The 141,365-nt window shown below is 51.5% G+C and overlaps 4 protein-coding genes across 4 annotated transcripts; 2 read left to right on the top strand and 2 right to left on the bottom strand.

The window, feature by feature from the left end:
- Window positions 1-67,348: 67,348 nt before the first annotated feature.
- Window positions 67,349-68,336, bottom strand: LOC309408408 (BTB/POZ domain-containing protein KCTD12-like; the record flags this gene model as incomplete). The annotated part of the gene is made up of 1 exon (XM_082004223.1): window positions 67,349-68,336. One exon carries the CDS (start codon window positions 68,334-68,336, stop codon window positions 67,446-67,448), a length of 891 nt encoding a protein of 296 aa, XP_081860349.1. The 3' UTR covers window positions 67,349-67,445.
- Window positions 68,337-94,991: 26,655 nt separating this feature from the next.
- LOC309408244 (exocyst complex component 1-like) lies at window positions 94,992-117,417 on the top strand (the record flags this gene model as incomplete). Its single annotated transcript, XM_082004034.1, has 17 exons — window positions 94,992-95,162; window positions 96,074-96,205; window positions 96,570-96,729; window positions 97,522-97,715; window positions 101,525-101,752; window positions 103,308-103,440; window positions 104,587-104,696; window positions 105,084-105,230; window positions 105,860-105,953; window positions 110,646-110,764; window positions 110,974-111,078; window positions 111,436-111,500; window positions 112,112-112,352; window positions 113,165-113,345; window positions 114,177-114,376; window positions 116,488-116,682; window positions 116,795-117,417. Coding segments are annotated over 17 exons (2,631 nt in total), but the record flags the coding sequence as incomplete, so codon positions are not given.
- A 4,622-nt stretch (window positions 117,418-122,039) lies between these two features.
- GLOD5 (glyoxalase domain containing 5) lies at window positions 122,040-123,709 on the top strand (the record flags this gene model as incomplete). Its single annotated transcript, XM_082004132.1, is given in 5 exon segments — window positions 122,040-122,093; window positions 122,097-122,198; window positions 123,210-123,265; window positions 123,267-123,363; window positions 123,557-123,709. Coding segments are annotated over 5 exon segments (462 nt in total).
- Window positions 123,710-128,526: 4,817 nt separating this feature from the next.
- LOC309408352 (cis-aconitate decarboxylase-like) lies at window positions 128,527-133,926 on the bottom strand (the record flags this gene model as incomplete). Its single annotated transcript, XM_082004163.1, is given in 9 exon segments — window positions 128,527-129,445; window positions 130,210-130,415; window positions 130,710-130,802; window positions 130,964-131,151; window positions 132,095-132,101; window positions 132,105-132,164; window positions 132,166-132,292; window positions 133,279-133,307; window positions 133,906-133,926. Coding segments are annotated over 9 exon segments (1,650 nt in total).
- Between the last annotated feature and the right edge of the window lie 7,439 nt (window positions 133,927-141,365).

Here is a 141,365-nt window from a genome sequence, read left to right as displayed (position 1 = left end):
TGAAAACGAGCACCGCAAGATCAACATTTTCAGAACCGTTGGTTGCTTCTGCGCTTGGAGTGCGTCAACGGCAGATAACTTGCATCTGCTTCTGAAAGCAAGAGATTAGTCTAATTTAGTATGAGCTTGGTATCAGCAACAAAATCTAATTACAAGGATGCGTCAGGCTCATCGATCACTTCAAATGGCAAGGCAAAAAGTTTGGCCCATTGCATAAGAGCTGCAGCATGCCTCCACTCTGCGCTGTTTTATCAGGGGAAGTTGCTTCCCCAATTAGCTTGTATTGATGGGAGTGCAGTGCCAGGCTGATGACAGCACATGGCTTGTGTTATATTAAAAATATAATTTGCGCTTACTGGAAGTAGTAAAAGGCAATTCCAGAAATACTTGGTGGAAACGCACTCGATTCCATGGGTTTTTCACAGTAAATGGGATGTCTGCACCAGCCAGAGCCCCAGCACTCCCAGTGGCCCTGGCTAAGGGAGGACGCTGAAGCGAGGATGTCACAGGCGTCTGTGTCCCTCTTCCCAGTGCTCTGTCTAGTGAAGTACCGGGAGCTCTTGGGCCATCAGCAAATCCATCAGCCAACTTCAACCCTTCTGTGCTCCGTGGGGCAGGTGATGCTCGTCTAAATGAAGGCACAGCCCTGCCCCTGCCAGGGCAGCTTTCAGACTGGCAGTAATGTGCTCCCAGCTTTCCTCGTGACGGTTTAATGCTTGGCATTAAAAATGGGCTTGGCAGGAAAAATGGGAGGAGCGGTGCAGAAAGCAACAACTGAACAGAGGTTTTCTGGACCTCAGAGCAGGGCCGGGCTTGTGTGAAACATTTATTGCCTGCCTCAGCTCTAGCTCTGGAATGTTGTCAGAGGGGCTTGGTGGGGTCTGCATGGACAGGCTGTAGCCCATCCTGAGCAGCTGTGGGCTGGAGACCAAGCCAAAGCCTCTCAGGTCCATGCTCAGCTCTCAGGCTGATTCAACCTGTGACCTCGGGCCAGACACCAAATAGCCCAATGATGTGCCTCAAAGCAAAGGACTGCTAGCTCAGAGGGACAGGAGTCTGTTTTCTTTTGGTTTTTTGTGTGCTTAGACATTCCCCAAGAGGCTGTTCCTTCCTGCAGGTTCAGCATACGCAGTGTCACCTTATAGCGGGGGTGACACCAAGTTAGGGATGAAGGAAGCAAGGCACAAGGTTGTACAGCTCCAGACAGCAGGACACTCAATTGCCGCAGGATTAGAGCTGCAAATGTCTCTGGATGCTGAGAAGAGAGAAGAACGGGGGCAACGGAGGGCTGGACAGTCTGTCTCCTTGCTGCCTGTTGCCCTCAAGAAACTCAGAGCTTTGAATCTTGACCAGAGGCTTCCTCAGCTCTTTGCTCAGATCATGGCCTGTAGCACAGGTATGTCATCTCCAGGAGAAGGGTGCATCCAGAAGAAGGGGTGCCAGGCTTTGGGCATGGGTCTGTATCTCTCTCTATGGGCACAGAGAGCCCCTAGAGGACAAGGGGAAAGGCTGTGCAGCCTCTTGGCGAGGCTTGGGCATGGGGGTTTGGATGGAAGTTGTCCTGGTCTCCCTTCCATTGCTGTTGTATCCCATGCAGAGAGGTTTCATGGGGAAGGAAGAGCACCTGAAGAGATCTTATAGGACTGGGCCCAGCGACCCCATGGCTGCACCCAGGGAGGTGTGGAGCAACTCGCACCCCACTACACCCAGCACATGAGCCCCACTGGCTGCTGTAGGGTCTTTGTCCAAGGAAGCAGAATCCACCCTTAAGGTCTCCCATCACAGCAGCACCCATGGGGAGAAGAGATTCAGAAAACCTATCATTTGCCAAAACTGCCTGTTCCCTGACACACAATGCTTAAGCAAGTCTAAAACCAGCTTGCCCTGCCACAATGTTATAAATCTGTTATGACAAGTCCCTTGCCAACTTCTCAAGTATTATTACACCCTGTTAACTCTCTCCAGGGTAGGCAGCCCCCAGCCAAGGGCATTGGACACCTCTGTCAGGACAGGGTGGGTCTGGGGTCCAGTCAGGACCAAGTCATTTCCCGTAGAAACTCAACTCTTCAACATATGCAAATCTACTCAGATTCAAAGATTACATCCCCCCAAAAGAGATCATTACAGCCAGACAGTGGAAAAAAAAAAAAAAAAAGTCTATCAACATTTACGTAACAGAAATTGTTTTCTGGGGGCTTTTAGCTCCCCCAAGGCAGGAAGGTTTTAGTTTCGTGCAATGCCTTTGCACAAGGAACAGTCCCCACACACAAAACCGCCACTTCAGAGTTCCCACCATCTTGCTTTGAGCGCAATATCTTCCAAGGGACACACTGTCACCCTGCAAAAAGAAGAGCAGCAGGCAGGAAAACATTTTAAAGATGAAATAAAGCTTAGTCAGTCAAGGACGCTCTTGATACCGAGTCAAGATTCATTTTGGATGAGGAGTTGTTTTATAGATGGGCTGACGTCTGTTCAAGAGAGGAGTTCTGTAGCATGAGGGAGACGGTGAGGATGGAGCAGTTCAGTAACGGGCTTTAGCGTGTATCACCACAGATCCCTCAATGTCCAACAAAGCAAGTGATTGCATCTGTGGCATCAATCATTTAGTGTCATTAGACAAGAAGATCTGTCACAAGACGAGCATCTCCTGCTTGGAAAATGAGTCTCCCTGCTTTGCCTGGGTGCTGATGCATCAGCAGGGGACCCATTACCCTGCGATAACCACCTCTAGCTGGCATCATTCCCGCCTGGAGTAAACCAGAAACACAAGAACCCTCTTTGCTACCCAGATGTGCTCGTGCAAGGGGTATTTAATCTTCGAACTGGAGATGTACAGGATGCCACATGGCCCGACAGTTTATCACCAAACCTGCAGGAAAAACCAAGCATCTCCTGTGCTCTGAGTTAGCTCGCAAGGCCGCCGCAGTGAGCTGGTGTCTGGGCACAGTGGGTCTCAGGGAGACAAATCTAAGTCTAAAATGGACATGAGAGGATGGACACCACCACAACACCCCCGATCACACCTGATGTTCACCAGGCTTATCTCTGGGCAGGATAACTGAACTCCCTGTATTTGTGAATGGCAAGTGATACCCATTCCTTTTTTCACTAACACTCGGTTGAGTCCCCAGCAAGAAACTTTTCTAGTTACATGAGTTGCTGAATGAGGCAAGTAATTATTCACAGCCCTGAAGTAATACATACCCCTGATCAGGCAGTCGCCATCCATAAAGGCATGGTCAAAGGTATGAGCTATTATCCGAACATTCGCTCTCCCTGGGAAGCTCATTTCCATACAGAACTGCACCTTGTGCAATATATCTCCAGGAACGATCACTTAATGCCTCAGCTCCAGGGAACGGGACCAAAAAAAGTGAGTGAAAACTATTGATCTGATTTTAAGTAGAGCTCTATCTATTAATCTGGGAACACTAATCACTGGGGGGTTGACAAGAACATGCGGTTTCCCGTGCTGCATTAACACTCTCCATCTTCTGGGCAAAGCCTGAGGAAGGCAGAGCTGCTTTCACAGCTTGGCCTAATGGCAGGCACAGAGCGATCTCGGAGGCATCGAAGGGCAGGAAAGCCTTGCGAGAGGTACCTCTCCCTGCACACAGAGACATTATTCCTGGTGTCTGACAGCTTTGACTAGAAGGATCATAGAATCATAGAATAGTTTGGGTTGGAAGGGACCTTTAAAGGTCATCTAAGGATAACATGGAAGAGATGTTTCTGGGAAGACCCAAGGACAATCTTCATCTTCGTGTTATCCCCATGAACATAGACCGGATGTGGCACAGCACAGTGAGGAGCACCGTGGCTTCTTGTCTCCTCAGGGGGATTTATCACTTCATTATTTTCATCTTTTTGGTAAGACAAAAGTGACATAATGAAGCTCAAAACCAACAAAGCTGAGGAGTTTTGCAGGCATAAAAATAGTAGCAAAGCAGCTCCTTGCTGGTTGAATTTATTTCTCAACTTTTTGAGATAGGATGGGCTGTAAAGCTCTTAGCAATCAGCAAGGGGGTACAAATGAGCACACAGACTTAAATCTGAGCTCAAGTGAGCTGGGAAGTGAAGGGGACCCATCCTTCTGCTGCTCCAGAAAGGAAGAAGGAAGCAAGTTTACTTGAGGTGTTTTTAACTGCTCTCAGACTCAGCTGTGACTTTCCAAGCCAGCACTGCTGCCTCCAGTCATAGTGATGCCTGCATTGCTTGATTACAGAGGCACAGACGAAATGTCAATGCTTATTTTTACCCATTTTCCTCAGCTTTCTAGGGGACAACTGCCCAGGCAGGGCAATCGAGGGTGGGGAGAGTCAATTCTCTAAATGAAAAGAAAATCAAAACCAACTGAAGCAGAAATAGAAGAGACTAACACAAGCTATCGAGTGACCCTCAAAAAACCTAGACATTTCTTACCCCTGGCAGAAACCCATCTTGCAGAGCCATGACTTGTCACCACTCTTCCACCTTTGCTGCCAGCCTGGGTCACGTCCTTCCTCTCTCATCCCCAACCTCAAGTTCCCAGTCTTCCCTCCCGAGAGCCTCATAAGCATAAAAACATCTTGGCCAGGTTCTTGTTTTATGCATGAGTGAAGTCTTTGGAAGAAAAGAGGAGACATGTCAGTAGGTTGTGTAAGCTGAGGGCACTCTCAGTGACATTTTCTAGCTCTCTGCAGCGCTGTGGTCCTCTGAACTTCCAGCAGCCAAGAAGGAGCTTGCACTGGGCTGGAGCAAGCTGCCTGGACATCTGGCCATAAGAGAAATGTTCCTCCAGCAACTCTTACCAGGACAATCTCCAGCAAAGGGGTCAGGGTGGAGCTGTACAAGCCTCTTCTCCTGATGGATGCATCAGACTGTGGTTTTCCCATCACAGCTTGTGCTCAAATGCAGAGCCCTGTCTCCTTCAGCCATGTCAGGTACATCCTGCCACTGCCCTGTCACCTCTCCTGGGTCAGGATACCTCTCCCTCCAAAATGTGAGTTTTATTTCAGCCCTCAGAGCAGCCTGCCCTGGCAGCTCCTCTGTCTTCCCAGCATGTGGTTCCCAGTAACCCCTCCTGGGTCACTGCCAACCTTTCATGGCAGGGATAGCAGCCTGTCCCTCTCAAAGCTAACACTGGAGACCTCAACTTCTACTGTTGCAAGAAGTATTGAGCAAGATATGGTGGGCATCAAGCTGCACTCTCCCTGCTTTGGCTTCTTTGTCTGTTGTGGCCTCAAATACCACAAGCTCTGGGACTGTCCTCTTGGCATATATCACCAAGGATTTTTATTAGAAGTGTTATTGGGCCACACCAACAGCCCTTCCTCCGAGAGCTGTAACCTGCCAAAAATGGTGGTCAACAGAGGAGATCCTAGAATGAATCCTCAAGGGTTGCTGCTGGCAACGCTGAGTCTTCAGATCAACTCTTATGTTCTCCAGGCTGATGTGCCCAATCTGCTGGCCCAGGGTGGTCTACTGGCACTTCTAGTGGTGCTTTTGCAAATACCAAGTTAAATCTTTGCCACATATGCTCATGTTCTGGAAAACCAAACTACTGGCTGGTTACAAGGGTTCAGTAATGATTTGTTTACTCCATTTTTTTTATGGTGAAAGATACTAGAAGAGATCACTGTCCCACCCACACCCAGAGCTGTTGATGGGAGCAGGTACCTCTTCCGCAGTCTCCCAGGTGCCCTCTACCTTCATCCTCTCTCCAAGGGCTTGAAGGGATGGGTTGCCCTGCCCTGACATTAACCAGTTGTGATTGGAGGCTCTGAGTGACTGGATTTGAGATTTCTTTGAAGCAAGAGAAGCCAACACCTCACTCCAGGGGTCTCTACTCACCTACTCACTTTTTGCCTCCACTTTTCCGGGGCTTTCTGGTTTCTCTTTAAACCGTCTTTAGGCCCAACAAGCTGTATCTGCTATTTCTCTTTCACGTACCCAGGTCCATCAGCCACATTGCAGCTCAGATTCTTCTCCAGCCTCCCTGGCTGGTCAGGAATTGGCCGAGGACTTCCAGTGTTTTGACAATTTCACTCCACAGACTATCTTGATTTGCAACTACGTCCTGCAGGAGGGACAGTCGTATAATGCAGTGCTGAACAGCAAGTTATCAACCAACTCTTCCTCCACAGCAGAACGAAACAAATTAAAACTCCTGCAGACCTGGCCCTGGGTTACAGCTACTTGGCACAAGCTCCTTCAACAGACTGAAACGAATCAGCTCTCAAGAACTCCCTTGCAGAGGATCATATGCACAGGGGTCTGCTCCAGCCTAACTTTTCCCTCATTAACCCTCATCATAACAGTGATTTTTTTTTTTTTCCAGAGCATCTTCAACTCCAGGCCCTGAGCCAGTCACATCTCAAATAATCGCGTTCACTCAGCATGTACATTTAGTAGTTTCCACTCAAAATGAGGGAAATCTAGAATCCAAATCCCAGACATGCACGTGTCTCTGAAGTACCAGGAGAGTTACATCACAGAACATCTGCTTTTGTGGAGATGGTAAAACACATATTAAAAATACATATTTCAAAAAAAGGCCTTTTGGTTTTGTACATTGGTCCCGCAGCCGGGAAAACGGCTCATGTGAGTGAACTGTGCCTTTGGACACACAGCCTGAAAACACGAACCGGCATGCCAGCAGCAAGGCGGGCTGCGCCTCGCTGTCGGGGATGAAAATTGCTGCTTTTTGCATCCCTGGCGAGTTACAGACACAATCAGCAGCTGCAAAGGTTGCTCTGCACTTCACGGGGGGACCTTTCCAATCCTAATGCAGGCAGCAGGCAGGGAGTGGACTTCGACTCAAACGAGGGGCTCTCAAAGGCTGATTTCATAAAGTCACCTTCCAGTTTCTCTGTCAGAGGTGGCTGCTGGCTTTAGTGCTGCTGATTTACAACGAGGTGGAAGCAACCAGACCTCTGAAGCCTGTTGAACTTTACAGCCTGCCCCACAAAGATGGAGCTTTCTCTTTTCCTTACCATTTTGCTGTAGTTTGGCTCCATTTTCCTGCCCAACAGGAAAACCACCCCCCCGAAGCTGACTTGTGACCCCCAGCTTTCAGTTTGGCCCTTCCCAGCTGGCTCACATCTTTTCCAAAGCAGGAGGTTGTTCTAGCAGGGTCCCTGGTTCCCGGGACCACGTACAGGGCTGCTGCCCCCCAGAAGGGTGAAGGCTGTTTTGGCTGCATCAGCAAGGGAAGAGTCCTTAAACCTCAGCCAGTCTCCCCTTCTGCTGGGTTAGTACAGCCAGCCTTCAAAATATGGCTTCGTTGGGTGACATTAAAAGATCTCCTATCCAAGATTCTCCATATGTTCTTCCTGTCTCTCCCTACACTCCAACAGAAAAAACTCAAGAGGTGGGTTAGCTGCGGCAAACCATGTTTCCTCCCGCTAGCCCAAAATCATTGGCGCAGTCGTCGTGCACAGCAATCCTCCGCATGACACAGAGAGCTCGTTCCATGCTTCTGTTGGCTGAAATAATCCATATCATCTTGAAATTTAACATAATCCACTTTGAAGACTGAGGGATGAACGGATGGATGAAAATATCAGCCGAGAGTTGTATTTCCTCAGCAGCCAGTTCCTCTTGAGGGATCCCTCTGTTCCGCTCCAGATGCGAGGTGAAACCCCATCTCCTCTCACAGCTGTGAAAGTGGAAAATGGTGACCAAGATCAACAGCTCCTTGGAAAAACCTCCCCTTTCAGAGCAATTTGAAGTACAGCTGAAGCTGCAGAGGTCATATGTGCAGCCCTTAGTGCCACCACAGGGCAGTAGCACTTCTGAGATTGTACCCTCTGTCCTAAGACCAGACCCAGCAGCAATGGGGCTGCCAGCAGGAGCCCTGCCATCACCCAAGAGAAGCGAAATACCAAACCCCACATCATTCCACAAGTCAGGTAGCCAAAGCCGCCATGAAGGTCATGCAGAAAGATGGTGCTCTCAGCCAAGACTGTCAGAGCATCCCGGGCTAGGTGTCTGACACAGCCTGAAGTGGATGTCATGAAGACATGCCCGCTGTCCACCTACATCTCAGGATGTAAGTAGTAGTATTGCAGTAGTGGCAGTAGTATTGAATTTGTGACAGTAAAGCAATAAATTCCCTGTTCTGGGCTCCCAGACTTCACAAACATAGAAATTATTAAAACACTCTACCTCACCTCTTGCACTATAGACCTGCTCCAACTTTTAGAGTAAAGACAGCCCAGAAACGGAGCAGACCCCTGCAGAAGGGTCTGAATGAAACTCATCTCCCATAAAGGCAGGAAACAGACAGCTTCATCCAAAATCTCACAGCCAAAAAATCTACCCTTCGAAGCTTGTGCTGGCAATGGATATGCATTAGCTTTGCTGCTTTTCCATTGGAGATTAAGATTTGTTTCTCTCAGCAAGAGTGAGCAGGGAAAACCCTGAGATTTCCCAGTTATTAATAACAATTCTAGCCACGTCTGAGGCTTTAAGTGTTTGGGTTTTTTTTAGAGCTGGTGCAGAAATGGAAGATTTTTCTTAAATTTTTGCAGAAAAACACTAACTCAACATATGACATATATTGGTATAGTAAACATTTCTCCCCCCCCCCAGTAAAATCTGTAGGGGAAAAAATGTGTTAAGACAACAAGGTGGAAAAAGCACTCTAACCTACTGTTTTTCATGAGGCCAGTAAGAGCCTGACTGTCTTTAAGTCTTCTGCACCTCTATTCGAACTGGGTGAAAGTGGTCATCTGGTTTGGATGCTGTTTGAGGCAGGGAATGATTGACAGAAAGATGGCTAGTTCAGTGACAAATGTTGTTGACTTTGCCAGGCAGGCAAAAAATAAGTTAATTTTATTGAGTTTTTCTTTGAATCTTTTAAAAAGTGAGAAATTTTTATATTTATTTGCCAATAAAAAAATCAGTTTGTAGGGACTTCTGAATGACTTCCTTCTAGTGACCAAGTCCCCTGTGCAGGAGCAGCAACACACAAAGCAGTCTTGAGACCAAACAAAAGCCCAAATGAGAATATGAGAAGAGACCTGCCTGTTCTTTCATGAGATAAGTGGCAATAGAAAGCCAAGACCATTCTTAATGTCAGTACCAAGCTAACAAAGGTATTTAAGCGATGGGTTGTTTAAATAATCCTTTGCAGGACAGGTCTCACTCCTAGGGGAAGTGCAAAAAATATGTGCTGGGACAAGATCAGCCTGGCTCTGAACTGGTGATGTTAGGAAGGTGTGCAGCTGCTTGCTTCTGGGAAGACCCATGGGGAAAAGTCTCTTCCCAACAGATGGGCTTCAGCTGAGGCCATCTGGAATTTCAGCAAGCATGACAAGTAAGTAGTCTATTGAAATTCAGGATGGGGAGAAGACTAGACGTTTGTGGGATTCCCAGTAAATGCTGCCTCCTACAAGTCAATGATGAGATGCATTGTTAGTCAGTTCAGCTGCAGGAGAGGATCTGTAACAGCTCTGGGCAGCCCAGTGTAGATGTAGGACACAGGATCTGTCAGTACCTTGCCTACACCAGGGGAGGCAAGATGGCCTGAATATGCTCTGTGACAAAAAGACAACTGTCCTCTGCACATCCAAGTACTCCAGCCCTGAAGTGAATCAATATCTGTAGTGTGAAAGAATCCAGGGCAATTAACTCCAAAGTCTCATCACTCCACCCAGGGATGAGCTGGGTAGTCAGGAGCAGTGAGGTGACTGACCAAACATGCTGTGTAAGCTACAGTCAACCACCAGCTAGTGTTGACTGCGGGCTGGTATCAACTGTGGGAATATCTAAACGACCTGCATAGAACAAGCTGCTCAAGGTTAGCCTTAAAATCGCAAGTCATCAAGACCAAGTTCAGCAGCCTGAAATTCTCTAGGGGTTAAGGCAATACGAAGCTCTTGGCACAGCCAAGCAAGCAATGCAGTACCTGCAGTGTGGAGGCACCGCAGACCTCCAAGTGGGCAAGTGCCCCTTTCCCTCACTTTGCTCCCCATCAACATCAGTAGGAATTGCACAACTTTGGTATGTGCGCTCCGGAGAGACGGCAAGGGAGGAATTACAGTGCATGGATTTGTCCCTGCCTGCTTGGCTTTGAGATTCACACCCAGTCACCAGCTTGGTCAATGAAGCAATAAGCCACAAGCATATAATAGAGGAACTCAGTGTGACGTTTGCAGCCCTGGATGTGCCATCTCCCCAGTGTGTGTTGCTGGCTTCGTTCAGCAGGTACATGACAAAGCCCCCTCCTGCTCTCCTCCCCCAGCACTAGCTGCCAGGCCACTTCTCTCCCAGAAACTCAGGATCCTGATACTTTCTGAACATAAAAAGAAAAGAGGAAGAAATGCCTACTCATGCACATCTTGGGGTGTACACAGGTTTTTATTATTCCGTCTGTGGTTGCGGGATAGGCTTTCCCAATTATTTTGATTTCCAGGGCTCAGGAACTTCCCAAGAATGGAACAGATTGAGATGCTCAGTCTATAATGCTCTCTATAATGCTGCCCTCAAGCATATCGACTGCTCCCCCCTATTTGATGTCACCTGCAAACTTTGAGCAAGTATTCCATCCACTTCAGGTCATTAAAGATATTAAATAGGACAGGTCCCTGGACAGACCTTTGAAGTACTCCGCTTGTTGCTGGTCTCCAGGTAAAGTCCAGTTTCTCAAACTCATGTGCAGGAGTCCCTCCCTATAAATGCAGAGGTTCCGTCTCCAGAAAAAGACAGCAAGACACCAAGAACATGACCCTGCCTTTCCCACCACCGTGCTTATCATATATTATCATATAAGGGCTCAGATGTGCCCCTGACATTAGAAATGTTAGCAAGACAACACTATACATTTTCGTTTCTTGACTGTGAGAGCCAGATGCAGCAAAGAGCACTCAACTCCGTAGCTGTAGGGGCAGAATAACGTCTCCATATTTACAAGGTCATTCAGGTGAACTTCAGGTACCTTGCTCAAGGTTCTGGTACATTTCCAGGCTTGAAAGAGATGTACATTCATCATGCATTTTTCATAAAGTCTATCTATATTCATTAATTTGTTGATATGTCCTAGTTGCTGAAGAGCGCTCAAGGGATTTGGCAAGGACTTTGAAGTCTTTGGTTCCTACCCTAGCTCAGCAACAGCTGGGAGGAGAGCCGTGGAGAGCATGAAATGCTTTGCCTGCCATTACGTGTTCATAATAAATATCCTTCCTGTGAGAGATCAGACTTTATGTGGTCCATAAGAAGCCAGCCCTTACCTCTTATGAGAGGAAGGTCCTGCCATAGTGGAGTTGATAAATGTGATAAGCCATGTCCTGGTTATTCTGCAACAAGAAGAGGACTCCAGCTGTCCAGAAATCAAAGCATTTTAGCATATGGCTGAAAAACAAAGTGTTCATAATATCCCCAAACAGATTTCCTTGGGTAGTGGCTGCTTTCTGCTGCTTACACCCAGCTAATCATAGTAACGGGTAAGCATCTAGCTGGGGAGGGAGAGCTATGATGTCACTGGAAAGTTAACGAGAAAGTAGGAGTTGTGGCTGGTTGCATTTTTTTTTTTTCTGCCTTACTCTGGACAAAAACCTCACTTCACTCATCAAAACAATTTTTGTCTTGACAAAAGATGTGAAGCACTTCCAAGAAAGAACATACTCCATACACAAACCTACCTCATCTTTTTTTCCCCAGGTTTTTCTTCTTGTTTTATGCTCCCAGCAGAGGGACTCATATATGCAGTATCAGCCACATGCAGTTGAAGCTTTGCTCCCAGTCATCATTGAGCAGCAAAAGCAGGGCTGCTCCCTTCAGGAAGGTGAGCCAAGGTGGATTGCACAGCCATCAGTGCAGGGGCCAGCTAGGACCTAGCCCCACATCATCCAAGCAAGACAGACACAGAGACCAGGACCAACTAAGAGTCCAAATCATAAGGCAGGTCCAAGATCAAGCTGGGAAGTCAGTCCATGGGTCAAGAGCATCAGGCAGGTCCATCATAACAAGGCAAAGACAAGGTCAATCCAGGAGATCAGCCTGAGGTCCAAATCAATAGGTTCCACAGCCAGGTACAAGCTGGGGTTGAGCTGGAGACCAGCACCCCTCCAGCACAGCTCAGAAAGAGGGTAAGAGCCTGGGGCCAAGCTTAAATAGCTCTCCCGGGCCCATGGGTGTGGGTGGAGGCCCCAGGTGAGCCTGCTCAGGGCCATTAAGGTTTGTTTGATGTCCTCAGGGCTGCTGTGTTTGACAGCGGTGTTTTCAGCGTGGCTTTGCTGGTTGTTTCAGTTAGCAGGGCATAAACAAACCGGCCAAGGTGAATAACCGGAATTACCACAGAATCACAGAATCATTAAGGTTGGAAAGGACCTTTGAGATCATCAAGTCCAACCGTCAACCCAACATCACCATGCCCCCTAAACCATGTCCTGAAGTGCCACGCCCACAGGTTTTTTGAACACCTCCAGTGATGATGACCCCACCACCTCCCTGGGCAGCCTGTGCCAATGCTTGACCACTCTCTTGGTGAAGAAATTTTCCCTAATATCCAGGCTAAACCTCCCCTGGTGCAACTTGAGGCCATTTCCTCTAGTCCTATCACTAGTTACTTGGGAGAAGAGACCAACACCCTCGTCGCTACAACCCCCTTTCAGGTAGTTGTAGAGTGCGATAAGGTCTCCTCTCAGCCTCCTCTTCTCCAGACTAAACAACCCCAGTTCCCTCAGCTGCTCCCCATAAGACTTGTGCTCCAGATCGCTCACCAGCTTTGTTGCCCTTCTCTGGACATGCTCCAGCACCTCAACATCCTTCTTGTCGTGGGGAGCCCAACACTGAACACAGAATTCAAGGTGTGGCCTCACCAGTGCCGAGCACAGGGGCACGATCCCTTCCCTACTCCTGCTGGCCACACTATTCCTGATACAGACCAGGATGCTGTTGGCCTTCTTGGCCACCTGGGCACACTGCCGGCTCATATTCAGCCGGCTGTTGACCAGCACCCCCAGGTCCTTTTCTGCCGGGCAGCTCTCCAGCCACTCCTCCCCACGCCTGTAGTGTCACGTGGGGTTGTTGTGGCCGAAGTGTGTGTGTGTCAGGAAAACCCAAACCCCATACTCCTCCTGACTTGGCAAGTCCTTGATATAGCGGAAGCATGAGAAAAAAATCCAAAGCAGCTAAGCAACCGGGAAGCCACGAGGCTGTGAGCGGCTGAGCCTCCGGTGGCCTGGGGAGCTGCCTGCCTGGGGACAAGTCACCTTTGGGGTCCTCCTGCAGCTTGTGTGGCGGGGCTGCCGCTTGGCCACCGGCTCCACACTCACGGGAAAATGATGATGATTTACCTGATCATCGCTTTATGCCCCAGGGAGCAAGGGGGTCTCTGGGCTGAGGCGGAGCAGAGAGCGAGGGACGCCCACCCTCCCGTCCTCTCCGGCCGCCGCAGAGCAGGGGATGCTCCTCCGCAGCAGCGCGGGGACGCGTGGGGCCTGTCCTCAGCCACTCTTGGGGAGCCGTTTGTCTCACGCTTTGGCAAGCATGAAGTCCAGCGTGGCAGCCTGACGTGCAGCAGCAGGAGCGAACGCCCTCCCTCCCTCTGTGTGGCCTGTCTTTGAGGAGGCCTGAAGAGCCACCATGGCTACGCCTCGGGTCCTTCTGCTCATGCCTGCAGGTGCGCTAAGCAGGTGGCTTCTACTAGCCCAAACCCAAATATTAGCCTTCAGGACCCCTGCACCTCTCACTGTAGCCCTTGCCACGGGATGTCTAAGGCCTGACCTGGGCCCGGTCCAAGGAAATCTGGTCATCCATGGCTGGCGCTCTTTCAAAACACGATCCGCCCTTGATTTTCTACGGTGCTGTTTGCCTCAGAGTCCTGAGGTCCCGCTGTCACTTGGCAATAACAACGTTCTGTCCAGAAAGGGATTTTTCCCAGAAATGTCACTGAAAGTCACACACCTCTGGCACGGGGCGCAACGGCGGTACCGTGGCCGGAGGTGACACCAGGCAGGAGCTGACCTCGCCGTCGGTGCGACGAGCGGCGGGAGCAGCCCCAGAGCAGCTCCCCGAGGGCCGCCGGAGCAGCGTGGCGGTGCCCGCCTCAGCCGCTGCTCAGGCCAGGCTTGCGGGGGAAAGCACAAGCGTGGCCAGGACCAGCCAAAGACTCGGGAGGGTTTTGTTCTGGCTGCGCACGATGCTTCTGCCCGCGGGATCAGCTCCCGGCCCCGCTGGGTGGGAGGGAGTGGAGGAACGTGCGGGTGCTATTTATATCTTCAAGAGAAGAAATGTGCCACGAAAGCGTCTCTGCTTCATACACTATTTAGGAAGCTAGCAAAGCCTCGGCCATTGGGATTTTTTTTTCCCCCAGCAGCCGGTGGCTTTGTTCCTGGGAAAAAATGCCTGGGGAGTGGGAAGCCCATGGTGGCCCAGGCGCCAGCTCACCGGCCTGGGTCCGCACAGCCCCTGCTTGCTGGGCGTGCCAGGACCCTTGGCAGCTCCTATGGAGCCCCCATGGTAAAATTCGGGAGGGTTTGTGTCTCAGCAAGTGCACTGGTTCCTTGAGGGTCCAGACATTGTCCTTTGTGAGCCCGGGCACAGCGGCACCTGGGTGATGCGCAACAGCTTTTCTACAGAGTCCACAGACGAGGTACTTTTGCTCGCCAGAAAGCAGGGTCTCTACATTTTCTGGAAATCAAGCACCTCCAAATATCCCAGGCTGGGTCGCGGAAAATGCAGCTCTGGAAATCCCCAGCCCATCTGAAAACCGTGGCCCTGTGCTTTGCCCTGCTTAGGTCTTTGGGCCAGACCCTGCTTACATCCCCGCCAGCACCGACCCTCTGTTTGCCCAGGGCTTGAGGGTGGGGTGAGAGGGTTTGTCTTATGGATCCTGTTGTCTTGCTGCGAGGTGGGAAACGGCTCGTTTCTGGCTGCTTATATTAATCAGGTGGTGAGCTGCACTGCCCTTTGCCTTTTCATGTTTTCCTCTGCTGCTCACTGGCTAAAGTAGGAAGCTGTCTCCTTTGATGATACATATCCTCTTTATTTGGGGCTGAGATCGTGGTTTAAGCAATCATTTGCTCAAAGCTGCCTATGCCTCATTTTCCTTTTGCCCACAGGTTGTGGTCAGTGTCTAAAAGGCCAGGAAAGCAGAGACCCTCCACCCCGCCGTGCTCTGCGCCGCAACTGCGCAGCAGGGCATCAATTAGCATGAATCCTCAAGTTCAAAAACAGAATATCAACACAGTTTCCCAAGTGACGCCTTTTCCGGAGGTTTTGGTTTCAAAAGCATTCTTCTGCGGTCAGGAGAAACCCTATACAAACACGAGAGGCTTCTGGTTTGTGCACGCTCGCGTCTCGTTTGCTAGCATCTCTGCGTGCCTCCCTCGTTGCGAGGTCTCCAGGGAGTTGGTGGAAACATGAAAAGAGAGCAGCAAGCGTCTCCGACAGACGTGGCCCCAACAACGGTGGTGTTTTTTCAGCTTTTGTTGTTGTTGTTGTTGTTATTAATGCTTCTCTTCATCAGTTTTGCTAGCATTCGCTACCTCTGTTTGTATCATTTTGGGCTGCGATGCTGTGCTGAGCATCGCCTGGGATTTGCTTGCTTGCTCGCTCGCATGCAGTAAGAGTTAAATCCTGTTTAAATCCTAAATACGGCGACGGAGGAATCCCAAGGGAGTGCACAAGCCGTACCTCTGGTTGCCTACATGTTAAGCAGCAGGTCCCTTGCTCCCAGATGTCTCACGCTGGCCCACTGTGCCCGTCTCAGAAGTGCTGTCCCTGGGGTTACGTGCCCTGTTGCTGCTGTAGCACCCTGGGGTGCCAACAAGGGGCAGATCAGGTGGTGTTTAATGTCCCAGCCCCAGAAAAACTGCTGTGCTCATGCTTGAGAGGATGCTAAACTGAAATTATCCTGCAGCATTTCCTCATCCCCACTTGCCCTTCTCTTTGCAGATGTTGGTCTAATGGAGAGGAGAAGAGATGTTTCTGGCCCATGATCTCCGCTTGTTGCCCATAAGAAGCTCTGTGTGTGACGGGGCAGGCAGGAGAAGGCTCTGTGCTGGGTGTGGGCTCCTGATGCCATTTCCTTGATGCTTTCCTCAGTTGCACAGCTTCATTTGCCCCAGCCTGTAGCCCTACAGCCTTTTCCATACCGGGGAATGGCCTGATCCCTCTCCCCAGGCCCATTCGCTATTTGTGTTCCTACCCATCCTCATAACATATCAGATATGATAAGACTCATATCATATATGATACAAGCATCATCTCATATCCCCCCTGTGGGGAGGCTGGTCCTGTCTGTTGGAGCCCCGGTACTCCCCAGCGTCTCTGGGCAAGTCCTCGCATTGTCCTCAGCGTTACAGACCTGCGGTTTCCAACGCACACTGAAGAGATCTGCAATATTTACAGTGGATCATTTCCCACGCGTGCTTTGTGAGGATTAATGACACTGATGTTTGCCTGCTCTGCGTGAGTGTTGCTGAAGGGCACCTACGGACTGAGTTGATAAAGATAGTTTAATGGGAGGGATTATATCTCTCCTGATGAAGTTTCCAGCTGGGCTGAAGGTTGCCCTTGCCTTGGCAGTGCATTGGGCCCTTCCCATGCTATGGCTTTGCCCAAGACTTCTTAGTGGTGGGAGCCCCGGCAGTTTCAGCCCAAATGCTTGCTGCGCACCGGCGCCGCTGCCCTGGCTACGGTCCGGGCTGCCCCATTGCTGCCCCATGCTCCTGGATCCCCCACAGCAGCGACCTGTCCCCTCCAGGTATCCCCCCTGCCTGTTTGCCATCGGTGGGAGTCTGCGATTGCATCTGCCGGGATCGTCCACATCGGTCCTCCTGAAGCTCAAGTTTGTCCCCACCCTGATCAGCTTTTTCTCTGTCTGCGGTCACTCCTGCAGAGAAAACACCTCACTTCTCCTACAAAAACCTCTCTGTGTCTTTTTCCCGTCTGCCCAAAGATTCCTCCGTGGGGGTCCTCTTTTGTTTCTGCTTCCACCATCTGCTCTGTCCCTTTGCCACTGTGTCTTCCTGCCAGAAAGCTGAAAGCAGACCCAGGGCTTTTGGCTCCCAACTACCTCCCTGGCACACTTGGGGTTTCTCTTAGCACAGCCTTTGTTCAGGACTCGAGGTCAGAGTTTTTCCCTTTCAACATTTTCCAAAGAGGTTCACAGTGTTTTGCAAAAAGTTTTGATAATTCCTCTTTCATCTAAAAAAAATCCCCACCCAAATTCAAAATATAATTTCCCAGGAGACAGAAATTCCATTTTTCTACCCGTCTTTGAATCCAGTGATTTCAGGGCTAATGCAGAACTTGGTGGGTTTATTTTGGGAAAGGCTTGACTCCTGGTCTAAATTTTCCTGCCAAGCAGGCAGTTCTTTATCACTTTTGTCTGCGGTTTGGTTTCTCTGGATGATGGGCAAGCTGTCAACTTGGGAGGTTGCCACTGAGGCCTGAGTTACTTTATGGGTTCCTCTCCCATTAACATCTGTGTGCAGCTGGAGCCCGAAGCCGAACGAGTGACTCCAGGCTCATGCCCAAGTGACTGAAAATAGAAAACAGAGGTACAAAGAAGAATAAATCCTGTTATTCTAAATAAATAAATAGAGTTGTAATAAAGTCTAGCATCACTTTAAATAACTTTTTAGTTATTTAAACAAAGCAAACTTAACTTAAATTAAGCAAACACTTTGTACAGGTCTAAGTTCTTCTCAGGGTGAGCCCTCTAGGACATTTTGCAAGTCATTCATCTCTGGAAACTAGGACCGTCCCTTGCTCTCCCTTACGTACTAGCAAACACTGGGTTTACTTCAGACCCCATCACTCCATGAGAAATATTGAAACAAAACATCCTGGTCATCACTTTCAAAAGAAATTTTCATCCATTAAAAAAAAAAAAGATTCAAGAGAACATATGCAGGTATCCTGGCTTTTTATAAAGTTTGGACATTGGTACTTGAGGGTGTCCTTTTAATGCATTTCAGGAAGGTTTTGAGGCTCTGTTAACTCACCACCATCCAACTCAGTGGAACTAGGAACTTTTCCCCAGGAAAAAAGAGGAAGTATAAATAGAAACAGAAGCTGAACGACACTGCCTTCCCTTGAAGTGATTATTGTGTTCTACTGACCTACAAAGTAAATATTAATTGAGGTGAAGCCATGGCCAATATTTACTTGTAAGGAAAATGAATTTATTTTCAGCAAACAAGAAGTTGGTATACATGTGGTTTGTGACCTGCTTCCCTACCAGCACACCCTGTCCTGGCTTGAGATCTGGCATGAGGGCCAGCAGGCAGATGTGGAAGAGCTTTTCCAGATTACCGAATCCATCTCTGCTGATGCAGGCTTGAATTCTGCAGAACTTTTCCCACCACCTGCATAATTTATCTGTGCATCCCTCTCCTGGACAGTTGCACCGTGGCTGGCTGCTGGGAGGTGAGTCCATAAACCATCTCTTGAATCTGAGGTGCTGGTGGCCAGCAGAGCTGATTTCGTGGGTCTGCTCACACCTCCGGTGCTTCAGCTGGCCACGGCTACGTCAATAAATCAAGGGCCACCACCAGCTCGCGTCAGGGTGCACCGAACCCTGGGGTGAGCAGCTGCTCTCCTTACTCATCCGATTGATGGTCAGTCTGTACAGCTCAGACACTTTTCTTTCGGCTTCTCTTACTTGGTAGCACTTTCAAAGAACGGTGTTTAAAAATACATAACAAGGAATGCCCAGGCAGAGAACGTGCAGAGAAGATAAAACCCCAAATCCATCCGACTGCAGTAACCCCCTGCCTGGAAAATCCACCCAGTGACCCCAGAGATAGTCGAGTCCAAATGTGCACTTGGCACAGGAGATACTGTTGTTTCTCATCATACGCATGTTCCCTGCAAAGACCAAGCTGTCGTGCCCAGGACACCCATTTCAGCACAGCTTCTGCCCAAAATAAGGTTTTGAGGTGGATTGTGTCACTCCAACCCTGAGGCCAGGGCTGCTGCTAGTATCTAGAAGAGGAGGGACTGAAAACTCTGGTTCAGGAGTCTTGAGCTGGGCTTAGGGAATGCTGCTTCCCCAGGAGAAAGGCCAGCTTTCAGGAGAGGTGACCACCTCTCCCTGCTGCCAGTGACAGTCATCCCACTGTGGTGGGCTGCCGAGCAGAGTCAAGGGCACAAGGAAGCACTGAGGGCTCTTGGTTTACCACCGTTTTGTTCGTGCACTAGATGATTCTCTGCCTGTTGACCAGGATCAAAGCCTGGAAGGACATCTGGCTGTGGCCTGGACTGTAGAACGTTCAGCCTGAACGTTCATGTCTGACCCATCCAAAGCCTGGAAAGCTTGCTGACAACAAGGTGAAAAACATTCCTTGTTTTTTTTTTTTTTTGGGGGGGGGGCATGTCTAGCATCAAGCTGAAGGTGGGTAATGTGAGGATGGGGGTGTCGGGTGCTCAGCGAGAGCTCGGGTCCTGCTCTACACCTCAGCTACCCAAGTCCTGCTGCAGAAACCTCTGCAGTCCCATTCCTCTCACAGAAGAGAAGAAACTAGGCCAGCTCCCCACCCCCTGAGATGAGTTTTCCTTGCAGTCCTTGAATTGTCCCTTGATCCCAGTCACTTACTTGAGAAAATCAAGTTAACATTCCCTACGCAAAAAAAAGGGGGAAAAAAGTGCTGTTCAGTGACAACCGCCCCATTGTGCTTAATACCTAAATGTCAGCTGGCAATAAAAGTATTCCCATAAATACTCCTTATTAACAAGGGAGACCTTTAATGTCTCTCACACACTGTGCTTCTCCGGGCCAGTTGTTAAAATGTTAAAGGGACAATGGTCTTTGGATTGATGTGATCCCATTTTTTTTTTAACCTGCTTTCAAGGGGGATTGTTTGATTTCACAGTATTTGACGGATTCATGAAACAAGTGATGCAAGAGGGTTTGAGTTCCCATACAAACCCTGCCAGCCCCTCTGCACATACCAGCTACCTCCTTCCGCCCTGACCGGGCTCTGCCTTTTTAATCTGATTTTACAGGCAGGCTGCTCTGCCGAGATTTACAAAAGCCTGCCTTTCTCCTGGCTGCTCAGCGAAGAAAATGCCTGCACAATAAATTTTTAACGCTCCCCGCCCCCACCTCGAGCTCTGATGACCACTGCTAGTGCTGCACGGAGGCACTTTGATGGACAAACCCAAAAGCTTTGCTGCTTTTCACTCATCTTCCTTCTTCAGAGATCCTGGGAGCAAGCCCGTGGGCTGTAGTCAGGGGCAGACAGTGACCCTAAGAGCAGAGCATAAAGCCCCAGCCGGAGGTTAGGCAAGAACAGTGCTGGGAGAAGGAGATGCATGTCTTTAAGCGGTGTAGAGCCTCCTTAGCAGGTCCCCGTTCGTCGGCTCTGCGGAGGAGGGAAGGAATTTTTATTGGGATACTACACACAGACCCCTAGTAGAAAGGGGATTTTGCTCCCATAAGTCCTACAGTGGATGGTTTTTTATGAAACTATGTGCGATGGGTACGTACCGTTACGGTGTGGGCGAGGAGGGTGTCCTTGAAGGACAGCCCCCGCCACGGTGGGTGTGAACCTCATGGCAACACTCGTCGTGGGGTCGTCTTCCCTCCCTTGGACTCGGGCGTTCAGGCAGACACCCAGCCCTAAAAGGGTATTTCATTTTAAATCTCTTTTCTGTTGGCCGCAAACAAAATTACTCTTGACTTCCCAGCTTGTCTGTGGTTTCCTCAGCTTAAAGCAATTTCCCCTTATAACCTTGCAGGTTGGCCAGAAACCCACCAAAAACGCTTTTATCAGTTTTGGAAGAGCTCTTGCCACCAGAGGAAAAGTACCAGATATCACAGAGAGCCCTTCTCCACTGCGGCCCCACCTACACACATCTGCTTTTTATGTGCATTAAACTCCGCGCCCGTAATACCCGCCAGCAAGATCGTGCCTGGTTTTTATAGGAACCATCATCGGCATGTGAGAAATATGCAGTAAATTTTAGCTATAAATCTTTCTTCAGGACGCTTGGGGAGTCCCCGCCCTGCTGCCAGCCTTGACTTTGGGCTGCTTTTGAGAACACGAACGATTTTGTTCCAATAAGGCGAAGATGCTTCACTCCGAGAATGGTGAAGCTTGATAAAAATTGCAAACCGGCTGTGCTATCTATTACCCTATCTATACGTTGATGTTGCATTAAGCTATATGTATATTAATACCTTGCCAATAAATGCTAAACTTCATGTTTCACTGCAACGTAAAACTTCAAGTAAATTAAATGAAACAATAAGGCCAAACCAAATTTATTTCATTTTGCATGTTGGAAGCTGCATTTGGCACGAGCGGTCCAGAACAGGAGGGTCAGAAGACTCGCTTTGATTTTTGTCCCTCTCAGTGGATTTCTGCAAGGTGTTTTAATTTTTCGTGCCTTCCTGCCTCTCCAGTGGAAAATCCTCCCACTGAAAACTTCTTGGCAAGTTTTTCTGAGGACCAAATAGCTGCTCAATAAATGTTTCTCATCTACTGAGCAAGTTTTACTTAATTACGCAGCAGCTAGAGCGCGTGGCTGTTCCTGCATTGTAAACGGCAAGCAGGTCCCACTGCACCTCCTCACCGTAATTTGCCCCTTTTTTTTTTTTTTTTTGTGGGTAATATATAATTGCTGCAAAATTACATAGAGTTAGACGGTAAAATAATGAGACTTAACTAGAGTCAGGGTCTTTGTCAGTCCTCAGCAATGTGCCCGCTACCCGTGAGGTCTGTGGCCAAGCCCGCTTTGCTCTGCAGGTCTTTTGCCTGCAGAGGTAGGAAGGGGACTCCTGAGGACCTGGCCCAAGCGACGTCCTCAGAGGAAGCTTTGGGATGGGGCTCCAAGGCTGAGCACCAGCAGTGCCTCCGCGCTGCACCGGTGCATCGTGCTCTGGGGACGCGTGTTCTGTGGGGAGACGGTGAGAGCGGAGAACAGCGAGAATAAGAGATGAGAATAGAACCCTCCGTAGAAATAGATAAAAGCATTGGCCTTGGCCTGGTGAGGCGAGTCCCGGGAGATCAAAGCTGTTTATCTCTAATGAGAGAGCATGGAAAAAGCATTAAACAAACAGCTTAATTTCCCTGCAGTGTTTAGACTGGCGCTGCCTGTAACTAATGGTGGTTAGTTATAGGCTATAATAAGTTTTCCTTATGTAGGCAAAGTCCCATTGGGTTTTCTGGGTGTTAATATAATGGCAACTAAGTGATTTAGTCTCTTCCAAGCAGAAGACGCTATTTCTCTTTCCTTTCTACTTATGAGACCCGTCCATCATTCCTGAAGGCAGGCTGCCCGCGGCGGCACGGGCCCCCGTTCCTGCTGGGGCTTCCCCCTCCTGCCTGCAGGCTGGCGTCGAAACCGAAGGAAACTTCATGCCTGGAAAGGGAAAGAAACTTCTGTTCCCCTTCCACCTCCTTTGGCCAAGGCCCCGATCCCCACCGAGCGCTTCCGTCTTGCAGCAGTTCTCTTGAAGACCCTCTGTTACGGCTCCAGCAGCCTCTCTGCCGGCCCGCGTCATCCACCAGTGGGTCAAATCCTTTTGGGGCTTTTCCTTTTAATGCAAAATTCTTCTCCGACTGATTTATACTTTCCATAAAGTTCATTGATCCCGATTTTAATCTCCCAGTGCTTGGAAAATAGACAAAGATCATGGTAATTGTAGAAGAGGAAAAATGAGTTTATTTGACGTAACTCAGGCTGCAACGTTCCTTTAGTAGAACATTAGGTTCATTATATCAACTAAATCTCTGTATGAGTTAAACCAAAGCAGGCTTCTTTTCTCCTTGCTGGCTGCACAATGAATTATTTTGATCAGATACTTTGGTTTTTGAAATGAAAATAAGCAGTCTCAAGTTTCCCGAGTCCTAAACATTTCAGCCACCCCCTTAAAACATGCCTGCTGTGGTTGTGGCTCAGGTAGCGTCGATGGTGGCTTTTCGGTACCTTTGGGATGGGAAAAAGATCCACGAAGTTGCTGGCATGAACTTGCTTATGGCACAGTCATACAAGTGTTTGCAACCACATTTGGCCATCACCGTTCCCTGGCTGCACTTGGCAGCTCGTTTCGTTATACCCATCTCTGCGGGCGATATGTACAATTTATTATGTCCTCGGTGCGTGTGAGGCTCACTGGGAAGCCTGGGAAGACTCGCATGCCCGACTGCGGTGAAAAAGGATGAAAGACGTGCCTGAATTTCCAAGACAGCCTGGAAAACCTCCGCATGGCTTTTACAGAGCCCAGCGGTTCCCTGCAACTTCTTCTGAAGGGCATTCCCGAGACTGCTGTGCTAAACCAAACCTCATTCTTACTGTGAACCCCTCTGTCACCTGCAAGCAACTTGCTCGTGCAGCTAAATTCCCTTCCCAAACCCGGGAGGGCACCGCTGCCTTGGGCTAATGCCAGCCTGCCCGGGAAAAGCATCCTTGAGGAGGTGTCTGAGGTGGATAAACCGCTGCAAACTAGAAATAGCTCTCCCCGAGTCCCATCCCCAACCTTTTACAGAAATGGGTTTATTTTCCTGCTGGCAGCGGGAGCTTTGTGGTGCCTGAAGAAGAAAGCAGAGTAAGTTCATGAGCAGTCCTACAACAAAGATCTCCTTGAGAGATAAGAGCGCAGGACAGAGCGCAGGCACTTGGGTCAGATGAAATGTGTCTGATGGCAACCTTTAGAAATAGAGATATTTATACGGTGGGGGGGGCTTCTGGAAGGTGAGTTATTCCATTTTCTGCCTTTTTGCGTCCATGTGTGTGCCTTTGTTTCCCCTCTCTGGATCTGCTGCTGGCTTTACTGCTAGTTTAAAATAAAAATATAATCCATTTACAATCCTCCCTTACGGCCATTAAGCGCTCGCCTAAGAAAGGCTATTATCTCCGCTTGGCTGGCGGAGGATTCGGAGCCACGTAAGGCTTTAACTCCTGCGTGTCCGTGCCGGCAGGAGCGTCCCGCTCGGCAGGCTGTAGGGAATGGGGGAACCCGGCTTTGCTGCCTTGCCGTGCGGCCAGGAGCTGCGAGACCTTGGGGACCTCTCCTGTCCCCTCTTCCAGGCTTTGCCCCATCGCTGCCACGAGCGGAGGGGCTGCAAATCTGCAGTGCCCCCCGGGGAAAGGCCACGGGGGCTGCTGGCCTTCCAGCAGCGGGGAGGCTTTGTCCCCGCATGGCCAAGAAAGAAGCAAAGAAGCGGGTTTCGCTGCACAGGGCACGGCTCCAGCCGAAAAACCAGGGCTGGTAACAGGAGCAGAGGACCCAGCTCGTGGTGGCTGGGGGTGTCTTGCCCTAAGACTGGGTGGGAGAGCTCAAGGCTCAGGTCTGCTCCTGCCCTGTGTGGCTTGGGGCAAGGAGCATCACCTCGACGGCTTCACCCTGGAAGCGGCAGTAAGCCGTGCCCGGCGCCGTGTCCCGCGTCCCCGTGCTCAGGGAGTGCTCTGGGGCAGGGCTATCCCCAGTGCTGCTCCGTGCAGAAACCAGTCCCGCAAGGCTGCTACTGGAAATTCAACGTTTCTCCTCCACGGGAAAAAACAGTAACGTTCCTGTTTGCTCCAGGTTGGGAAGAAAAGTCAAAATTTTGCATTTTCCTGCATATGAAAATTCCGCTAAGCACAAATACTACACAACGAAGGGAGGCAACTGCTTATTTCACCATTGTGCACCCACGAAATATTTCAATTCCTTCCACTCAGCATCAGTGGCAGGAGACCCGAGCTGCTGCGGCATTTTGGACCAGCTTTGAATCCACGGGTGGTTCCAGGGGAAATCAGCTGAGGCCATGTCTGCCCGGGCTTCTGCCTGCTCGGAAAGCAAAAGTCCCTCCAGCTTTCCCAGGGGGACACAACTCCGAAGGGGGGGCTTCCCCCACAAGCACGTCCCAACCTGCCTCGAGGGGAACGGCACTAAGATCGTTAGTTTTCTTCGCTGGACAATTCCTGATCATTATTATTTGAGCCAGGCTCACCTGTTTTTAAATTATTCTGTCTCGAGTAGCTGATGGCATTTGTTACACGTCATGCAATGTTCCTGGTAATTAATTGGTATTTAATTAATTAAGGAATAATGGCATTCAATTAAGGGATGCTTGTGGAACACTGTCACTGGGTAATTAATGGCTTCCTGCTGCTCAAGCAAAGCCGAGGCATTTGTGGAAAAATAAATAGAGAGGAGAAGCTGAGATGTTTATTCCCTTGGCGGGAGACAGCGTTGTGTCCCGGTGGTCTCGGATTCTCCTGCACCATCACCAAGATGGGGAGAGCGCTCACGGCTGCAGGCAAGAAGCGTTGCGTGACCTTGCAGCGCTCAGGCACCCGTTCACACGCTTTCAGCTGGCGGCAAACGTGATGTGCGGTCACTGGCGAGGAGGAGAACTGCACCAACGGTGAGCACCTGATGTTTCCAGCATCACACAGCAGGTCAATGGTGGAACCAAGACCTGATTTCCAGGCGCCGTGCCCAGGGCTCTGCTTGGGGTGAGTCTCTGCCCCTGGTGTGTGTAAACGTGAAAGTGCCCCCACTGATGTCAAGGACCAAAGTATCTGGGAGAAAACGGGCCTTGTGTCCCATCGACTTTAGAGGAGAGCACAGGAAAAAAACGAGTTTCCTGGGACATGAAGAGAAATGTAAATAAGTTCCCCAAATCCAACAGAACAGAGCACCGTTTTGAATAAAGAAGGACAAATGTTGAAGGATAAACAGGAATGAGTCACTCCACCAGCTGTTCCTGGCTGGCTAGAAACACTCTGTGATGTTGACTGAGCCTTGTGTGTGTCGGGTATAAATATTTCAGGCACCTCGGGCAGGACTCGGAGGGTTTGAACGCCTCTGGTCCCTGCTAGCACCACACCCTGTGCGAGGGGCCAGCCCGAGGCAGGGGCTCCTGCTGCTACTGGAGAGCAGAGGACCATCCAAGAAGGCTGATAACCACGTCTGCCACTCTGCCTCTTGGTCTTCCTGGCTTCCCCAGCCATCCTTCCGAACGCGTGCCACGCAGCTCTGGTCTCACCCTTTGGGAAGGAAGGAGGCTATTTCTGGGTGGGATGGTCCCTGGGCACCGAAGCTCTCTTGGTTTCCTCTTCCAGAGCGGCGGCGAAGACAAACAACTCGACACAACCCCCTCAGAGGAGATGCGCTTCAAAGCTCCTGGTTTCCTCCTGCAGCGCAGCGAAGCTGCTTTCCCCGGGGCTCTGCCGGCAGCCGCGCAGCAAGCGTTAATGATGCAGGAGGCTCCGCTCCCCCGATACACAAGCAGAGAGCACATCTCGGTGAGGGTATCTGCGTGGCCGGCGTTAGCATGCTCTTTTCATTCCTAATCCCACCAGACCCAAGAGGAGGAGTTTTTGCAGCTTAGGAAAGAAGCATGGATAAGTTACAACACCCAGAGTCGAAGATTATGTTGCTGTAGGCACCTAACTCCTTTATTTATCAGTGAGCCTTAACCCAGAAGTCCATATGGGAGCATTTCTGATGTCGGTTTGGGGCTCAAACTTCTGCCTTTTCCAGCACGTAACCAGCAGAGTGAAAAGGATCCTGACCACCGCTCGGGGCAGCCAGCGTGTCGGGGTGTCCTCCCATTAATCTGTGGACACCTTGGTCCATCCTTGGGGACGTACAGAGGATCAAAGCTGGGCTGGAGCACTCGGAGCCCGGCTGGACAGCCCTTCGGTGTTATTCAACGAGATACAAGACACTGCCAAAGACTGCGGTGCTTTTGTTCCCCGGCAGCTCGCAATAGCTTTTCCCTAAAAAGCCCTCAGCCGTTTTTGTTCCAAAACTCCGCTTCCAGCTGAGAACTGCAAAGCAATTGCCGGGGGGGGGGCTGCCAACTGGCCTTTCGTGGTTTGAATGCTGGTGCCTCCTCTGAAGGAATCGCTGGCTGGATCTAATTGTTTAGCCCAAGAATTTAATGACGCTATTAATAATTAACTGTTCCTTACACTTTACACTGGCTCCTTCAACGCATTGAATTTTTGTTATTTTCCAGCACTCCTGTCTAAACAATTTCCCCCTCCTAATTCCTTCTCGTGTTTCAGCTTTGCTTGGGTAGAATTAGCATGGGATGCAAAGCACAGAAAGCCATCGCTGGTCGGCACCTCTGTTCCTACCGCAGACTCAAACCGTGACAGGTCCTTTCCAAGCGCATGTCAGTGACCAGCAGCTTCCCCAGGGAAGGGGTGAGGATGCTGAGCTAAGCAGCACGTCAGTCCCCTCGCGTCTTTTCCAGTGGTCTTACGCAACAGGACAAAGATGCAAGGAAATTCCTGGGCGGAGGAAGGTCAAGGAAATTTCCACTGTGAAGTTGCAGCCTAGAAACCACCAATCTTAACCATTTCTTTGTTGTTCTGACTGTGTCAGGGGCACGCGTGGTTCTGAGTGCATGTGTGTGTCCCACGCCAGCGTGTGTGAGATGTACCTGTGGTCGGTCATCTCTCGAGAGCATTTGTGTAACTTTGGAGGTGAACCCTGTTTTTTGCCTGGTGTCGTGTGTGGGGTGGACACGGTGGGGTATATACAGTTTCCCGAGACCTTTGGGATGGAAGGTAATGTGGAAATGTAAACTCTAATTACAGCTCCAGTAAGCTCCATTTTCTAATTAATTGCAGATTAAGTTAAAAATAGAGTCAGTTATATAAAATCTATCTCGAAAGCCCCGACCTACCTGGTTACACAATGCCCAGGACACTGATCTCTCGTTAGGGGTGAAAACGCTCTAGGTGCGATTTTTGGAAAAATGCGGAGCAAAATGATTCGGAAACGGCTAATTCTCCTGCTGTGACCCACTCTTCACCCCCACGGGCATCCTCATTCCCGGCTGGCTTCTATCCCCTGCTCCACCCCCAGGGAAGGAGCTCCCCAGACGTCCCATCCCACCCCGTGCAGTAAGCAGGAAACTCACAGGTCGGTACCTGGTCACCACTCGCAATTTTGGTCCCCAAATCCTTTTAAAACCCAATTTTCCTGAAAGGCAAATCCCACCCCCGGGGTGCAGGACATGGCCTTTCCCTCCCAGTGGTTCAAGCAGCGATGGTGGCCCTTCATCGCTGTTGACCAGGCAGGGCTGCTGTTGTGGCGCAGCCCGACAAACCACAACTCCCCTCCAAAGGCCATTTGTGTTGGCCGGCGCCCACCCTAAGGGCAGTTCATTTATCTTGTGTGTGTGTGTGTGTGTAGGACTGGCTGGCTCTAAGATGGGCAATGTCTTTCGCTACTCAGCGTTTGCAATCAGAGCAGTGGCCTCCCGGTGTGATGGGTGCCCTTGAAGAGCGCTGGGAAGGATGCAGGAGGACCTTCAAGGCCAAAAGCATGTGGAAGAGCCTGGCTGGAGCATGTCTTTGGGTGGGAGAAGCTGTGATCCCCAAGGCACAAGTCTTGGGGAAAATAGACTGGGATGGCGTTGCCTTCAGTTGCCAGATCAGCTGCAGGGATGTTTGGCAGCTGGTTTTAGCACCAGCAATGTCATCTGCAGCTCTTTCTACTGAAGTGCCTCCAGCGCAGCCGTGGACAGGCTCCATATCTGATTGCCTTTGGCTCAGCCCCCTCCCATGCCACTTTCGCTCTTATAAACTCCGTTTCTGTCTGTCTCCTGGGAATTGAAGGTCCTGTGCAGGGGATGATGTGGTTCCCCCCCTTTACGGAGCCTTTTGCTGGCTGCCAGCTCTGCCCTGACATTATCTCACGCTGCTCCGGCTCTCCACATTCTTGTAAACATTTTCCTAGCCTGGCTGGGTATAAAAGGAAGAAGAATGAGGATCCGGCCTCCTCTGCTCCCTGAGGGGCCAAGCAATTCCTTGCTCCTGGCAGAGCCTCACCACAGCAAACGCTCAGCGGGTTTTTTGTTTCATTCATTTTCATTTAATCTGAAAAAAGAATATTTGCCATCTGAGGAGCTGCTTGGAGACCACAGTCAGAGCATGAGGTGGTTTCTCTGCAACATGCAGGCATTTCCCTGAATTGTCCCAGGAGCCACGGCCAGGAGTTGGGGGTGAGGGAAGTTACTGTCTGCAGAGCAATGGACTTCTCTGACCTGGTGGGGGGCAAGGCAGGTGCTGGGGGTGGTGGGATGCAGGATGGGGGGACTGTCTCATGGGGCTCCCATGGGTGCCAGGGAACAGACTGACGAGCGTGGTCACAGCTTGGGTCAGCCGAGGTCTGCGCTCTGCTACTCACCTTCCTTGCTCCTCCCAAGACCTTGAAAACCACTGCTTCTGGTTGCTGGGACCAAAGCTGCTATTGACTATCACAGCCCCAACTGGGTCTTCTCCATTATCCAGCTGTGCATCCCCCAGGTAGCCCATCCAGCACCTCTGTCATGAAGTTATTCACGAAACTCCCCAGAAGTCTCTGGGACCATTTGCGTCTTGACCTGTTGTCCTTCCAGCAGGTATTAGGGAGGTTGAGGTCACCCGTGAGAGCAGAGTTTGTCACTCAGAGGCTTCCTCAAGTTGTTTAAAGTCTTTGTGCCCTTCCTCACCCTGATGGGGCGGTCTGTAACATGCCCTCACTCCAAAGTCATGCTCCCACCCACTCCTCTGATCGTGACCCACAGGCGCACACCCAGAGGGTCACACTCATCCTGTGAAGGTGGAGCTCCTTGGTCATCGGGGATGATGTTGGCCGGCTTGGCCATGGCTTCCTGGGGCAATACTCTCACCAGCTCATTTCTGGCTGGAGGCCCAAGCACAAAGTTGGACAGTGTTCAAGTGTTTGTGTAAGAAAAATACAGTATCTGCAAAACATCATGACCTCTCATGAAAAGAAGGTTTTGCTGAATCCAGTTGCAAACATTACAGATGGAGAAATTTTTGCAAGAACATGGGGGATTCAGATATACAACTTCCATTAATTTCAGGAAAACTGAATGTCTAAACCACTTGTACAGTTTTGAACAGCTAAGTTCAAACATCTTTACCAAACGGATGAAGAGACTGGAATTAGTTTTCGACACCAACTATATTTTATTATTTGAAACGCCAGGAAAATTCATTCTCAGAAATGTGGGAACTTCTGCTGGATGGTAGCTCTGGCCCCAGACATTCACCCTGGACCTCATTCCTTTTTCTTACACCACTCCGCCTATGCTTATGCCACTTAGGATATCATGCATCCCTCCCAATGGCCATGGTAAGGAGCACTCTGTCGTGGGTATCGGCTTGTAACCCTTTCGACTGGTGGATGGGCTCAATGAGCAACCTCCACTCCTCATTTTGGGAGCGTGGACGGCCTCTGCCACCTGCTACCCAGGGGACATCGGTGGAGACACTCAACATACTGGAGGTCATCCTCCCCTGGGGCGAGGGATGAGGTCTCCTCTCACAGCTGGTATTTCTTCAGCAGCTCACTCTGCCATTGCCGCTTCTTGTTGGGAAAGGTGATGGGGATCTTGATCTTACGGAAGTCTTCGATGCACTTCCCCAGCTCAGACTCCAGCGCCCGCCTCTCCTCACTCACCGCCGCCGCCACGGGGCTGACCTCCACCCCGTTCTCCTTCACTGCTGCCTGGTCACTGTTCCGCCTCTGCCCTGTCTGCTTCACCTCCTCTAGCTTCTTCAGGGACTTGGAGAAGTCCAGGGTGTTGGGGCGGGCTGGACACTCCTCAGGGGCTTCTGGCCATGGCAAGGAGTTGGTGGGGCTGGGATCCCTCGCCTCCAACTGGGGGTCTCTGCCTGGGAGGGTCTCATCTGCGTCCGGACCGGGGCTGGGCTCACCATGGCTGCTCGTGCTGGAGCAGTTGTCCCCACCGCTGGGGCTGGCTGGGTCCTGCCTCGTCTCGTGGCTTTGCTTCGGCTCCTCTGAGTCGCTGTGGGCTGGGGAAGGAAAGCAGAGAGCTGCGTGAGGAGCGGGAGCTTGCACAGCCCCTGGTGACCGGCTGCATCTCAAGCAAGGCTGGGGTGCAGCCACGCGGTGGGCGCAGGTAGCTCGGCTCAGTTGGGCAGGGGGCAATTACAGCTGGGTCCCTGTGGGGTGCCCGGCTGAGGAGGCAAAGCCAAGCCAGCACGTCGGTGAGCCCTTCCTCAGGCTTTGTGTTGGCCGAGCCCTGGGGCCAGCCAGGGTGGCCTTGGGTGGTCCTGGAAAGGTTATGGGCTTCCTGTGGGCTGTGGTTTGGCCTGCAGTGGGGCTGAGGGATGCTGCGCGCAGGAACGGTCCCAACCAGAAACCTAAGATGCAGGGAGGCCTGACATGGAAGCAGAAATCATGCAGCCTCCCGCAGACCTCGGGCAGGGCTCGCACACGCTTTTGCTTGTTAACCATGGCGACGCTGCATGGGAAATAGCCACCCTGTCTCAATTATCAGCTGCTGGGGAATCATACAATCATTAAGGTTGGAAAGGACCTCAAAGATCATCAAGTCCAACCGTCAACGAAACACCACCGTGACCACTAAACCATGTCCCGAAGTGCCACGTCTACACCGTTTTTGAACACCTCTGGTGATGGTGACTCCACCACCTCCCTGGGCAGCCTGGTCCAGTGCCTGACCACTCTTTCAGTAAAGATGCTTTTCCTAATCTCCAATCTAAACCTCCCCTGGTGCAACTTGAGGCCATTTCCTCTCGTCCTAAAAAAAATCAGTCAGGGAGAAAAGTTACTGGAAATTGCTAAGAATGCATTTAGCAGAGGGCCTCCCTGCTCCCCCTCCTCAGGTCTGCAAAGAGGAACATATGCATTTACAGGTGTAAATTTACTTGGGGAGTGTTTGCTGACGCCCATGCCTAGCATGGACGAGAAGGTGCGAGGGGTCTTCACCCAGTCCAGCAGACCTTTTCCACACATGCTCCCTCATCCCTGATGCCAGCCAAGGCATGATGTTCACCTTGGGTGCTATCCCACCAACAGTGACTACCACGCTGCTCATCATGGGTGCTCATCACACCCGAGTGATGCAAGAGGATGCTGGAGACGGGCTCGTGGGACTCTGAAGGTGCCGTGGGCATGTGGCAGACTCAGTGGTGGGACAGCAGAGGTTTCCTCAGGTGGCTGAGGGCTCTGAGCACATGGTGGGTTCAGGTCTGTGCCTGCTGAGGGCCAGACCCTGCTCCACAGCTGGCAGAGACATTCCCATAATGTGGCTGTTTTAGCAGAGATTTATTTTGAAAGTTGTGTCTGCCCCCCCCGCCCCAGTTCCCGTTTTTCTAAATATCTTTGGCAGAAACATTGGCCTTCCTGCTCTTTGAAAGCTTTGGGACAAAGGAGTGTTTCTTGTCATTGTTTTCATTTGCACGTTTGTTTTTTTGGTTGGGTCAGACACACGGAGTCTTTCTTCCCCTCACAACAAGGAAATTTGTTTTTCTGAGCAGTGGTATTACCCTGGCAGCAGTTTTCATTGCTTCATCTCAAAGCACTTAAAAAACCCTCTTTAACCTGAGCAGTGCCTCTCGTTTGCCGCTCTCGAGGTTTCCACCCGTGGTAGCCCTGTTGCAAATGCGCTGGCCGTCACAGCAGAAGCGGACTGCGAAACGCTGTTGTGTGGGGTTTGTATGGGAAGCGGTTGCCATTGGTGCGTGAATTACCCTCAGCCCCTTCCCCTCCCCGCGCTGTGGTTTTCCAGGTAGGGCTCTACCCGGGGGAGCGCGCGGGGCTCAGCGGGTACCGTTAGTAGTTTAGTGTTTAGGTGGTCCATAAGGACTACCCAGCAACGTACCTGCCCAAAGATGAACAGCAATTAGTGCTGCCGCGTCTGCCCTGACCAGATGTGCTCCAGTCTTTGCCGTTAACACGTGAAAGCGATCAAAAGGGCGTTGGAGTCCTGACCAAGAGAGTAGATCATCCACAGGAACAGCAGCACAGCCTGGGAGAGGCCATCCTGGTGACACCCCCCCTTGCTTCTCCTGGGGGAGTTTTCCCTGTCCCTTTTCTCTCTTGGGTTTTTTCTTCTGCTTTCCTTATCCCTTAAGGCACCTTTCGCTATCAGAGCGGATGGATGCCCTTGGTGGTGGCTCCATGAGCAGCTCTCCATGCGGGAAGTCTGCACGGGGGGCCTGATGCAGGAAGGACCCCGGAGAGCTGAGGTTGGCTTCAGGCTGGACCCACCAAACTCCCATGGAAACCCACTGACCCGTTTCTCAAAACTGAAGAGCTCTGAAAGCAAAGAAAAGATTTTTCTCTAACATGTCTAAATTCCTGAACTGCTGGGATTTTTTTTTAAAGTGCATCTGCTAGCAGAGATATAAAGCAGGGTATAAAGTATTTCTATTTTAAATTCCTTTTCCTACACTCTGCCCCCCACGGAAGCAGAAATGTCAAGGTGGATTTTCTTTTTCCTTGAAAACTTTTTGTAAGGACAGAGGTTGGGTTTTTTTTCCCCTCTTCCTTCCTCTTCTGTTTTTATTTTGCCACTTCTTGAACAGCTCCAGCACTGAAATTACTAGAGGTGGGAAGCAGGAACAGCATCCATCACTGAGCAGAAACCTTGAAGGCTGGATTTTCTTTGGCAAATCTCTCCAGGAAGTCATAAGGATGCGTATTTGCCTCAAATTCTCATTCCCATTGAGGGATGGAATAAAGTCTCTAAGTTCTTATACTGCTTTAATCATCTTATCTGCGAGCCTCACAACTGTGTTTATGAAATGGGGAGCTGAGGCACATGGGACATAAGCTGATGCACCCAAATATGTACAAAAAGCCTATGGCTTAGCTGGAGACTGAATTCAAATCTCTTCAGTTCTCCTCTAGCATCTTAGCTCCTAGACCACCCAATGACCTTGGCTAGCTTGGTATAGCAATTTTTTCCTAAAGCTTTCAACACATTTTACATCACATTATCCCCTTTTGAGGCACAGAGAAGTGAAAGAACTTGTTAAGGTCACCAGGCTGAGAAGAAAACCCAAGCCTCCTGCACACTCTCCATACCAGACCATATTGATTTCCTTTGCATGGTCTGGCAAGGCTGGCTCTCAGGCTATGAACTTGCAACCTCCACACTCTTGCAGTCTCTCTGCTCTTGTTATGTTCCCATTGTATCTGGGTCTGCCTGAGACACGCGGCAGGCTGCCGAGCTCGGGGAGAGCAGCACAATGGTGAAGAGCCACACCGAAAACCGCCTTGCTAGAGTACAGGTTTGCTAAGGCGTTCTTTCTTTGCTTTGAAACTGCCGAGAAGGTGATCTTCAGAGTCCTGTGTCAGTGCACAGCTTGGTCCAGAGGTTTTGCAGGTACCAGCAGTGTAATTCTGCTAGTTTAGGTATGATGAGGTAGTTTAGGCCATCTCTAGGTAGCCAAGGGACTTTGCATAAAGGAGCTAGTAGTCTTAATGATTTGTCTTTGGAAATATTCATTAATTGCCCATAACAATTTACTTACCTTTGTTCTATCTCATTCACCAAGGGCATGTTACCTCAGCCTGTTCTGGCTGGTTCTCACACTAACATCTGTAGAAATGGTCTTGCACTCGTTGAGAAATGCAGACCTCAGCAGGTTCTCATTTTCTCCCCATACGGTGCTGAAACACGTAATTCCTCCTGGCCAAGCATCACAGCCCATGAGCTCACCTGCACGGGCACATGTGTTTCCAAACAGCAGAGGACTGGAGGGAAGCCAAAACCAATGCGTATTTGCAGAAGTTTTCCAAGGAAAGTCAGCTCCGTGCTGGAATTTGCAGGATCCAGCATCAGAGGGATGTCAAGGGGTGGATGTTCAGCTTGGCCGCTCTTCTGCACTGGCCACCAGTAGATGTGCCATGACTGGTACAAGACACTTAGGTCTAGGGATCTGTGCTTAACCCTGTCTATGAGGCCAGAGTCTTTCCCACCCCAGTTAAAAGGCTGGGGTGTGCCATTAGGATGAGTGTACGTTTTCTTTCCGTGTGCTAGTGATTTAAAGAGTCTGAGAATCACTTCAGCTGGAGTCTGACCTGGGGCAAACCTGACAGCGAATGCCCTGGACTCTGCGACAGTCTAGATCTTCAAGGATATTTCCTTGCTGCTGATCTTCTCTACAGCTTTGGACGAATAACTTCATTTTTCCTCAGGATAAGCTTCCCTCACATTTGTCTGTCTTGCCAGTGAGAGCCTCCGCGGGGCCAGCCTGCGTCCGGCAATACGGGAGTATTGCTCCTAAGACAGTCCTAGGACACCTCGTAACTCTTCTTCTGAATGCATCTCGCAGCTACGGAACTGGGAAAAGAGATCCGTCATGCAGACTGATGTTCTCATAGCTTTTTAATCTTTTTTTTGGACTTTGCTTCCTATGTGACGCTTTTGTCTGCTTTAGAGCATCAATTAGAGTGCAGAAGCGACACTTCCGACACAGCCCCGCGGCGCTGATCGAAGTCCCGCCGAGTGCAATTAACGGGCTCCTGCACGCAGGAGCTGCTGCCTCGCAGGGGGAAGCACACGCTGTCCCAGCCCCTTGCTGCTTTTCTGGAGAGTGCTTTATTTTTCCAGAGCCTGTGACGGGGAGTTGAGCTCGCCATGTGCCGGCAGCCCAGGGCCCAGGCTCGCACTGGTGGGTTCAGTTGAAGGGGGGCTGAGGTAAGGTCCCGACACGCAGGGGCGAAGAGCCGTTCACTCCTGGGGTGCTTCCCCAGCCGAATGGTGGATCTTCAGCTCAGACTGCGTTGGCCTCAAAAATTGCTTTTCCTTTCCCACCCTTTGCTGCAGAGACCCAAATTTCCCCCCAAAATGGAAGAGGAGATTCTTCTTTTCTTTTTTGTCCCCAAAAAGAGCATTCTCTGAGTCTGTACCTGGCAGCCAAGCAGAGAGGTGGGTATGAGAGGGCAACCCCCACCACGGGTAGAAGCAGAACTTTGTGCATCTCGGACTCTTTCTATTCCATGTCTTTATTTCAACTGCTCTTTTCCTTGCAGTTTTTAAATGAAAAAACAGCAACAACCCATTGCTTGGGGTCAAACAGGAATGTTTCAGTTCTTTTAAAGTTTATTAAATGCCCTTCTAACCTTTCAGGGCGTTGTGACACAAAGATGGGTAAAAGTTCTAAAACAAGAGCTGGAAGAGCGTGTTTAGTTTGTGTACGTGTGTGTGCCTGGAGAAGGGGAGCAGGGGCCTAACGAGTTCACTTCACCCAAAATTTTGCTTGCCCTAAAAGTGCATTCAGAAAACAGATTTTCTCTTCCTCCAAAACGTTTCTCATTAACTCTTACTTGAGAGCCTGACAGCGATGAGGAGCTTAGACCATATCCGGAAAGCGGGTGGTGATGGAAACAATTGCAGATTTTATATGTAAGGGCAACTTCCCCTGGGAATCGCCAGCCTGTGTCTGCCTTGAGCTAATTGATCGCCGGCGGTGGCCAGGACAGGCTGGCTGTTCCCCGGGACGCACGGGGTGTATCTGCGACTTTCCGATGCCCGATGCAAAGCAGCTGCTTCTGTGCAAGCTCCTGGACCCCATCAATCCCAGGTCTTGCCTCTGCCGGAGTTGTTTGAAAAGTCAAGCTGACCCCGAAAACTGGCGTCTGCTGTCCTGGTTGGCTCTAAGCCCCCTTATTTTATCAAAGAAGGACAAGACTCAGCATAAATAAATGTCTTTGACCCATCTGCCCGCAGCAGTAGCCTCTGCGTTCCCAAGAGCCTCCGTCGTGCCAGCGAAGGTTGTTGCTAAACCTGCAGCGTTGGTGACTGTTGTGAATGGATTAACTGCTATGGCAACCCCGGCAGGATCCAGGGTGCCAGGACGAGGACAGACAAACAGTCTTTGGTTTCAACCTTCCCTGCTAAAACCCAAGTTCCTTTCTATGCCCTGTGGAGCAACATATATACATGTGTATCGGCACAGGCACTGCTTTTGCTTTTCATAGTCTAAAAATGTGTGTTTAGTGGCGTTAATCCAGTCGGCGGATAGCACTGGGAGCTTCGCGTGCTGCCGTGCCAAGGCGCTTTGCCCTCAGCCATGTGGCTCTGGTAATGCCCGCCAGCGCTGAGCTGGCACTGCAGGGAGGCCTGGATCCCTTGGCAGAAGGTACCAAGCTCAGGAGAAGGCACTGGCTCGGCTGGTTATCTGTAGCGTGCAGGTGCAGAGAGTGGTTTGAGCCCAAAACTCATTGCATGGGTGGCAGAAAACCTAGCTTGACTCTCCCTTGCTGTTATTTTTATAATCGATTCCTGCTGTGGCAAAATCTCAGCAAGAACCAGGAAAAAAGCCTAAACAGCAAGGTGCACCTCTTGAAAGACCCAACCTTGCAGCCTTATAAAAACAATCCAGATTTTTCTCTGTCATTCGGGTTGACCTTTGCTGTCAGAAGGAGGCAAGATGGGTTCAGGAATCGGGGATTTTGGGTTTGTTTCTGAGGGCTGATTGAAGCATGAGCGACTGTCCTTGGAGGGAAGGTCCAGCTCTCAAAGGTGGAGGAAAGCTGGTCAGTGGTACCTGCTGGTGTTGGTACCACGTGTGCCATGGATGCTCAAGTACTGCTTGGCAGGCAGCAGCTCCGTTCCCCCATTCCTCCCAGGCCCTCCATGATGAAGACATTAAGAACAGCTTGGGAAGTGTATAAATGATGGAGGTGGGCTCACAAACACCACTCTTTTCACCTCCCGTGGGTACGAAGGTCACAACTTCACCTTTTACAAGGATGTTCAGCTTGCAGGATCATGGTACTGGGCAGTGTGGTTGTGGGAAACAAAATACCCTCAAGAGCGTTCCTCTAAATAAAATGAGTATTTACTGAGTGCTGGTGAATATACACACTTTTTGGGTGTGTATAGGAACGGGTGCAAGGTGGAAATGCCTCTGTCCTGCAAAGGTGTGCAGGGGAGAAATGCAGCAGACCAGGAGCATGTGCTCTTCCGGAGTGCGCGTCTGAATGCTGTGTAATTCGGACCTTTTTTGCATTTAAATCGCGTGTCTGTCACGAATGACTGATGGATAGCTTATTCAAGGCACCTTGTATTACACATGGCTTCCACCCGTACCCGGGGTCTGGCTGGGGACGGAGCAAATACTGTGAAGGGTGTGTTTCTGCAGTGTATTCGGGGCCAAGCCCCCACCGCGACCTAAATCAGTGCTCGCCACTCTCGAACCCCCTCGCCGGACACAATACCCATCAGCAGGCGAATTGCTGTTCCGAGTTCATCCCACGATGGCTTTAATCTCTGACTCCCTCCGTATTTCCTCTTCTCCCCTGAGCTGCGGGAGCCGACGCCGCACAAGCGAGGCTGCCCGCGGGGAAGGGGAGAAGTGTGCCCGCGTGGAGCCTGGGGCCGTGACCGTACGCTCTTTGACTGCCTTGATCACACGGCTTTTTGCGGCAGTTCAGATCCATCCCTGTGAAATCGTTTATGTTTCCCAAACGTATCTTTTTTTGTTCTTGTTTCGGACGGGTCCGAGCTCAGCTGCCAGCTTTAAACTACGCTTCCCGCTCGGTGTGGATCTGTGCAGTCCAGATATTCTTTCCCCCTCATTCACAAGCGGTGGATATTCGCCCGAGTGTTAACGACACCGGCTAATTTAGCATCTGCACTAACCTGCTTCATTTCTGGCACTCCGGGGAAGGTGGCAGAAGCAGCAGCAAGTCGTCCCCCCTTCCAAGGGTCTCCCAACTCTCGCTGCCTTCTCTGGCACGGGTGGGCAGGAGTTTTGCTTTCCCCTGGTGCTGGGATGTCCCAGGTCCTCGCAAAGCCCTTTCTGAGGGTAACACATGCATGCAATCTGCTGGAGGAGTCGCTCTGGAGGAGCCGTGAGATGCCTCCTAAAGTACGGCCAGCTGAGGGGTGGTGAACACGTACATGTTGGACAGCAGCTTTATTGGACCAAGACTTCGCATGATTGCTTCATTTGGTCATGCTTTTTGAGGGCAGCGACTCCGTCTTTATGGCAGGGACGGGAATTATAACACGTTTTGTTTTGGCAAAGCAGGACGGATTCAGACACGAGAGGTCAAATTCCAGTGATGGTGCAGAGCCAGGTCCTCAGATGCAAGCTGCTGCAACTGAAGCCGATGGAGACATGCTGATCTACATCAGCAAAACATCTGGCCCAGGGTAGCTGTTCCAATACCACATGAAGCAAAAGCAGCTTTCACCAGGCGCTTCTTGCCAAGCCAATCAATTTGGATAAGACCTGCCTACCTGCCTATTTCTTGGCAGGAATTAGTCATCAACACTGTGTATGGCAAACCCCGCTCAAGAGGTGCTGCTTGGCCAAGAGGAGCGTCCCCAGCTGGGAGGCCACAGGGCACAACAGCAGCTGGGGAGCAGCCACCCCTGTGCTGAGCCCTTCAAGTTGGAAGAGGCCAGAAAGTTTTTCCAAGGACATGGACTGGTCTTGGGAATGCCTACCTGGAGCAAACCATCGCTAAGCCTCAAATGGATGTCGCGGTGTGAGTTACCACGTCGGTTATTACCACTCCTCTTGGTGCCCTTAAGGAATTGCCAGGTTTCTTTCACAGCTGGAATACTTCTTAGCCTTGCCCTAGCAACCATAAAGATGCTTCAGCAGGTACTTAAGAGAGGGGTCAATTCGCTCCTGACAGTCACTGAGGATTTGCACTCTTCTCAGGCCACCCATTTCTGTCTGGGCAGGATTTGTCCCCAGCCACAGAAGATCATTACTGGACACATCCCTGAGGCAGGATGACCGCGTTCTGCCTGCATCCACAGCTTTGAAAGAATCAGAAAGGAAATAAACCATGCAAAAGAAAAAATGAAGGACAGAAATTGTTTGGCATTGATATTTGGGGAAGCAAAGGAATTCTTGGACTCTCCTAGTCATTGGCTGTAACAACGTGAAAGGACATTAAGTTTTCTACGGTTAGAAGCCTCAGAAATGAATGTCTACCAGTTGGGTTTCTTCTTCACTGAGTTCCCTCCCAATGAGCAAACGAAAGACAGGTGAATCCAGCAAAACAGCAGGTCCCCACACTGGGATTTGCATCTTCATGTCTCTTGTTGGAAACTTCCAACAAATAGGTATTTTCACTTTCTCCCAGTGTCAGGAAAGAGCAGAGGTCGTTTTACAGTTTCCCAGGAGGAGGTCAAGGGTGCTCATGTGTGAACGGGAGATTAATGATCGCTTGCCATCCTACTTTTGGAAAGGGCTGGACGCTTGCAACCCAGGAGATGTGATTCAGCCATTTCATCATCTGCTCTCTTCCATGGCATGTGCAGTGGGAAGCTGATTTCTGGAAGCAGCTCCGCATGGGAAATTTGTTGAGCGTGGGAGAGCCTGTAGTGCCCCGGTGTTGACTTATGACTTGTTTAAGCTTTATACAGCAAGTACACAACAGTACAGGTATGTCTGGAGAGAAGGGTGACTTGGAGGGCCCACCTTGCCCAGGATTGATGCTCATGAGCGGAGGCTTCACACTGCCTGGACCAGAAGATGCCCTGCCACCCGCCAGCGATAAAGCTGAGCATTAGGGTCATGGGGGCTAAACCAGAGCACCCCAGGTTGCCCAGCAGGGTGAAAGCAGGCTGTGAAGAGACCCATGAAGCCTGCATGCATGAAGCCTCAAGCCCACATGCCATCTTCCCAGCCATCCGCCTCTCCATGCCGGGGCGTCCTCCCTGAACTGAGTGCAAGGCAATGTGCCTTTAACTCCAAGCCTGAGCCCAGCTTGGCACTGGCATAACCAGAATTTGGAGGAAATCAGGCTGTTTGGGGTGAAGGAATGGGATACTGCAGGAAGAGGAAGAGACCGTGACACAGGGCTGGCAGGAACATGCATTGCTATTGAGTGCCTGTTGCTAAGTGCGGGTCACGTTTCTCACCTGGAAGTGCTTCTGTCATGTCTGTCTTGAGATCCAGGATGGGCTCAGAAGAAGACATTTGTTTTTTTGGGCTGTGCTCCATTTCTGAAGGCTGGGGAACAGGCAGGCTAAGCCAGGAGCAACCTAAAAAATTCAAGACCCAAAGAAGAATATCTTAGAAGGCAAGTGATGCACAGGGAGTGTGAGAAGGGGCCGGGGTGGTGTGTGGTGGCCACACTCCACATCTGGTTGTCCACAGAGTCTAAAGCAATTCCCAGAGCACCATGCTGGGTGCCCGCGGTGGGGAGTGATCTGGACAGCATCTGCTCTGATCCCCCCAGTGCCTCCCAGACCCCTTCTTGGGGTGATATTCCAGCTTTGGGCAGTGCCTGTAACCACCTCCCACAGCCTCCCACCAGGTATTGCTATTCTTCCTCCTCCTTTGAAGCTCTTCTGCCTCTTTCTGAAACCTTTGAATCACTGGCTTTCAAGATACTGCTTAATTTACGCTGAATTTGCAAACAGTGAGGAAATACTGAAGTGTTTATCCTAAACTAAGATTAGTGCTCCAGCTCTTCCATCTTTTTCTTTCCCGGCATTTCTGTTGCAGACACTTAAATTTTCCATATGGCACAGGTATAGCTTTGGACCTAACAAGCCCCATACAAGGGATTTTCCTCTCCATCACCCAGCCTCGGAGCGGGATCACCCCGTGGGCGTGCAGCACAGTAAATCCAGGCTGCTTCGTTTCCACTTGCTCTGCCCACAACGGTGGCTGCTGCCTCCACGAGACATGCTCGTGTGGGGCAGAACCGCTAGAAATCCCCTCCCCAAAATCATTTGAGATTGGCACCTCTGGGCTGCTGACAAGTCCACATAGCCTGGCGCACGCTCCACCACACGCTCTCATCCTTGTAGGTCCCCTTTTTACTCTACAAACATGCATAGCACCCTGGAAAAATAATTTGGGTCTGGCAGAAAAAGCGTCACGAGTGCTAGGATCTGTGCTTGCCTGCATCCTACCTCCTGCAGCTGCGCGGGCCAGAGGCACACGCCGCGTCAGCACCTCCGTGTCCCTACTTTCTCACCTGGCTCCCATGCTGGATCACCGCTCGTCCCACTGACACGACAGTGGAGCTTTCTCAGGGGACAACTGCTGGGTCTGCCGTGCAGGTAAAACCCTTCACGCACAAAGCCCTCCACGAGCTGCCCTGCCATGCAGCCATCTCTGCTCTTGCAGAGGGAGAAGAAGCGTTTGGCCAAGGTCATCCTGATGCAACCATGCAACCAAAATGTGCTCTACCTCGCCATGGGAAGCAACGGGTGGAACTGGGTGGCCCAGGCCCTGAAAGACTGACAGCTGAGCAGCTTTCTATGGCTTGTGGCTGCCAGCAGCCAGGATGTCAGGGGCCTGCCTTGAAGACAACCTGGCCGTGCTCGACCTCCACGATCCAACACGTCATGGGCCAGAAGAAGATGCTGCATCCAGGAGAGGGCAGCAGAATCCCAGCATGCTCCGTGCCCATTGCCACTGTCATTAATTGTGGCCTCTGAGGGTCAATTCCTGACTCTTTCCTAAGCTGTAAACATGGCCTTCTACTTCCCATAACAATAATCTTCACCCAGAGACTCCGGCAAAGTCTTTGCGGTCACCGTCTGTTGGTGTATCTATAAAGGTTTCCAATTAATCACAGAATCACAGAATCATTAAGGTTGGAAAAGACCTTCACGATCATCAAGTCCAACCATCAACCCACCACCACCAAGCCCGCTAAACCATGTCCTGAAGTGCCAAGTCCACACGTTTTTTGAATACTTCCAGAGTAGCTATTTTTGCACCCACTTAAGCAGAGGGACTGCCTGCAGTCCCAAATTGAGATCTGGAGGAGGAGGTCTGAGCCAAATTCAATGCCAAGGGGCCCTTGCAAACCCTTGCGGGAGCTGAGTGGGATGAACAGAGCAGAACTCGGCCACCCAGCAGTCGTGGTGAGTGATCTCCTTTGCTGGCAGACCTGTCCTGTCTCTCCTGTGGTTCTAGATGCCCTTGATTGCAGGGCAGGGGAACAGCAGCCATCACCTCCATAGGGGACAGGGGAACATGGTCTTGAATGGTCCTTGCAGGACCTCGAGGTCCTGGCACACGAGTGGAGGAGGAACGAGTTTCTGATGGAGTACGGACTGCAACGCTGAGGCTCCATCATGGCATTTTAGTGGCTGAGGTTCCCCAGGTACCTTCCAAACACCCATCCAGCATCCAGCGGACCTTCAGCAGGGGCCAGGCCACTGGGTTTCTGCCTCCACGTGCCGTCATGCAGCCGATGCAAGTGGCTGTGCAAGCCAGTGCTTATTAAAGATTTAAAAGGCAAGCTGTCAGCAGCGCTGCGAGGAGATGGGCTTTTCCTCTTATAGCTCTATCCCTCTCTAATACTAATAGGATTGGGAGGAGGAGGAGAAACGGCGACGTGCTGGCCAGCCGAGGGTGAGAGCTTTTTCCTTGCAGAGGCTTTGGACACCTTGGGGGATCTTTCTAGCATCTTGCTCGTCTGCCAGTACCCCTCCTTGGTTCTCTGGGATTCTGGGTTAATCCCTCAGGCTCTGCAAGGGGAGGTGGTGCAGCCTGGGAGCGGAGGCACGGAGGAGGAACCGCTGTGTCCCGGCTGCCCTTCCTCCCGACACCTGCGCCGCGGGAAAATGAAGGGCCCCCCCCGCCTCCCCTGCGAGCTGGCAGAGGGTCCTCCACCAGAAGAACTGCATTAACCCCTGTTTTGTTTAAAATTACAGCTGGGCAACGGCTGGAGTTTCCATTTTCACAAGGACTTTTTGGGATCGGAAGCCTGGATTTGGACCAGGCTGGAACAAAGACAAAGAGCTTCATCCTTCTCTGCAAAGGAAGATGCTAAAATCAAAATCCATGCCAACACCTCCTCCTGAGCTTTTAAAAGGTCTTTTTTAGTGATGCATCTTATAAAATAAAATTCAAAAGGCATTTTGACATGATGTAAACTGCTTGAACGTGTGATTTCCTTCTAAATTTGAGCAAAACCAGACCAATTTCAGGATATAGTTAAGGTTAAATCTATGGCAATAGAAGCCTGTTCATCCCAGTTTTTCTTTCCAGTTCTGCTTAATATTTCACTCTCTTGTTCACCCCTTTGGTTGAATTAATTAAGTCTGTGAATCACTCAGATCAATTGATGTTGAAGGACATAGTAGAAATAATTTTGCTTGATTGCCTGGAGTCAAAGGTGAGTTAACGAATTCCACATCTTTTTCACAAATAGGATTTTTTTTTTTTTTTTTTTTTTTGCAAGGAGTCAGCGGGGAGAATAACTAGCAAACCCTCCACTCCGTGTCCCCGGGAACCAGCCTCCACGTCCTTCAGGGGATTCCTCGCTCTCCGCATCCTCCTCCTGACTTGCAGGATTTTTCCCATTTCCGCGGTCACTCTGCGCACCACGCAGACCTGGATGTGCCACGGCTGCCCAGAAAGAGCTACCAAGAGCACCCGTGGTGTCAGCTCAGTGGGGTGAAATTCCCCTCTGTGCTGACCTGGATGAGGAATCACTGCCCAGTTTGCAGCATCCAGGATTTTACCCACCGATGGGGCAGAGAACCAACTGCCCATAATGCCCGTGGTCACAGAGGGGTGCAGAAGCAGAGTCAGGACTGAGCTCAGACCTCACGATAGAGAAAGACCTCAACCTCATAATGACACCATACCACACAGTGATTTCGGAGTTTCTGTGCTGTGGAGCCCTCCAGGCGTACGAAGGATTGCATGTGTTCGTAGCAATGACTTCAACACCGTTAGCTCATCTTGCTCTTTAATCAGTGCCATATGTGCAATGTATAGGCAGGCTGTATATCACATCCAGTTTGTGGTTGGATGGGAAGTGGCGGCCTCAAAACCATAAGATGGTAGTTAAAGTCATCTTAAGTCTTTTGCTGTCTTTTGCCTCCTAAACTCAGGACATTGCAATTGCCTGTTGCTCTTGGTCTTAGTCCTGGGCTAAATCCTTCTTTGGTGGTGGGCAAAGCAAGGCTGGAGAGGAGAGGGGAAGGGATGAGGAGGAAAGCCAGGAAACGAACTCCCCGTTGGAGTTAGCCAGAGCAGGGCTCGAGGAAATCCAGATCCTGGCTTGTCCATCCGGCAGGACTGAGTCATGAGGAGGCAGTTATTAAAGACAGACAGATTTTTGTTGGTCACCTGCCAATCTCTTTCCACAGGGAGGCAAACGGCCCTAGCAAATAAAACAGAAACCTCCCTGCTTCCAGTGACACCCTGTGAGGAGTGAGGCCACCAGAGCAGGGTCACCTGTGCCTGATGGTGCCAAAAGCCTTTGGTCTGTCCATCCCACAGTGAGAGGGTCAATGCTTCCCCCACCTCAGAAGCAGGGAAACAGAGGTCAGGAGGCACCAAGGCCTGTCCAGGGTTGAGAGGGAACCCCCTGTCCCGAGCTAAAACTTTATATCCTCCCCTTCCAGGGCCATACAGGCCCCTTCCCTGAGCTGTTTTCACTCATCAAGTCACAGCTTCATCCATAATACCTGAAAAGTCCATTTCAGCAATGAGGAGATGGCAGAAAGGACAGTGTTGTCTTGGCTCAACATTTCCACCTACCCAAGATCCTTGCTATCTCTAGGGAAGACTGTTCAGCTTGTCTGACTTTGCTGTTTTCTGCTAAAACTCAGCCATACTTTGCCCTTTTGTATGGAAGACAGCTCCCCACCCAAGTGCTTCTCGTTCTTTGGGCTCACCAGTTTAGAAAACCCCAACTAATTCCTGCCCACAACCCCGGTGTGCGAAGTAGAAGGTTCCTTCAAGACCAGCTTGTATGGGAGTCAATGAGGAAAGGTGGGGAAGGTGTTCCTGAGGTCATAGTTCCCAGGAGGACTGTACGTATGAACATGCTGTTCCCAGTGATCGCTCCTTGGCAGTGTCTGCAGCACAAAAATGGCTCCAGCTGTCTGTTTTTACACAGGAATCCGCTTTTCTCTGAATCTTCCAGGACTCGCTTTCAGAAAGTAGCCCCGTGGGCAGTTTCCACGTGGATCTAACTGCACTCGCTTCCTGCCTAGATATTTTTACCAAGCAGAAAATCCACAAACTAATGGCCTCGCGGGGAGATCCCAGGCAGGGTTGGGAGATAGCTCAGTCTGCTGGCCAAGCTGAGAAAGGCAAAAGGGGAAGGTGGGAATCATTGCAACCCTTAACATATCGGGGGAAAGAGCAAACTGGAATCCTGTCTTCGTGCCAAACCAAATGTTTTGCTCAACAGCAAAGGGAAGAGCTGCACTTTGCATTTGGTTAAGAAAAGCAAAGGGCTTAAATTCCCCAAAGCTAGAAGGCTGCCCGGGAAGGGCACTGTCTGTCCGTAGAGAGCGGGGGATGTCTGTACATGTAGCATGGGCCCACATTTCCTTCATCCAAGCAGAGTCTTAGCTTCTGGATGAGACGAAAGGGGGACATGGCCTCTCCTCTTTCTCCTCCTTCCAGAAATTTGTGTCCTGTTTTGCAGAAACTCTCTCAGTTTGACCCAGATCTGTGAGTATTTTGAGGTCAGACAACACAGCAACGTGCCCTGGTGTGCTCTGCGTGTTGGTGCTCCTGGTGAGCCTCCTCCCCTTGGAGACTCACACCAGACTTCATGGCTTTCCCTTCTCTTTTGGTGTCAGTTGGGGGGGCTAAGGTGTGCCCAAATCACTGCAGCTGCATCAGCTGCATGAGCTGAAGCTTGCCCCTATACACAGGGATGCACTAGGTAGACACTTGGGTCCAGCTGAGCACCCCACCCTTATGCCAGGCGTCCAGCCCATATGTGCAAACAAATACTCCTTCTCCAGCCAGAGTAGACAGCAGAAGCATCATTACCTCTTTCCGGCAGTGAGCCACAGAGAGATGAAGCAAGAGAAGTAAACCCACCTCACCCCAAAAAAGAGACAAAGCCCGTAGCCTGCAAAGTCTTCCTCCCACTTCACCTTTCTCCCACTCTTTGCACCTTTTCCTGCTCAAAGAGAGTTTGAGGCCAAGATATCACTCATTGGAAAATCTGCCGGAGTCTAATCCAGCCCTCAGAAGCCTCCCTTCCATGTTACAGCTGCAGTTTCCCCCCTTCTATTTCCTTTTTGGAGTATTAAGTCCTTTGGGCAATGACTGTTTGTGGTTCTGGACTATGGCCTTTCCCAAAAGCTGAGGAACGTGCAGAATAAAATCTTCCTGTGTAGCTCCGGGAGCCAAGCACAAGCTGAGCAGTGCAAGAGGGAGGTTGTGCTTTCGAGTGAGATACAACGTCACTCAAACCGCCCTCTTGGCCAGCATCTCCACATGTGCAGATGCTCGCTGGAACGTCTTATTAAATGTCCCCGCTCAAATGTTGAAGGCTCGTATGAGAGGAGGCTGCCTTTCCTTCATGCCTCCTCTCCAGCTCTGATCACCTTTTCAAACACCAGGATTTGGGAAGACTTCAAAGTCCCCGCTGAAAGGTGTTGGCTCAGCATCACTTCTGGTCTCAAACCCAGTTTGTCCGACAAATGCAACAGCTGAGATGATGTCCTACGGGTGCGGTGAAGGGACTGAAGCCACGGAGGAGGCTTTCATGGCCAGTAAGACCAAGGACTGGGCCACCTGGGAATCATGAGTAGCACAAAGCCATTACTGAATCCCAAATCCTTTAGATGTCTCCTTCCCCAGACAGACCTGAACCCCCATCTTCAATGGCACCCTCACCCACTCCCAGGCTTGCCCTAGGACATCCTTTGCGGTGCTTTTACCTGGAAGGCTGCAGTGTCTGGACAGCTGCCTGGAGAGTTGGCCTCGCACAACAGGACCTAGAAACAAAGGAGAAGGTGTGGGTCTGGTGCTCTGCTCCGCCATGGTGGCTTTCTGGGGACCTCTCTCTACACGAGCGCATCCATTTGGGAGGGATGCATGGAAGGAAAAAGAGCGCTGTAGTCCCGTCCCGTGAAAAACTATTTCCAGGGAATTTCCCTTAGATGTGCACCATGAGCCCAGCCAGGCTTTACAGTGCGTGACACGTGGCCTTCTTTCGAAATGTCCCCGGTAGGTACATCCCCCTTAATCCAGGAACAAGTCCACCAGCTCAAACCCATCTTACCGTTTCAGTGAAAGACATGCCCTTGCATTAGCAGAAACCAGCAATTTTTTGAAGGGAGCATTTTTTTCAATAGCTGGTTGCTATTGAAAAGAAATTTTCCCTAGAAACCCATTAATACAATGTGGAGAGGCAGGTTAAAATCACTCCTAATCTTGAAATGTTTTTTGAAAAGGGGAAATTAGAATATTTTGTTTAAAAGCTGCAGAAAGAAATGCATTTTTCACATGCCAAAAAAGGGGTTTTCAGCACCATTTCCTATATTTTTGATGAATTTGCAAGTACTCTTAGTTAACCCCAAACCTGCATTTTTCAGTAAATAAATGGTTCACCTGAGCATGTTTGCAAAGATCCATTTAGGAATTGTAGCTGCTTCTGTATGTAGCAAGCAAACTGAAATAATAATTAAAGGCAGAAATAAAAACCGCCTGTGTGCTTCTAATACACAGGGAAAAAAAATCCATTCATCTTACATTAAGTCAACAAACTAGTGGATAATGGAGAACAGTTAATACATTTTCCTCAGGGCTTTTTGATAAAGGCCATCAAAGAGGCTTTAAAGGAAAGTCAATAGCTAGAGGGGGATTGTCTAACTTCCACAGCGTATTAAAAGCTTATTAAGACAGAGAAAAGAAGAAATGGAATCGAGAGTTCATTCTCAACGTATAAATAATATAATAATAGGACATCCCCCAGAGTCCATCTTAGGATGAAAGTCTTTTATTAATGATGCAAGGGGAAAAGGGCAAACAGTCAAGTGGAAAAATCTTGCAGGGAATAGAAAATAATACCAGCTGGCCAAGGCTCGCATAAGCTGCACGGGGACCTCGTGAAGGTTCGCCAGTGAAGAGCCTGCCAGCGGGTTAAATGAAATGGCAAGCAGTGGAAAGCAATGCGCGTTAGAAAAGCCACTTGAGCTTTTCATACACCTTGGTGGGTTTTAAACCAGCCTTAGTGACTCAGGAGAGAGAAAAGAAAGGCAGGACCCCGGTGTAAGGATGAGCAGATGAAGAAATGCTGGCTCAGCAGTCAGAGGCGGCACAGGCAGCAGACTGCACCGGGCAGAGGGATAAGAAACCACAGAAAATAGTGAAAATACCTTTAGGGAATAGAGTAGTGCTCTAAGTCTAGTCCTGGCCACTTCTCCTCGGGATAGACAGACAAAATAAGGTCCGCCCGAAGCCCTTCAGTAAAACTGTGAAAGGCATGAAGGGGGTTTTACGACGACGAGGGTGAGATCAGGATAGCCAGGGCTTAAGAGGAAAGAAACGAGGAGAAAGCTGATGGGAGCATTGCCATCATCATAAAAACACATGTTTTTTTATGGAAAGCTCCCTTTCAGGGAGTCCGCCTTCCAAAATTAGTTTCGATAAGATCGAACATGGTAAAAGACAGAAACCGTGATGCTGCAGCGTACTGGGCATCGCCCACGAGCTGAGGTTAAGGAGAAATTCCTCCGGAGCGGGGCTAATGCAAACCAGACCCGGCGTTTCTTCCACCGCGGTCTGAAATCTCTCTGCCAGGCACGGTCAAAGGCAGGACACGGAGCCCGGCACACGCTCTGCCTGCTCCTGCCTGCAAAATCCTCTCCTCCTGATCCTGTTTTCCAAACGTAGTAGCTGGCGTTTTCAGTCCGCCTCTGTACCCTTTCTAGATGGGCCGGGGCACTTGATCCCCCTCGTTTTATTCCTGATTAGAAAGCTTTTCAGTTTTCCTTGAACATCATTCGGGTCTGATTTGATTACAGGGTACGTCCGGTGCTGGGTTCATCTTTCTGGGAAAGGAGGGATAATTCGATGACGGTCATGCAGCCCGGGGGCAGACGGGCGGGAGGCGATGCCTGGGGCAGAGGAAGGGCAGGCGATGGGTGGAAAGGCTCCGGTGTCAGCTGGACCCTGCAGTCCAGCCTCTCCTGCCTCTGCCCATCCTCAGAGCCTCCCTCTCCGCAACACACCTTTAGCAGGAGCAGGGTCAAGCCTGGGATGCTTTCTACCCCCTGTCATTTGTGGAAGATTTAATCAGAAAATGGCAGCCCCCCTGGCTTTAAGGTTGGAGATAAATCCCTTTAAATCGGTGCCACTGAGCTCCCATCCACCGATTATTTAAATAATGGCTTGATTTTTAAATTTTATTTGATTTTAGTCTTCAAAAGAGGGGGGGGAAAAAAAAAAGCCCTGGATTTCATTTCAGATCAGATGTAAAATGGCATGAAACGTAAAACACAGCTTTGCTGGGTTACATCTCCGTGCTGCGCAGGTGGGCGAGGGCAGGCGCTGCCCTGCTTGCAGGGCAAAGCCAGCCTGGTGAGCAGATGCGAGGTGGCCAGGAGGAAGGACAAGGGAGGAGGACAAACCTGTTGCTATCTCTTCCCTGTTGAAATTCACATCAAGGCTGATTTCGGTCTTCTTGTGGCGGGTGAAGGACAAAAAGACACTGCTGGCCATAGAGGTGGTCTGGTTTTGGCGAGCCATAGCTTCTCCTCAGAAATAATTGTCTAGGTGGAGAAAACCAACGGCGTTTCGTGAAGACCTGAAGGAGAAAGCGCCTGGCTCGGAAGCCGGACTCCTCCGTCACTGCCCTTTCCCACCGCATCCCACGGGCAGGAGAGGCTGTGGTGGCCCTGTGGCTGGGTGATGGTGGGCTTGCAGAAGGCATAAGTGGAGGGGACACCACCACTGTCACACGCGGGTCAGCGCTTGCGGAGCAGGCTGAAGGTCTTGGGGGCTGGAGAGCCAGGACAATCTGGGACTCCTTGAGCAGAGGCAACCCCACAAGCTGCCGAGCCGCATGAATTCACCGAGAGGCACCAAGAGCCTCGTTCGGCTGCTTTCAGTTGCCTGCTAGAGTCCTCCACCCCTGTTTGTTATATGGCAAGGTGTTTAAATTTAGGTGCTGTGCCTACGTCCCCCTCCCCAGCTCCTTTTCTGCAGGAAGCCAGAAGAGATGCCAGTGCAGATAGGGCTGTGGGCTAAGGAGAAGACCTCCCCGGCAGCAGCAGCAGGCGGGCGTGCGGGCCCGCACTGGCAGAGAAGAGGAAGAGAAGGTAAGGTAAACCAGCGAGATCAGAGATAAGGCTGAGACGGAAACGAGAGCGCAGCATCCTCTCCCACGTCACAGGCGCCGGGCTCCGGGGTGGCCCAACCCAGCAGGGTGGTGGGTGCGGGCAAAGAACATCCCTGTGCACAGCCGTCAGTGCTGGGTCTGGTGAGAAGGCGTTTGCATTTAAACTGCTGGACCTGTTGCTTCTCCTCTGTCAGGACTTGCACATGGCAGGGTATTTATTCCAGGCTACGGCTGGATTCTGTGGCACCCCTTGTCAAAGTACTGGTGATGCTTCTTGCCTTGGGGCACAAAGATCTGGCCCCTAGTTTCACGGTCAATAATTTCGGGGGTCTGCCCAGGCAAGGGGAGTGGATGGATGTATTAATCCTCCCTTTCTCAGCTCATAGGCTCAGGATCCTAGGGGATCATCTCTGATGGACGTTTGTCTAACCGTAAGTCTTTGAGGAAGGAGATGCTAGTCCCCTCCCAGAGACCTGCCTCACTGGCGCTGCACGTTGCTGCTGTAGCTGAGAAAGCTTTTAGTAATGTCCAACCCAAACCTTCGCCGCAGTGAATTAAGTGTTTTTATTCTCATCCTTTCTCCGGCGACCTTACCGTACGATTGATTACCAGCCATTTTATAATTAAACTTCGCCTGATGACGGACTGTTTTCGCGTCTTCTACTTTCCAAACTAAACAAACCCCGCTCCTTCAACATTTCCTAATAAGCCATAGTTACTGAACCTCGTCTTATTATTCGTGCTTCTCCTCTGGACTTCCTCCAGTTCATCAACATCTTCCTTAACCCGTCCTCCCGAAGCGGACAGGGCGTTCCAGTCCCAGTGTCAGGCTGAGAAGAACAACATACCCCACGTCTCCCACGGCTCAGGCTCCTGCAAACGCATCGCTCCCCGACGCGCATCTTTTTGCAAAGGCCCCCATCCTTCCGAACTCGTGCCCGTAAGCGCTGCCGAGCCCTCCCGGGTTTTAACGAAAACGTCGACTACCGCCGCTCTGCAGAGAGGCTCCCGCAGCGCCCGCTCGCTGTGTTTTCCTGCTCCAGCAGCAAACCGGCGACAGCCCCTCCGAGAGCGGCTCAAGGGCTGGCTGTGCCTTTGCTTTCCGCTGAATCCATCTCAGCCGCGTTTCTCGGCGTACCGCTGCAAAATCTTCGTCAGGAGAAGATCAGTCCGTTGTTCCCGTCCCGCTGCGGGAACAACTTGCTGCCTGCCCAGCCTGGTTACCTGCAGCTCCCTAGCAGGGACCATTTTGGGCAGGAAACCTCAGAACAGCAGCGAGGCTGCCGGGAAGAAGCGGTGAAAAGCCAGCGGTCAGGGAATATTTGTGAGAAGGCGGCTGCAGAGCCGGGGTCGTGCTTTTGGGCTCCTGGGCTCCTGTTAATCAGTTTGGGTTTTTTATCCAGCTATTTGCTGCCTGCCTTCCCGGGCTCAGAAGGTTCTCAGCTCGATGCTGGGCTGCCTCGGCTGAAATGCCACCTGCGGGGCTGAAAACGGTGTGTTTTCAGCTGGCACGCTTGGGAGGCTGATAACTGTGGTGAGGAGGAGTGTGGAGCTGTGCAGGAACAAGGCACAAACTGTACCCCGGACTCAGAGGGAGCACAGCCGGCTCCGGCTCTGGCCATGGCTGGTGGCAGCATCCTGGCTGGGGTGGGAAGAAAAAATCACACCCAACACCGGGGAGAGGCTGAGGATGCTCTTACTTGCAGCGTGTTGCTCTTAGCCGAGTTAAACCAGAGTCCAACAGGTCTCTGGTGAACAGGGAGGGAGGAGGTATTAACAAATACCTTGATTTTGCAGGAGCTATATGTCAACAAACTCCTGTATCCGCTGCAGCTCAGGGTGGCTCAACAAAGAGCCACTGGCTCTATTTTTACTAATAAAAGCTACCTAAACCAGACAGCATGTCATGCACTTAGCTAGTGGTCACCGGTTTTAAAATATCTCTGCCAAATAGTTCTGCGGGCAACTGCACAGCTCCAAACCAACAGTTTTTAATTTGTGTGTGCGGTTCAGGACGGCTCCAGGCTGCAGGGGCGGCGACGGGGAGGGGGCGGCAGCAACTTCTGCCAGATTGCCCTGAGGAGCCGGCCCCCTCTCTGTGTGATTTTGTGTTTAATGTATAAATTTAGGTCTGCTTTGCCTCTTGTGTAATTCAGTTTGGCTGGCAGCAGGCTGGCAGGCTGCCCGGGCGTCGTGAAGTGTGCACGCCACGTGATGAGAAACACCTTGGGCAGACGGCAGGTCTGGAGTAGCCATCCCATTGCATCGCATCGCATCGCATCGCATCCCATCCCATGCCATCGCATCCCATGCCATTGCATTGCATCGCATTGCATCGCATCCCATCGCATCATATTCCATCCCATCCCATCACATCACATCCCATCCCATCGCGTCCCATGCCATCGTATTGCATCGCATCCCATCGCATCGCATCCCACCCCATCCCATCCCATCGCATCCCATCCCATGCCATTGCATCCCATCGCATCGCATCCCATCCCATCCTATCCCATCGCATCACATTGCATCCCATGCCATTGCATCCCATCCCATCCCATCCCATAGCATCCCATGCCATCGCATCCCATCGCATCGCATCACATCGCATCGCATCACATCGCATCCCATCCCATCCCACCCCATCTCATCCCATCCCATCCCATCCCATCCCACCCCACTCCACTTGTCGATGGGGAGGAAGGAACTGCCCACACTACAGCTCTGCACTGTTTCCCAAGTGAGGCGAGCACTGTGGGCTCCTGTAGGCAGGTGGGGAAGCTCTTGTGCTGGGGACATGGGGAAGCAAGACCCTGCTCCAGATGGGGTGGGGTGTCCAGGGGACACCACCAGCTCCTGTTCCTGCTTGCAACGTGGCTGTGTCTCTCTGCTTTTGCTGCATCCTGCTGCCCAAGCCCTTGGACATGTGAGGGGATGTGGGGCACAGGGCACGTGGCAGGGGGACGGGATGGGGAGGTGGACCTCTGCCCGCCCTGCCCATGGAGAGAGAACAGGAAAGCATCAACCCCAAGAGAAAAAGGGCTTCTGAGAGGCTCCGGGTCAGGAGAGGTCTGACCTTGAGGTGTGCAGGGGTTTGGGCTGCTTCCTACCCTCCTCTGGGTGCTTGACACTCACCCCATGGGGTACTGACAGCCCCAAGTCTCCAAGGTGCCGTGGGGTCTGACCTTCCCGTGTGAGTCCAAGGGTTGGTGATGGGCAAGGAGGAAACCCCGGGGTGCTTCTGCTCTCCTCGCAACAAAAAGGGCCTAAAAACTCCACGAGGATGCGCAAATTGCAGATACTTGTGTTCACAAACTGGATCTGAACAGCAGTACCCAAATCCTCGTGGTGTCCAGCATAGCTGACCGGAGCCCATCGAGGGTCCAACCCCTGGACCTGCATGGTGCTATGTCAGGTGGACCCGGACCTGCCCACCCAGACCTCAGCTCAGAAGCGTTAGTGCCAGCCCCAGACATACCGAGATTAGAGCTGCAGGCCCAGTCTTAAATCTAAAATAATTTATTCTGGATTATTGTTTGGTTTTTTCCCTCTGTCCCCACTCTTTTCAAGGTTTGCTCCCCCGCCAGCAAGGCTCAGATTCAGTTAGACGCAAGGTCCCCGCGTGCTCCGCAGTAGGGATGGGCCCCACAAACTCATCTCACAAGTGGCTCACCCGCTGATCCGGGGTCTCCGGATTACTGAGGGCTGAGCTAATGCGAAAAGCTCCCAGACGAGCGGCTTTCTCAGGAAATGCCGTCCTGGAAAACGCAGCCTGAGAGAAAATAAACTCCCCTGAGCCACAGAAAAAGACCCAAGCCTGCAATTTCTTCCTCGCTGTCTGGAAAGGGCCAGGGTTGCGTTTTCCAAAAGGTTAAAACACAGGGTAGGGATGTTATTTTGGTGGACGGCTGAGCCCCTTCAAACCTCCCGACAACTGGAGAGGTCCCCGAGTCCTGTTTGTGCAGATGCAGTGCTGGGACGGGCTCCAGCCCACGTCCTCCCTCCGCGGGGACGGCTTCAGGCTTTGGAAAGATTACACACAGGGTAGTGGAAAAGAGGCTGTTTTGCAGGTGGTGCCGAGTTATTCCAGACATGGAGAGCAAACATAATTGCAAATGAATGGAGTTCCCTCCTCCCCACAGCCCAGAAGCTGGTCTGTGCTGGTAATTAAGGCTTCCCAGGGCTCAGCCTCCCCGTGCTCCCAGCCTCAGCCTTGGGCAGCATCGACCCTTCCCCCTGCAACCCACCCCCGGCGGCACCCCAGGGTCCTGGCATTCACCTGCTTTTGTCAAATCCCCTTTGAAAAAAGAGACATCCGGAGTTGTTCTGGCTGGACTTGCCCCATCGGCCACAGACCTGAGGGTACAACTGGTGGGTGCCAGCCCAGGCTGCTAAAAAGGGAGGAAAGTCAAGCGTGGAGTCTCTCTAGAAACGTACAGTGAGCACTTGCTAATGGCTCAGCCTTGTGAGAAACAGCTTTGAACCTAAATAATTGCCTGCTCTGGGTGCTAAGGCAGCATGAGGAGACCTCGCTGTTCGACACAGTCATTCAGCGGCTGGATGCGTGAAGCATCAGGGCTCCGCTCGCTGCCTCGTCTTGTCCGGTGGCTGACAAAGGCATCCGTCGGGTCATCAACTCAAATTTCCCCATCAGTTTTGCTGCCAGAAGGACCATGTATTGTTATTACTTCACAGGAAACCTTGCACACCATTATTTTACCGTGTGTGATCAGGCCTCCCGTGAGAGAGCTTCGCTCTCTTGGTTTGGCGCCTGGAGCGTGTGTGTGCTTAACGTCCGTCTTTCCACACCGAGTCCCTTTTCTGCTGTGTCTTCCCTGGCAGACGACTAAGGATAACGGCTTAGGTGAGAGCCGCAGCCTTTCCGGGTGACCTGGTGCTCGCTGGGGAGGTGCTGAGCACAAGTGGAGAACCTGAGATACAGCCCAAAGAGCTTCCCCAACCCCACAGAGGGTCTTGGTATGGCACCTCAAAGGGGACCCCGACTCCAAGCCGGACTGTCCTCCCAGGCTGGCAGATCCCTCCTGGGTCAGAAGACGGTTTGCCAGTGGTCTGTCACCCACCCTGAGATCCCTTCAGTCTCTTCGTGCCCAATGCGTGACATGCCCGTGGCTGATCTACCTCCCCAAGTCCACATTAAAATACACACTGACGGACAGGTCCCTTAGGAAAAGGAGCGTGGGTGTCTCCAGAGGTGTCCGCGGGGAGACATCTGCACCTCTACCGCCTGCGAATCCCCCGGTGTTAGATGTCTAGAGGTCACCTCCAGGCAGGCATCCGACCCTCCCGCGCCGCTCGCTCCTCTTGCTGGACTACTGAAGGTGCTGGGGACAACCAGGCTTTGACATCCAAATTGAAGATTGTGAAGCTGGAACCGATCAATCTACTTGGTTACCTGAACTGCCAGCTTCGGGCACGTAAATAATAACTTTTTGGCAACGGGTCCATTTTGAAGCTGCAACCTCAGCTGTAACCAGCCTCCCTGCTGACGCTGGCCTCGCATCGGTAGTCCCCTTCCTGCTGGAGTGTTGATGTGCGGAGAAGGGGGTGACCAAGCTCCCGGGGGACACTGTCTCCTGCTGCTTGCCCACCTCTCCCGGCCAGCTGCCAACTTCCAAGGACGTGGTCCATGCTTTGGCATTGTAGGACCAGCTATGCTCTTCTTAGCCCCCTCCAAGTTTTTCATCCAAGGCCTTGCTAATTATCTGAGAGTACAGAGCGCTGCTGATCTTATCGTTGGTGGGACGTACATCTGCGCAGAAGGTCGCCGTGACCACTGCTAGCCGCGGGATGTCCGTGATTTTGGCCATGAACACGCAGGGAAGCCTCCTTTGCCCGGGGTGGGCTGGGGAGCCGTGCGCGTCTCTCCTCCAGGAAACCTGCAGCCCCTTCCTGGTGACTTGTACCAAAAATCCTCCTGCCTTTGTGTTGTTACGCTCCCTCCTGCCCTTTTTTTATCACAAGATAATTTTGGGGGAAAATAATTGCTTCCGGTGGAATTTTTAGCGGATTTTTAATGATTAACTACACAACGAACCCCAAAGTTTCTGGAATAAAAAAGGTTTAAAGATGGGAAGGGAAGGAGCAATCCTAGCTAGAGCTGACGGCAAGTAGATCGAAGCCTTTTAGTTCCTGGAGACTTCCAGTGTTCCTGCATCTCCCGCAGGCTTGCCTGTTTCCTGAAGTCACCTGGAGCCCCCTTATAGCTTCGCTTCCAGCGAGACCCAGCGTTACTGGGGGCCAGGGCTGGGATTTCTGGAGCCCAGTACTGACCGGTGACGCAGGACAGCGGGTGTTGGCTAGAGGTTGAGTGTGCCCACGTGCCACGGGAGCCTTCCGGGAGCTTCCGAAGCCACTTCCGAGCAGAAGGAGACGCTGCGGCAGGACTCGGCGGCGGTGGGGAGCACGGCCAGGAAGAGCCGGGGGGGTGAAGGTCAGCCCCGGGTGTCTGCCAGTAAACCTAAGGGCAAGGGAAGGTTCCCTGACTCCCGCCAAGAGACAGGGCGGTTTGTCCTTCCTTCGCACGGCACCGACCAAGGACCTCCGCTCCCGCAGAGGGAGCGAGGGGGAGAACTGCCGATGGCGAAGGTCCCGGCTGCCGTCCTGAAGCACTCCCGGCAAACGCAGCGATACCCCGTCACGGGGAAGCAGCTTTGCTTTCCGTAGCCTGCAGAAGCGCCGTTCGCGGGGAGGTGGCCTGAGCGACAATGCTAAATTGGGGGGGGGGGGAAGGAGGGACAGGAGCGTGGAGATATTTGGCGTCAAGGCACCAAGCCCTTATCGTAACCTCGACGTGCTGGGTATGTGTCCAGCTTTCCAGCACGCCGAGGAGTGCTTTCCTGGCCTGTTTTGCTAGTGTGACTTCTAAAAGACTGGGAAGCCTTCCAGACTAGGACCCGGGGACTTCAGTTCCCCTGGAGCAGAATGATAGTTAAAAGGCTGCAGCGTGGGGCTTTTGTGTTAAATCCTCTCCAGGCATGCAAAGAACAATAATATTTTGGGAACGCCCATTGGGAAACATTGGCTGTACCCTGGGTTTCTTCAGGTTTGGAGTTGCTCCATTAAAGCGACTGAAGTCAAACGAGACGTTTCCACTCGCGCAGATGAGAAGCTGGAAACCCAGCTGCCTCGTACGCGAATTCAAAAAACGCGAGTTCTACAGAAAAAAAAAAAAAGTTACAAATGTCAGGGCTGCTCTGTCTCTCCGCCTGCTCCAGAATCCCTGGTAAACGCAGGAGTTTTTGGAAATACCCGGGCACAGGCTGGCTCCCCCTCCGCAGCGTGCGGCCAGCCGGGGGACCGCCCTGCTTTTTAGGGTGCCGGACTTGCTGCCGCAACCTCCGCATGAACGACACGTGAGAATCGGGTCCCGTGCGACCCGAGGCAGCCAGTGGAGACACCCCATCCCCGGGGAGACCTCGGGACAAGCGGCGTCCGCGGCGGAGGGCTGCGGCGCTGAGCTGGGCAGGGTGGAAGCTTTGGCGACGGGAGGGTTGCGAAACCGTTTCCTGTTTACTTGTCTCTTGCCTTTTTTCTCAGTTCGCTACGGACTCTACCTACTAAACCGTTGCTTTTACCAGCAACGCAGGGGGAAGCCCTGGCCCCGCCGCCCCGTTGCCTCCCGTCCGCCTCCCTCGAACCAGCCCAGCCCCGCGAGGACACGGCTGCATGATGTGCCCGTCCTCAGCATCCCTGCACCGTCCGCGTGCAGCTGGAAAAGCCCATCCTCCTGGGCCCTTAATGGCATTTAATCCTTTGAGTTGATTAAAATAGTATATTAACCAGAAGACTCGGGCGTAATGGGAATACTAGCTAAACGCGGGGCGTAATCGCACGGAGAGCTGAGCTTCACTAAATGAGCGGTAATCCGTTGTTCTACTGCAGAGGGGAAGGATTAGAGCATTATTCTCTTTTTTTCGGTTGAAAGCCTCAGCTCTGAGGAAGTGATCCCCAGCTGGGACAGAACAGCATCACTCGGTGGGTTTCTTATTAAATAATACCGTGGGGATCTGGGGCTGTTTTAAAACAGGTTGGCTCACGAAGGCGAAGGGCCCTCTCCGTGCTTGCTAGCTTCAGGCTCCCAGGCGGAGAGGGGATGTGGACAGGCTGCGCCCTGCGTTGCGCTGGAGCCGGCGTTTCGCGGTGGCTCAGGGCGAGGGACGTGCCGGGGTATCGCTTCCATCGCCCCCGGGTGAGCTTGGCTCTGCAGAGCCGCCCCGGGAAGGAGCTCACAGGACTGGTTTGCCTTGCGCCGCAGGTTGGGGAAACTGAGGCAGGGTGAGGCCCATCCCGGCAACATCCCTGTTCCACAGCGGGATGTGTCCCTAGCGCTTGCCACGCCGCTGCCGCCGGCGCTGGAAGGGAACCATTGCCCCCACGGGAGAAGCAGAGCCTGGTGTACCCAGCAAAGCGCAGACCCGCTGGCTGTGCCCGGGCACGCCACGAGGACCCTTGCTCCTGTCTTTCCCTTGCTCCTTTCCCTTGCTCCTGTCTTTCCCTTGCTCCTGCCGCTTTTTCCTCTGCAGTATGCCCCGCGGATCAGTGAAGAGGCAGAAGCAGCAGGAGTCCTGCTTCGGGTTCGCTTGACCTTGTCTCTTTGGGCACTTGAGGGCCATGAAATCTTCTCTGGCTGCAAGTATCTGCTAATCTGGTGCTGATAAACACGCTCCGTCTAACCCTGAAGCACAAGGCTGGGTTAAGGAAAACTTGACTTTTTTTTTTTTTTTTTTTTTTACAGTTTCCTTTATTTACTTTTTTTGCCCTGGAGCGTTAAACATTTATGCCTTTGTTTGGTTTTTGGTTCTGAGCCCTCCCTTTGTCACGGAGAAGGGCCCTGAACTCAAAGCCAAAGCAACTCGAAAGCTGAACTTCTAGTGAAGTCGCAGCTTCCAGCGCAGCGGCTAGCAGAGGTCCACGAGCCTGGCCTCAAGGGCCAGCAGCGCCCGGGCTCTAGCAGACCAGCACGCAGGCGCAGGCGTTTTGGGGCCGGGGGGACAGCATCACGTCCTTGTACCAGCACAGAGGAGTCGCCAGCCGGGGCACAGCAAGCAGCGTGACCTTTGCAGGTCAAACGGCAGCCCCCCAAACCCAGGAGGCTGAGCTGCACCCCTGGGCGCTGCCCCCCCCGTTTAGGGAGTCTCTGTCTTTTGGGGCGGCGGCAGGGAAAGAGGGTCCCGGCTACGCCACCTCCGCCCCATCCCCGGCCTTCAGGGAGAGCTTTGGAGGGGCAGCCGCCCCTCTCCCGGCGCCCTGGGTGGGATGGGGGGAAAGCTAGCTGCGAGGGGCTTTTTGGGGAGGCGGTGGTTCCCCCGCCCTCCGTGCCCGTTGGTGGGATGCAGCAAGGGGAGGGCGGGGGTAGCCCCTGTGAGCGCCGGCGGGCACCTCTCCCCGGGGACAGGGGTGTTCCTCCTGCCCCTAAAGGGTAAAACCAGCCCTGCGGCACCCAAAAGTGCTCCTTGTCCCGTGCCCGGCCCTGGTTTTGAGTGGGGATGGGGAAATCTGAAAATGCTGGGGATAAAAGAGTCCACCGGCCCCTCCAGAGGAAGGGGCCAGCCTACCCCAGCCACGCTGAGCCCTGGGGCTCTGCTGCAGCCGGGAGCTGATGCTGGGGAGCCCCGAGGGGGAACAGCAAAGCCTCCGTTGTTTTTATCGCTCCTTTGTATGGGAAAGTTTCCCCATCCTCCGCAGGGAGCCTCCGGGGCTGGTCCTGCCCATCCCTCCTTCATGTCCCGCTCTGCCGGGAGCACCGAGGTTTTATAGCCTCCTCCGCGGAGCACGAGGGCCCCTCCAAAAGCCCCGGCCGGCGGGCGAGCCCCGCTCCCCGGCTCCGGGGACCCTCGGCCGGGCTGTGTGGTGGCTCTGCGGCTGCGTGCCCCGGCGCTGACTCGTTGGGACGGCTCTGCAGCAGCGGGACCTGCAAGACTCCCAGTGCCCTCCCATTGAGCTTTACTCTGGATTTTATGTTCCCTTTCCTTAAATAAAGAAGTTCTTGTTTTTAGAAACCCGCTCCTTTGTCCCACTGATCCTCCTGCTGCCTCTTCATTAGGGACTTCTTCTGTCAGAGGTGCCACCGCCTCTCGCCAGGCCCCGGCCAAAGGACTTGCCGCAGAGTTCTGCGGCGGAAGCGGCTCTCTTGCAGGCCTCTGGTTAGCTGGTTACCTGGTTAGCTGGTTATCCCCCACTAGCAGCACGGCCTGCTCACGCCTGCCAGACTGCTGCCCGCCTCAGGCTGCACCTCGGGCCCGGATGCCTCGCCGGGCTCTAGGGATTGCCCCTAACCCCTCTGATCTCGGGGGCTCCTTTGACCGCGCGTCTTGGTCAAACCGTGCTGCGACGGAGGAAGAGCCGGTACAGGCGAGGCGGAGGTGCAGTGAATGTCCTGCAGGCTCAAAGCAGAAGCCTTAAGCACCTGAGCGTCCTTCATCTTCCGGCTCTGCTCGGTACCTCGGTCCGTCTCCGCAGGGGACCTGTAAATTAGAGGCCGGTGCCCTCCAGGGCTCGCCAGCTCCCGCACGGGCTCAGCAGGGCGCTTGCCCGTGGAGCTTGCAGAGAGCAGGGAGCCCACGAAGTCTGTTTTCTTGTGTGGTTTTGCTGCTTAAGGGCTGAGCTCATGCTCTGGGCAGAGGGGAGGGGGCTTTGAGGAGGTCTGCTGTACCCCAAAACTCATTTTCACACGACTGGCAGGCTCCTAAACAGCTGAAACACTGCCAGGTTGGAGTGAAAGTGGCCCACAGATTCAGGTCCTTCAAGAAAAGGGAAGGAACACGCTGTGTGAGGTTACACAAACCTTTCTCCTTAAGAAATTGAGCTAAAGCCGTCTCGGCACTGGGGGTGGCTTTCTCAACGTTGAAGGGACGTGCACTTTAGGGCTGAGCAGCCTGCAAACTGGGCTCACTGAAGGCTGGGAAACGCAGGCTGCGCACCCTAAGTCGCATCTGAAACTTGGCTTCCGCATGTGAAATGGCCCAAAAATCTACAGCACCCTTCTTGCACGCTTGTGGCGGGAGGGGGCTCTTCTTCCCAGCCATGGTCCCAAGGTGTCCACCATCGAGCTTGGCCTGGGTGGGCTGCGCCGCTGTGGTGGCTTTGATACGGTTCGTCCCCTCAGGCGTGGGTGGCCTGGGCTCAACTGGGCAGAACATGCGCCGGACCTCAGGTCCAGAGAGAGAGGATGCAGCGCGCTCCTCTGCCCTGCCTTCCCACAGAGGTCCTCTAAGCTATGGTGGGAGAGGACCACGGCAAGACCAGGCTCCATCTCGCTCGCTCCAACTCTCGGATCATCCCTGCCGGCTCGCCCCGGTCAGCCAGAGCTCCTGAATTGATCCGGGAAGGCTGGGCTCGTACCGCTCCGCCGGTACCACCGGCCAGGTGGTTTCTGCTTTCCGTACAAACGCCCTTCTTCACGCTGCTGGCAGGAGGGGCTTTTTGTGTCCCTGACCAGGATTGCCGGAGCGCCTGGCACTCGACAACATGCCCTAAAGAGCTGTCTTTACCCTCCGTAGCTGCTGCCTGCTTCTCTGCCTCCCGTTGAACCACACCATCCGATTTCGGGCTGAGTCTAGCAAACCGCGGGGCTGAGTTAAGTTTTCTATGCTCTAGCGTAGCCTGTGAACAGGAAGAAAATGTGTTTCTCATGGCAGATTTGTCCTGCTGCCCCGGGGCGTTGGGGCCTAACGTGCCCTTCAGCGTCACGTTAAGGATGCTGTTGGCAAAGTGGGCTCTGCACCAGATTACGTGGCCTGGAGAAGGGTAAGGAGGGAGAGGGAACAGACATCTGGGATGCAGGGGTTGTGCTGTGGGCTCAAATATATGACTTAGATGAAGTCTGGTTAAGTCTATTTGCAAGAACATATTTCAGTCAGATACTGTACAGCTCTCCTGGGGGGGGTGGTGTGATAATTCCCAGCCATCTGCCGCTGAGAACTAAGCAAAACTTTTTTATCTGCGAGAGCCTTTTAAGAAAACCGTCTGCACGTCACGAAGTCACAGTGTCTAACCTGCTTTAGCTCAGAACAAGCTGTCAGCTCAGGTTGAACAAGCTTCATTTGGCAAAGTGCTCCCGCAGCTCTGCGCCAGCTGCCGGAAGGACTTACCCAACCCAAAGCATCTTCTGGCCCTCACGACTTCCAGCCAAGGCAAACATCGGCTGCTCGGCTGCATTGCCTCTCCCGGAGGCCCAGAGCAGAGCCTGTCCTCTCGCCTCCTCCACGTCGCAGCCCACTGGTGTCAGCTGCTAAACTGAGCCCAAAAACTTGTTTTGTTATACCCTTTCCTACAGAAAAGCACCCGGGCTGCAGCTTCTGCACCAAAAATCGGAGAAACCCCATCCCTCGGATAGTTTTTCTCGGTGGTGCATACCCATGCTGCTAAAGGTAGTTTTTGGGGGTTTTATTTTTCAAATTAGAAGACACCGGTTCCAGCTTCCAGCTAGCGCTGCTTCTACCCTTTCTGTGCCTCTCGATCCGTAAGTCCTTCGCTATCTCAACGCTGCACTCAAGCCAGTCGCGATCGGCGTGGAGCGCTGAGCAGCCTGGGCTTCTCAGGTCTCCCATGGCAGGACAGGATTTCTAGACTGGGGACAGGGCTTTCTGCATCTCCCCTCTAGCCTCCCTAATCTTCTGGGCCCCACGGGACTCGTCCTCTTCCCAGACCCCCAGCACTGATCTGCTCCACCCTTGTTGCCTCCCGGCTGCTGGCAGGATGGGGAGGGCTCAGCATCCAGGGAGGGCTCAGCATCCGGGCAGGGCAGGACTTTTCTGCCAGCCCTTAGAGAGGGGCTGAAGGCAGACTTAGGAGAGAAAAGGTCTTCAGATGTTCTCTCGGGATGGCAGAAGCGTCTGATGGAGGCAGATGGGATTTGGCTTTTCCTGGTGGGGGAAGCTCAGTTCCTGCGTTTTTTGTGCAGAATGAGGTGCTGAGCAAGTAACCGGCAATTTGTGGGCAGGGTGCTCGCCTGGGAACGCAGACCCAGCCCGAGCTCATGTTCTGCCTCGTTTGAACGAAGGATATTATTTGGGGATGGATGATTTTCTGGGGATCTCTAAATGAAAGGGTGAGCTTCCCCATCAGAGGGAAAACAAGCTTTTTGAAAGCTTCAAGACCTTTACGAAAACTTTGGTTTCTGGTGAGGTCAGCAGCTGCTGAGCTTTGCAGTGAGACCAGACGCCTTCCCAAAGGACACTCTCCCCCACCACGGTCCACGCTCTTCCACAAGGGACCCGCTGCCACGCGGAGACCCCCTTGGGAGGTTGTGGGTTTCTTAGGCTACCCTAAAAACCATCCTCAAGGCCAAGGTCATAGGTGGTCTGGCATCTGGGGACGAGCCAGCTCTAGCTTGGACGCAGCCCCCACCTCTCCTTCACAGCAGGACTCCCTTCCGAAAAGCCGATGACTGCTCGGTGCAGGTCAGATTAAAATAATCACGGGGATCCCTCCTGGCCCTGGGCTTTTGCAGACAACGTGACTAATCCCCCAATGCCCACGCAAACCATCCCGGCTGCCTACGGGTGCGCACCGCAGCCTGCCTGCCCTTCCTTGGAGGTGCCAGCCCTCCGACACCGGAGCGAAGCCACCCAGGGCTGAGCTGGGGGCAGCCGGCTCCTCTCCGAAGCCCCGGGCCTGCTGTGCACGCGGAGGGTCTTCACTTACAGCTCCTAGATGGGAGCAGGCGGCTGCTGCCAGCACCTCCAGCAGGAGCCGATGCCACGGTTCGGTGCAAGCTGGGGGCCAGCGCCTTGACCCGGGTGAAATCAGTCCCTGAGGAGCAGGGTCATGCCTTTTTTTTTGGGGGGGGGGGGGGGGGGGGGGAGGGAAGAGAAAAAAATCAGCTCAGTGTCCAACATCCAGGGCTGGCGGGAGGGAAGGAAGATGAACAAGCCTTGATTTTTCCCTCGCGTCCCCCACGGGCATCCTGGATGGAGGGAAATGCGGACGGGAGATTACAAGCTCAAGGGCAGCTAAGTAGGTCTGGGTGCTTTGAAGAAGCCCAAGCCAGAGACAGGCCACGGCAGGCCAGCAGGCAGCTCGAGATCTGGAAACACACGGAAACGCAGGCATGTTCTCAGGAAAAGCCAGCAAAACAGACAACATCAGGAAAGTGCCTTCTGCAGGGTCTCCTTGAAGTCCTGGAGACTGAGGGCGCTTCCCGACGTCCTTCAGCCACCCCCTTGCTCTTTTTTCTTTTCCCCCCAGCTCCAGTGACTTGCCACGATTGTGCAGAGGATGAGAACCTCAAATAGATGTTTTTCCATCCCACCCTTTCTCTGCACACGGTCTCTCCTAAGGATCAAATTAACCCGGTTCTCCTCCCAGCCATGGGCAGCAGCAAAAGGATGCTCTTTCTGTTCCTAGATATATGCGAAGGAAAGCAACAGCCCCAAGTTTGTTGTGTTTTTGTTGAGAAAGATCTCAGCAATAGGTCTCCCTTTGTTGAGATAGACCTCAAAAAAAGTTTCCCCCCCGCCACAGAGTATCGGTTTTCATGAAAACCGTCAGACTCTAAAATGATTCAAAAGTACATTCTTTCGCTCTGATCGTATGTATCACTCGGGGTATTAAGTTTAACAGCCCGGATCACATAACCTGGCAGATCAAAACCACCTAAATGTTGACTTTGCCATTATGGTCTCTCCCTCAGGAAAAATGTTTCCTCCTGCGAGATCAATTTTTCAGTCCAGTTCCAGAGGGGAAAAGCAAACTGCAAATCACCAGCATTTCCTCACACAACAGTAATTTCTTTTTTCCAATCAGTCCTAATTAAAAACGATCAGAAAAATCTTCAGTTAAAAAAAAAAAAAATACAAGCAAACATGGAGTGCATGTCCCTTCCCCCTTTATTTAAAAGGTTTTAATTATGTCCTTCAGCCTCTCTCTCTCCCCGCAGAGCTCAAGTTCCTTTTTCTTTTATTTTTTAAAGCTGGTTGTCATTTCCTCTTCAAAATGCTGTTGCAACGAGGAACGGGCCCTTACAAAAAAAATATGTTTTCGCCTTCCCCTTCTTCAGGGGGAGAGGGACTGTAAGCTGTAAGCTTTTTTGCTCGCCCTGCGTGCCAGAAGACTGCAGCCCTCCGGGGAAGCCAGCCACAAGGCTTCCCCCCAAAGGAAGCCCGAGGAGAAATGTCCCTTCGGCCGGCGAGGCCACCCCTCGGCTCCCCGCACCAAGAGCTTCACGGGGCGGCCGGAGGAGCAGCCGGAGGTGGAGGAGCGGGGACGGGCGGTGGGCGCAAGGGAGCCGAGACCTGGCAGAGCCTCGGAGAGGGAGCAGGCGGGCGCGGGCAGCGGCTGGGGACATGGGGGTAGCTGCCGCAGGCGCCGACATCTGCAATACGAATAAACGGTAATCCTGGACCCGAGCGCTTGCGTCGGCATCCCCGCGGGGACGCGCTGCGATTCCGCCCAGCTGGGACGGGGGCTCAAGGAGGAGGAGGAGGGTCAGAGGAGGGCAAGAGGGCTCCCGTGAGCTTGTCTTGCTTTCTTCCCCTCGTCATTTGAATCCTATACTAAAGCGCGTTGCTCCCCGCCCCGTGCCAGCGCCCTTGTCCTGCTCGAGCAGCACCTCCGGGCGCACGCGGCCAGCACCACCTCCTTCGCACCCCGGCCCGCGAAGAGGGAGGAGAGTCGTTTTTGTGCCTTTATTACGCATCGCCCAGGCATAGTAAAGCAGCGGCCGCCAGACCCAGGCCTTGGAGAGCTGTGATGAGAGAGACCTTCACAAGAGGTTGCCAGAATGGCAAAGATTTTCATGTCGGGCAAAGATGCCCTTTAATCTGGGAAGTCGTGGCTGCGGCTGAGCCCCGCTGCCGCCCACCGGAGCGACCCAACCCCAGACCCCTGAAGCCCACGTCGCTATCGTACGCCGAAGGACAGATGAAGGTCCTTTTTTCTGGCAGAACCCCAACTAGTTTGAGAGATGTATAAGCATTTTACACCCTACAGCGTGTAAAGCCTTCCCCGCTCCCCCCCACCTCCCTCCTTGTGTGCATGGACAGAGTAACTGTCTCTCCGCCCCCTCCCACCCCCCCAAAAAGAACAGCCCCAAAGCATCCCAGAGCAGCAGCGATGCTTCGAATCGGAACTGCAAACACAGGGTGTGTCTTTATCCAACCTTCCCAAGCACTGACAGTCTAAACGCTAAGCTGCTTACATGGGCTAATGGCAATATATCCATGCTGCGAGGCTTCCTCCTTCCACCCCCCACCCTTCCCCTCCCCACCTTTCTCCATGTCCTTAAACCAAGGTGTTCTCACTTGAACCCCTTGGCAGATCAAACGCAGTGCATGCGGCGTGTTCCCGGGGAGCCGCACAGCGTACAGGGCACGAGAGCCAAGTTCAATGTCCAACACAGACAAGCTCATCCAGCTGCAGGAATCCCAACCCAGCGCACAAGTCCGAGGTATCCCTCCCCACCCACCCAAAACACCTACACGACAGTGTCCAAGTCCACACATCCGGGGAGGGTTGGGAGCTACAGGCGGCTACTGCAGAAGTCGGAGAGAGGGAAGAAGGTCGGCAGCTGCTACAAGGAAGAGCTGAACGGGTTCAACGTGGAGGAAGGAGGGGGGAAAAAACCCAAGAACAAACTTAAAAGGAGGCAAAGGGGGGACGCTGGGGCTCGGGGGTTGGATGTCTACCTTCTAGGCAAGAGCCAGCACAGGAGAGGAAAAGGGGAGCTGGTGTTTGGTTTGTGGGGTGGGTTTTTTTTTTGGTGTCACTCACGATAGAAAACATATTCGGTGTAAGAGGTCCAGATCCTGTCATCTGTCTGGTCATGGGCGAAGGCACAGGTGCCCGTGGAGTTGCAAGCCACCATGTGGAAGCCTGCATCAGCCAGTTTATCAAAGGCTTGCTCCAGGAAGGTGAATTTGAGGTAGTACCTGGAGGTGTACCTCTCCGGGGGCCTGTCTGGGTCCCTGCTCTCGTTCAAGGTATCCCCAAAGACCTCCTTGGCCAGCGATGTCTTGCCGCAGACCATGATCCGTGCCACCCTGCGGAACTTGGCATCGGTCTGGCTGTCCCTGCCCAGGGTGTAGGAGCCCCGGTAGCCGATGGTGATGAAACCCGCCCTGCGGACGTCAGTGCTGGCAGCCCCCGCGCCGGCGGTGACGGTACCCCCAGGGCCACCAGCCACAGCACTGGGCAGCGTGGCGCTGGCAGAGGTCAGGCTGCGGGTGGCATCTGCATTGGGGGAGAGCTCCTCCGGGTCGCTTTGGCATGGGTCGTCACCCAGCGAGTTCTGCTTGCTGAGCTTGGGGGCTAGCATCTTCACAAGCTCCGGCAGCATGAAGTACTCGGCCTCTCGCTGCAGGCGGCTCCTCTCTGGGAAGTGGTCGGGCAGCACCAGCTGCTGGTCCCTCATGTAATCCAAGATGTAGCGGAAGAGGAAGCCATCCCGGTCCACGAAGAACCGTCCCTTGCTGTCGCGGGCCAGGGAGCGGACATTCTTCTGGGTGAACATCTCCCAGAGGAGTGAGCCAGGCACGCTGACCAGGGTGGGGTGGCGGGTGATGTAGACTTGTCCACCCACATTGAGTTCAATGATCTCGGGGAAGGGGAAATCCTCGCTGGGTTTGGCACAGCCCGCGTTGTCTGCCAGGGCCATAGTGAGCTACCACTGCCTTCCCACCTGCAACGAGAAGCAGCAGCGTGCCAATGTTAAGGCTGCCAGCAAAAACAGCCCACTGTCCCACCGATCCCAAGCCAGATCGCACTTGCTTTAGGTCAGCAAGCAGTGCAGGATCAGGCCCCCACCTCTCCGAGAGTCTGGAGGTCAGCTCTCTGCCCCAGCCCCTGGCTCTTGGAAGAAGCAGCATTATCTAATGGCGCCTTCCCTTCATGGCACAAGAAGGGAAGAGCATCGCCCGTGGTCTGAACACGCCGTCCCCACCTGCAGCCCTCCCGACACTCCGTTCCCCAGGCTGAGGCTCAGCACCGAGGGAGGCTCAGTGACACCGCACTGATGTTAACAGGGAAGCCAAGACCATCACGCCCTGGGTCTGACTGGTGACGCACCCGGCCCAGCATCCCGCCGGTCGGGAGGAGCCGCCGGGCATGCCAAGGAGGACCGCATTACGGCACAGTGTCTCCTGCTGAGCCGGGGAGCTGATGGTCCCCTGCAGGGAGCACCCACAGGTCTGCCAGAAACGCAACACTAGATGCCACTCTGAAGGGCAGAGTGACAGTGGCTTTTGGCACTCCTGCTCCGTCCTTGCTCCTGGAAAGTACTCAACAGAGACTCGAGGCCAAGCTGAGAGCAGGTGAGAGATGGCAGAATCTCTCCAAGGGTCTGGGACCAAGACAAACACCGGGCTACTGGTAGAGCCTCAGGCCAAACACCATGTATTTATACATTTTCCAAAGGCAAGATGATCCTTAAGCATCTTTTGGCACTGCAAATCAGCTCTTACATAAACCTGGCTCAGCAGATGGACTCCAGATCCAGCCTGGCCAAGCCAGGCTTCATGCAGGGATTTGGGAGACCACGGAGAGAAGGGGTTTCCCTGCATTGCCCCTAACTGCCTGGCAGGGGCTGGCCTCAAGCTCTGCCCACTCCCCTGCGCGATGTTAGTGCAGCCCTGGGACTGCTCTGAAGTTGGCAGGAGCTGCCTGCAACCTGCAGGGATGGGTCCTGCAGCCAAGGAACACCACGAAGTCTCGCCCCATCCTTGTGTCCTGCCTTACGGCTTCACAGGAGCAGCGCAAAAGGGTCCCAACGTAAATTTCAGAGACACTAAAAGGGCAAAAGCTAAAACTCCGTGGGCACTTTTGGGTGGTGGGGAGAGCCGAGCCTGTGTTTCATGGCCACACGCCTCCTCCCAGCTCGTAGAGATGTTCAGGGAGGAGCAAGGAGCGACTTGGGCAAGCCTCTGCCAAGGAAGGGACTGCAAAGAGAGTCAGCGTGGTCCACCTGGCTTCCCAAATCCTCGCCCGCAGTGGCTTTTAGCCCCTTTCTCTGGTGATATGCCCACGCCGCTCCCCACCCCGCTACAGAAGGGCGGGCAGGAGCCCGCCTGTGCCTGGAGCCCGGCTGGCGAGAGCCGGGTCCCTTTGTCACGGGTGGCGGAGGCTGAGGACTGCAGCTGGGCTGCCCGCGGCGGGGCCACGGGAGTTCGCGGGGGTGGGGGGCACAAGGGAAGCCGACCCCCTGCCCACCTCATGCTGCCCCCGTGCCGGCAGCAAACCCCTCCCCGCACCCGGCAGAAAGCCAGCGGGCCACCGACGGGGACCCCGCAGCCTGCCCCATCCCAGCGGGGCCGGGACCCCCCCAGCCCTCCGTTACCTCTGCAGGGCAGCCGTGCCGTGCCGTGCCGTGCCGTGCCGTGCCGTGCCGTGCCGTGCCGTGCCGTGCCGTGCCGTGCCGTGCCGTGCCGTGCCGCGCCGCGCCGCGCCGTGCCGTGCCGCCGCCCCGCTCTGCCCGCCCGGCCGTGGCCCTGCTCTTTTATGGCCGAGAAGGCGGTGAGCGCCGGCCCCCGCCGGCCCCGGGCCCGCCTCGCCCCCGCCCTCCCTCCCCGCCTCCCCCGCGGCCGGCTCGGCCCCCCCATCCCCGCGCCCGCTCCCCATCGGGAAGCGCCGTGCCGGGGCCGGGGGAGTCCGGGCGGTCCCTTTCCACGCCCCGCAAAGCAGGTTTGGCTCTAACGCCGTTGCACAGCGCCCCGACTGTCCCCCCGCGGCAGGTCACGGGGGGGCCGGGGGGTGCCCGCCCTGCACCCCCCGGCTGGCCATGGGAAGGGGGTGGTAGCCCTGAGGGCGCTGCGCTGCGGGGCACGAAGCGCTCTGCGGGCTGGTGGTGCAGGGGTGGGAGCGGGCGCGGGCCCCCGTTGCCCCGGCTCTTCGGCAGGGCAGCGTGTGCAGCCAGCAGCCCCAGCCCGGCCAGGCTGGCCCCGTGGGGCACGTTGCCCGGGGCCTGGCAGCACTTCAGCCCGCCGTGGGGCTCGGCACGAGCCGCAGAGCCGAGGGGCTCGGTGTGCTCGGGGGAACCACGGGCAGCTGCAAGACCCCGGGTGAGAGATGGAAGCGGTGCCCCAAGCCAGCCGGTTGCCAGGACATCCCTCACCCTTCTAGCCTGGCCTGGCTGTAGCTGCCCTCCCAGCTCACGCCCCAGATCCCGCATCCCCATTGCCGCGGGGAGGTGCGTCTCCGCGGCGCAGCTCCAGCGAGCGCGTATCACCTCTCGTTTGGCCGGCTCAGGTACCCGGGGTGGTAACGACGCAGGGCAGGATGCTCAAGGACCGCAGATCCTCGTCCAAAGGGCCGCTGCTTGGTGGGGTCCTTTCTGCTCTGTCTTAGAGCCTATGTCAGGGCTGGCTCACAGACACCCCGAGGTCCACGTGGCAACGTGTAGCCACAGGGCCCCACAGCTGGCCAAGGCTGTGCAGGGACAGGGAATTAGGGATGGAAACAATTTTTCACTTTTCAGCCCCAGACAATTTGCTCAGGGTCTGTTGAAAACTTCCACTTGTTTGGTCCACATTGCTGCTTCTGGGATAATTTTATATTCTTGAGCTGTGGGGACTGAAGTCCCCTTTCCCAAGGTACAAATAACCCCCGGTGGGGTCATAAAGCAACGCCTGGCCTGTTGCAGTAGCCTTTTGGTTAGTGCTGGTGAAGCCAGGCATGAGAAGGCATTGCAAAGAGAGAATTAATATCTTTTTTGTTCGCTTAAAATGGCGAGTTTTCTGTAAAGACAGGAAAATACAATGACTCCAGATAACATCTCAATATTTGCCTGTTTCCTGGAAGTCTGGTGAAGGCGGCCTAAAATCCAACTTTCTGTGACAGCGCAGCTGACCTGAGTTCATCTATGAGCTTATTTACGTGTACCTGTCAAATTCTGTAAGGGCAGAAAATGTAATGAAGATCACGTCCTGCACGCAGTCTGGGAACTCAGGCCCAAGGAATTTTTCTGTTTGGCTTTCTCATTGCTGTTTTCTTGTATCCCGGCAGTCTCATTGCACAGATGTCTGACATGGTCACCAAAAGCACAGTTAAGAGGTGGGGCGTCTCTCTGAATAAACAGGCTGGGATGCTGTTCCCTGGGTCTGTCAGTCATTTGAAAGAATAAATCCACAGGTATCGGTCTTTTACAGCGAGTCAAAGGCCGCCCAAAGAATGTCCTGACATGGCAAAGCAAACGCGGCACGGCGATGCAAAGGGCGCTCGGTGAAGGGGCCAGCCTTGGTATTAAAATCAGCTCATGGACCAGCTTCTGCGTATGTCCCGTCAGGGCTGTTTGCTTATTTTTCTATACAGTGCAGGGCCGTCCAGCAGCACCTCTGTCTGCAGGAGAGCAGGTGGGAGCAGTCCTTGAAAAATCCCACGGTAGTGGAAGTGTCTTGAATTCAGCAGCATCCTGTGAATTCAGGGGTTGTGATTATTAGCAACGTGGATCGGGGCCGAGAAGGCTAACTTTTCACGCATTAAACCAGGAACTTTGCCATGTGCGTGTTTTGTGGAGTATATGTATAGATGGGGGAAAGTTAAAAATGGCATAAAGTGTTTAGAGGTTATAGAAACGAAAGACAAAAAATGCCCCAAACTAAAAAATAGGAAAAAAAAAAAAAAAAGAAAGGGGGAATAGGGAATGATTTTAACATTGTAACTCTTTTTTTACCTCAAAATTTTGTTTCATCTGCAAATGTTATAGCTGGAAAGAAAAAGACTTTGAAAACTTGGAGAGCCAAATTCCTCCTCACTACACTGTTGTGTAAAATGATTACAGCTGGGTATTGGACCTAACCAAAATTCTGTCTGGGATGGAGGGATGGATGGAGGGATGGAGGGATGAAGGGAGGGATGGAGGGATGGGTGGAGGGATGGAAGGACGGGTGATGGAGATTGCTTTGCTCAACAGGTAGTTGAAGCATCCTCTCTGAAAAGAGCCTGTGGGCAAATATGGTCACCATGAACCTGTTTGGCTGGTAGGGTTGGGTCAGGATGAAATCCAACGCATTTCTGTCTCAGTCTTCTGGAGGCCTGACCCAATGTGACTACAAGTTCATGGAATAATTCCCAGTGAAGTTTCAGCTCTGTCAGGCCACGACTCTCCATCTCCAGAAGATGCTGTGACCCCAACCACATCCAAAGTTAATGATTCAGCACTTCAGATCGTCCTCCCTCTCATCCATCCTGGCCCACTGGGGACTTGCAGAGGAGCAAAGGACGCAGAAAAAGCTCTCGGTACCGATTTCTGTGCTTCTTCCCAGCCAAAATCCTGGCGACGGTCTTACAAAACCTTATCTGATGCCAGCACAGGCAGACACGGAATAAAGAGCCCTGTTGAAGAGGCTTTTGGACATGTGCAGATGTGAGCAGCCAGATGCAAATCACAGGCAGGCTGTGTGCAGGCAGTTGTATTTTGCATTACAGCCTCCGCTGTGGGCTGTAACTCCATAAAACGCCCCGGTGTGTCTAGTGTTGCCCACCCAACAACCCCCAAGCCACAAGGGCTGGGGAGCCGTGGGCTTCGTCTGAAGGAGTCCCCGTGGCTTGTGTTTCCCTCCCAGAATCAGTGCAATATGGCAAAGGCTCTGAACGTGCGGGAAAGGGAAGCTGGAGGGGGTCGGTCTGGTGGGTATATTAGCCTTTATTTGCTGGAAGTCCTTATATTAAGTTTCTCCTCTCTCCAGTCCACTATTTTCCCCGACTCTGTCAGAAAGCCATCTCTTTGAGACCTTATAGTGCTCCATCAAACTTAGTTGAAATCGCCCAAAGAATTCAAAATATATGGGGGAAGGCAGAGGCACACTCTCTCACACACAGCACGCACGCATGCGTGCCTGTGCTGCGATCGTCATATTAATCTTGTTTCCTTAGGAAACGAGCCTAAAAATAACCTGAATTTGATAATGCATTTGGAAGGCTACAAAAGCAAGGCTGCCCCGGGGGAATTAGTTGGAGGCTCCCCGCAGAAAATGCTCTGTCTAGCGCCCTTGGCAAGGTGGCATCCCTGCCCGGAGCGGGATCATTGAGGCTGGAGGGATGGGGACGTTATTTTGGGGTGAGCGGAGTTATCCTGGAGGTTGTGCAGCACCGTGCTGAGAGAGCCGGGCTGGGAGCTCAGGAAAGGCGTGGGGAGAGGAGGACAGCAGGGAGGATGCTGGCGCTGAAGTCTTGGGAAGCTGTGGAGAAAACATCGTTTTCCCCAGCTGCTCCATGCAGAGCTCCAGGCACGTCGCAAATAGGTCAAGGCGTGTGTTTACCCCGTGTCTGTGCCACGACACCCTGGAAGAGCAAGCTCGGTCCCTCTCCTCCAGCCTCCCTTTGGACTGGAGATGGCACTTTCTTCTCCTGTTGCTGTTCAGACAGATCAGCCTCCTTCTGCCTACAAATTCCTGTCCACCATCACCCGAGCAACAGCCCAGCGAGTCTCACGCCAAGCCCTGCCCTTGTTCCTTGCGACGACACTCTGCTGCCTTCCACGGACCTTCCCCACCGAGCGACAACGCACCGCGCTGCTCCGGCGCTTTGCCCTCCGCGCTACCGAGGCTCGAATCGGTTCAAATATTTTCATCAGCTGAAACGGAAAGCATCCAGGCCACGGCTGACATGTCTTGAGGCGACTTGAAGCGTGGTCTCCAGAAGATGATTGGCACCGTAGAAGCGACAAGGGGGTCTGGAAACTCGGAAGAAGTTGCCAAGAGGTTTTATAAACCAGCCTTCACAAATTATTCCAAAAAAGAACGAAACAAGAAGTTGGGTCCCTCTCTGACTTCTGAAGACTTTTATCAACCGCAACAGTGGAACATGATTCATCCACGTCCCAAGAGAAGGAAGGAATGGGCTTAATGTGTGTGTGTTTGTGTCCACTCTGTCATTACACGGAATGTGGTCTGGTGATTGCAAGGAAGGCGCTGGCATAGCTTCCTGGCTGCTATTTCCAGATCTTCATGTTTTCTGAGCTCGGACACAGTTGGCTTCACCTCATCCTCAGGTGGGGGGGTCCTGCCGGCTCTCCAGTCACCATGAGCGTTGCTAAAAGCCCCATTGTGCTGCTCCAAAACTCTTGGAAAGATCTTTAAATATGTATTTTTAAGGGCTGAAAGGACTATAAACTGAAAATAAGACAGAAATTTTTCCACTGCCTGATTGTTTTCTCAGCTAAAAAAGAAAAAAAAAAAAGAAGCCCCAAATCAGTTATGCGCCCTGCTCTGATGATGACCTTGTGATACATCACGTTGCATGGATGTTGTCACAGAGAACCGATGCTGCTACATCTGCTTGGTCCGTTTCTTATCTAGCGATAACAAGGAGAAAAGCGTGTTGGGGAGGAGTACTTATCAGAGGAAAAATCCCGTATTTCATGTACGTCAGAAGGGTCCAGCACAGAGGTTCAAATTCCACTGTGCCGCTGTTACCATTCACGAACGAGTGCTAAATGCAGGAGTCTTTCATCCTCAAACAGAGCGGAGCTAGTCCTAAAAAGGCAGCAGAAGCCCTGAGTGCGAGACTCTTATGGGGCACTGCATTATTTTTAATCAGTTCAGGTCCTTACGGCTGTGTCACCACCAGTCAGTGGGAGAATTACCCTTTACAGCACCTCTGCTGTACAGTGCTTCCAGCTCTGCTCGTCTCACTCTTCCTCACCTCCATTTCTCCCCTCTTCCTCCTCTGTGCCATGTTTCTTTCAGCTTTCCCTCTCCATGTGCCAATAAAAATCCCACTGTGGGGTTTTCAAGTGTCGGTGAGAATAGCGGAGGGTCCAAGGGGGTCTCAGCCCTCAGCCACCGACCCCATGCAGGCTCCTAGACGCCCATAAATCAGCAGCAAACCCCCGCTAGCGTCACCGAGACGTATCTCTGGCTCTCGTCCTTCACCTCCCTTCTCCAGGAGCCGCGCGGGTCTGCGGGCAGGCACAGACCCCGTGCGCACGCGAAGGTGGGGAGAAGCGACCACCCTTCCTCGGCTCTGCCTGTGACACCCCGCTGCTCTCCTCGCTGAGGACTTGCTGTGCCTCAACGCGTAGCCCGGAAACTGCAGCCGTCGCCAGCTTCTATAAAAAGTGGTTAATCTTCTTCTGCTCGGCCAGGAGCTCAGGTGGCTTTGCCGCCCCGGGAACGGCGCGGGTAAGCGGCCACGTACGTCTGGCCCCGGCTGCCACGGTCCCGGGTGAGACCTCAGACTGGCATTTCAATAATTTACATATGCATCTCATCTTTCCCGTTTTTAGCATCATCTGCCAACTTGCGCTACTGTTGTTGTGTCCTTGCCGTGGCAGATAGGCTCGGACAAGGAAGGAAAAAGGCTGCGCTTACCGGTGCGCTTTAACTGGCTTTTCGGGGTGAAAGCTTCAATGTCTCTGCAGCAAAGCGCGGTTAGAAATCGGTAGCAGGATGAGGATTAGGCTGCAAACTCCTCCCAAAATGTGGGAGTTGCTGAGGATCGGGGTTTTCGTTCGGTGTCATCACCGCAGGAGGATTTTCCAGGATCCTCTCGGGCCGTGACGAAACCGGCGTCATCACCACTGACTTCAGGGGTGATGGAAATACTGCGTCGGAGATCCGTTTCCATCCTGTGCAATGTTTGCTAACAGTAACAAGAACACGCGCATCCACTCATCCCATTTCACCACCCGGAGGCAGGAACCGGATGGCCACTTCGCAACTGCTCATCGCTCGAGCAGAGATGTCTCACACGGCCTTTTCTTCGTGACCTCTTTCAAGCCGGTAAATTAAAATCATGGCGTAGAACTGCAAACGCCGCTGCATTTCGGGCGAGCGCTGTCAGAGCAAAGCCCAGCGGCGAAGGGTGCTGGAGCAGGTTTGGCAATATTTCACCGTGTCTTTAGTACTCAGAGGGAAGGGGGGTTAGGAACGGCCCGGCCATGGCAGAAGCATCTTCTGAGAAGCAGCAGAGCACCTCTGCGCAAGTGGGACGCCGGTACCCCAAGCACCCCCGATGCTTCCCTGCCTTGTGCTCACTGCCATCACCTGGAGGGCTTCTCACCCCCGGCTGAGTGCTCCAGACCGAATTCCGCCCTCAGCACCAGCCGGTAACCCAGCCCGTTCAACCTTCCGCTGAAGCAGCTCCCACGGCCTTTGCTTTGTCACGATACCGCGCTCGTTCAGGTACCTGGGTACTCTGCAAACGCAAACACCTTGCCCGCTGTGTTTCCCGGGTGCGAATCATTGAGACAGTGAGCTGAAAACAAGCTGGGCTATAAAACGTTCCACGCACGCTTAGGTTTCCACACACAGAAGACGTATTTAGGTGCTATCCAGCAAGACCCAACCTTGCGTCGTACAGCAGAGAGACGTGGTAAGAAGAAGACCTGAAGTCTAAACCGAGGGAGATGGCAGGCGGGCTGCAGGAGGAACCGGCCTCGGCCTCGTTGCAGATGGTCTGTTCCTCGGGCTCCGCCAACGCCATGCCCCGGGGTGAAGATGCCATCTGGCTCGGCAGAGCAGCCAGCCGGAGGACGGTGCTGGTGCAAGCAGAGGGGGACGAGGAGGATCTGCTTCAGCACACGCCTCTTTTAAAGCCAGCGTTTCTGCAAACCTGGCATCGCATCCCAGCTTGGAGGTGGGGCTGAATGAGGATGGGGGAACGTGGGGTGAAACAGAAACGCCAGCCCACCTGCTCTCTGAAACCTTGGATCGGGAAGCACCCCAGTGTTGCCCTTGGAGGGAGTGAGCTGTTGTGAATCCCTCCGGACCATCGAAGCAGCCTGCTGGCCCTGTGTGTTGAGCAGCAAGCCACAGCAATAAATCCAGGGCACCCCAAAGTGAACTGCCTTCCCCATACTCTCCTGCAAGTGGGAAGGCTCTTGGCCTCAGAGATTTCCATCTCTCCCAGCTTAGACAAGTTTCTACTCCTGTATTAAAGTCGCAGATGAGAAAAAAAATCCTATATGCTCAACATGGTATGAGGACACCCTGCAAATCACAAAAGGACAAGAGGAGCCTTTTTCAGAAGACCAGAAAGCTTGCTCTCAACCTGAGGTGCAAAGGAAATGGCTCAACCACTCCTGACACAGGAGGAGGGAGGACCAAGCTGTTCCTGGGATACGCATGGAGTCTCTGAAAAACCCTTTGTTCATGTGCTACAGCCCCTTGGAAACCCGGCTCCGTAGCTTTGGTCTGTCTCTGCTAGAAACACCGTCTCTCACGTGCTAACAGCAACGCAGTGCTGTGGAACTGGCAGGAACGTAGGCTAGAAGAGTCCTCCAAGGTCATCTAGTCCTAACCTGTGCTCCCACACCAGCCTCATAACACAAACAATCTCCCGGATGTATTAAATTCCACCTCCAAAGTGGACAGGATTTTTACCACCACAACTCTTGCTAAAAGAGGTCGCGCCGAGAGCCTTCTCATCTCCAGCCTAAATGGGTGCATGGCTTCTTCTCTCCACTTCTTCTCATGCCACCATCATCCTTCAGCTCAGACAGGCCTTGTCCCTTCTGCCCCTTCACAAGTAGCCTGAAACACAGAGAGGGAGAGAGACCTGCCCGATTTACCGCTGTCACAGCAGGACCAAAGAGAAGGCAGGACCGAGACCCAAAGCAACCATGGGCTAGCACAAGCAAGAACCGGAGGTGTCTTAGAAACATCAAGGGGCCCAATTCCAGCCCTCTTGGCAATGCAGAGGGGGTTTACTGCCCCGGTTTTGCAGACGGAGAGACCAGGGCACAAGAGCACCGACGGGACTTTGCCGAACCGTGGGAGCCAAGGATCGGTTTTGGAAAGCGTGGTCTAATTCAAGCATTATGCCGAGGAGACTTGTTGGCCTGTTCTTCTGGCGACGTGCCCTGTGCGCCTCATGACTTTGAGCATACCGGTAGTGCCAACGCTCAGCAGAGAGAGACAGGCTCGGAAGAGAGATTTCCTTGCGCTTAAAAGGGTTTTTGCGGCTCAGCACTGACTTCTCCAGCTCAGCTGCTCAGTTCCCACCCCAGTTCGGGAAAGCTCTTCCCGTGGGGCTGGTCTTGAAGACCAGAGCTGGGCTGGGGACTTGGAGGCTGCCGCGCAGGACTCCCAAGCACCCTTCAAGGGACTGCAGCGTGGCATGGGGACAGAGCTACGGAAACCGCCAGGAGAAGCCGGAGGGCTTTCTGAATAGTCGGTTCAGCCTTTAGAAGTTGCCAGGACAGAGGGAGGATACGTCGGTGACAGTGAACGCCGCGTTGTACTGGAGTAGCTCAGAACCCAGTGCCGGGAGAAGCCTGAAGCGCATTCAGACCCTGCCCGGCGTGACGAAATGGCATTTTACATGCGCTTGACGCTTCCAAGCGTGTTTATCCACTGCTGATCGGTCATGAGGGACAGGAACTGATTAGAGTCTCTCAAGGAGTTGCTTTTAAGCAGAAAATCTGTCCCCTGGCTGATTCCTCCCCACCTTCTTCCAAGTTCAGCCCGGCCTTCAGATGTCTGATCCCTTTTCTTCAGCGGGACCAGGATTTACTTACCACCGCTTTAGGTACCGCTGGGTTTCCGGGAGGATGCGCGGGAAGAGGATAACGGAGGACTTGCCTCCTCAGCTCCTGCCGGCTGAGGCTGCTGGAGGAGTCGTACCAGTCACACAGAGTGGCAGGGAGCAAAACCAGCTGAATTAAAGTGGGCCAGTTGCTGTGTGGTTCCCAGTTGACAGTAAAACTCAATTCTTACGTTCCCAGTTTAGCCTGTGTCGCAAATCTCTCTCTCCTCCCCTCCCAGATATCATTTAATCTAATTAATCTGCTTATCTGTATGATCTATCAGAAAAAGAAATCTTAATAGCTAGATAAATGTGCTGAATTAATATATATTTATTATTATTCATTATATTTATCACCATCTCGCTGTGCTAGAACTACGAAAACACAGTGAAAAAGAGTAATAACCCTCTTCCCAGTTTATAACTCATGTCGGATCAAACGTTTATCTCATCTCTGCATGTATCATGCAAAGCTCCGACCGCTATGAAATCCAGGTGGGGACACACACAAGAAAAAAAAGGCCATAAATGGCTTGAGAGAAGCCTTTAGACTGGTGTTCTGTGAGCACCGGAGCCAGCGGGGACCACGAGTGCCCACCCCGTTTGCTCCGTGCAGGCTCTTCAGCAGAAGCATTAACGGGAAGGGCTTTTGCAAACATGTTTTGTTGTTGTTTTCCATTTTGACTTTGAAGGGCTTCCTATGTATGAGGTCACTTGTTACGCACTAAACGCTGTCTTGCAGGTCAAGGTACATCACTTGGGAATCGGGTTGGTTTGGGTTTTTTTTTTTAAACTTTTTCCCTTTTTAAATTATTCTCCCAGTACCATCCAGCCAAAGACAGAAGAAAACCCCAACTCTCCCAACCCTCCCACTCCTGTGCTCCAACCCCTGGACAATGCTTCCTCCTATAGGCTGTTGTGTTAACTTTCAGCACAGCGTAGCACAGGCTACAGCAGTCGTAGCCTATTTATATAATGCCCTAAAGGTCAAGGAAAAGGATAAGCTTAATGCAGTTTTGACAACACAGTCCATCATAGCACAGTTACGCTAGTGTCGTGGTTGTGAGGAAATAAATAATGGTGGTCAGAGCTTGGCTGAATACTCTCTAATGCGGCCACAGAGGTGGTTGAGCCCAGCCCTGGGCTCTCCAGGCTTTAGAGCCAGACTAGAGGGCAACTGTATTGCCTGGATTCAGCTTCTCCTTTTGCAACATCTTGCCTTTAGGTAGCTCGAGGCTTTGGGAACTGGGGACGGGCAGGGGACGGGGTCTGGGTGTGATGGGAACATTTTATTCACCATCCTCTTTGGGAGTGTTTATCACCTGTGGAGTGACTGTCTACTGAAACATCCCAAGGAGTGAGCTGGGGATTATTGCCTTTTTTCATCTAGTGGCAGCTCTTTTTAATTGACCGGTGTCCTTCTAATGGAGGTGGGTGTCCAAGGCAGCAGGACTCACCCACAGGACACTCCTGCGTCCCCACTGATGGCAGATATTTCGTCCACCAGCCCATGCACACAGGCTCTGCCGCCGGAGCGAGACATGCTGTCCCGTGTGAACCCTCCAAGTGTGCAGTTCACCACCGACAAAGTCTGAAGGGAGCCAGGATGGGCCCAAAACATCGGCTTCTCTCCCCTGTGGAGCTGTGAACCATGGAGGAGCTGTGGTTGCTCTCCTGCCTTCCCACCCTGAGCACGAGCGGAGAGCAAAGGGGGATGAGACAGTCACAGCTCTGTCCCAGAGGTGGCTTCCACCCTGAGACCTCATAGCATGCTTCAGTGGTGCCATGTTTTCCATAGCACAGATCCTCTTTGCGAGCCCGGGTACAGGTGACGGTAGAGAACACAGAGCCTCACCTCACCCAAGCCTGATCTCTCTTTTAATTCACCCTTTTCCCACCCAAACATTAGCAAAATGCCACCTAAGAGCTGTTTTACAAGTGGATTTAACTAGAACTGAAAAAAACCCAAAGCAATCCATTGAAAACACAAAAGCGTTTGTTCCCTGGCATCTCCTGACTACTTGCTGTCGTGTTTCCATCAAGCGCACAATGACAGCCATGGTCATGCTACCGCTAGGACGGGTGACTCAGACCTCGCCCTCACTTTACCTGCTTGAAATGCTCAGCTCTCAGCCCTGCCATGTGTTTAGCTTTAATTATTGCCAGTAATGATGCCATGGCAATGCTAGGCAACCTGCATACTAGCAGTGCTGGAAGAATCCGCTACAAATAATGACAATGTTTAGCATTTTCCATCAAAAAAATGCCAAAGTGTTTTCCAAACACAGGTCGGTGACCTCTTCTGCCCTTGCGAACGAGAAAGTGGGGTCACCATCAGCAACTTCTAAAAGGTCCCCCAGAAAGTCTGCAGGACAGGTGGGAGAGGACTCAGGAGATGGGCACCAAAGCTACTGGCATCTCTCCTGCATCTGCAACATACCCACTCCACAGTTCTGGCCAGAAATCGTGTTTTGTCTTTTTCTTATTACTTCCCTCCTTCTGAGCATCAAAAGCGTCATTCAGGCAGAAGCAAGTTGACACTTTCAATATTTCAGGGAGTTTGAGGAGAAACAGGCTCGATCGCATCCTCCTCCACAGGAATGCGTCAGGCGCCGGGCCAAAAGGCCAACCAACAGCTGTTAAGGCTGCAAAACTGTGGCTGAGGAAGCATGAAAAAATGCTGAATGGACATAAAATTGGAGGCAGGAATTTAAAGCAGCTCGCTGTAATTAGCCGGCAACACAACTGGCTGTAACATACGGCTTCGCCCTCCATCATCATTTTGCTAGTGGTCTAACTCCTGACATACCCTTGCTTTGTCCCCGTTCTGTGAACTCTTGTCTCCTCTTCCCCATCTCAGAGCGGTGCTCGCCTCCCTCATAAGCGTTAATCTCTGCTACAGTGACCACAACCCACATGGACAATCAAGGTCGCTGTCCTCATACTACAAATGAGGACCCAGGTGACAGGGAGGTGAGCGGCTTGCCCATGGTCACACGAGGAGTGGCAATGGTGAGGAAGGAAACATCTTGCGAAGGACGTAACTGAGGATTCAGAAATGTTGCAGTTCGGCACCGAGTGCTGCTTTTGAACAGTTCTTCTACTTTGAACCTAAGAGAGCTTCACCAGCGAGATGTCCCTCAAAGCTGCTGCTCCGGCAAAAAAGTTTGGTGTCCGTGACTCAGTATTTCCATTTTCTTGGAAAACTCCCAGCCACCTCAGAAAATGGACTGGGGCCATCACCTGAGCCACAGGACTCTCCTCCTCCTCTCATCCTTTACCCTTCATTACCTCTTCTGTCATAAAGCTCATGCCTTACTGCCAATAAAGGCTTGGCATCGCATCCGACCCACAGCAACGCCAATGGCAGCAAACTGGATTCAGAAAGCAAGGACAGAGGGGCCATCCCGCTGCAGAGGGACACAGTTTATTGCCCTCTGGCACTGCACAGACCTGCTGTCAGCAAACGGCAAAGCAGTTTCTGTTGAAGTTTAACGCTGGCTTGATGAGCAGAAGAAAAACCTTACAGAGGAAATGTTGAATATTTCATGTAAATGGCGAGCAATGAAACTCATTTTCCCGTTAAGTATTCTTAAGGTGGATGTTAACTTTTTGTTCAGCTGCTGTGCAAAAGGAGTGATTACTCAGTTGGGAAAGACCTTGGGTCACGGCTGGAGTATTTGCATTAGCCGCTGCACATCCATGCTCTCATCTGGCCATGTGGAGAAGAGAAACAGCCATCTCTCAAGTGCAGCAGGAACATGAAGGGGTTTTGCAAAAAGGAGCTGGCAGCGAGGGATGTGTGCTAGGACATGTACGTCCTGCAGGTCCAGAGCAGTTCCTGGGATCCCACGGCTCACCCCGGTGCTGCTGTTGTCATTAATGTGGCGTAGCTCCTGGGTCCTGGCCCTGGGTCCCCGGGCGGTTGAGCACGGGATCTGCCTCATACACTCTATATACACTCAGATTAAAAACTGCCAGTGGCCAACAGCTGGACTCCGTGTTTATTCCAGTGGTAACTACAGGGACGAGGAGAGCAGCTGCAATATGGCCAAGGAGGGAACAATGCAAGCCTGCACGAGAGGGATGTCCGCATGGAGTTGGGAATTTGGACGGTGTCCTCCATCATGCAGAGATGGTCCTGAAGGCACCACCGAGCTGAGGGCATTGCAGAATACTTGACCTGCATGGAGTAGAAGTGGGGTTTTAATTGCAGGAGAACACTCAGACGCTGTCATTGTCCCTTAAAGCACAGCTGTATTATGGAGTGGAGTTCGGCAGCGTGGTCTGCTGGCACAGCCTTGGCCCAGCCTGCTGCCACCAGGAGCCCCGGAGAAGCCTGGGTGTGTGGTCTCCACCAGGTCCAGCATTTCAGAGCAAGGGCAAGGATAAAAGCTCAGTCTCTAGAGGAAAGCTGGCGGGTGGCAGCTTCAAGCCAAACAAAGCAAGTTAAATATTGAGAGTGTGTCTTCAAACTGCGGGACCCTCACCAGAGGGTAACGTGGAGGCTGAAAACGCATTTGGTTTCGGAGCACGACATGAGGATTTCGTGGGAGAAGGATCCACCGCAGCTATGACGTAAGGAGAGGCTGTCAGCTGCTTAGGAAATCCTTAAACTGGAGCCCACCAGCGGTTTTCTTTGGGTGGACCAGGAAATCACCACATACTTGCCCTGTTCTTTTGCCTTTCCTTGGGCAAATAGCCCTGGCCAGTGTTGGAGACAGGCTACTGGGCTGTATATTTTGAGGCTTATTCAGAGATGAGGTCTCTGACTTTTGAGGGAAAGAGGGTCCCCTCTGCTGGGTTGAGGGGACTGACAGCCCTGATCTCTTCTGGCTCCAGTTTAAATTCTTGTGGGTGCAATATATCTGCTGCTGTTCCGGCAGTAGCCTGACCAAGTGTCTCCTCAATGCTCTCCCAACCTGTTTCAGGGCTGAATAAAATTCTCTGGGTCAGTAAGAGGCTCCGAGCACCCAGGCAGCCTGTGTCTTAGCTGCAAGGGGCACCAGCTTCCAGAAGAGTGGGGGAAAGGAGCTGTGGAGGAGCAGTTACACCTCCACGCTTCTTGCACTGGCTCTCAGGGGTGTCTTTGGCTCCATTAGTGTTACGTTAATGACATTAAGAACTGGCTGTTTTCTCCTGCAGAAGACAGCTGCCGCCACGTGGGTAAGATGATGTGTGCTTGCAGACCACTGACGAAAGCATCCTCGGGCCAGGAGCTGCCTGGAGGAATAGAAAATTCGGCTTTAAATCCAGCTTGTTCGTAACAGCGTTTTGAAGGGGCTTTCCTGGCAGAGGACTAGGATCTGTGTCCCACCCTCTGTTGCTGCAGGTTTTGCAGATGGGAATTCAGTGCCGATGCGCGGTTTATCTTCCAAAGAGATATTGCACAAGTAGGATCTCGGCATCCCACTCCGCGTGCAGCCCTGGACTCTGGCTGGCCGTGCACCCAGGCACCCATCCAGGGCATCGTCTGCCATGAAGGGCGCCCAGTGCTGCCTCAGGGAAGAGAAGTGCTGAGGGTTGGGAGGAAGAGGACGTTTAGATTGGATATCAGGAAAAATTTCTTCACCGAGAGGGTGGTCAGGCATTGGAACAGGCTGCCCAGGGAGGTGGTGGAGTCACCATCTCTGGAAGTGTTCAAAAAACGTGTGGATGTGGCGCTTCAGGACATGGTTTAGGGGACACGGTGGTGCTGGATTAATGGTTGGACCTGATGATCCTGAAGGTCCTTTCCAACCTTAGTGATTCTGTGATTCTGTCAAGAAAGACACAGGGCAGATTCTCCCCAGCTCCCCTTGAGGTCATCCATGTAGGTGTTGCAGGTCACGGGAGACATTTAGGACCTATGAATCTGTCTCCTAAGATGGTCCAGAGGTGGGTAGACGTGTCCCCTCTTGCTATTATAGGTCCCTGAGGTGGGGAAGGAACCGCTCACTGTCAGATCTGCTACCGGCTCTCATTTTGCCGGGTGCAGAGTGCGTTGAGCATATGGCTGCCGTCATCTCCACTCCCTGCTTGGACTCACTCGGTTTATTGCTTGTGTTTACTCAAGGGGGAAAAAAAAAAAACACAGAAGAAGTGGGTCCATAAAGTAAAGACAGGCTTATTTGTCCTGCCACCGGTGGCACTCAATAGCAGTGATACAGCACTCGCCATGCTGGAGATAAATCAGGAGGAAAGGGAAGACAGCGAGGGCTTGCAGGGAAATAAGGCACCAAGAGTTAACGGGTGTTTGGAGACCAGGAGCATGCAGAGGCTTTTAGTGTCTCCCAGCAGAGCTGGGCAGCACCCTCTAGTGGGATCTCTGCTGGCCGGCTTTCCACAAAGCATCCCCTAAAAACACGCACCCCCCAAGGGAGGATGAGTATTTGCAACCCTTTCACCCACTAGTGACTTGAGAGTCCACTCAAGAACTCACCAGGGTCTGCTCTGGTGAAGGTCCCTTCGGCATCAAGACCTTGTCCGGAGAGGTGAGGGACAGCAGTGGAGATGTCAAACAGGCCAGTCTATGGATCACAGAGCAAAAATAAGTTCCCCACACTGCCCCAGACGCGTCCCCCAGCCCTCCTGTGCCTCTGCTCTCCATGAGGTGGTGGGCGACAGGGCGAGAGACCAGAGCAGAGCACCCCGGGACTGCTCCGGGGCTGGAAGAGCCCCCCGAGCAGCCACGGTGGGGCCAGGGCTAATCTTCCGGGCAGAGCAGGGGGTTGGCCACATTGCCTCCAGGACAGAAGTTCCCAAATTCTGCACCCCCGTGCGTGTTTCCCTTCTGGCCGCAAAGCAAGAAACGTGGAGGAATCAAAAATCAACCTACAGGAATTTGCCATTAAAGAACACGGGGCGAAATACCTCCCCACTCAAACACCTCCCCGTAACAAACCAGTGCCTCACTTGGCCTGGGTTATTTTCTGGATGGGCAGCAAATGCTGGGTGCTGTACTAACACCACGGTGCTCTTATTTTCCTGCGCTAGAGCAGCACGTACATCAACGTGATCTTCCAGAGAAGAGGCTGTCCATGCCTGGGTCACGGCCGCCGGCTCCAGCCCTCTTGGGTTATCTTTAGGTACCTTCAGATTGGTTTTTGTAAACCATGGAGCCGTTTGTCCGACTCGAATCCCGAGGCAGCGAGTTCCTCGGGGCAATTATACGTGGCCTAAAAAGATGTTGCTTTGTGTCTTTTCATGCTTTGCCTCTTCATTCGCAGAGTGGCCTTTTGTTCCCAGGCTGCAGTGCTGAGCGTTGCCGCCACACCGACCGACAGATAACTTCTGGAGATTCTATGGGATATAGAACAGAACAAATGGCTTCTCTTAAAATATTTTCTTTCTTTCATAAATCTTGATTATGCTGCTACATCCTTTCCAGACATATGAAACTGTTCTGAACCCAGCTAAAAATGCTGGTTCGGTGTTTTTTTTTTTCTTTAGCCCCACAGGTAATTCCTCTGGTGGGGAAGATGACGGGGCAAAGCTGCACCAGGCGCGTGGCGTGTTTGCAGGGCCAGCCCTGGGCAGAGCAGCTGGCTGTGCAGGGACCTGCTTTTTTGGGTCTGGACGCCCGCATCCCACTCGGACACCGCAGCCATCCTCTTGGGGGGCAGAGACGGAGCACGAGGGAGACACGGCCGTGCCTCCTTTCTCCTCTCTTCCCACGCTGGGCTGAGAGGGAAGCTGGTTCGTGACCTGGCTCCCAGTGTCTCGCAGGCTGCAGGCTGTTACTCCGCAGCGTGTTGCAGCCTGCAAGAAAGCCACCACGAGTGTGAGCCACTCTACAGTCCTGGTCCCAATCCAGGACCTGGAGAGAGCAGCAGAAAGAGGTGGAAAAGTTAGAGAGTTGGTAAATCTGAGAACACCAGCTGAAGTTAACGGGAGCCTTTGCACTGACCCCCATCTGGGCTTTTGGAGTGACATTAAATCTCAGAGCTTGCTGCAGTGTGGTTTCATCCAGCAGAGCCTGGGGGACATCATTTCTCGGTCTTTCTATTTGTTTTACCAGTCTCACCCCAGAAAACGGAGAGGGAGCATTCTTAGATGCCGAACGCAGCTCACTGCCAGCTGTGCTCGACTGTGAATGGGGATGGAAAAGGGAAAAAACCAGTTTTCTTATTGATCTAGTTCCTGCACAGAGCCTGGATTTATCTTCGTGTTCAGGAAAGCAAACAGAGAGCTAAAGACAAACAGCCACCTTGATTTACCAGTGAGATTAAGAGCATGTTAGCAGAACAAGGAAGAGTCTTCATGAAAAATGAAAGAAGAGCAGGCAGGTGGAAAGAGCAGTGAAGATGAAACTCAATGAGTGATCTAGGGCATGTAAGAAAACCATCAGCCCAGCAAAAATGCGAGAAGAGAGCACAGGAGGTGAAAACAGTGGGGGAAAACGAGGCATTATGTTTTATTCATCATACTGTTTTAGGTTTAAACGGCATCATCTTACTAAGAAGACGGATAGACGCGGGCATGCCTGTCTGTACGAGGCACTCACTGCAGTCACCGCAGCCCGGCAGGTCAGGAGCGAATGAAGGCCAACAGGCAAGTGGCAAAGAGATTGTCCGAGGCCACGGTGGCTACCACGCGCTGGGTCTTGCCCGTATACCTAAAAACCGCACGCACACGTGCCTGCACCATCCCCAGCAGCTTGCAGCTTCGCGGCAGAAGGAAGCAATGAACAACCTTGACCAAATTAACTTGGGAGGTCCGGGGCATGTTGAGAGTCAAGGGTCACCCTCCTGTGCAGCAGGGCAGGTGCCCCCGGCCAAGCGACAAGAGCCAGGGACGCCGAAGCATCAGACTCTTGCAGGGGACCCTTTACCTCATTTGCTCCTCCCATCTTCTCCCTCTCACTTCCAAATCCAAAGAGAAGTAAGACGGCTACCGAGCTTGCAAAGCAGAGCCCTGCGAAGCTGAGGGAGCCCAGCTCCACAGCTGCCTCTGCAATTTTAATTCCTCCTACTCCATGTACGTGCTTCAACAGGGGCTTTGAGAGCATCTTTGGTGCTTTAGCGTTGACATCTGGTACCTGGCAGAGCCTCAGCCAGACACTGCCTGGGGCACACGTGCGATGCTCTCGAGCGCTGGGTGGAGGCAGGAGCAGTGTTACACCGCTGGTCATCTGTGACTGCAGTAGACATCGAAGAAATTAAGGATGTGAATCTCTTGAAACTTCCATGGTTTGGTCCTGGGGAGAGGAAAGGAAAAAAGGGGAAGTCGTCAAGTAAATTGTTTGTTCAGCTCCCATCTTTCCTCTACATTGTAAGTCATCTCTCAACCTTCATCATGACATCAAAGATCGTGTTGTAGCATACCGTCCTTCCAACTGCTTTCCCTGGGAAGGAGAAAAATGGGCCAAACAAGCTGGGATTTGACCCTGGGGTGGGTGAAATTCTTGATATGCCTACTGGGTTTCCGAACTGCTGAGCAACACTGGTGCAAGAGTGAGGGCAAAGCGCATGAGAGAGAGAAGTCCGGTTGCTGAAGAACTTTGGAAAACCAAAGCAGAAGAGCTGACGGGGCCATGAGACTAGCTGGGAATCTATGTAAGGTCTCTGGGAAGCCCCCTCGGGGGGTCAAGGCAAGAGTCTGCCTGTGCTGGCAACATCACAAGGCAACAGGCCATATCCCCAGCCGGACCTCGGCAGCAAGGTGAGCTTCAGCAGAGCAGCTTCTTGACACAGGTAATCCACCCTGTTAGCACCTGACCACCAGGCATATGCTGCGTGACTTATTCCAGTTTTCCACCATTGGTGCCAGCCTAAAAATGTGACTGCTCTGCGGAGGACTGGACACAACTGGCATGAAAAGCTGTAGCAGTAACTCTGGACAAATGATGATGTCTCCATGACCAGTGCCCAGAATACTAAGAGAACTGTGAAGGAGGAGACACTCATTTTTGGGCCAGATTGCTGCACCCTATTTCCTCATCTCTCATCGAGTTTAAGAAGCCGTAACAAAAGCAGATCAGAAGATGTGAGACACAGGTAGGAGGGAGATGACCTTGGCCTCGTGCCCATCTTGTTCGTTTTGGGGAAGCAGTTGCTGCTCTTGACGAAAGCCACATCCGAGCACGCGGCAGCATGGGGCCACCTCTCTCAGCATCCAAGGTGCTTTCAGAGGGTTACTCGGCCCAGTGCTGCCTGACTCGGTAGGAAGAAGGTGCGAGGCAGATATCCTGCGGCAACTTGTGATAATTTTGGTCCCAGGGAGCTGGGACTTTCCATGCACCGGCTGATGGGACAGGACAAAGAGAAGGGACCGCCAGCAAGGACCAGCAAGAGCGGGCAGACCCTGTGGTAGAGGCAGCACAACCGTGCTGCTGGTGCAAGGCAAAGAGGAATTTTTTCTTCATGGGCAGCAAGGAGGCTGAAGAAAATCCAGAGTAGGAGCAAGGAGAAAGATTGGGACATCTGTTCATTTTTGGAGCAGCAGTGCCCATGCATGTCTGATCATCTAATGGTCCAGAGCAAGTCCCCTTCCTGAGAAGTCCTGGTTGCCACCTCTTTTTTAGGGGCAATGGCAGGACCTGCCCATTAAACATTGAAATGGTTGGGTATTCGGGGAATGCAGGCTGGTTAAGCACCGAAAATAAGGTTTGACATCAAATAGTGACTGCAAGTCCCTGCAGCAGAAAATTCAATAGCTTAAATTCTCTGCTGTGCCCTGCGGTAAAATCAGCTTTCTGTTCCCTGTTTTGGGAAGGAGGAGAAAAGCAAACGACTGCAGATTGCTAATCTCGGCCAGGGAATGGCAATCAGACATTCCAAATTCTGTATGGTTTTGATTCCTTCAGCCTGAACGTTAGAATAATCAAGTTATTTCTGCATTTGGGATCGGGTGGAAAAATTAACGCACGCTATATTTCCCCACTTGTATTTCCCTTTTCTACATTAGCTCATTTGTACGTGCAATTTCCTCATTTCTCTTTGCATGAAAACTCTTAAAAACACCCCTCTATTTTTAATGGTCATTCATTAGGATTATGAGTTTGCAGCAATTGAGATTAATTGGTCGTTCGCACCGCTCTTACAGCTGCTTCATCCTGTTTGCAGATGCGGGCAGGGAAACGCACGCCGGCAACCGCTGGCTTTTTCAAGGTTTCTTTGGTCTTGTTTCTCTCCCAGCCTTCAGAAGGCTAGATGTACCCTCTGCTTAAAATAAAAGCTTCGATTCCCCAGTGTCTACATCAGCCCTGAGACTCAAGGGAAACGGTCCAGGGGAATGACGGGTCTGGGCGCTGGTGCCTGAGCTGCGGAGCAGCTTTCTGCCAGCTCCTGGGACTGCCTGGGTGCAGCCAGGAATCCTGGAGTAACACCTTCTCTGCTGTTTTATTCTTGAAATTTTTATTATTATTTTTTTTTTTCAGCCGAGCAGGATGGTCTCAAAAAACCCTCCCTGCTCCCAGCGGAACTGGGGCTCGTGTGCCAGGCTGGCGTCTGGATGAGTTATTCTCCTCAACCGTGTTTGTGCAAGGGAGGCATTTCCCCCCTTGCGCTCCCCGCGACGCCCGTGAATGAAAATGAAGGCGTGCGCAGCCGGCTGGAAGAGAAGAATATCCGCTCTGCGAGCGAGAAGAGGTTAAGAAGACCGAGTTTATGGAAAAAATATGACGCCATGAATGGAAGCCATGGAATGGCCTAGCATCTTTACTGTCTCGCAGTAAATGATGCTGTGTTAATGCAGTCCTGCTGTGCAGCGCGATCGTGTTTTTCTCTTCCCTAATGCTTGCCCCTTCTAATTTACCCTCCAGAATGCACATAATGCCCTCGAAGATCACAAATTAAATAAGTCACTTTTCCAAGGCACCAAACACAGCTACAGCTTTCCGTGGCCGTGTCTGGCACCCAGACCTAACACCAGGAGTCTACACAACCTCACTGACCCAACCAGCGTTGAGTCATGACCCCACTGTAACGTGCTGGAGAAGGAGGGATGACCACAGCTCGCTGCGGGCTGTGGCTCACAGTGTCCCCTGTCCCCATCAACACCTGGCAAATGAATAGTTCAGTTAAATCATTGCCACTTCCCGGTGACTGTTGCTTTTTAATCCCTTGTTCTGCCAGTTTAGACTCAGGCCGAGGCAGAGAAGTATGGCCTGGGTCATACTGGCTCAATGCCACCAAAACACGTAAGCTGGTGCAACGGTTTGGGGTAGAGCTTCTCAGTGAATGATCGGGATTGCTCGGTGGGAACCCGGCACATGCAGGGCTGAAAAACCTGATTCTGAAGCTAAATATGAAGGCAATGTGCTGGCTGTACCAGAGATGGGTTTGTCTGCCTTCTTCCTGTCTAAGGTCACCCGGCATAATTGAGCTCCAGGCACGTGGTTCCCAGGCACCAGCTGAAAGCCAGATTGCCTTTGTTACCCTTCAAAGGTGTCAATAGTTCCAGCCCCAGATACATTCAAGACTGAGATTTCTGCACCGATCTGTTTCGGAAGCCAAGGCTGAAGCCCACCTGAGCTGCGACCAGAGCATTCCCTCTTCGGGCCATGACCATGAAACTTCCAGGAACTAGGCAAACACAGAGCTCTCATTTCCCCTAAAATATTTCCACAAAAAGAGTATATCAGGCTTCCTCCCCAGCTGAGGGCCACCAAGGATGGATGGAAGAAACAACCCTTCCGCCTAGGCCATGAGAGTGATCCTTAAGGCATCAATGACAGCTACTGCCCTGCTGTCCCACAGCTAGACCTTGAGGCTGCCCCTCCACGCCACTCTCCAAATCCTCATTCCTAGCTCCTGACTCTGTCTCCTCTCTGGATTATTGCTCTTGGCTCCAGCACGGACCTCAGTTATTTGCAGGATGGCGCTGGCACCAATGCCTTCGGCTTCAGCAGGACCTGGCTTTTGGTTAAGACCAAAGTGTATCCCAAAGCACGAGTCTTCCTTTATGCTTAAAGCTAAATTACGTGTCACAATTATGTGCCTCGCTTAACGAGGGCACGTAATGTGCCATTAGCATCCCGCCCGACTCCTAAATCTCCTGGAGGTTTCTGAGCCCCTTTGTTAAAGGAGGAGGGCTGGGGAGACGGCGACTGACTAGAGGCTGAACCACGGTTCTCCCTTCAGCACTTTGACTATCTTTAACGAAACAAGGAGGAAATGGAGGGTAACTTTGCCTTGCTTTGCTTTTTGTTCAAAACCTGCTTCATCGCCAGCCGCTCGGATGCTCTGCTTGCTCTCAGCCGCCCCTGGTCTCTGCAGCACGTGCACGAGGGGTTTCCTGCCCTGGCCTCAGGCCGGCAGCTCATGGGCTTCACTCAGGTTCTTCAGGCTTCCTGTTTTTCTCTTAAAGCTTTCATTTTACCGGCAAACTGTTTCCTGTTCTCAGGCGTCTCGCGCCTGAAATCTTGCAGTTTATCCTCAGCGAGACGTGGCTGGTGAAGTCTCCGAACGCTCTTCCCTTGGCTAACGCATCCTCCTCCTGCCTGGGTGGGTGATGTGCACCTCTGTGGACGTTTCAGGAAGGTTTCGCCGGGGTCTTTAAGCCTTACGGGATGTCTCTAGAAAGCGGGGAGGGGGGGTTAGCTGGCTCCGCTACGGGCGGCTTTTCGATTGCTTTCGCGGCAGGTATGGCGCTTTCCGCATCAGCTCACCACGGAGCAGCCAGCCCTCTGCTACTTCGGCTTTCCACCGTTTTCCTCTCGCTCAAGTGCTGCTATTGGGTCTTTTTTTTTTTTTTTTTTTTTTTTTTTTTGTCACAGCCATGGTAGAGAAAGTTTAAATAATCGCAGATGTGATTTCAAGCTCGTCAGCGACGTGGCTGAGCTGAGAGCCCCGTCACGATGGGGAGGGACCTGTTCAAGGCTTCATTTCTTCCAGCTCATTGCAGAGCAACCGGTAGATTTCAAAAACAGTGAATTTCTCTTAGAAAACGTTCCAAGCGCGTGTTCTAAATGTCATTATTTTCCTACAGCCTGTATTTTTTGCTTATGCCTAATTCTTACTAAAATATTTGTATTAAATGCAACCTTCTAGTTGGAGCCACTTTGCCGATGCCCTCACCGCCCAGATCAGAGGCTGTGAGACAACTGCCGGTCGCTTCTGCGTGTTTTTACGTGACATCCAGGACATGAGCCGCCATTTCCTCCTGGACAGTCCTGGGCTTGCTTGACAGTGGGAATATATCCCTGTGAGCCTTAGCTCTGACTAGGAAGCCGTGTGAGAACTCTCCATTAAGAACATTGTGGATCAAAAAAAAAAAAAAAAAGCAGTTTTAGCGTTCTGGCTAAACGCTGCTCAGGTGTTTTAAACAAATCCTTCCCTTCTGGCACTGGGTTGACCCGAATACTGATTCAGGTCTCAAGTGCTGTCAATCAGTACTTGAGTACGAATCAATACTGATTCAGTGCTCAAGACACTATGCTGAGTTGGAACCAAAAAGAGTGGGGTTTTTTTGGAAGAAATTCGGAGAGTTTTATCGTGGCCTTATTGGGCTGGATGCACTGGCGTGTCCTGCTTGCACTGGGCAGGAATTCAGAGCAGCTGGTCATAACAGGCCCTTCTGGCCTCACGCCTGCAACCATTACTTAACGCTCGTGCTGTCTGCGAGGTAACGGAGACGCAACCAGCGTGGCGGGAGTGCATTTTCCTGGTGCGCCCGGAGCTCGCGTAGGGACCGTCTCTCCAGCCTGTTGGTGTTTCACAGGCGGTGCTGCGCAAGCAAATTTAATTTAAGATTAAATGGAGGAAGTCTTGATCTGAAGATGCGCCACATCAGTACAGGGTGTCAAGAACCGGCAACAAGCACACAAGTTCCCTCTTGAACGTCGGACGATCTTTAGCTGGCTAGAGAGCGCTGGGGTCTGCAGGGTTGCTCCCTCCGCCAACGTAAAATTATTTTTTTTTACCATTTGCATCAAATCTGTCATTAGAGGTCAGCAACAAACCATTCTAACATGACACAGCGTTACAGCCTCATCCTGTCTCTCCGTAGTTTTGGTGGAAGTTTTAACGGTACCCAGACATTTCAGGAGTACGTAGCTATTTGATTAGGATCCAGAGGTGCAAGTGCTTTGGGAAATTTTTCATCTCCTTTGGTCTACGCTTTTCTAGTTGCACCATCTCTCCTGAGAAGTTGTTAGCAGAGATTTTTTTTTTTTACAAACTTGCAGGGGAGAGACTTGCCTGCCAATGAACTGCTAGACAGCGTAGTCACCTACTACAGGGTTAATTTCTGGCAGCCTTAGCCATAGCGTTTGACGTAAACGAGGTGCTTCCACTCCCTCTGTAGTCAATGGAGGGCAGGAGGAATATCTCCAAGGAATGATGTAGCCACCCTATAAGTAGCACCTAAAATACACGAGTTACCCTTGGAACCGTCCATGTCCGCTTTCTGGAGATATCTAGCTCATATGGGAGATCTAAATTCTAATAGCCCGAATGATGTACAGTGAGTGCCTCCCAGACGAACCAAGAGGTGACTGTAAGCTAATTGGCACTGGAATTGATTTTTGATGGGATGTGTTAGTGTGGGTATCAGTCCAACAATGCAGTGCTCTCGGAGGCCGTTGTGGGACCGGCAATGTGGCATGTAACTATCGTAAATCTTATTGCGCTAGAGTGCCCTGTTCCTGTCGCATTTGGATCTTGCTGAAATATTGCGTGTGCCTTGTGTAGAGCACAATGGCCTGGTTTAAAACTCATTGAAATTATTGGGAATCCCTCCACTGACTTCACAGTACTCCGGATTACACCCTGGAGCGCACTTCCCCTATGTAAATACTCAACAAGGAGAAAAGCCCGTAGAAACCCCGTAGCATCTCTCCACACAGCCACAACGCGAAATCAGCGTCTGTGTGTCCATCTGTACCTGTCCGCTCGCACCGAACTCTTGTGTACTAGGCTAACAATGATATTGTGGGTTGTTTTTTTTTTTTCCCTGTCTCTCGTCCTCAGTGGACACCTTTAGGCTAATGCAGTCGTTGCTGGTGAAGGTCCAGGTAGACCGAGGAGAGCAGCACAAGATAGCCTACAAGTGGCCTTTGGCAGAGCTGAAGCTGGTAGAAGCCAAGACTCTCAATCAGGTAGGACTGGTTTTCCTTCTGTGGCAAAGGGCAGAACTGATCATGGGCGAGAGATACGAATATGAAGCTAGAGAGACACGGGCCAGGATCTATAGGGGGTTTCGGGTCCTCTGGAGCTCAGCCCGTATGTTTAGATGGTAGGAAGAGCAGTGGGGGGTGTGTGACTTCTAATACAGAACTGAACCAGCCTGAATGATGCTAATTTTGAGGAAACAACCACCATTAAAAAAATGTAAAAGCCCTCTGCCTTCCCTCAGAGCTGTTTCCCAGAGTACGGTGAACGGAGGTCCCTCCCTGGACGGTTCCTCCATCCCACATCAGTGCTTTTGGACTTCCTGTTTACCTCATCTCTTCCGGGCAGATGCCTGTGCCCAGGATGCTGAGGCTGGAGTTATTCCCTCCCTCCTCAGTTCTACGTTAGCAAACGTCAGGCCTGCCAAATACCCGAGCAAGGTGAGCCGTGAGTGGGTGACCGCTGCATGGACACCGCTTCCATCAAGATCAGTGGGCAAAATCTCTTCCTTCCTCCTCCTCCTCCTCTCCTCCGCAGAGGACCTCCTGAAGCTCTTTGCAGCAACCCTCAGAGGCTGGGGATCTGGGCTGCAAAACACTGCTCTTGTCAGGTCTCCAGCTTTTGCAGAACACATCGCCAGGCCCATCTGTCGATCCATGTTGACAAAGCTTCTTGATAGACATTTGCATAGGGTATTTAAAGATTAAATGGAGGCATTTACTGAAAGAAGGATTATAGAGAGCTGGAGTCAGTGCGAGTCTGCGCTTTTAGGGTGACATTAAGGTTTTTGGGGAAAGAAAGCACGGACGAGATAGATACTCCCTTTCTGCTGCTGGGGCTGGCAGAATGTCGTTAAAGTTGTTATAATTAGTTTGTTTTATTAATGTGAATGTTCCAGGGGCTTTGGCAAGGTGCCTGGGTTTTCACAAGCATAGAAATAAATGAGAAAAAGAACAGCTTTCCAGTTCTACATCCAGGACAAATAAACTACATCTGCACAGCGTGTCTGAAAAGAAAATCACCGCTGCAGGTTTGCAGGGCGTCTCGATCCTGTGGGTAGAACTGAACTGATACCGCACCGTCTTACATTATCCTGTACACAAGGAAAGACGTGCTTTCATCCTGCCTGAGCTTCCTTCTTGCAGGTGACCCTGGCTCCACCAAGTCTTCCAAACTGCTTTGGCTCCTGAGGAGTTAGGACCAGAAGATACCTCCAGGATGTTCAGTCCTTGTTTTTCAGTGCTTTTACCATGCCTGTGATATTTTGCCAAGTGCCATGAACATACCTCTCAAACCCTACCCACTTGGCCGTTAACTAGAGGAATCGCCTGCTGAGTGTGTGTGGTGTGGGACGTGGCATCTAATTGATGTAGCAATTAACTGTTGACATCTAGGCAAGCCTGGATTTCGATCTGCGGTTCGATAAGTTTTACCAGTGGACCGCTAGCAGCTTTGACGAGAAGAAAACCTTTATCAGATACTTGTGGAAGCTGAACCGCCAACTCCTCAGTGGCTCTATCACATTTGTGAACGTCCCCTCCTGTGCAGCGGAAGGTAATTAGTCTCCTTGTCACACACAGAGTGGTTTGGGCTTTTTGCATCATCACTATCATCGCTTTAGGAACGGGAGGTGAATAATTTTCAAACAGTGAACACGGATGATGGGAGAGGCTGAGGTGGGTACCAGTGAGAGGGGAGCGGGAGGATCCAAGTGTTGTGTATCTGGAGGCACAGCCACCTGATTTATCTACGGACCCTTGCCATGGAGACACAGTGCTAGGCTGGGAAGAAAAACAGATGAACAGTTTATCTCATGTCCAGGGATGGTCTCTGCACTCGGGGTTGGGGAAGGTGAGCAGTAAAATGGTGGTAATGTCAGGCCAGGGAGAGACAGGCTGCCTGCCTGGTGATATTCCCCAGCAGTGCATCAAGAAATACAGATATATATGGATAAAAAAAAATCGTTTACTCTACAACACATGACTATCAGTATATTTGATCAGAAGAAGCCTGTTTGTCTCTGAAATTTGTCTCAGCTTTGTATAACAAACATATCAACATGCCCCAACACACAATCCTAGAGAGGTGAGCAAGTAGAAACACAGCCAGAGCTCAAATTAAATTCCAAGTGTCCATTTTGTCCCTCTTACAAAGCTGACCCTTTATCTCAGCCACATCTTCCTCTGCCCCATGCCGTGGTCTTATTCTAACTCACCAGCAGCCTGAGACCACTGGACTCATGTCACTTGGACCCACTGGGACCCCTGGGGCTAGCATTAGCAGGGCTAATAAAACGACGTAACTAGAAGGCTTTGGCCATCTCCACATCTCCTCCTGTCCATGCAGGGAGACAAAGGCCCCAGGAAGACAGGAAGGACGCTGTGGAGACTGAGATCCAGGAGGAGCTCAGTACCTACCAGGAGATGACACCAAAGGAAGCCGCCGATGTGCTGAAGCTGATGGAGGAGTACAAGCCCCTCGTGAACAACTCCGTGGCCTTTGCAGGGCAGCTAAGCAGGGATCTCCATGTGCTAGATGAGGTAAGAGGACCAAGGGCTGTGACTCCACCAGAGAGAAGGTGCCTGGCACGTAGGGGCACCGGACTGAGTCTCCGGGTGTTGGCAGCTCTTTCATTTGCTGGGGGCACTTGATCTGGGGGCAAGCTGTCTCGGCGGTGTGCTGCTTGCGAGTCCGGAGGGCACTGCGGCTCCGCTCTCGAGGGTCCGCGGTTGTCCCCCTGCGCACGCTGCTGGGGCTGCCTGCCCCTTGCAGGGGCTGAACGAGGAGCTGCAGACCGACAGAATGTCCGTCTCCACTGAGCTTGACCGTGCTGAGACATTGGCTTGAGTGGTGTCTCCCCGATGAACACGGTCACCAACCAACTCGGGGCAGATGAAGCCCGCTGTCAGTTTTGCAAAGGGTTAAAACAAGCTAGTGGCACGGACCCCGCTGCAGGGAAGGATCCGTAGCCCAGCCGCACCCCGGCTGTGAGGGGTTATAGTTTATAATTTCTGGGCGCAGCTCTAACCGCGGGGCGAAATGAAGTGGGGTGTTCTGGGGCTGGCTGAGGGAGTTGGATGAGAGTGGGGAGCTCCGGGATCTGCTTTGCACTGCGCAGCGTGAATTAGGACCCTCATTTCTCTAGTCACCAGTGCAGAAGAAATTCGCCTTAGAGCGTTGCCGCTGGCCCTTAGAGCTAAGTCTACGGGCTGTGCCTCCAGCCAGGTCAGCGGTAACCTTGGGCAATCCCACAGCCTTAACCACGTCTGGAAACTATTTATGGGAACGGTCCCAAGGGGAAACCACGGTGACGATGCCAACACTGTGTGTCTTCCCCTCCCCGTCTGCACGAGGCCGGGTGTCCCACGGGGGTGGTTAGCCTGCCAGACCCCTCAGGAGCTCCCCGGGCTCCTGCCAGACCCACGGCCAGGTCTGCAGTCCGTGGTCCAGCGTGGCCATCCACAAGCAGGACACGCAGAAGCAATGGGGATGGGTCCTGCCATGAGGGCTATCAATCATAGACACATCAAAAATTCCTGTTATTTCTTTTTTTGTTTGGTTGGTTTTTTTAAACTTGAGCACAAGCACATTAGTTCCCTCGGGAAGGGGAGAACAGATAAAAGCTGGGTAGGAAGGGTAAAGGCTGCTGAGTAGGGAGGGAAGGGATAAAAACACATATAAAAAGTGGGGGGTGGTAAAGAGCAGAAAGGGCGGTCTGCCAGACAGTGATGCCTGGAAGAAAAGGAAAGGGCCAACAATGATCCCTAGAGAAGGAAAAGCAGCAGCTGGGGAGAAAAAAAAAAAAAGAGAAAGAAAAAAAAAAGAAAGAGAGCTGGAAGGAGATAAATAGTAGAAGACAAACTGTAGTAGAAAGGACCAATGGAGAAGGCACACGTTATTTTCAGACTGGTGAGCTTTATTTACTGTATTAGAGTTGCTGTATTTTATTGCATTTCTGCAGAGGATAACTTCTTTCTTTGAGTGGTGGAGGAAAATAATGTGATGATAGCTGCTTCGAGCATTTATCTTACGCTAATGTATCTGGCGCTAGGACTTTATGGGTAGGTAACTGAAGAACAAAGGGAAAAAAATAAGCCAAAGGAAATATCCTAAAACATACGAAAACCCACAAACCCTAAATCCAACTCCCTTTTTCTCCCGTATCTGCTGTATTCCCTGTCGGTGTTTATATATGACTTATTACACTTGGAAACTTAGTGGTTGTTCTGGAAGACCAAACTCCTGAGGTCCGCTCCCGCTTGCTCTCGGCGAGCCGTGCAGGCGCTGTGACTCTGTTTCCCAGCTGTAAAATACCCTACGAGAGCAACTAATGAATCTCTGTTAAGTTCTTTGAGACGAAAAGCGCTGTCGAATACATTATTTTAATGCCCTCTAATGAATAAATGTCACTTATTGCTAATAGAAATTAATTAATGAGGTGCTTCTATTTCTAAGGTCTAACCGATGATATTAAGTGCTGTTAATACCAGCAAGTTAGACTAGCACATGTATTTAATCGTTTTTCCTCCGCATCCCAGTGGTAACACCTTGTCCTCCTTTTACACCACTAATCACCTTCCGCTGACCCATCCCTCCTGGGGGTCGCGAAACACGGCACCAACGGCAAGAAAGCGCTTGTCGGCGTCGGAGGGAGGGTGCTTTTGGAGATGAGTAGCTGCGTGCATGAGCAAGCCCCGCTTCAGAGCCGACCGCTGAGCCTGCTGGCAAGTAAAAGGGCCGCCTGGCCAGCGGCTGCCGGGCTCCCCGTGGGAAAGCTGCATCACTTTGCAGTGGGGTCTCTGCCTTTTGGTGGAGACGCTTGGCTGTGTCCGCTACGATGTCAGGCTTCTCTGCAGAATTTCTCTGACCTTTCCAGATCCCTTGTGAACCTGCCTACGTCCAAAGACATTCCCCACAGTCCTTTCTCCCACATTTTCCCGAAAAGGCACAACATTTGTCACAGGAGAGTATCATCCATCGTTTGGAGGCGAGATCGAAGCTGGCCAGCCCAGGTGTGTGCCGCAGAGCGGCTCTCACACCTTCCAGCAGCACCTCCAGCATCCTGCCCCGCACGTGCCACCTCCAGCGCTGGAGCTGCCAGCTCATCCTTACCCCGAGAGCAATGCAGGTGGAGCGTGAAGAAGGGAAATCCCTTAACACAGGGACTGTAGATGCCCAGCACCCACTGCGTGTGCTTTCAGACACGTTCCTAATTCGGAGCACCCGGAATGTCCGTGCTACAGTAACCGGACTTGGGTTGACAAGACTTTGCTTCTCTTCCTCCCATCATTTCCCACCAGGGCGTACCGGGGGTTGCAGATGCTTCTGCTGTTCTTCATTCAATAAAAAACAAACACGCCAGATAATTGATATCAGACAAGACCAACTTCTTTAAAAGCTTTATTAATGGAGAGAAAAATAGCAGTCTGGAAGCCTCCCAGGCTTGCGTTTATTGATTGTTTTCTTTGATACCCCGCATGGTACACAGGCCCTGAAAACCATACAATTAACATTTGGAAGCAGAGCTTGTCAGCAGCGATTAACACACAGTTACATCTCTACGGCCCGTCAAAACAAATGCCTGAGACCTCCCTGGGCAAATTGTGCCTTCGGTTTCCATACGAGAGACATATATATGTGCATGTCTCATGCATGATTTAACCGTTTATTAATTCCACTGCCAGAGCAGCTCAGCCGGGTAACACGCTGGCAGCAGTGGCAATGCCTGGAGCTGTGCTAAACACGCCGTGACAGGCACTTGGCATGGCCATGGTCTACATAAATGGGGTAGAGCCAGGCAGAGCGGCCAGTGCCTCAAAGCTGGCCTGCTTCCTTACCAGTACCATGGGATGGGCACCCAGGTCCTCAGGGGACTTCAGCAGTTGTGGGGATTGAGTGTTGGAGACTCCCTGGGGAGTGTCCACCTGGGACTTTCGTAGTGCAGAGGGAAAAGTGGGATGCAGAAGCCAGCAGGGCTTGGTACCCTCTCCAAACCTACAAAGACTGTATTCTGCTCACGGTTGGACTTGCCCGGTGACTCCGCAGTTACCTCTGCGTGGCAGATGAAAGTCCTCTGAGCATACATCTTGATCAGGGAAGGGTTTTGTTCTGTCCTGGTGCTTGGGACTTGCAGATGGTTGCTGGTGTAGGCTTTAGCCAAGTGCAAAGATAAGACATTGACCTTGTGCAGGTAGCGATGCAGCACAGCTGCAATTATAACAGCATCTTGCACGTTACAATGGCACCCTCCCTTTGACTCGGGAGGGTGAAGGTCAGGATATTTGACTCTGAGATGGTGGTGATCAGTCCCTGCTAAGGTGCTGAAGCCCTCTGTTTCTCCATTTCACAGGCCAACCTTAGAGCCATTATCTCTTCTGAGAAGCAGGTGACACAGCTGATAAACTCCATTGATGAGGCCCTGGCAGAGGTGGACAGAGTGGAGGAGTCCTTGCAGATCTACAGTGAGTTACTGGGAAGCATGAAGCAGCAGATGGATCACATCCACCGGGAGAACTCCTTGCTACATCGCATCATTTCCAACAAGACAAGGCTGATGGATGAGATCCTCTTCCTCACGGTACATGGATTTGCAAAGACATAAATCTTTAGCCTGTTGGCTCTATTAGAAAAAACTTTCAGTGAACCTCAAAGGCTGCAGACCCTCTCTGCTCTAGAAATGAGGGACTTTGTTGTCTTGACATTGTAAGGGTGGCCACATAGCTGGGATGGACTACAGGTAGAGCAGCAGCAGACATGATGTGCAGTACCCTCACAGTGGTCAAGGGGCTGTAAGAGGGGTCCCGGAAAATCCTTTCCACGGGCAAGATGAGTCTCAAGCAATGTAATGCCAAGGACCTTCCAAATGCAGCTCTGCAGCCTTTCACTTGGGTGCTGTGGTCTGCCTTTCACTATCAGCTTTGGGACCTTCCTCTTACACACTCAGAGGCTGCTGGGGCAGCACTTTTATCCTTGCACCCAAAGCACTGAAATCCTCGCAGCCTTGTGCCTGCAAATTCCCAGGCATCCTCACATCTGGTTTTCTCCTGGGAAGCAACTGTCACTGAGGGTCGTTGCTTTCTTCCTCCCTTCACATCACAGATTTCAGTTTATGTCTTTGTACTAGGGAAAACCAGCTCTTGTTAGTAGATAATGGTCGTTGATCATTACCCAGGAATACGCACATGCAGTACTTAACGAGCAATTAGAGCCACAGCATGTAACACCCGCCCCTGGTCCCATCAGCACACAGGCAGAGCACGCTGGGGACCTTGAGTGGGTCCTGAGGCAAACTATACATCTACCATGTATAAATATATGTATGAATTTTTATATATATATATATGTAATTCATATATATATGAATTTTCTTATACCATGAAAAGCATCGTGGGGACTCCCTGTTGGCCTGGAGAGGCTGTTTGTCCAGGGACGCTCTTGCTTCTCTTCCCACGGGTAGGAGTTTCCCCATTCCTTCTCTCTCCTTTGCTTTCTTTTTTTCTTTTCTCCCCCCGCCCCCTCCGCCCTTGAAGGTAACTTAGCTGTTAAGTCAACGTCTGCCATCAGCTATGGGCTTCGTGCACAGCAGCGTGTCTTAGCACCCACGGTGGAACAGGGACCTTCTCTCTGCAGTACCTCACAGCCACGGAGAAGCCGGCGCAGGGGCCAGCGCAGCCGCTGGAAAGACCCTTGATGACCTCTGGGAATATGGGAAAGCAAATTATTTACAAACATAACATACCACCCACGAAAGCACCGTGTCGTAACAGCAGAGCTAATCCTCCCGTCCACTGCCTGCGGTGACCTCTACGCCGTTGACCTTTTCATTTCCGAGTAACTCACGTCGCAGTTTCCTCGGCTTTTTCCGCCTCCCCCCGCCCCGCTTTGCTGCCAGCAGCCATCCCAGAGGTGCCGACCCTTTGGAAGCTCATGCTGAGGTTTGCCGGGGCTTCCGCCGGGACCGCGGCAGTCGCCGCTCTGCAGACCGTTGTTTTTGGTGGGGATGGAGCAGCACGATCTTCCTGACGGACACATGCAGCACTGGGCTATTTCAAGCCAGCAGCCTTCCGGATGGGATGCGAAGGGATGAGGAGCTGGGTGTGTTTCTACCTGTTCTTCTCTGGTTTTGTTTCCAGAGCCGCCTCGACCTCAGCGGGGAACACTGTGACGCCTTGAGCTGGGCAGATCTTTCCAGCCCCAGGGGAGTGGAAGCCTGCATTGCTGCAGCAGAGGCTTTGTCTGGCTGCATGAACATCCAGATACAGCCCGGTGAGTAGAGAGCAGAGATTTATGCCGCCGGCTCACCCGCAGCCTGTGCTGCACACCCAGCACCATTACGTGCTGCCTGGGCAAGGTGGGTAAGAGACAGAATGCAGGCACGTATTTGGGAAGCTAAGCAGCAGCAGCACAGACCCGGGGGGGTCCTGGGGTGTGAACTGCAGAGCTAAAAACACTATTTCCCTGCAGCGCACCCGGAGCTGCGAGCTGGGGGAAACAGGGTTGCCACGTCGGCTTTCTTCTGGAGATATTGCTGGAGGTTTCAAAGCCTTCAGCAGCTTCACCCAGCAGTGCAGCCAAGCAGGGCTGGGAAAGCCAACGTACCGTGGCCTCTGAACATCCATGGAGGAAAGTACCTGGGGGGGAATTGGCTCCATTCCCAGAAAAATGCAATTCATGCTGCAAAATGGCCAAGCTGGGGCATCCACGCACCACAGGCGGGGCTGCAAGCACCTCTCCTCAGGCATCAGCTGGTCCAGTTTACATTAAAGTTGAAGCAAATTTATGGCAAGCATCTCTACAGTTCCTCTAAATACCTGGATGTAATGCATCATTGTCTGCCATCTGCGTCCTGCACCCCTTACATTTCGGAAAGGAACTGGTGGAAAGATGCGTTTAGAAATTGTGGTCTCTTGAGGCAACCCAACTGTCTGTACTTGAACACGGAAAAATGACAATTTGTTGTAGCAGTGTCTACTGTGGGTGGTGTTGGAGAGCTGTCGGTGTTCAGACACTCGATCCTGGCATGAAACCCCACGCTTTCCTTGTGAAGAGACTGGGCGTTTGTCCTCGGCCATGGTCTGACTGATGAATGCTTTGCAATTTTTTTTTTTTTTTTTTACTTTAAGCTCCCTCCCTGTCTCTATTTGCTTGGTACCACAGCAAACCTTTTTCCCTCTGCTGGCTTTTGGGTGGTAGTATTTCTCCCAGAACTTACTCCTTGAATCACAGAAACATTAAGGTTGGAAAAGACCTCCGACATCATCAAGTCCAACCATTAACCCAACACCACCATGCCCACTAAACCATGTCCTGAAGTGCCATCTTATTTGCCAGTGTGCTGAGCGAGGTTCGTCTGCAGCCGTTAACAGGCTGTGCCGCTCCATACCACAATACCCTCTCCTTTTTTTCCTCAAGGTTACCGGAAACTTCAGTCTGTTGCTGGGCAGCTGATCATGTTTGAAACACTCAAGCAGAACTTCGAAAACTCTTTCATCCGTCACATTAAGAGCATCTTCAAGCTGCAGGTGGGCTTTGCTCTTCACGTGGCAGCTCAAAATCCTAGGAAATTTGAGTATTCTGGTAAAATAGTACCAGCGGTATAGAGGATGCCGCTGTAAAAGGATTCTCCAAATGTGTCTCCCCAACGAGGTCTTTTCCCATACCTTCACCCTGCCGGTGTCCCCCCCAGCCCTCTGGTTAGTTTTGCAGGCATGCAGAAGAAATCCAGCACAATTCTGTGTCTATCAAAACTAGAGTTCAAACTGATCATGTGTGCTCTGCTTCACCCTTTAAATGTGCTTCTCAAACGTATTCAGAACTGGAAATTCAAGGGCAATTACGAAGCAACTATTATCCAGGGCTTTTCAAGGCCGCGTTTTATTTGACTCTTTCAGCTGTTTCTGTTGCTTCAGGGTAATGCTGTCCCTGCTTTTGGTCAGCCCGTTGACAAGCTATCAGCACCAAGCCATGGACTCCACCATGAGGAACTGGTGCCCTACGCCCCGCTCATGGCCTGGCTGAGGAAGGCCAACCCGGTTATGTTCTGTGATCTTCTCAAGGTACGGCTGAAGTCCTGAACAAATACTGCAAGCCAACCACCATGAACAGATTAGTCAAACTGGTTAATTAGTGATGAGAGCTTGGTTTCACCAAACCCATACCTCCCATGAGCTTCCAGCCCTTCTAGGAGAGTGTCTGGCCACTTGGCAGCATGATGTTGGACCTCTGTGCTTGACAGAAAGCAGTCCGGGACTCGGTGGCAGACATTGTGCTGAAGGAAAATGTCTGAAATGCTAAAATTTGGTCTTTTTTGCTTTCATCTGGCCCTTTCATTACTGAGTGAGAGTGATAAGCATTAAATGAATGTGGTTAATGTCATATTTTATTCAACACTTAATTTAAGGGGTTCTAGGGAAGGAGCACCTTAAAGTCCTTGGCCTCCTCTGTTAATAGGGACATTGTTAAGTAACTGACACTGTTCTTTTTATACCACTCAGGTGTGGTTTCTCTTTTCCATGCTGGTTTTTGCCTTTCCGAAGGTCTTACACACCAAAACCAATAGGTCTGTTTCAGTTGTCGTCTGCTGACTTGTTTTAAGTAGGCAGCTGAAGAAAAAGCTAGGAAACGGGCACTGTTCATAGAGAGATGAGATACACCAGGAATTTCTGTGTCTGTCTTGTCTTTCCAGGTCTATGCCCAGAACCTCAGCAGGCTCTATGACTGGGAAATCAAAGCCTTGTTCGAACAAGCCAAAACCTTGTTGTTAGGAAGAAGAAAAGGAAGTGAGTGATTCGCAAATACAACTTTTGTGCTGCTGAGCAGGGGTTTACTTGGAAGTAGGGAAGATGGCATCATCCTCTATCGCAGGTGTCTTCCCCAGATCTTGTAGCATGAATTTACCGTCTCCTCTGTAGACTGGGGCTGAGGCTGGCAGTGTGTGACAAAGCTGACTCCGCTTTACAGCGGGCAGCGTCTGCCTGAGCCTTGGCTCCGTGTACGACCCAGTTGTGGTTGGCCGCTTCTCAGAGCTGTAGCTCTCGCGCACATTCCCTTCGCAGGACCCACAGACGATGCGTGGGTGGCTGAGATAGTGTCCTGAGGAGCCATAAGAGAGGGGGAGGTGGGTCTGCCTGGCTAATGCCTGGTCCATATTTCATGCAAGAGCTGGGCACAGACTCCTCAGACACTCTTTTCTCTGTAAAGAGATGTCACCAAGCCCGTCCCTGGAGAGACGAGCGTATTCATAGCAAGATTTGTGAGAGCAGAATGATTTCACAGAGAGCTGACTGTGGGGCTGTGCTGTCCCAAGGTGATCATTTCAACAGAAATCGCTGCATCTGACTCAAAATATTCCAGTCAGGTGTTCCTGAAGATAAAAAGAGAAACTGATCTGTCTCCTCTGGAAGTTTTTGATTGCACAGGAGTAACATTTTCCTTCAGCAAAACAAAGCACTGTAATGGAAAGTTCCATGCCAGCTTGGCCTCGCTTGAATGTCAAAAACCGCTTCGCACGGTGTGCTTAGTCTATCGGAATGCTCGCTCGGCCTCTTCCAGCCCTGCACCTACTCCATCACTCGTGTCCAGATCCTGGCACCAGAGGACAAAGCCTAGCGTTTTGCTGCAGTGTCCCCCCTGCTCCGCGAGGAAGCCGGCGAGTCGCGCGAAGGGTGGGAGCAGGACGGTGCCGTGCCGGCAGGAGCGCGCCGGTCCGGGCTGCGCCGGCCGCGGTGCCCAGGTGCTGGCGGCTGTGGCTGAAGAGAGGGACGCACGAGCGCTTCCTAGCTCTCCCTTCCCGTTCCCCCGGGAAAGGCGCTCAGCCGCACGTACCAGGAAAACGGGGGACCTCAAGACCGCGGGACCGAACCAGGACGGGCGGCGCTGGCAGTGTGCCTGTACCCGCAACGGAGAGCGAAAGTCCTGAGCAGAAAGAAGGAAAACTTCACCCAAAGAGTCTTTTGCCACTGGAAAGAAGAGGAGGGGAAAAGGAAGCACACTTGGGCTTTTTCTCCCCACTACTCATCATTTTAAAAAATTTATCCTCTTTGAAGGAAGAAAGAGACAGCAGAAACTCTGATACTAATCCTTAATTAAAAAGTTCCTTTTTGAAATTTTGCTAGAAATGGAGAAAGCAAACACCTCCAGGAAATATTTTTATAGTCACCGGAAACCTATTCGTCCATGCCGGAATGATTTGCCAAACTATGGAGCCAAGAGAGGGGAAAAACGGGAATCAAAATCTCTCTGCTAGTTCGAGCAGAAAAGTAGCGACATGATAAAAAGGATCAAAAAATAAGTTGTGTAGGGAAAGTCAACAGGATGCTGTTACTCTCCTCGTAGTTCAAAAACAAGGTAACAGGCAATTAGAACAAAGGGACGTGCTGGAAAGTGGCGACGGGAAATTATTTGTGCATAATGCTGCTGCCCTGCTGTACTTGTTGCTGTCACGGATGCTGGAGGACTCAGGAGAGCCTGTGGCAAGCAGGTAACAGGAAAACAGAACGAGGCGGAAATAATAATCCCAGGATAATACTGAGATATGGACTTTCAGGAAAAGGATAGCATTTCATAAGAACCGGGAAGGAAGACGCTTCTCCCACAGGGCTGTTACAACACATCACCCTGAACATCCTCCTCCTCCTCAGTGCCAGGGACCCAGCAGTCCCAAGCTGGGCTTGTCCTTACGGATGTCCAGCACTGCCCACCCTACCTGGAAGAAGCGACGTGCACACCAATAAAGCACTGGTCGTAGTGAGATATTCTAGCCGGGACCAGTTTGCTTCCAGTTGTTTTACGCCTCACTCCTCCGGGGACCGGCTCATCCCACAGCTCCCGCACTCAGCCCAGCAGAGAGGGGTTTGACCCGCTTGCCCCATCGGGCAAAACAAAGAGTTAAAAAAGATAAAGTTCCTCTCGCGCATCGCTCTCCTCCACTCCTGGACACGGCATTTCCTGGGGAAACGTGCTCTTTCTCGCTTAAAAATAGGAATTCCTGATAAGAGGTAGTGAATGTACTGGCAGCAAGCAAGCCTGGGGAATTAGCTGCAGGGAAGCAAACTCGGATCCGAGGCTTATAAGATAATGTGACCGAGCGCCATTTCCTGAAGAAGGGTCATTGCTTTTATTTAAACAGAAGGAAATACAGATTGCGTGTAGGATAGAGAGGCCTTGGTTCCTATTTGCGAGGTGATTGATGGGCTGCGAGCGAAAGACTTCAATTCTGCTGGGTGATAGGAAATAAAAACACCCAAGTTTGTCTCCTCCCAGAGCACAGCTGGGTCTGCTCAGAAAACCACCAAACTGGGGGACGTCGCAGGGGCAGAGATGGCTATTAAAGAGGCCCTTTATGAAAACAGACTTGTTAAATTAAAAAAAAAAGACATAGCATAGGGCGTGTGTTGCAGCCAGTCTGCCTGATCCCCTTTTGGTAAATGTTAAACCGGCGATTTCCTTTCAGCACTTCGTCCCTCTTTAACGCTCACGCGGGTCCCACGAAATGGGAGTGATTAAAATCCCAGGAGAAAATCCAGTGTCTGTGAAACCCGCTGCAGCCAGGGCAGGACACGTTGACAAGCCTGTCACTGCACTGCTATACATCAGCCAAAGGCATCTCCTGTTGCTGGAGCCGCTCCCATGCAGGATGAGATGAGATGAGCTTTGCCTGTGCTGGCACCGGGCTTTGCTCCCTGAGGTGAGAAGAGGTCTGGGACGGGTAGGAAGCCCCAGGCTTGGGGGTGCTCAGCCCGTCATTAACGTGAGCAACACATTGAAGCTACGGTCACCACATCGTCGTAGAGTGCAATGAGTAACAGTGGGAATTTTTAGAGCATCGTACGCACGGAGCTTCTGCCAGCTGCGGAAGGGTACCTTCCCTGCCGCTGCTGCCCACTGAGACGACCCACCTGGCCCGGAGACACAGCATCTCCTCCCATCGGAGGTGAAGGTGACTTCTTCTTGGCTCGTCAGCAGCCTGGAGACGCAGGCACGTGTCCTCCTGCTGAAGGAGCTGGGCAGCAAGGGACACTGAAAGCGAGCACCAGCCTCCCGGGGACTGTGGGAGACTCCTGCTGAAATACTTTCTGTGAAGTTGGTTGGTCTCAGGCTGTTTTGCAGGGAAGGTTTGGCTTTGATGAAGTTCCACGGGAACCTCAGCCAAGGTCTTTCCTCGGGGTGAGCTGCTGCATGGAGAAAAGCCCGGGCTGCAAGGACACTTGCCTGATAACATCCCTCAGCCCCGCTTTAAAAGATCCCGGGCTCGCTCCAGCCCTCCGTGCCTTTTTCTTTTTACCGATGACCCTGGCAGTGAATTTTTAGGGCTGATTCCCTGCCCTCATAAAAGATTATTTATGTCAATCACTTCTAAATATACCACCTGATGATTTATTGCCTTGTTTCAGTGTTATGGGAGAGTTCAGAAGGCAAACCTCAAGCTGTTTATAATTAATTGTGAGCCAATAATTAAGTCTTTTCTCCTCATTCTCCCATTCCCTTTTCCACACTAAAATTTACAGTCTCATAAAATTCTTTCCTGTTTGCTGTGGGGAGATATTTTTTCCTGGTTTTGCTACTTCCCAACAGGTGAAATTGTCATCACCCATTCCAGAAGGGTGGGAAAAAGATCACGAAGCTGCTTATTAATTTTCTCCACGGTTTTAAGCAAGGCTGAGGTTGTGAGCAGGGTTATCTGTCGTCTCTTATCCCTGCTCAGCGTGTAGGCCGTCGGACAAATCCTTTCCAAAAGTAAAAGACCTGCAGGTAGCGGCTCGGATAAGGATAATTTCGGACGTTATGAGAAACAGAGAGCCAGCCTGACTCACCCAGGACCTGGGGTTAGTGGAATGATAGCAATTTTTAGAATTAATTAGAAAATAATAGGGACATTTCGCACTGATTTCTTTCAGTGAATATAATAGGTTTTTTTTAATGCACATTTTGAAGAAATTTTTCAAGTTTTCCACTTAAGCCAGGCACCCAGTGAGAACAGCATGGTAAAAACTGGTAAAGTTTGAAAAGTATATTAATTTCCAGGTGAATGTTTATAATTTTTATAGGTCAGCTTTTGAAAAAAGCCAACCTTCCCCCCCCTGCCTGAATATTGTTTTATGGCAATTTACCATAAAAACTAAGCAACAAACATTTTTCCCCAAAACGCCTGCAGGCATTTCTGCCAATTTATGCTCTTATCACCTAGGATTTTTTCACTCCTCAGTCCTCCAGAGGTAGTATTAAGTACTAACTAGCAAGGCGTAAGAATCGGAGACAGTGAAATTAAAAAAAAAAAAGTCATGAAAAAGAGAGAAACGGATGAGAAGGCAGATAAAAATCAGAGCAAAACCTGCTTCTCCCATTTATCTGAATCCAACAGGAAAAAAGGCCAATTCACGTGTAAGATTAGACATAGAGACATTTACATCTGTTAAAGTGATCAAAGAAGTTGGAGAGGGATGGAGATGTCTAACCACCTACCAACCATGCAGGTCTTCAGGAAAGCGTGGAGAAGCTGACGGCGATGTGGAGGAGGGAGCCGTCTCGACGGAGCGTCCCTGGGAGCGGAAGAGGCCAGGAGGACACATCGAGCAAAGGCAACGTCAGCAAGGTAAGGAGCTGAGGTCTTCTACAGGGGCTGTGCCAGTGCTGCAGCCCATCCCATGGCCCTTCCTCTAGTGCTGTGTACCTGGAGCAGAAGCTGGGATGTTCTGTACTGCTGACCGGGCTTAGCTGTCACTCCGGGTGGACATGGACATCTACCCCAGCACTCTCAGTGTGTGCTAGAAGGGTTTTCTAACACGCTCAATGGTTTCTAAGCAGATTTTGGAGCAGGTGCTGAGAGAGCTGAAACCCCTTTGCACCGCAGAGCAGCAGTTCCTTGAGAAGTTCTTCCACCTAAGCTGCGACGTTGCAGACCTGCAGGTAAGTGTCAGGACTATGTCCTCTCCAGCCCCATTAGGCAGTTGTTCCTCCAGCTTGATACAAGCCTCAGCAGGCACAGTGGGGTGGCTGCTTACCTCTAGCAGATACCTGAACTCTCCTGGGCTCTTGTCCTCTGGCAACTGTCAGTGGTGTCAGTAGTGGAGAAGCTTAAGACCTCCTGATGACAGAGAAGAATTGAACTTAATTGACAGCTCCAGCAAAATCACAGGGTCTCTAAGCATTAAACACAGGACTCCAATGTGAGGCAGCAGAAATGAAATCCAGATCTCAAGTTTTCCTCTCTGAGGGAAGGCAGACAAATCATAATTTCCATCCTGTTCTTTCCTTCAGGCATCTGCTGCTAAGGAAGGAGGGAGCATGGCATCTCCAGAGGACCCTCCTTGCACCAAGCCTTGGAACCAGTATGTGGGTGATGAGACATAGCTGGCTGCTCTGACAGGGGCATGGTCTGGAGTGTCCTACAGACACTGCCTGAGGAACTGATGGAGGAATCCCCCCCTCCGTCCCCCCCTTGACCATCCCGATGTCAACTAAGTGGTCCCAGGTTTGCTCCCTGGATAGCAAAAAACCAGGAGGCATCGTAGATGGGTGGGCAGAGAGGCTGAGCAGAACCTACTGGTTCTGCCTCTCCCCAGCACAGTGGCTCTGCTTCAGGGTAGATCAGAAAGCGAAGTTTACTTTTCATGGAAAACCGTATGTTTTGATCCATTTTATTTCCTTATTAACAATGTCATAAAGTGAAAATATACCGTGAAACAGAAGTCTTGTAAAAAAATATCAGTATAAAAACACTGACATTTTTCATTTGACTGGCAAAGCAGGATGTTTCAACATCCTCCCACAAGCAGAGATGGTGAAGAGTTGAAGGATGACCCAAGCATAAACAGGCTCCACTGCGATACAAAAGGCTTTGATTCTTTAGCTTTTCCCTTGCCTCTGCAGTTGGCCACAGGGCCAGTGCCCCATCCCATTTAATTGCTTACCTTTTTTTTTGGTTTTTTATTCTTTTAAGACTAGAAGAACCTACAACCTGGCTGCTGAGCATGATCTTCAGTCGCTTGGAGCCAGAGCTGAGAGGATTTCTAGATGTCTGCAATAAGATCCACCCATTCAGCTGCTTGCAGGTCCTGGTTACCTTGAATGACTCCATCTTTGAGACGTGGGGCTGTTCCTCAGCTCTCCCCTCTTCCTTCCTCAACACTGTCCTGGGCAACATGCTGCCCCTGGCCAAGAGCACCTTCAACAAATGCATTGTGAGTGTCAGTTGGAGTAAGCCCAAGTAGACCTGAGTGATGTTGATGTTTGACCCCCTCCAGAACCTTCTAAACTTCTAACATGGTCTTCACTGAAGGCAGTACTGGTTTATATCAGGCAGGGATCTGGCGCTCTGGTTTTGGGAGGACTAGACCCTTATTGCATCAATGAGTTTTTCCTGTGTGAGGGAGGTGGGACACAAGAAACCTAAGTGCCATCTGTGCCTCCTCTTGCCAGGATGGTCAAACCAAAGAGGTTTCACCCCATATAGAGTACTGAGAAGCTGTGAGTGACAGCAGCATGTCAGATGGCTGGAGCCAAGCTCTCCTGCTGGCACAGCTGGACACGCTCCAGGACCAAGCCGCAGTGAGGGGAATGTGGAAGGGTAGAGAGCCCATCAGAATGGGCTGGCCCTGACTCCACTGAGGTCAAGGGAAGCCACAAGCTGACACCAACTGTGTTTGTGTCAAGACCTGGAGCAGCAAGCCTGCTGAAAAACCAGCCCAAGAAGTGCAAGAAATGGCAGAGGTGAACACCTCTGCCCCAGGAGAACTGCAGGTGTCTGAGTAAAAGAATCGCACAGCCTGGGAGAACGGGTATTCCAGCTCAAGGAGAGCAGCTAGCACAGCTTCACATCCAGCCTCAAACAAGGAAGCCCACATATCTCCCCATAGAAGATATTGTACATGGAGAAAGTGGTACACACAACTGACTATGTGGCTTGTTCTCTGGCCTGTGTGTTAGTGCACCATAAAATGAGGCTGGGGCCACCTCAGGTCTGAGAGTGTTGTGTCCTGTGTGTTGTTGCCAGGAGACCTTGTGCAAAGAGATTGAGAAGGCAAAGATGCCCAGCAAGATGAAAGGTGGGATCCTGCCCTCCATAAGCTGCTTTGAGGAGTTTGTGACCTTCTCGGATGAGTTCAGGACAGCTCGGTGCAGCGGGGAGCTGGACAAAGCACATCTCAGGCTGGCCAGCAGCGTCTTCAGCAGCAGTGAGTACAAAGGCTGGTGACTGGATGCATCAGTCAGGGAAATGTACACCTGCAGCTTCAGGAGCTATCAGCTGGGCCACCAGAACAGGGTACGTGCAGGTGCCTGCCTCCTGGGCACTGCCTGGAGCTGGAACTGCCTTCACTGAGCGAGAGCCTGGGAGCATCAGACAAATTCAGAGCGTGGCGTGCCAGGAGCATGGTGTCTACCACACCGGGATGGTCCCAGTTGTGATGGGGCTGGGATGCAGGTGCTTAGCTTTGAACCTCATGCCAACCTCTCCCACTACTGAGGGAGTAACTCCTCACTACAGATCAGACTCTTCTTACAAGCACAGAGGTCTTGGGAGCAGTGGCAGCCAAAGAGCAACTCCCCCAAAAAACCACCAAGGCACATTGGTAGGGAGCAGGGGGTTGGGAGAGCAAGGCAGGTAGCTTTCAGTAGGTCCCTGTGTCGTCCCAGCTGGTGCTCACAGCTGCTTGTCAGCAGAGGGACCATACTTCCCAGCTTGGAGAGGACCCGGGGGGCTGCAGGCTGAGCATGTGCCACGCTGACATGCTGCTCTGGCACCCAGGTCGGAAAAAGATTTGGACAGGGCTGGACATGGATGTCTCGGTACCCTTTCGGGTAAATGATTATTAAATGTTGCTACCCCAAAGTTCTGCAAGGCAAGGTGGTTGAAGAGCTGAACAACCTGTGATGACGCTCACCTCAGCTCTTGGTTAAACTCTCCACTAGTGACTGAAGCCTGACAGCGTCTGCAATCTCGTGTCCCTCCTGACCCAGCCTGGGGGGGTCTTCTCTCCATACCTGATTTGTTCCTTTCTCTTAAGTCAATAGTCTGTCCTCAGCAAACCTGAAGGTGAACACAGATATGGTCATGATGGAAAATTTCCACCACATTCACTGTTTCCTGTCCCAAAAGAAGATCCACTGCCTGGAGGGCAAGAAGAGAGAAGCCAAGCAAAGGTTTAGTGAGCACATGGAGAAATATGTCGTCACGTACCTGGGCCAGCCACTGGAGAAGCTCAGTGTGAGTACGGGGTGAATTGACCCTCGCCTGGGTCTCTAAGGGCAACCGCACTTTACAAAATTATGAGTTAACTGGTGCTGAAATCACCCCTCCCCAAATCCAGTCTGGAATTTTATTAGTGTGTTGCCACATCCCCAGTGGTCCCACACCTTCTCTGACCTCCTGCTGCTGGGTTTCACCGTGCAGCACAGCCCCAGCAAGAACAGGGCTCAGTAGCATCGGACGCTGGTACCAGCTCCGCCTCCGCGCAGCAGCACGAGGACCTGTTCAGAGCCCTGCTCCGGGTTGCGTGCCTGCGCCTGGCAGATGCCGGTTCCTTTTTGCACGGCTGCCTGGACTAACAAGCCTAACGCAGCTCCCCAGGCGGCTGCTTTAACTGAGCTAAGAGCATCTGGCTTCGCTAACGCAAGCGAGCATCCCCCTTCCTCCCAGGGGTGACGGCTGCTCCCGAGACCCCTCCTCGCTCCGCTTCTTCTCTTTTCTCACTGGCCTAAAACGTCTCGCAGGCTGAGATCAGCTTGAATTATTTACAGGGCCTGTTAATTTCAATTTGTTCCCAGCCTTTGTCGTCAAACATCTTGTTGGTTTGGCTGGAAGGTCAGCGCGGCATCTCATGCTACCTGCAGCCCTGCTACATTAACGGCTTCAAATCCTTCCTCTGTGAGGGAAAGTATAAATGTCATTGCTCACAACAAAGCAAAGCGAGTAACGTATGAGGGTGCTCGGATTGCATTCTGCTCAGGGATGTCCGGAGTCCTGACATGGCCTTCTCTAGCAGACAACATAGCTCTTCAGGTTTGAGCACAATTCACTAACACCAAGAGAAGTTGCAGAGGGCCCTAAATAACGTAGGAACGCACCTCTGTTTTTGAAAACAGGCTATACATTTAGGAACACCTTTCCTTCTGAAAATCCTTCTGATTTAGGGTATTTCTCCACAGCAAAACTGCAGTAGAAATACCCAAGACAGCCAACAGGTTATTGTGCTGTATGAACAGGAGGGTAGACAGTAGGTTGAAGGAAGTGATTATTCCCTTTTTTCAGCCTTCATTAAACCAGATGTGGAATACCATGTCCAGCTGTGGGAGAGAGAGACATATGTCACATCCATCTGTGACAAGAGGTGTTGCTAAACTCGAGCAAGGCCAGTGGAGGGCCACCAAGATGGTGAGGAGAGGCTGAAGGAGCTAGACTTGGTCAGCCTGGAGAAGAAACCATTTCAGGGGTACCTAGTAGCCACCTTCCCTAGAAGATTACTGAGGTGCACGGCAGGGTGATGAGAGACAACAGTCAGAAAATGCAGAAAGGAAGGTTCCAGCTGGATAGAAGAAAAAAATGACAATAAGGATAATAAAACATTGGAACAGTCCGTGCAGAGAGGTTGCACAGCCTCCGTCCTTGAAGGTGTCCAGGACCTACCTTGAGAAATGCCCCAGGTACCCCCGTTTGAATTCAGTGTGGAATCTGCTTTGAGCAGGAGGCTGAACTAGAGACCTCCTGAGGTCCCTGGCAGCCTGACAGATTCTGTGTCTGAAAAGCTCGTGCAGAGAATGGTATTTGTCAGCATGGAGCTTTTCGCGGAGCTACACTGCTCGTGGTACCTTTCTGAAAGGTAGCCGAGGGCTGTATCCCTTGGGGCTGGCATAGCCCTGGGCTCTCAAGCAACAGCCATGCTTAGGGCAGGACGTTCTCCTTTTGAAACTCTTCCCTACAGAACAGCCTTTCCTGCTTTCATGCAATATCCTGGAAGGCCTGAGAAAACTTGAGTTTTGCTCTACACTTCTGCAGATTCTGGGGTGCCCCAACCCCACCTCTGGCTCCAAACCCTCTGTAGCGAGCAAAGCTGTAGCAAGGAACAGGAGTGATTTTTCCAGCAGTCCCCTTGTTCTATGGTGCTGCAACCCTTAGAGATGCTGCTTGCAATGCAGAGAGGGAAGAGAACCGATCAAATTCCCTATGCCCTGCTTTCCTGGAGGGTAAGCAATCTCCAGTACTTCACTTCCACTTGCTTAGACACGGGAAGGAAACTGAGGGAAGTGGTCAGGTTTCAGCCCTGCCGCAGGAGTCCGCCTTAGGGCAGCTCATCAGTGAATGTCTCCTTGCCTTTCCAGCACTTCTTTGAAGGGGTGAAAGCCCGTGTGGCTCAAGGGGTGAAAGAAGAAGAGATCACCTTTCAGCTGGCCTACAGCAAGCAAGGGCTGAGGAAGGTCATTGAAAAATACCCTGGCAAGGAAGTAAAACAAGCCCTTGAGACCCTCTACAGGAAAATCCACAAGTCTCTCTCCCCAGAGGAAAATCTTTTGCCGGTAATGGGAGTGTGGTCAGGGTGCAATGAGATGCTCTGCAGGGTTCAGGACTGCAAAGCGCGTATAGCTGTCATGGGCAGATGAAGGAAGTTGATGGTCTGTTCTTCCCTAGGTGGTGTGGCACACCATGGAGCAGGAGCTCATACGTCAGTACCAAGAGTTTGAGGATCTGATCCAACGCTGTTATGCAGGGTCAGGGATTGCCATGGACTTCACCATGGAGGACTTGCTGAGCTACTTCAACTCCATCACTCTGTCCGACATGTAGAGGCAGCCCTCTCTGGATGTCTGCTGGGAGCAGCTCAGGAACCCTTGTCTGCAGCTACACTTTTAAGGAGCTAAACTCAAAACCCTTCCCAAGCTGAAGTTGGATATATGCGGGTCCCATCCTGAACTTAATGCCAAAGTGCCTCTGGCTTGTTGGTCTTAGGCTAGATCTCCCTTGGAGGAGTGGAGTTCTCAGACCCAAACCACAGCTTCCCTGCTCCAAGAAACCATTATGCAGCTAGTAAAAAAAAAAAAGCCACCTCCCAAACCTCAAATTTCTGCCAAAGTGAGTGCCAGTGCTGTACCTCATCAGTGCCGTCCACTTCCCGGTGCAGCTGAACAGTGAAAGGCATCTTCTCTCCAGGAACTCCCTCCTTTTCACCTGCTCTCAGATTTCACAGTGAACCTGTGTTAGAACAAGAGGGTTACAACACACGGAGACATCCGGATGCGTGTAGTGTTGTTATATCCAGCTATCAGAATGCGCACCATTGCTCTACCAGCTCTTCAGTAGACACAGATCGAAGTTCAGAGTTATTAATATAAAAGGTTTATATTGCTTTTAGCTCAGAAAGGACTGGCTTACCTGTAAACTGGAGTGGAACAAATGCTACCACTCTAGAGATACAAACCAGTCTCTCAGGAAGTTGTCTGTTCTTGCCCCATTTTCTTATGAAGGATCCTATAGCAACATCACAACTTGCTCATTTATTTTTGTTGCTGAAAATATGGCCTCTGTATCTTGTGATGATAACCATGGGGCTAACATGCTGTCCATTATAACCTTCTCCCCCCCAAAAATGAAAATTTTGAACGCCTTGGTTCAGTACAAAATAACAATCAGGTCCATAGTGATGACACAGGGTCAAGGAGCAGCATATCAGTCTATAAACCAAAGCCCAGACCAGCAGGGTCACTGCTCCTACTCAGGTAGAGGCACATCTGAGGCTGGGCTGGAGACCAGCATCCCCACACCAAAACTCAGGCATGGAGTGAAGGGCCTGAGAAGAGCTTAAATATGCTCCAGGGCCCATGGATCTGGGTGGAAGCCCCCAGCTGAGGCTGGTGGAGGCTATTAAGGCCAATTAATGCCCTCAAAGCCCTGTCAGGCATCAGTGTCAATGGTCCTGTTACTAGCACCTGTGGGAGCAACTCTGAGAGTTTTAGTAGAGAAAAGGTGTTAGGATTTTTCCCAAGAAAATGAGGTTTGGGAGGTCCACCTGCTGCTCACCCCTCTGTCTGCCAGCCCCTCTGTGTAGCTATTGAACCTCTTGATCCGGAGTGGACAAAACAGCAGAAATCACCAAGGCAGTGAGCCCCTGCACGTCTTGTGAAAATCCGGGGCTGGCAGAGGGAAGAGGTGTCAACAGCCTCCTTCAAGCCAGGCTGCAGCATGAGCCGAGCGGCTCCCTGTCCTGCTTGCCCCGTCCCGGGCCAGCTGGTACAAGGCTGCTGCAGAGCCCGCGGGAGTGGGCTCTCACCCGTGTTTTGAAAATAAATGTGGTCTGTTTTCCATAATTACCCGCAGGGCGGATTTGTGAGCCTCTTTCCCCGTTCAGAGCATTGGCATCCTCTTCTTTTCTGTTGTTTCGTGTTGAGGCTGGTAGCAGTCCCCCCACTGGAGGACGCTTAAGGGACACCACTCTGCTGGGGAGGAACAGCCTTTCACTGAGCTCCAGCTGTGGGATTTCCACCTCAGCTCCACCTTCTCCAGTGTGAGTAAACCCGCAGTGACCTTCAAAACAAGGAAGGCGCAAGGGTGGTGCTGCAGGGACCTGAATTATCTTGTCTAACCTACTCACCCCCACCACTGCTAGTTGACAGTAGATGATAACCCATGAAGTAGCTCTGGGGGAAATTCTGTGAGCCAGCTTGGACAATTAGGGGAGAAAAATCCAAAAAGGATGGACAAAAAGGATACAGGCACTTCGACTGCTCCCTCCCACAGCAGCCCACAGATGTCCTTTCCCTTGACCTGCAGCAAAAGGACATTTTCAGCTATTTCTACATGTCAGAAATTCTGGTTTTATTTGGCATGTTGCTGTACACAGTGACGCATGGGCAGCTTGGGTGGAGACGGTCTGGGCAGAACGACTTTAACACAGAATGCCCTGTGCGTTCAACTACTCACCCAGCAGCTTTTCCGCAGCCTGAACTACTCACTCCTTTGGAGCCAGCTGCCCAGAGAGCTTCAGACCTTTAAAAACTCCATTTTATTTTTGACAGGATTGGGTTTTGCAGAGCAAGAAAAAGAAAATCTCTAACTCTGCCTCAGAGAACTCCCTTGGACATGTCTGTTTGCAGGAAGGGATGTCCAAAAAGTTGCCCAAAGCCGCACACGTCATCCTGAGGTTCCTTTTCTATTGCTCCTTGCTACATGTTGACTGTTAGCATGGCGCCTACAGCTCATATATCTTTTACTAGTGGGAGCTTGCAGTGCTCCCAGGGACAGCAAGGGCAACAAGACTTCAGCATGTTGCATGGTAGAAAATAATCTCGGAGGCAAAGAGGTGAAGAGGCACGCTGCCCGCTGCCGGGGAGGTGGGGAGCCTGCTGCAGCTGCTTGCCAAGAGCTCCTCTTCTCCAGGGATATCCTTGCTCCTTCTTAACAGTAAGTGACCCCAGTGTGAGCATCAGACTCAACTGTGTGCTTTAATATAGCACATTAATAGGTTTTTCCCTTGCAAAGGGAAAGATATGTGGCTAAAATATCCACAGAATCACAGAATCAGTAAGGTTGGAAAAGACCTCTAAGTCCAACCATCAACCCAAAACCACCATGCCCACTAGATTCTAGATTCCATCCAGATTCTTCTTCCAGGATTTTCCAAGCAACTCTATGTAGTTGGACTTCCAGGTCCTTCAGGTCAAGGTACACCTCTGCAGGGAGCAGTGCTCAGAGCTCCTGTTTCTAATCTCGTTGCTTTTTCCCCCTATTCTCCGGTGACGTTGCTGCTCGCACAGCTCGGCTCCGGGCAGCAGGAAGAGGACGGTCATGAGGTAACGGTCCAGCAGCAGCTTGCCCAGCTCTTTGTCCTCTCTCGCAGGTACTCAGCCCATTTTTGCAGTCCGATTTCCTTGCGGTTGTTTGCTGAGGTGCTCACGTGGGAGGAGAGGGTCGTGCCAGCGAGGTTTGCTGGGCAGGAGGTGGGAGCTGCAGGGCTGTGACGTGAGGGTCATGCAACTAGGGAGCACCAAGGAGAATTTCCTGGGTGGAAAGGACTTTGCAGAGGGGCTGAGCCCGGGCTGCTCGGAGATGAGGTTGTTAAACACCAAATGCCATCTGCAGCGAGGAGGGGTGGTGACACTCCGCTGCCTCTGTTCACAGCTTCCCCCCGTAACTGGTGCAATCACTGGGCACCGGTCCAGGCCATGCTGCGGTTCCAGCTTGGGCATGGGGACAATGGGGTCCTGCTCCGAGCAAGTTCCTCTGACTGCAGTGAGCGGATGCCCCGGTGAAACCGTGCCCACTTTTCTGCTGACCTTGCTCCTGTGTCAGCGAGGCTTTGATGTCTCTCCTTGCCAGGCATTTCCCAGGCACTCTGCTGCAGGAGGGCAATGCCAGAGGGTATGAACCCAACGTAAGAGAAAACACCAAGGACCACTGTAAACCCAGGCTGTTGAGTCCCTCATACCCTCGTGCTGCATCTCCTCCAACCTCTGGCCTCAGCTTCTGCCTGCTGATGGCACCTAGCAGTTTGAAGGCAAACGGCGGGGCAAAAAGGGGTCGGTGGTGTGGGCTGTTGTCCTGCTTTGTGCTGCTTTGTGCTGCCTTCGTGTTGAGAGAGTTTATTTTCCACCTGTTTTTTTTCCTGAGAGGCAGCAGGAATGTCGAGCTTCCCTTGCACAGGGGTGCCCGTGGAGAAAACGTTGAGGGTCTCAGATGAGTGAATTGTCATTTGCATCAGGATTTGGGGCTTTTTAAGAGCGAGAAGTAAATGTATCTGAATAGACAGCTGTTACTGATTTGAAGGAAACTTGACTCCATTTGTCACTGAGGGGCTTGTCATAACCCAGCCAGGTTTTCCGAAGGTAAAGTCAACCAAAACCAAATTGAAATGAAAACTTCACAGCCTCCCAAAAATATCAGGCCACCAGGGCCACATTCATTTCCTTTCCACAGTTTGGTGCAAAGGTGCTCCCAGGCTCTGGGGAACAGCAGGAAAATCTGCTGCCACTGAGTTAAGATGCCTGAGCCTGCTTTAACTGTGCGTTGATGATCAGGAGTTCAGGGATCATCAGAGGGTTATCGGAGTCATCATCAGGGATCCTGCTTTGGTGCGGATGGGGCTGAATGGAAGCAGAGACGTGACAAGTAGGTCACTGAAATATTTACAGCACTCTTAATTTTCCAAAAACTGGTTTTCCCCTGCCAAGCCACCATGTCACAGCCCCAGAGCCCTTGGCCATTCGCCCCTTGGGCTCAGATCCACAGTGCAGTCACGCTGGTGGCAAGTTGCCATCCTGCTCTGGTCAGGGCAACATTCCCTTTCTTATGGTCCATGTATTATAGCTCCATTATATAGGCACCAGAAGGGATTCTGTCCCCTTCCTATAAGATAATGACACAGCCCCTTTCCATGGGAACACCAAGCGGCTGCTTCAGTCCTAGTGCCCTTTTCTCCCAGGAATATCCTTCCCCCAAGACACTTCCTACTGCACTGCAGGGTCCAGCCTGTCTTCACTCTCTGTCTTTGCTCCAGCTGGATGAGTGTCCCCACCTGGACACGAAAGGAGGACACCAGAGAGTGTTGGAGGGAAGGATCATTCATATGGTCCCTCCTTGGTGCACACAGGTTTTTGTGCATTGGGAGCTCAGCATCTTGTTGACATCAGCCCTCAGCAAAGTCACCCAGCTGATCCTCCAGATCTGTCCCCAGCCAGGGGCTCTGACATGCTCAGGTCCCACCAGAGCAAAGTGTGAGGGTGTGAGGCCCTTCCAGGAAGGAGAATTTATTGCTTCTGTACTTGTGCCACCCACAGGCCAAAAGAAAACCTGTTTGATCTCTGTTCACAGTTCAGTTCACAGCTGCTTGGACAATTTCCCTGCGCAGCTGGATGCTCCTAACCTTCATCTTTTCTGGTTTTGCATGCTGGTTCCCAGCCCTGAGATGTCCTGGAAGGAGTGTATGAGTCCCCCCCCATGATTCATCCAGCGCCTGGACCACCTCGTGTTGACTGTGAAGAGCGTTGAGGACACTGTGGCCTTTTATTCCAAAGTCCTGGGCATGGAGGTGGTGACTTTCAAGGTAACATGGGGAACAGGCTCAGCTCGGGTCTAGGGGAGCTGGAACTGCAATTGTGGGGCAGTGACTGGTCCTTGTGGATCTCTGGTTGGGCCTCTGGGGCATCTCCTTGGGGTGGGGCTGGTAGGACCAACACAACCTGCAGGCCATCAAGCTCTGAGTTTCAATGAAGTCCAGCTGAGTCAGAGGAAGGTCCAAACCACACTGCAGAAGGTGACAAAAAAAAGAAAGATTATTTGAAAAACAATTTCTAGGACTGAAGGAGGAGAACCCTCAAACCCACAAATCCTCTAAAGATGTCTGACAGGCTCTTGTTTTGATTTTTCTACTGGCAAAGAGAGGAAAAGATGGATAAGATTTTCAAAACAGCCCCAACCCATCTCTTGCCCAAGCTTCAGGCCACTTGGCCTGTTTTGGATGTATACACTGCACCTTTTTAACTACCAAGCTTAATTCCCTCTCTCCTGCCCCATGAGGTCTCTTAAAAGCGGTTGTACTCATGTCCCAAGGCTACAGTGAGCCTCAGTTTGTTCTTCAGGTGGGCACAGATGACAGTTCAGTGTCCTGCATACCCATGGGGTCTCAGGACTCAGCTGCCATATGAGCTGGCAGAAATATCCTTGAAAGTCTGCAAAGAAAAGAGATGCCAAAACCTCCCTTCTCACCCTCTTCCGATTGCCTCATATTTGTTTCCACTGCAGTGTCAGCCTGTTGTTTGTCTGGCTGCCCCACAGGCAGGATGGAGAGTGCCCAAAACTGAGAACGTACATCATTACAGTTTGGAACTAGCTGCATGTGGCTGTAGGACTTTCTTGGGTCACTCCACATTTCCAGGGATGTAACGGGAACCTTGCAGTGGCCAGTTCTTGTCTTGGGTTGCCACAGCAAGAGCCCAGAGTTAGCAGGACTACAGTCAATTCCCCAGGACTTTTAGGACTACACAGGTGAGTGGATGCTGAAGGCTTCCAGCCCAGTAAGTTTCATTGTACTTTGATCTTTTTCTTAGGGGACAAGGGAAATCACAAAGCTTTACATTTTGGCAACCAGAAGTTTAACCTGCATGAGGCTGTGAGAGTTTGAACCCAAGGCTCAGTGCCCAGTCCCTGGCTCTGCAAATGTCTGTCTTATCACACACGTGCCCCTGGACCAGCTGCTGGATCATCTGAAGGTGAGGAAGGTTGTCCTGGTGTCAGCACGAAGCCAGATTCTCCCAAGTGATGGTTTCAAGGTCTGTGTCTTGGGGAATGTCAGAATTGTCTCATCCAACAGCTCATGTTTTCAAGGCTGAGGGGGGAGGAGTGCACAACACCCTGATAATACTGCTTTAAGTGTTAAACCCCTGCTCCTATGTCTCCTCCCAGGGCTGTGGGGTGATTATTGAAGAAGGTCCTGTGGCCAGAACTGGTGCTGTGGGTCCAATAACATACATCTACTTCCGAGACCCTGATGAGAATCTGATCGAGGTTTCCAGGTACTGCACAGATGCGACCGCAATCAACGGAGGGGAACCCTAACCACAATCCATACCATATCTGTGTCCCAGCAGGAGACAGGATGCAGAGGCCAGGCTTTTGATGGCCAGTTTACAGGTTCAAGCTTTTATTTTGCAAACCTAGGACAAGTCCCAAATCCCAACCATGAAAGTAGGGCTGCATGAACCTTGAGGGTTTTCCCAAGGCAGCCTGCTCAGCTCTCACACCTGTGTGTGAATCCTACTTTTATAAATCACCACCAATGGAGACTTCATGACCTTGGAAGATCTGTCCTGCTGCTGCTGCACTACTCTTGTTGGGACATTTTTCCTGATGTCTGACACCCCTTTTGCTGCAGTTGAAGTCCCTCATTTCTACACTGTATACCATGAACACAAAGAACCTGTCATTACTCTCCTCTTAATAGTCACTTTTACACAGCTGAAGATTTCTCTCTCCCTTCCTCTCCATCTGCCTGCTTGGCTTGACTCAGGCTGGTTGGCACTGGTGGCTCTCACACCAAGCTAGTGGTTTAAATCCAGCTGTGATTTTTGAAACCCACTTCCTACTTGGAAACTGGGAATTTGGCCTCAGTATCTGACACATAAAGTGCTCCTGAGCGTGAACCTCTGTGCCTTCTACTCAGGTTTGCATAAATAGTTTTAGGGTTCCTGTAATCCAGGATGGGTAAGTGTGGAGATGAGATGGCTGCATGGAGGGGAGAGTGTCTAAAATCAGTGCATTCACCTAGATTTGTGCAGGGAGGAGGGGGAAATAAGGTGCTAAGAAGATGTGGGCACCAGGCAGAAAACATTGCGCCCCCCCCCCTTGCAGCCCAGCCTGGTTTCTCTGTTTCCCAGTAAGGCAGCAAGAGGTTGTTGCTCTGGCCTTTGCACCAGCTGCATGTGTCTGGCCTGCACATCCCAGATGCCAAGGGAAGGATGCAACCTTGTACTGCATCTGGGAGAGATTTTCTCTGCCTTCCCATCCTCATGCATGACACATTCCTGTGGACTGTTTGTCTCAGGCACTCATTTTTGGAACAGCAGCCTCCTTGCAAAACTTAACACCTGCCCCCCCCCCCCCCCCCCCCCCCCCCCCCGGCAACATGTCCAGAGCTTGGGACACCTTCTGGACCAGGGGGAGGAAGGTCAACACTCTTGCCTTCTTGTGTCCAGAAGAGGCATCTGGAATCACTCCAGGAGCTCCTCTGGCATGGAGCTGCCTGCATGGCATGGAGGGAGGCATGGCTCATCCCCATGAGGAGGACCTGGAGAGGGGGTCTACCACAGCAGAGTCCACTCTGACTCTCACTGATGGCATTCAATTACTTGGGGGACTGTCCTAAGTTTTTGTCTTTCTTTCTTTAATTATTTAAAAATAAATTCTTTAATAATTTAAAAAGCATAAAACCATAAAGAAGGACTTGGGGTTTTTTGAGGAGAGCAGTTCCCCAGCTGGCCACACTGCGGTAGCAATGTCATCATCACGGAAATAGTTCTGGAAGGCAGAGAGGACTTTTCTGACCTCTACAGTCAAAATCCTCTCTAAAATGGAAATAATCCGTGAATTGTACTATTTTTTTTTTTTCTGCTGGAATTTCGTAGGAAATTCATAATTCTCCATGACGCGAAAAAACGCAAAGCCCTACAAAATTCAGTTCTTCAGATTACCAAAATCTTGTGCCAGTGGTGGCCGTGGGGTCAAAATCCGCTTTCAGATGGAATTGAACCATTTGTGGGAACTAAAGACAAAAGCTGCCGTGGGAGAAAGCTACAGGCACCTCATAACCTTCACCTTGTGAATGGAGGCCCCGGGTGGGGACCCTCAGGGGAGGGGCCCCCAGGAGGGACCCCCAGGGGAGGGACCCCCGCGCTCCTGCAGCCCGCGGCCCCGGCCGGCGGCTGCTCTCCAGGGTGCTGAGGGCCCGCGGCCGTGTGCCGCCCTCCCGCGGGGCCCCACGGGTGGGTCCTGCCCACGGGAGAGGGCTGAGGGCGGCATCCTGTTCCCGCCAGCCCTGCCTCAGCTCTCCCCGGCTCTCTGGCGGCCAGGGCTTCTTTATCTCTGGCCAAGCGCTTGTGCCAGTGGAGCCCTATTAATTTCTGGCGTGGGGTTGTAGTTGTTGGTTGATTGCTAATACGGATCCTGCCTGGCTCTGCACTGCGAGCGTCCTTTCATCCACTGAGCTTGCTACCGTAAATATGTTTGTGGAGAAAGGTTTCCTTTTCTCAATTTTAAGTGTCATTTATCTTGGAGCAGCAGTAGAAGGAAGGACAATGGCTCTCATTCAGACTGAGAGGAGAAGTTAGGGACTTTGGTGGCACCATATTAATCGCCGAATATCCGCAGTGTCACACAAGCTGGTCCATAATTTTCAGAGGCCATTTTTTTTCCTTGGCTCTTTTAAGGCCTTGCTTCCCTTGCCAGGGGTTTGGGCCTCCTAGTTAGCTAAGGATATGAAACGTTTACCGTCTGAAACTGGAAATAATAAGCGAGGCACTTTCCTGGGCTGGGATACTGGAGGCATTTTCAGGGTCCTAGGCTTTTAGAGGAAATACCATGAATGAAAAAAATCTCAGGTATGCCTTCAGCTCCTAGCTGTTCTAGAAAAGCCACTTTTTGTTTCAACTGATAAGGGACCCAATAAAAAGAAAGTTGGACCCTACCAGCCTTCCTGTTCCTAATTTTCCTTTCCTAATTTTACACATTGTCTGGTGTAAGGTGTCAGGTTTGCATCTGATGGGACAGTCAAGACTTGAACGAGGTTTAGAAGGGTTTCTGGTTCTCAGGTGCAAAATGTATCCTGAAACCCAACTGAAAAGCTCTTTTTTCTGCTCCAGCACCAAGAAGTAAAAAGTGTTCCTTTCCCGCTCAGCTTCACTGCTACATGGCATCACTGCAGCACGGTGCAGAAGGCATGGAAATGAGAACATCGGAACAAATGTTGGAACACTGAAACCACTGATAACCCACCGAGATGTATTGTTCCCTCCACTGAAGCCCATCTCTGTTCTGTCATACGTATTGATTCCCATGACAAATGTTGAGCTAATGGCTGACTTGGAAGGCACTGGCTCTGTGGGTTTCCAGTTCACTGGGCTGTGAAACATGGAATGACATTTTTGATGATCTCACACCTGACTCAAACCAAGGGAAACTAGAAACTTGTCATGGAAATTTAGCAAGTATTTGAAATCTGTTGCTTAATGGAGAAACACTGGGTAACTTCTTTTTGTTGAGAGATCCTGTGTAACCACAGCCAGGTTTTGCTGGCTAATAGCTATTGTTCTCACCAGGAAAAACAGCCTGTGGGGCTCAACGTAAATATACGACTCTGGAGAAATCACTGGCCACAGGTCAGCCTTCTAGCTGGCCCTGTCCTAGCCCCTGCAGGCTTCCCCATCTATTGGAAAAGCTCCTGTATTGCATATGTTCAGATTAAAACTGTAAACCTGATGGTCTACGTAACGTAGCATTAAATCTTTATGCAGTAAATGAATTTACTTCAGTTCTTTATTCAGAAAGATTCAGTGTGAATTTGCTGGACAGTATGAGAGAGTGGATTAACAGGTGGCCGAACAGTTTTGCCCTGGCTGGGAAGTTCTCTGCATAGACCACTACCAGCAAGCTAAAAAGGAACTGGCCCACATTCCTTCTTGCCTGTCTAGTCCCATCTCGGTCCCCCTTGCAGAAGGCAACCCTCATGTCTGCAACAGATTCTGTACCTATGTCACAATCACATTGGAAATAAGTCCTTTGCCTCAGCAATCACAGTATTTTTTTTATGTACAGAGGAATATCGCATAGTTCTCCATCTCACTGTTCAGAAAGGGTAAGAAAGCCTGTCAGTGAATGGCTACTCAGGGGCACAAGTACTGCTTTCATCCCAGCTGGAAAGATGAGTTAAGAGCAGAGTCTCAGTAAGCTTTCCCTCTTCTCAGGGGAGAGAAACAGGAATTTCCCAACGTGAGTCACAGTGTGTACATGCCCAAGTCACCACCCAGACGTGCCCATCTCTGCACGGACTGTAGAGACCACCTCTGGTGAGCCAGCTCCGAATAGGTGCCTGGGCTGGCTGTGTAAAGCCAGGAGGGATGACGCGGGACAGCCCTAGGATTGGCAGGGATCACCTCACAGGAGGTGTAGGACGTAGGCGTAGGACTGATGTAGGGTTCCTCACCTACCGATCACCTTTCATGCAGAAAAGTCATTGCAGGTTTTAAGGGTCCTTGAACCACCTCTCATACACAGAGAAGTGCCAAACACTTCCCAAGTGCTGGAGAAATGGGAGGCTTTTACTGGAAAAGAAAAAAAAAGATGCCTCTCTGCCTAAGAGTTTTGCAGACAGGGCTGTTTACAGTAACTGATAGATTTTTCATCTGGCCAGCATGACTAACTAACCATAATCTGAAAAGTGCCCAGAAGAGCAGTAAGAAAAGCACACATTTTGCAGCTGAACTTCCTCTTCTTCCCAGACTCAGTGGTTAGGCATTCTGTACAGAAATAACTTTGACTGCAGTTTAAAAAAAATACCTAGACACAGTTCCTTCTGGAGAACTGGCTTCCAGATGACACCCCAGGATTGTCATAGATTTCCATGGGATTTATTTTGTATTTGTAGTGGCCTTTCAGCTACTCAGACAGCATCAACTGCAAGTTGAAATCTAATCTGTGTACTAATTACTGACACAGACACACCTCCTGCCTTGTGAGCTCCTTTGGTATGAAAGCATCTATTTTGACTTCAAGGGGTGGGAACTTTCCTGTCATTGGAAATTAATAGTAAAGCACCAATGAAGAAAGGAATCAGATTTTCACCGGGACAAGCCCCTTATAAAAAAACCCTGTTTGCTGTTCCCTCACAGGCTGCAGGCCAGCTGGGAGCTATCTGGCAGATTCTCCAGGTTGTCCACCATAGTGATGATGGTTTCTATTTTTTCTTCTGGAAGCACATGAGAGGCATTGGATCGAAACTTCTTCAGGAGGGATTCCTTGCTCAGAGGCTTCCTCCAGTGCCCATAGAAAGTGTCACATTTGCCTGTCAGGACATCCCCGCTGTGCAGGATCAGTGCCACCTCTCCGTACATCTTGTCAAAGTTGGCCACATTATCTTCAGGGTGCTCCACCACCACTTTGTCCAGCAGCTCCCTCAGCTCCTGCCGGTGGATGCTGCTCTCTGTGAAGGAGCTGAGGCTAACTTCACCATCCAACAGGGCAGTACAGGCATTGAACTGGAAGGAGTGTCTAGCCTGATGTTCAGAGCTGGGGAAAGGCCGATTGATGTACTTTGACACTGGGATCTTCAGCACAATGGTGCGGATCAAAGAGGGAGAGAAAGACCCTGCGTAGTTGATGAAGAGGTTCCGGACAGACAAGGCAGCATCCACCACCCAGTGCATCCCCAGGTGAGCTGGGAATCGCTTGAAAGCAATATCCTGCTTTTCCAAGAGGAACTCATGATGGTCACTTGGTGTGGACAGTGGTTTGGGTTGATAGACACTGTAGAAAGCACTGAATCCCGAGCAACCGGGGACATCATCCAGAATTAAGGGGTTAGCCTCCATCCCTCGGGCGGCCAGCAGTGCTGCTTCGAAGCCCAGGCGGGTGGCATTTCCAATATGCAATGGCTTGGCTTGGGTGGCGGCGTTTGCCATGGGTGCTCCTGCAAGCGATGCTGCAATCCCCAAAGCGTGTGCGCACTGGGTCGTGCTGAGAGAGAGCAGTTTTGCAGTGGCTGCAGCACTGCCCATGGTACCGACCACCGAGGGAGGGTGGAACCTAAAGGGGAAATTGCAAATATGAGCATCCCTGCCTGCTTGGCATGGGGAGCACCCAAGCACCTCACCTACCAGACCTACCTATGGGACTGGAAATGAGCTGCCAAGTCAGCTGGTGGAAATCCCTCATGGTGCTGGTGCAGGTGGGGTTCACCTAACTCAAAATTCAGCCATCTAAAAACTAAGCGTCTACTTGAAATGTCTTTGGAGACAACACAGTGAGCTCAGCATCTCCAGAAAGCAATTTTTTTAATTTTCCCTAAGAGTAGGTGGCACGGCTTGTGTTCATACAGGCAAACTTTCTCCCCACCAAGACAAATAAGGTGGCCTCATCCAAAATGCCCAAGGGTAATGGCTTCTGGTCAATGCTATCCCTTGGACCACACCAGGGCGCTGCCTGGTGAATGGCAGCTGGCACAGGCAGAATTTGTGCCGAGGGCTGTGCCCACAATTAAGCTGTCTGCATGGCTGTGGGCCACTGCCTGTCCTGTGCAGTTGCCTTGGTTACTTTAGACGATGACACTGCAGACTCAGCGGCAGTCCTTTTGATGGTTATTTTTAGGGCAAGATCACTGGAGGTCACCAAATGAATAAGGAATAAGTGGTGCCTCATCCAGCTCTGGCAGAACTGGCATTTGGCTCTCAGTAGGGCTTTATACTGATCCTGAGTTCAGCTGGGCTTAAAGTAACATTTTGAACCCCTGAGCAGGCCTGTTAACAGATTCATGAACATTCTTCCTACTTGGTGAAGAAAAGGAGGTTTACCTTTTGGGAATGTTGTGAGCCTCAGTGGAGAAATGCATGAGCCTTCCTTGCACTTCCAGGCCCACATTAAATGCCAGCAGGAAATCCATGCCATTGGGTTTGGTGCTTGGAGGTAGCATCTGGGAAGCTGCCAGAAGAGCTGGCAGAACAGCTCCTGACGGGTGGGTAGCAGGATGCCAGGTATCGTCAAAGTCCATGGAGTGAGTCTGCCAGAGAAATGGAGGTAAGGACATGCTGGCGTGGGGGGCTGGGAGCTGAGGGAGCTAGGGGTCCTCGCTGGTATTGTTGAGGCTACGTCTGTAACAACATCCACCCAGTCACCTAGTGGTCCCCGTGGTGGCTCTTTGGTCCCTCTAAAAGCATTGTGCAAGACTGTAGAGGAGCCCATGACTTCTTGTCCCCCGTTACTCCTCCCAGTCACTAGTCTGCTTCCTGTAACACTAACTCGTGTCTCTGAAGGCACCACAAAGCAGAGCTTCTCCTGGAAGAGCCTGCCTTACCGCAACTCCGTTGGTGAACGCAGCCAGCGTCGGGGAGAGCTTTATGCCCGGCTTGCCATAGACTGAGCTCACGGCAACCGAAGAGTACAGCTCCTACGAAAGGGAGAGAAACTCAGGTGAGGACCCTGATTGTGCGATGCCAGAACACCGCTCCGCTGCAAGGCAAAATTCAGTCGTGAAATAAGGCCTTGGTTGTGGTGGTGATGGCAGGGTGGGGACCATGTAAGTACACGGTATTATGGGGCTGCTCCTACCCGGCAGTACTGCAAAGCGATGTCAAACACATGCGTTGTGCTGCCCACGAGGCCAACCCCAATGCTGTCGAGGATCATCCTCTTGCTTCTGTGACGGACGGTCTTGGACAAATGCTCGGGTCGAGCTGCGTGGATGAAGGAGGCAAAGCTGCTGGTCACGGTCTCCTCGGGAGCGCTCCTGGCCACCACTGCAGCACCAAGAGAGAGGGTGGGGGGTAAAGACACACGTGGGCCATGTGCTGACAGTTCACAAGTCTTCACCCTCCGGCCTCACTGAATTTGTGCCTTGATTCAGTCAGCAAAGCTCTTAAGCACTATGTACTCCAAAGGACGTTAGTGCTTAAAAAAAAAAAAGCCTTTGTGTGTTCTTTCATAGTTGAGCTCATCATGCCGGAGGATTCAGCTGATGCTTCAGAACGGAACGGGATTAAACCAGAAGATCTCCCAAGCTTGGCGTTTGAAGGAAAGTTTTTCCTGTATCTGAAAAGACCTTTGCTGGTAGACAATGTATTTAAGACATGTAAGGTAGAGCTGGGCAGACAGCACAAACCGTTGGCACTTTTGGATTTGGAAATCACTGTTTCCAAATCTTTGGAGGTGTTAAAATTCTGTGGAAAACATCCAATTTAGCACCGTTGTACTTTTACATTTCAGTGACAAATTGCTTTGTTTTGATGAATTTATAATTCATAGAATCATAATTATTATAACCCATTAGAATTTATAATATCATTTTGAGAATGCACATGAGAGTAGGAAAACTACAAATTTCAATATAGCTAACATTGGCATGGGTGCAAATCCATATACGTATATACGCACATACACATGTATGTGGGGGGTACACGCATACATGCACACAGGCAAAAGATGGCATTAATGTCCAAATGAAACCGATCACATGAAGAAGTCAAGATGAGTGAAGCAAGAAACTAAAAATACTTTGCTTCAACATCTTACAGGAAACGTCATCAAAATCAGCAGGTACATATGACAATTCATTTTTTAAACAGAAAATATCCCAATTAAAAAAAAAAAAAGAGACCATTCCCTAATTTCACTAGCGTTTATTCATTCTTAAATGTCATGCCTACTGACTCACAGTTTGCTCGCAAATGGATTTGGACTCACCTAGAGCCTAGGAGTCTAAAAAGTACTTGTAAACACAGCTGAGAATGTCATCACTGCCGTGACTCACTGAAATAAAATTCACCCCTCGCAGCGGCTCTATGAAATATATTGCTATAGGAATCCGTAACACTCAGCAGTTTGGAAACCTTCTGCTGACAAAAATCTGTGTCCTCTCCGTGTGCTCTGAGAGCATCTTCACTGCACCACAAACGAAAGCACCAACGCCCTCAAGGAGAAGGAAACAGTGAAGTCAAACTAGGTTGGAGAGGCTGGAGGAAAACCTGCTCGAATCACGCTGCACTCATCAGATTTTGATTGATTCCTTCCCATCATCAGATGCTCTTTGTCACTTCAGGAGGCAGGGAGATTTTTTAACCCTTCAGTTAAAAGCATTTCATGACTCTGGTGCTTTTGTCCTGGTATGGCAGCTGTGCTGCAGAACTTAATCAAAAAAAAAAAAAGAAAAAAAAGAAAAAAAAACCTCTGGCCAAGAGCAGAGATCCGCGGGGATTGTTATTATTTCTTTTGTTCTGAAGGTTCATTAAGTGACGTGCATTGCGTTACTTGTATTAATAACTTTTTAAAATAAGTCAATAGGCAAACTTACAATAGACCAAGCGGCTACACCGCAAAGTTGTGCTTAATTTGTCTGAAGCAGAGGAGCCGTAGGCAAGCAGCGCTGGGGAAGGGAGCACGCTGCCTGGGAGACGCGGAGAGCGATCCGTGAATCGCTTCGAGCAACGCTAATAGCGAGATCAGATGTAATAAAGAAGTAATGACAAACGGAGGAGTTCCGGATCTGAGCGATCCGATGACAGCTACAAGTTAAGTATCTTACATTTATCATCAAAGAGTAAGAATTTGGAGAGTCTCGTTCTAAATCAGTTGAAGTTTCTGTTTTAGCGCAGGACTAGCAATCAACTTTTTTACCACGTTACTTTTCTCCTTGTTCTTTAGCAACCGAGGGCAAGACCCCCCAAGCACCCTTTGTCTTCCAAGAGTTTGAGCGGTTTATCTCAGCGCGCTTAGCCCAGCGCTTTTTTTTTTTTTAAAAAAAAAAGTCTTTTTTTTCTTTTTAAAAAAAAAGTACTGACATGGTTATTTTGGGTCGCTCTTTAGAAAACTATAGGGAATGTTGTTCTGCAGAGAGATACAAACCGTGAGCAGCAGTTTTGTGAACTTGCCGGGAGCTTGCCAAGAACTTCTGGGATTTCTAGAGTGAAGACAGAGAAAGAGCATTTGTCACCTAAGCTGCTTGAACTTTTTCAGAGCCGTTTGACTGGTTGTGCCTCTAACGTGGCGTTGTAAGACACGCACAGATCAAACGAGCGGATAAAACTAACTACATATTTAAAGGAGAAAAAAAAAATATTTTCCGAAGCTCAGTCCAACAGGGGTGCCAAGAACAGCCAGGGAAATAAAGCAGTGGAGTAGAAGGGGCAGCGCAGCCTTTTCAGACCTACCACGAAATCCTCTTACAGCTGCGAGCAGGACCAGCTCAGAGCGGACACGAGGAGAAAAAAAACAAACCACGCAACGCGTCCCAACAGCAACAACCCCCCCCGCCATGGCAACGTACAAAACACGTTTGGGACACATAAAAGGAACAGGCATGGAAGGAACAGGTTAGTAACTATGAATACAGTGTCTGTGAAAACCATCTGATTTTGTTAGTATTGGGGCAGGTTCCCATTTAATGTCACGATGATTTTGACCGGTTGAGGAACCGCCCGGAAAACGATATTACCTTCTTAAAGCGAAAAAGGAAAGATTTAGAGATGAATAGGTTTGGTACATGAAATAGCCGTTACCTGTAAGGTTAAGTAGACCATGCTGGTGGCTGCTACCACTGCTTAATCCCCAGCTCTGCACTGCTCTACTCAAGGGATGGGAGAGGTGTCTGTCTGCAAGGTGCTTTGCTGTCGGGGTTTATATATGCTTCGGAAAGGCAATTTGCTTTTTGTTTTTTTTGCAACTGAATTTCAAGCGTGATGACATCAGCCTCTGGGGACTGAGAGGGTGGGGGGAATAGATGAGGAGGGGTGGTTTTGCTCTGCTGAACAGAAGGGAACCCCCCTGGTTTCAGGAAATAAAAAAAAAAAAAGATTTAGGACAATAACTGACAAGGTTCAAGGAAATTCCTGTCTCCAAAACGCCACAGGTGCCAATGTGTGAAGCAACTGGCCCCAGGCTCCTCCTACAGAGGAGGACTATAAAACCGGTACTTACCAGGAAATGAGAGGGACAAGAGCATCCTCCCACTGAGCTGAAGTGTCACCAAACCAGGTAATCCAAGCTGCAGAGGGAGAAGCGTGGCATTGGTGTTTTTCTTTGATGCTTTTCTTGGATACATTCAGTGGTTTGTCATTTGGCTGAATCTTTGCGTAGCTCTCCTTCTTCTAAAAACTCAGCTCTGCGATGTTGCCTGCCATGTGCTGCCGGTTCATTGAAATGTTAGCGCAGACGGGAACTCTGTAGCTTCCCGAAGACATCGGGACCCTTCGTTCCCAACTGAGCGTTGGGACTTTGGGGGAATGCCAAATGCCATGGCTCTTTGCTTCGTCCGGTAGCGAAACCTGGGGACATTTAACATGCTGCATGTTATTTTCTCCAGAATAACAGCCTGGTGTGATACACCTTGCATTTAAGACCAGCCTGAATTTTCTAGTCAATCCTAGGCAGACCCTTGATCACCGTGAACATAGCAATGCATCTCAGGCAACTTCGTGCTGTTTTGCACCAGAGGAGAGTCAGGGTTGTGATATTTATTCCAGCTGTGTAGCATCGTCGTGCACTGTTAATCTTGCTGTGTGCTTATCCAAAAAGAATTGCATTTCATTCTCTTAACGTGTTTATCTTGAGAGACACAGTATTTTCTCAGTTACATAAACATTTGTTATCATTAATAAGGTGGGATGGAAAACTAATCGCAAAATGCCACCGGGGAATAAGTGTCTGAGGATTTAACGTTTTGGTATTTATATACGTGTCCCATGGCACGCTAAGCCTTGCTCCATCCCCCCGTGGAGACAACCTCCGTACACCAGCATATTCCCGTTAATATTAGCCAAGTTAAAGCAGCACAGGCAGCTGACGTCAGCACGACGCAGATGCGCGCAGTGACGTCTACAAAGCCCGGGTGTAACAGCCAGATGGGAAGGGGGTGCAGAGGGGAATGACCTTTTCCGGCGGGGGGTGAAGGGCAGTCGTTGCCAGCAAGGTGGCAAGTCAAGGAAAAAGCGTTCAGAGGCTGCAGCCCAGCTGCCACGCTGGCCACGTGGCCACGGCTCAAAGCCACGCTGAGGGGAGCAGAGCCAGGACGGAGGGAGGACCTCACAAGCCATGTCTGGAAACTCCAGGCTGAAGAATATCAGGGGCAAGGAGGAGAAGGAAAGAAGAGGGAGGAGGTTGGGTGGGTGAGGGGAAGGCTTTGCCCTTGCCCGCGCTGCACGAGGGATCGGTGCCGGGGATGGATCGCCCCGGGCCGCCCCAGGCAGGGCCAGCTCTCCGAAAGGCCCGGCAGCGCCCCGGGTCTCCCGGTGCCGCCTCGGCGCGAGGACGTCTCCACCCTCGCGGTTCGCCGGGCCGCGGCCGTGCGGGCTGGCACGCCCTGCGCACGGAGAGCCGCTAACCCCCGTGGTGGAGCGGGTGGTCCCGTTCGCCCCTCTGCCTCCAGGCCACCCCGCGTCGCCCGCGCAGCCTCCACCCGAAGGGCTACTTTGCACCGGCTCTCGGCTGAGGACGCCCAGCTCGCCCACTTTACAGCAAAGGCTCGGTGGGAGACCCCTCCTCGCCGTGTCGCGGGGAGCCGGGGCGTCACCTCGGCGGCTTGCGGGGGTACCTGCGGAGAAGCGGGCCCTCACGAAGCGCCAGAGGCGGCAGCTGTACGGAACGGGTCCCGACGGCAGCAGAGCGCGGGTTTACCCCGGGGACGGACGAGGTTCGGGCACGCTTTGAACAGAAAACACCTCTGAGCGTTTTCCACGCAGACCCTCCTTTCGCCAGGTCTTGGTGCAGCCCCAGGCGTTACCGGTGCTGCTGCTCCTGGGGGAACAGCTCTCGGGGAAGGGATTAATTGTTTGATTAATTGACGTGACACTAGCACGTCTAGTTATGCAGGAACCGCCGACAAAATGAGCCTTGGCAAATTGAAAACCACTTCTGTGAGCCAAGCAGTCAACTGGCCAGCCCGTCTTCCTCCAGAAAACCCATCTCATCCTCCTCCAGAGACCGACTCAAAACGGGGGCTCATTGCAGCATGCCTAGAAAGCCACTGTCTGAGCTATTTCAGAATGGAACATCTGGAGGAACTTAACATTGTGGCCCGCCTCCAAGTATAACCATTTTAACCAAACTGCTTATTTATATCTCTATGTCATTAAAAAAAAAAGAGAGAAAAAAAAAGACAACGTCAGGGACTCCACAGGTAGCTGCTCAGCTCTTCCTAAGGGTGCATCGTTTCTGAGGGTCTCCTTCAAGTCAGCAGTTTATACAGATGCTTGGTGTTAAAAGAGAGCGTTCCTCCCGCAGAACTGTGACTTGGTGCATCTCTCCTCCTGAACCAAAAAAAATCTAACCTTTAGCACAACCAAATAATCAAATGAATTAATTGTCCCCCAGGGTTCACTTGAAAGTTTTTAAACTCTCATGAAATGCAGAAAGGGTAAGTTGCTGAATCAGTTCAGAGCTGTTAGGAGCCAATTTATCCTTCATTCTTCATTTTTGTGAAAATTACATCCTTTAGGGTAAATGGAGAGAAGGAAAACATGGGTTTTTCTGGTGGAACAAGAGAGTCCAGAGGCCGTTGATGTTTGCAAAAATGTATGAGTCTGCCCAGGAATACTGTGTGTTTAAGAGTAGACACCGGGATTTAGGTTCCTTAATATTGACAAAACTATTTCTTCTTTGGGTGGTGCTGCTTCACTCCTCGCTTCCCGTATCAATAGTAGTGCTGCATGCTTTCCTTTCTTTCCAAAAGGTTTTTTTGGAATGACTGAGAACAGAATACATCACTCTCTCCTCTTCCAGCTCCTTTAGGTCATAAAAACGTTCTAAAAATACCAAAAATAACAAGAACATTGCTGTTTTATTTTCATCTTTGTTTCCTAACAAAAACCTCCAGAGAGCAAACTCCAGCTCATGGTACCCAGGAGTGCAGAGGAATGGAAACGTGGGGGCTGCCTGCAAATAGACAAGTTAATGGTAGAAATATGAAGGGTTTGAAAATAGACTATTTAGTCACTAGGGTTTCAAGAAAGGGATGGAGCTGGAAAATTCCATCTGGAAGGGAGACTGTGTATGTGTGCGTCGTGCCTGCCTGTTTGTCTGTAACAGTGGATAAGAAATGTCCTGGAATGGCTCAAAAATACCTTGTGGGTTTCGTCTGAATGTTTGTTCGTTTGTGTTAGGCTATTCATTCCTCTCCATCTCCAGCAGCCTGGAGAAGAGGAGGCAGGAACCATCACCACCACCTGCAGCGCTTTGGGGCACCTAAACATGTTTTTGCCAGAAATCTTTGTAGCCTAAATAGGTTGTGTGTGTTTTTTCTGGATAGGACTCCGGAAAGTAGGCACCTAAAGTTCTGCTTTGAATTGAGCCTTTGTCTGGAGCAACGAGTGGGGAGGCACTATGGAAACACCTGAGCCTGTCACCAGTTTCTCCCTCCTTGGAGCAGGGGCATGGCTCTGAAGGCTGGCTAGGTGCCCGAGCCAAAGCAGCGCTGGTCTAGACGCCGACGACGGTGAGGTTGTGGGGGCGACCGCCGACACTCTTGTTTTGTCTGGAAGGGCCATGGCGAGCGTGGCAGGTTTCGCAGCCGTCTTTTACAGCGAGCCGGCGGTGCTGGGGCTCCTCGCGAACGTGGTCAGCGCCTTCCTCCTCTGCCTGCAGAACTTCGCCGTGGCACACACCGGCCTCAGGCCACAGGGAGCAGAGGACATCCTCGCAGGTGGGTGATGCTCGTGGGGGACGCTGGGGCTTCTGCTTGGAGGTGAGCTTTCCCTGAGAGTACCAGGCAGGATGGACTCTTGGAGGGTCTTCCCCATAGGCCAAGGAACAGCATTGGTGGGACGGGTGGGGAAATGTTGGCTTTCTCCAATGTACAGAAGCTCCTTGTGCTCCCTAGGATGGCTGCTCCTCCTTCCCCAGCAACTCCGCCAGGAATCTGGTCCAAACCTTTCACGTGCCATTCCCCTAACCTTCATAGGTCCAAACCGCTCCTGGACCTGCTCGCCATACTGAGCATGCCAAGGGGCTCAGTGGCCATGCACCAAGGCTCAGCACAGAAATTTGTCATAAAGGTGGGAAGAGAGGGGAAGACAGAGGCCACAGGGCTGGTCACAAGAAGGCTGTGGGACCAGAGGTGTGGTGTCCCCCAGAGCACTGCTTCCTGCAACTCGAGCCATTTTGTGGCTTGCTTCCTACCTGCCCTCTTCATGTGTCTCTCAGGTGTCCACCTCATCCTGATTGGAGGCTTTGTCCAACTCCTGGCAGGATTTCTTGCCTTCCGGAAGTACGACCACCTTGGAGGCGCAGCCTTTCTCACCTTCTCTGCTCTGTGGAGCAGCTACGGGGCTACACGCATCATCGCGGCCGCTTACCCCTCCTTGCAGAACATAACGCTGCCCTCAGGGAATGCCAGCCACCTCCTGCCCATGGGCATGGCCCACCTCTCTGCCAGCCAAAGTGCGGTGGCTGGGCTGGTGGCCTACATTTCCATTTCCTTTATCCTCTCCTTCTGCTCGGCCACAGTGAACTACATCATGCCCTTCATATTCGGGGCCATCGCGCTTGCTTTGGTGTTTGAAGCAGTTGCACTGTTTGGCCAGTGGGCTCTGGTAGTGTCAGGTGTCATTGAGCTTGTCATTGTCACGTGTGGGTTGTACGGAGCAGTGGCTCTCCTGTTCAAGGGCATCACACAACGGTACGTCCTTCCGGGCTTTGGGCATCCTCTCTTCAATGTCCTGCTACTGGGGTCAGCACAGAAGAGCTCTTCCAAGGCTATTGGGGAAGAAAAGAAAAAGAATACAAAGTATGCCGAGCCAATGGCCCTAGGCAACATCTGCGATACCGTCTCTCCCTTTTTATTTGCCTTTTACTTCTTTGGGTACATGAAGAACTTCTGTGTTGGAGCAGCATGGATATCCATCATCTCCAGCTGCCAGCTGCTGTCCAGCTTCTACAGTTATCTGAGAGGTGATGTCTACTACACCACCAAGTTTGGTGTCCACAGCCTCTACTGGCTGGTGGTGTCTTGGGAAGAGTTTACACTCACCACCTTCCTTGGGCTGTCCAAGGCTCAGGAAAGCAGGCTGGGAATGTTTGGAGGGTGGTTCTTCCTGGCCATTGCCTGCATGCTCTTTTTGATGTCAACCCACAAAGATACCCTGGAGATGCTGCAAAATGCCTCATTCATCATCCTCACAACCGCCTCCATCCATCAGATCCCGATAGCAGGGGCTTACCTGTTCCTCGGGGCTGCCTGCAGCCTTTGCACTGCTCTCTCAATGTACGCCACTTTCGCCAGCCTTATCAACTCCATCGGGGAGAAGGCTTTGATTCCACTTGGTGTCCAGGCTATGACCAGCTCAGCTCTTCAAACCACACTGATGGCTGCCAAAACCATCTTCGCAAGGTCCAAGGATTTCCCAAGTGGCACCAGTGCTGAAGTGCCAGATGCCTTGTTCTACATCTGCAATGGCCTGGCTGCAGCATCTGCCATCCAGGGTACTTTTGGTGACCCCAGCAGACAGCAGCTCTCCATACCCTCCGTGCTCATCCCAGGAGCCATAATGCAGCTATATGTCTGCAGGATCCAGGTTCAAGGAGGGAGAAGGTTTGGTTGCATTCTTCCATTCTGCTATGCTGCCTTCTGGGGAGCATGGACCTGGCTTCGGTTTGCAGGTAATGCAAGGTCAGGATTACTCTTTTGCTTACTCAGGGAAAAAAAAAAATGTTTTCAGGAAATTTCAGATTGCTTTCTCCAACAGTTCCTTCTCCCAGGAGGTTCAATGACACCAGGTTTACCAATATTCCTCCTTGTAAACAGATAGTGACCTAACACCCCAGCTTGTACTCATGTAATTGATCGCCATTGCTGCAGTCACTTGGTACTCTCACAGCTACCGGAGTCCAAGTTGTGTCTTCAACAACAACAGAAGCCCAGATTTCCCTGCTAAGCTACTGTGAGACAGCACTCAGACTGTCTCCAGGCTGTTATCTCAGAATAACATTTCAGGAGATGCTTTATTAGGCAGTGGAAGGCTCCAGGTTGTGGATTTATCCTTCAGAAGCCTGGAGCAATTCATCTTAGTTGGTCATAGCCATGAAAGAAGATCTCAGAATGCTGAGCCTGGGCTTTAAAAAGCCTTATTTAGCTCCAGGTGGGCAGAATATTCACCCAGCCTCCATACCAGGTCCTATTAAAATGAGCACCTGTGGGGAAAGTTAAAGCTATCGCTTAAGAGGTATGGCAAGAAGCTATTAATGTTTTCAGCCAGAACCTGTTTATTACAAGATGGAGGTAGAATCACCAGCTTTTTTTGGATAACAATCACCAGCTCTTCAGTTAATACCTCAAATGCTTTGCATTGCAGAAGTACCGGGTTTTGATGCGGTAGATTTTCTTTATAGCAGCCAACCATCAATTAGTTTGAATTGTAGTCATTCCAACCGCAGGTGTGTCATTCTTCTGTTACACTGCACTTAATGGTTTGCTCACAACCAAATCTGCTGGTCCTATTTCAGGCCACTTGGTGAACATCGGGGCAGGAAACAGTGAAGGATTTACTGCTGGTTCTATTGCCTTTTTGGTGCTCAATGCTTTTTTAATCATTTTAGGTAAGTCTCAGTACCATATGTGATTGTTTATTGAGGGGTATTTGGGGTCAGATCATTAATCACATCTGTGGTCACTCTGCGGTGGGAATGCGCAAGTGAGGGAGTCTCAGCGCTCTCGGTCACTCCGATTAAGCAAGAACTTAAATGGTTTGCCCACAGCCAGTAACAGAAGCTCAGCTGGGCTTAGAAGAAACAGTCAGAAGGGAACGGAAGAACATTTCAAAGAAAATAGAAGGTTCAAATAAGGTGAAAGTGTTAGATGGACTGGGCCACTGGCATATATCCACAATCACCCTCCAGCCCAGCTGCTGTAAATCAGAATCTTCTTGGCTGCCCAAGAAGTGTTTTCCATGTGAGCACAATGTACTGGCAGATAGGGGTTTGGCAGCGTGTCTCTTGAAAGCTGAGGGATGAACAAAGCGTACCCTTACCT

Source organism: Phaethon aethereus, assembly GCF_964289735.1.
Source record: "Phaethon aethereus genome assembly, chromosome: 10".
NCBI classification, from domain to species: Eukaryota; Metazoa; Chordata; class Aves; order Phaethontiformes; family Phaethontidae; genus Phaethon; species Phaethon aethereus.
Note: the sequence above shows the minus strand (reverse complement) of the source record. Positions and strands in the feature narration are given on the sequence as shown.